This window comes from Pristiophorus japonicus, chromosome 8, assembly GCF_044704955.1.
Source record: "Pristiophorus japonicus isolate sPriJap1 chromosome 8, sPriJap1.hap1, whole genome shotgun sequence".
Lineage (NCBI taxonomy): Eukaryota > Metazoa > Chordata > Chondrichthyes > Pristiophoridae > Pristiophorus > Pristiophorus japonicus.
In genome coordinates this window covers 233,948,889-234,052,044 of record NC_091984.1, presented here as the reverse complement: position 1 = coordinate 234,052,044, position 103,156 = coordinate 233,948,889, and the positions used below count along the sequence as shown (strand labels likewise).

The 103,156-nt window shown below is 47.9% G+C and overlaps 1 protein-coding gene across 2 annotated transcripts; it reads left to right on the top strand.

Annotated features, from left to right (window-relative positions):
• The first annotated feature begins 16,335 nt into the window (after positions 1 to 16,335).
• Positions 16,336 to 84,605, top strand: chfr (checkpoint with forkhead and ring finger domains, E3 ubiquitin protein ligase). Of its 2 annotated transcripts, XM_070888102.1 has the most exons (16): positions 16,336 to 16,616; positions 35,383 to 35,479; positions 51,833 to 51,942; positions 53,336 to 53,395; positions 55,851 to 56,306; positions 57,457 to 57,613; positions 58,368 to 58,522; positions 60,138 to 60,300; positions 62,284 to 62,435; positions 64,793 to 64,912; positions 66,154 to 66,237; positions 66,833 to 66,903; positions 71,061 to 71,148; positions 72,040 to 72,147; positions 73,321 to 73,393; positions 76,631 to 84,605. In XM_070888102.1, the coding sequence occupies exons 1-16, from the start codon at positions 16,508 to 16,510 to the stop codon at positions 76,671 to 76,673; spliced, it is 2,046 nt and encodes a 681-aa protein (XP_070744203.1). In that variant the 5' UTR covers positions 16,336 to 16,507; the 3' UTR covers positions 76,674 to 84,605. The 2 variants fall into 2 exon arrangements, with proteins under 2 accessions (XP_070744203.1, XP_070744204.1); XM_070888103.1 differs by lacking the exon at positions 66,154 to 66,237.
• Positions 84,606 to 103,156: the final 18,551 nt, after the last annotated feature.

Here is a 103,156-nt window from a genome sequence, read left to right as displayed (position 1 = left end):
CGAGCGGGAGGCCGAGGGGAAGTCACCGAGGGGAGAGCGCCCAGAAAACACACAGCGGCAGCTGCCGGTGAATACGGCGAGTTTGGGGCCCGTGGTCTCTGTGAGCAAGTTAGCTCCAAACGTTCCATTATTCCGTTTTTAAATGTCAGACAGACAGGCCGTTCAGCACCTCGGGCGAGTAGTGAGCACTGCCTCGGTGAGCACGTTCCGCTAAGGTGCTACCCCCCGAGTCTCGGGAATGGAACCTCCCAACGCACTGTGCCACCCCACTGCTGGCACTCGGGCAATTCCTCAGCCACCGCGACGGATTTCGAATGCTTTATATTTTTGAACCAGATGATCATCGGCTTCCGATTCACTTTCATTTTTGTTTGAAACTCAAAATCAAAACTGGCCGGAATCGGAACGAATCAATCATTTTCCCTCCTTTGGCATTCGGTACAATATTGTGTCAGTGGGCGGCACTCTCGCCTCGGAGTCAGCAGGTCGCGGGTTCAAGTCCCACTCCAGGGACTTGAGCACAAAAAAATCCAGGCTGACACACAGTGCAGTGCTGAGGGAGCGCCGCACTGTCGGAGGGGCAGTGCTGAGGGAGCGCCGCACTGTCGGAGGGGCAGTACTGAGGGAGCGCCGCACTGTCGGAGGGGCAGTGCTGAGGGAGCGCCGCACTGTCGGAGGGGCAGTGCTGAGGGAGCGCCGCACTGTCGGAGGGGCAGTGCTGAGGGAGCGCCGCACTGTCGGAGGGGCAGTGCTGAGGGAGCGCCGCACTGTCGGAGGGGCAGTACTGAGGGAGTGCCGCACTGTCGGAGGGGCAGTGCTGAGGGAGCGCCGCGCTGTCGGAGGGGCAGTACTGAGGGAGCCCTGCACTGTCGGAGGGGCAGTGCTGAGGGAGCGCCGCGCTGTCGGAGGGGCCGTCTTTTTGGATGAGACAATAAACTGAGGTCCCATCTGCTCTCTCAGGTGGATGTAAAAGATCCCTTGGCACTATTTTGAAGAAGAGCAGGGGAGTTATCCTCGGTGTCCTGGGGCCAATATTTATCCCTCAATCAACATAATAAAAAAACGGATGATCTGGTCATTATCACGTTGCTGTGTGTGGGAGCTTGCTGTGCGAAAATTGACTGCTGCGTTTCCCACATTACAACAGTGACTACACTCCAAAAGTACTTCATTAGCTGTAAAGCGCTTTGAGACGTCCGGTGGTCGTGAAAGGCGCTATATAAATGCAAGTCTTTCTTTTCCTATTGTATTTTCTGAGTTTCCCACCACTGAATGTAATTTGCACTAATCCTCTCTAGGTTAGTGCAACTTTCAATTGTTCCAGCTTTTTTTTGTTGGTATTTTCCATTTTTCTGAGATCTCACTTTATCGCACTTAATGCAGCAATCAATTTTCAGCAACAAATCCCTTAATTAGATGACGCATTAGGGCTAATAACACTCACTGCACTCCACAGTAATTCAATGATTCTGAAGCGCTTTGGGACATTTCTGAAAGGCTCTATATAAATGCATGGCTTTTCTTAATAGTGCTCCTTGTGAAAATGTCCTCTCCATGAACCCATGTAAATCACACTGACATTATTGCACTTTTCAGATGTTTATAACTAGATGCAAACAGTCCTTAACTCAGACAAGTCTACACAGATCATATTGCTGAACATTGCCCCTGTATTGCTAGGTGGAGGACCTGATACTTTGCCGCACTTTAACTCTTTCAAATGATCACACAATATCATCATCATCATCATCATCGGCAGTCCCTCGGAATCGAGGAAGACTTGCTTCCACTCCTGAAGTGAGTTCTTTGTTGGCTGAACAGTCCAATACGAGAGCCACAGTCTCTGTCACAGGTGGGACAGACAGTGGTTGGAGGAAAGGGTGGGTGGGACTGGTTTGCCGCACGCTCCTTCCGCTGCCTGCGTTTGGTTTCTGCATGCTCTCGGCGACGAGACTCGAGGTGCTCAGCGCCCTCCCGGATGCACTTCCTCCACTTAGGGCGGTCTTTGGCCAGGGACTCCCAGGTGTCGGTGGGGATGTTGCCCTTTATCCGGGAGGCTTTGAGGGTGTCCCTGTAATGTTTCCTCTGCCCACCTTCGACTCGTTTGCCGTGAAGGAGTTCCGAGTCGAGCGCTTGCTTTGGGAGTCTTTGTCCGCATGCCAGGCACATGTGGCCTGCCCAGCGGAGCTGATCGAGTGTGGTCAGTGCTTCAATACTGGGGATGTTGGCCTGGACCAGGACGCTGATGTTGGTGCGTCTGTCCTCCCAGGGGATTTGTAGGATCTTGCGGAGACATCGTTGGTGATATATCTCCAGCAACTTGACACAATATATCAATCACCTGTCCCTCTCTCTGCCCACTGTCTGAGACTGAACCAAACCATTCACAATCTCGGCATCCTATTTCACACCAAGCTGAGCTTCTGACACCACAAATGGCATGTTGGCCTTCATAGCGAGGGGATTTGAGTACAGGGGCAGGGAGGTGTTGCTACAATTGTACAGGGCCTTGGTGAGGCCACACCTGGAGTATTGTGTACAGTTTTGGTCTCCTAACCTGAGGAAGGACATTCTTGTTATTGAGGGAGTGCAGCGAAGGTTCACCAGACTGATTCCCGGGATGGTGGGACTGACCTATCAAGAAAGACTGGATCAACTGGGCTTGTATTCACTGGAGTTCAGAAAAATGAGAGGGGACCTCATAGAAACGTTTAAAATTCTGACGGGGTTAGACAGGTTAGATGCAGGAAGAATGTTCCCAATGTTGGGGAAGTCCAGAACCAGGGGACACAGTCTAAGGATAAGGGGGAAGCCATTTAGGACCGAGATGAGGAGGAATTTCTTCACCCAGAGAGTGGTGAACCTGTGGAATTCTCTACCACAGAAAGTTGTTGAGGCCAATTCACTAAATATATTCAAAAAGGAGTTAGATGAAGTCCTTACTACTAGGGGAATCAAGGGGTATGGTGAGAAAGCAGGAATGGGGTACTGAAGTTGCATGTTCAGCCATGAACTCATTGAATGGCGGTGCAGGCTAGAAGGGCCGAATGGCCTGCTCCTGCACCTATTTTCTATGTATCCACTCCATCACCAAGATCACCTACTCCCACCTCCGTAACATCACCCGTCTCCGCCCCTGCCTCAGCTCATCCGCTGCTGAAACCCTCATCCATGCCTTTGTTACCTCTTGACTGGACTACTCCAACGCACTCCTGGCCGGCCTCCCACCTTGCACCCTTCTTAAACTAGAGGTGATCCAAAACTCGGCAGCCCGTGTCCTAACTCGCTCCAACTCCCGCTCGCCCATCACCCCCTCTCCTCGCTGACCTACATTGGCTCCCGGATACGCAACGCCTCGATTTTAAAATTCTCATCCTTGTTTCCAAATCCCTCCATGGCTTCTCCCCTCCCTATCTCTGTAATCTCCTCCAGCCTCACAACCCTCCCAGTTCTCTGCACTCCTCGAATACTGGCCTCGTGCACATCCTCGATTTCAATTGACCCAATCATGGCACCCGTGCCTTCAGCTGCCGAGGCCCCAAACTCTGGAATTCCTTCCCTAAACCCCTCTGCCTCTCCACCTCTCCGCCTCTCTACCCCTCCCTCCTCCTTGAGAGCACTCCTTAAAATCTCCCCCTTTGACCAAACATTTGGTCTGCCACCTAATTTCTCTTTATTTGACTCGGTGTCAAATTTTGTCTGATAACGTTCCTTGGGACGTTTTACTACATTAAAGGCGCTAAATAAATACAAGTTGTTGTTGTTGTGGTGGTGTTGCACATGGAGAGTCGAGACCAAGTGTAGTTTTCCGGTGAAGTAAGGGGAAGAGACTGGGGCTAATTGCACCCGCGAGCATAGATAGAATTTAGTCCTCGTTTTAAGTTCTGTCCCTTGTTTGTATAATACTCTGATTTTATATGAAAATTTAGAAAGAAAGGGAGTGCTTCACTCCGACCTTGCAGACTACACTCCAAAAGTACTTCATTGGCCGTAAAGCACTTTGGGACATCGGGTGGTCATGAAAGGTGCTATATAAATACAAGCCTTTCCTTTTTTTTTCAGGGTTGTGGTTCCTGATCATATTCCAGTGACATGTCCGGGGCAGGTAGTGGCCCCGGTTACAGTGCTGCAATGTATGCACCTGTGAGTCTCTCGGGTTTGTAGAGCTGTTGAACCGTTTAAGTTTTATTTGTTAATTTGTGGGTTCTAGCGCCCCTTTAATAAGGAGGCACGCAGCTTTATCGTTTCATTTAAAATAGTTGTGGAGCTGTTGAGTGGGAGTGGCTGAGCCAGTCACGTGATGTTCACAAGACTCAATAAAACCCCAGCCAGTTGGGGTTCGGGGGGGATCCACGATGAGGCAGGTGGTTGTGAGCCTGGTGGATGAACTGGTAATGTGTAGTGTGATTGTTAAACCTTTTGCTAATAAACCAACTAGTTCTGAATAGCAATGTGGTGTTATGAATTCTTAAGCAAAGGACCCTTGAAGCAAATACGTTACAGAAGCCAACTTCAGCCACCCAGGCTCACGTGTGTGCAAACTGGCCACGTGGGTGAGGGAGTGAAGGTCTGCTGGTGCCACAATGTACATCGCTTCCCTCAGCAGAGGACGGATAAAGAGCAAAGCCATTGGCTTAGCTCAGCAGCAAGTATTAACGGCATAGAAGCAGGTCTACCGTTACCAATAGAGAGTAGCTTTCCGTCCTGCGGCGTGATCTGTGCATATGCAACCAGCTTGTAATTCAAAGCACATTTCTTTTGGGGAAAAAGAATCCGGGGACAGATTAGGATGATTTTTTAAAAAAACGCAGCAAGTTGTTGTGATCTGGAGCACGCTGCCTGAAAGTGGGGTAGAAGCCGATTCGATAACATACTTTCAAAAGGATAAATACTTGAAGGGGGAAAAAATCTGCAGAACTCCGGGGAAACTCCGGGGGCAGTGGGTCTAATTGGATCGCTCTGTCAAAGAGCCAGCACAGGCACGATGGGCCGAATGGCGGCCTCCTGTGCTGTATCGTTCTCTGATTCCGCGTTGCAGTAGCACTTAAAAAAATTCCTCATCTCCTCTGAGGTCATTGAGCCCGAGGCAAGTCTGGCATGAGTCGTAGATGTCAGTTTGAGCCGACGGGCAGGCGAATAGTTGGTAGACAGCTCCCTCTGGTGGCAGACTCCGGCGAGCCGTCTTCTCCAGTCCAAGGGGTGGGGTGGGGGGGGGGGCCAAGTCCAGGTTCGAAGGCCAGGAATTCAACACGGGGCACAGATAGCCTTGCCACTGCAGCTACTGGCTGGGATCGCTGGGGAGATAAAGGAAGGACTTAACCTGAATGCTATCCAACGCCGGACCAAGGAGGTTCATTTCTGAGACCAGAGTGTGCGTGCGTGGATGAACAACAATTTGTTCAGCTGTCAGTCTTGTCAAACTGATGATTCAATCTCTGGAAACAGCAGAAGCTCCCGATGCCGCGGGCTATGCAACATGATCCTCTCCTTAACATTCACCTCTCTAATCCTCAGGAGTGGTTTAATGGGCCGCATTAGTGATACTTCAGAGTCTTGACAGACTTGCTAAACTGGATCAGAGTCAGTGGCCCTGTCACTTACAGGGCGGTGGGGGGGGGAACAGGGGATCAGGTTTGTGGGGGGGGGTGGAGGGGGGGGAGAACGGGGGGGTGGGTTTGTGGGGTGGGGGGGGAGAATGGGGGAGCGGGTTTGTGGGGTGGGGGGGAAATGGGGGAGCGGGTTTGTGGGGTGGGGGAGGGAAACGGGGGAGCAGGTTTGTGGGGTGGGGGGAACGGGGGAGCAGGTTTGTGGGGGGGGGGGAGAATGGGGGAGCGGGTTTGTGGGGTGGGGGTGGGGAACGGGGGAGCAGGTTTGTGGGGGGGAACGGGGGAGCAGGTTTGTGGGGTGGGGGGGAACGGGGGAGCAGGTTTGTGGGGGGGGGGGGAGAATGGGGGAGCGGGTTTGTGGGGTGGGGGGTGGGGAACGGGGGAGCGGGTTTGTGGGGTGGGGAACGGGGGAGCAGGTTTGTGGGGTGGGAGGGAACGGGGGAGTGGGTTTGTGGGGTGGGGAACAGGGGAGCAGGTTTGTGGGGTGGGGGGGAAACGGGGGAGCAGGTTTGTGGGGTGGGGGGGGAACGGGGGAGCAGGTTTGTGGGGTGGGGGGGGGAACGGGGGAGCGGGTTTGTGGGGTGGGGGGAACGGGGGGGTGGGGTGGGGTGAACGGGGGAGCGGGTTTGTGGGGTGGGGTGAACGGGGGAGCGGGTTTGTGGGGTGGGGGGGAACGGGGGAGCGGGTTTGTGGGGTGGGGGGGAGCGGGTTTGTGGGGTGGGGGGGAATGTGGGAGCGGGTTTGTGGGGTGGGGGGGAACGGGAGAGCGGGTTTGTGGGGTGGGGGGGGAACGGGGGAGCAGGTTTGTGGGGTGGGGGGGAACGGGAGAGCGGGTTTGTGGGGTGGGGTGAACGGGGGAGCGGGTTTGTGTGGTGGGAGGGGAATGGGGGAGCGGGTTTGTGGGGTGGGAGTGGAGGGGGGGAGAACAGGGGGCGGGTTTGTGGGGTGGGGGGGAACGGGGGAGCGGGTTTGTGGGGTGGGGGGAATGGGGGAGCGGGTTTGTGGGGTGGGGGGAATGGGGGAGCGGGTTTGTGGGGTGGGATGAACGGGGGAGCGGGTTTGTGAGGTGGGGGGGGAACGGGGGAGCGTGTTTGTGGGGTGGCGGGGGGAACGGGGGAGCAGGTTTGTGGGGTGGGGGGGACGGGGGAGTGGGTTTGTGGGGTTGGGGGAACGGGGGAGTGGGTTTGTGGGGTGGGGGGGACGGGGGAGTGGGTTTGTGGGGTGGGGGGAACGGGGGAGTGGGTTTGTGGGGTTGGGGGAACGGGGGAGTGGGTTTGTGGGGTGGGGGGGACGGGGGAGTGGGTTTGTGGGGTGGGGGGAACGGGGGAGTGGGTTTGTGGGGTGGGGGGGACGGGGGAGCGGGTTTGTGGGGTGGGGGGGGGAACGGGGGAGCGGGTTTGTGGGGTGGGGGGAACGGGGGAGCGGGTTTGTGGGGTGGGGAGGAACGGGGGAGCGGGTTTGTGGGGTGGGGGGACGGGGGAGCGGGTTTGTGGGGTGGGGGGGAACAGGGGAGTGGGTTTGTGGGGTGGGGGGGGACGGGGGAGCGCGTTTGTGGGGTGGGGGGAACGGGGGAGTGGGTTTGTGGGGTGGGGGGGAACGGGGGAGCAGGTTTGTGGGGGGGACGGGGGAGCGGGTTTGTGGGGTGGGGGGGGACGGGGGAGCGGGTTTGTGGGGTGGGGGGGGAACGGGGGAGCGGGTTTGTGGGGTGGGGGGCGAACGGGGGAGCGGGTTTGTGGGGTGGGGGGGGGGAACGGGTTTGTGGGGTGGGGGTGAAGGGAGGGGGAATCCCTAATTTAACGGCGGGGCCTCATTATCTTTTTTTTTTACTGCGTTTATCACCAGGCAGGCGGCCGGATTGACTGGCTGACCAGTGGGAAAACCGGCGGCAGTATGCCACAGACGTGGAACACTGCGGGTCGTGGGAGGAGGAAGGTCGAACCGGGAGAGATCGGCGAGCTGTTTGGGACGGCAGATGGCGGGAGAAGGTTTGCTCGAGGGGCCCGGGGGGGGGGGGAAGCACTCCAGCTCCTCCCCACTCACGAGCAGTGCTGTAAAAAGTACCCGACCCTGTCGGATCCGGCATCTCCTGCTGCTGCCGTGTTTCCCGAGCCCTGGGAAAGTCCAGCGACCCGCCGCCTTTCAATACCATCGGCCGCCGAAAGTCTGAGGGGCGGAGCCTCATTAATGACAGCCTCGCCTCTCCACAACGGGTGACTCAACGGCCCCCGCCGTGAAACCGGAAGTGTTCGCGGCAGGTTGGGGTCGGGTTGCAAATATTTTCCGATTCAGCCCCTGATCCTCCCGCCCATCGTGGGTGTTGGGGTTAAAATTCCCCCTGTAACAGGCAGTGACAGGCACTCAATCCAGTTGTAATGTATTTGCTTCATGGCTTCTTTGCTTAAGATTCACAGCAACACATTGCTATTAAGAACTAGTTGGTTTATTAACAAAGGTTTAACAATCACACGACACATTACCAGTTCATCCACCGGGCTCACAACCACCTGCCTCATCGTGGATCCCCCAAACCCAACTGGCTGGGGTTTTATTGAGTCTTGTGAACATCACCTGACTGGCTTAAGCCACTCCCAACTCAACAGCTCTACAACTATTTTGTAAAACCCATAAATCAAGTGCCCCCTTATTAACGGGAGGCACTAAAACCGACACATTAAACAAATTAAACTTTGGACAGTAAACTTAAATCAAATTAAAATTTGGTTGCCGGGGGTGATGATGCACTCCAGTCCCTCCGGCGCCCACCTCTTGCGGAAGGCCGCGAGCGTACCGGTGGACACCGCGTGCTCCATCTCCAGGGACACCCTGGCTTGGATGTAACCGCGGAAGAGAGGCAGGCAGTCGGGCTGAACGACCCCCTCGACCGCCCGCTGCCTGGACCGGCTGATGGCCCGCTTGGCCGTGCCCGGGAGCAGCCCTATGAGGCGGCCTTCCAACCTGCCCGCTCCCCTCCGCACAGGGTGCCCAAAGATCAGGAGTGTGGGACTGAAGTGCAAGCAGAATTTGAGGAGCAGCCCCTTCAAATGTTGGATGAGGGGCTGCAACCTCACCCACTGAACATACACGTGGAACACGGACTCTTCCAGACCGCAGAAATTACAGGCAGGCTGGGAGCCCGTGAACCGACTTAAAAATTTATTGCACAGGACTGCTCCGTGCACCACCCTCCAGGCCAAGTCCCCAATAAACAGTGGGAGGGCTCCCACGTAGAGTGCACTCCATTGGGGACCCCCGCCTCCTCTCAACACCTGTACAAACCTGTGAGCATACTCATAGGTGCACACATCACACCAGTCAGCTAATTTCTCAAATCTGCTGATCCATATTTGACTAAAGAAAGAACTTGCATTTTACATAGTGCCATTCATGACCCCAGGATGGCTCCAAAGAAGCTTCATAACCAACAAAGTACTTTGAAGTGTAGGAGATGCAGAAGCTAATGTGTGCACAGCAAGATCCCATTATATAAATGCAAATAAAAATCGGGAAGGCTCTCAAAAAGCTTGTGGATACCGGGCGACAATTGGAACTTTCAGGACTGAGATAGATAGCTCTTTCTTGGGCAAGCGTCTCTAAGGATTATGGAGCAAAGGCGGATAGATGGATTTGAGATATGGATCAGCCGTGATCTAATTGAATGACCAACTCATGTTCCTAATGTTCCGATCACAGCAACATCTATGAAAGAAAGAAAGGCTTGCATTTATATAGCACCTTTCACGACCACCGGACGTCTCAAAGTGCTTTACAGCCAATGAAGTACTTTTGGAGTGTAGTCACTGTTGTAACGTGGGAAACGCGGCAGCCAATTTGTGCACAGCAAGCTCCCACACACAGCAATGTGATAATCATCAGATAATCTGGTTTGCTTTTGTTATGTTAATTGAGGAGTAAATATTGGCCAGGACACCGGGGATAGCTCCCCTGCTCTTGTCGAAATAGTGCCATGGGATCTAGTTGAGAGCAGACGGGGCCTCGGTTTAACGTCTCATCCGAAAGATGGCACCTCCTACAGTGCGGAGCTCCTTCAGTACTGCACTGGGAGTGTCAGCTTAGATTTTTGTGCTCAAGTCCCTGGAGTGGGACTAAACGCTTCTGACACAACCTTCTGACTCTGAGGCGAGTGTATTGCCCACTGAGCCACGGCTGACTTGCCCGACATTGGCACAATATCGAGCTCCGGTACAGTTGCCCATAAATGATGAGCTGGAGGAGTGCTGTAGCACAGAAACAGGCTGTTTTTAAAATAAAAAAAAATTAAAAAAAAAAAAATTCATTCTGGGGATATGATGTAGTGGCAAGGCCGGCATTTATTGCCCATCTCTAATTGCCCTTTTAACCTTATGAAGAAAGGTTGAGGAGGTTGGGCCTCTACTCATTGGAATTCAGAAGAATGAGAGGTGATCTTATTGAAACGTATAAGATTATGAGGGGGCTTGACAAGGTGGATGCAGAGAGGATGTTGCCACTAATAGAGGAGACTAGAAATAGAGGGCATGATCTTAGAATAAGGGGCCGTCTATTTAAAACTGAGATGAGGAGGAATTTCTTCTCTGAGGGTTGTAAATCTGTGGAATTCGCTGCCTCAGAGAGCTGTGGAAGCTGGGACATTTAATAAATTTAAGACAGAAATAGACAGCTTCTTAACCGATAAGAGACTAAGGGGTTATGGGGAGCGGGCAGGGAAGTGAGCTGAGTCCATGATCGGATCAGCCATAAATGGCGGAGCAGGCTCGAGGGCACGTATGGCCTACTCCTGCTCCTATTTCTTATGTTCTGATTGAGAAAGTGATGGTGAGCCGCTGCCTTGAACCGCTGCAGTCCGTGTGGTGAAGGTGCTCCCACAGGGAGGGAGTTCCAGGATTTTGACCCAGCGACGATAAATGAATGGCGATATATTTCCAAGTCGGGATTGTGAGCGCCAGTGTTTTTCCCCACATGAGCCACTCAGTCTAATCGCACTCGCCTGCTCACTCCACATAACCTTTAATATTCCATTATCATGTAACGGTCGTGGATGGATGTGGAGCACTCGTTGAGGCAAACCGTATCGATGCATTTAAGAAGAAGCTTGATAAGTCCACGAGGGAGAAAGGAATAGAAGGAGATGTTGATGGGGTGAGATGAAGTCGGGTGGAGGGGGGGCTGGTGTGGAGCATAAACCCCGGCACGGAGCCATTAACCGAATGGCCTGTTTCTGTGCCGTACATTCCATGCAATGGTCTCATTCCTTTTTTAAAAGAATTCATGTACTCTGCTTCCTAAGAACATAAGAATTAGGAGCAGGAGTAAGCAATATGACCCCTCGAGCCTGCTCCGCCATTCAATAAGATCATGGCTGATCTTCAACCTCAACTCCACTTCCCCAATCCCCATAGCCCTTGATTCCCCAAGAGTCCAAAAATCTATCGATCTCCTCCTTGAATATACTCGACGACTGAGCATCCATTGGGTCAGATAATTCCAAAGCTTCACCACCCTCTGAGTGAAGAAATTCCTCCTCATCTCAATCTTAAATGGTCGATCCCTTATCCTGAGACTATACCACCTTGTTCTAGACACATCCATCTTTCGGATGAGATGTTAAACCAAGGCCCCGTCTGCTCACTCACTTGGATGTAAAAAATCCCATGGCACTATTTCGAAGAAGAGCAGGGGAGTTATCCCCAGTGTCCTGGGGCCAATATTTAGCCCTCAAACATAACAAAAAACAAATTATCTGGTCATTATCACATTGCTGTTTGTGGGAGCTTGCTGTGCGTTTTCCACATTACAACAGTAACTACACTTTTTTTAAAAGTACTTCATTGGCTGTAAAGCGCTTTGAGATGTCCGGTGGTCTTGAAATGCGCTATATAAATTCAAATCCTTTCTTTCTCCAGCCAGGAGAAACAGCCTCTCAGCATCTACTCTGTCAATCCGCCTCATAATCTTATATCTTTCAATATCAGCGTTCATTCTTCTCAACTCCAGAGAGTATAGGCCCCATTTACTCAATCCCTCCTCGTAGGACAACTCTCTCATCCCAGGAATCAAGTGGTTTCAAGCAGAGAATTCGACATCTTAACCTCCTACTGTGTCAGGAATATTTTCCATTTGAATTCTTCCTGTGATTATCTTGGGGCCTGTGCCCTCATCACCATTTCAATGACCAGTTGAAACATTCCGTCAGTATTTCCACATTGTCCGTGAGGATACAAATCGCACAGGCCCAGGACTTTGAATTGTGACGCAACAACAGCACAGTTCCTGTGTCTCAGTCCTACGAGAGATCAGCTTTCGAGACACCCGGTGCATGTTGCTAATTTGCATCAGGTATAACTGTCACCTTTGCATGTCCGGGATAGTGTCTGATAAAATATTTGTACGGTTAATTAAAACCTACGTTTGGAATACATGTCCAATTGTGTTTGATCCAGGAGCTTATATCAGTAAAGTGTGTCCTCGGCCAATATATCCCTTAACTAACATCACAAGAGCAGATTATCGGGTCATCCATCTCATTGCTGGTTTTGGTGTGCACAAATTGGCTGCTGCTTTTTCCCACAATACAACAGGGTGACTTCAAAAGTACTTCATTGGCTGTAAAGCGCTTTGCAACGCTCTGAGGTCATGAAAGGCGCTATAGAAATACCTGGGGGTGGAAATTCGGTTGTGGGCTTATTAGGGCGCTAATGGTGGCGGGGCGGTAAATTTTGCGTCAGGAAATGGTTTGCGTCGGCAGCCGCAAAATTCAGGAGCTGGGCCCTGAGTGTGGCGCGGAGCGCTAAGGGAGGCGTTACACACCTCTCTCGGGGCGCTAGGCTGCTGGAGCCACTGAAAATCCCCCGAGCTAAACAGCCGGCCTCGGAGCGCCCTGAGCGAGGCCTCCCCGGGGGGGGGGAAAAAACAATCGTCAACAAATCCCCAATACCTTCATCGCCCCACATCAACATAAGTCGCAAACAGAAAAACCAGTCACACTTGCCTCGTGTCGTCATTTCTTCCCTCGCTGCCGCCAGAACAGCTCGCACCGTCCGCTTTCCCAGGCGGTCCCACTAAGGGGCGCTACAGGGTCAGCGCCAAGTGAAAATCATCGTACTGTCGAAACCAGAGGTGTTGCACACCCCCCGGCCTGTTAGCACCCCGGCCCCCCCCCCCCCAGGCAGTACTAGTCAGCACCGCCAGTACCGGCACACAATGTGCCGAACGGCGCGAATGCTGGCGCTCGCGGCTCTGAACCCCTTTAACGCCCCTGTTCCCACCCTCTCCAGGGGCGCTAAGTGACTGAATTTCTACCCCAAGATCTTTCTGTTTCTTCTTATCGCAAAGTTAGAACATTTCAAATGGAACCCTCCCTCCCTCATTCCAGTAAACCTGCATCTCTCTATCTGTCCGGTGGCAGGGGGGCGCGGGGGTGGGGGACAGAACCAGACTCACCAATGGCCAGTGACGATTTTCCTGGAGTGGGAGTAAATGGAAGCGTCCCACACGTTAATAGGTGAGAATGCGGGGGGGGGAAAGCAGCAGATGTGAAAGTGACACAGAAAAGCTTAGCAAAGCAGAGTGGGCCAAGTCAGCCCACGAGGAGAGGAATAGGCCAACTCCGAGCTCCCAAACAGCTTGGTTTGGCGATGTGGAAGCAAGGTGTTGGGTTTTCAAGCATGTGAGATGACCAGAGAAACATGTCTGTTTCCCTTAACCGCAGTAACCATTTTATTGTGTCTCCATTTTTCGAGCTACTCACGGCTCTGACCACTCTGTGGTTGAGTGGTTCAGGCAGACCCCCTAAATGGGTCCACAATAAGGGGACAGAGATATTAAACAGCCTCTACTTGTGCTGCTCTTCCTGCAGCAATAGGAAAAAACACAAGAGCATCTGAGTCAGAAGATTGTGGGTTCAAGCCCCACTCCAGAGACTTGAGCGCAAAATCTAGGCCGAAACTCCAGTGCAGCACTGAGGGAGTCATCGGCGGTCCCTCGGAATCGAGGAAGACTTGCTTCCACTCTTAAAATGAGTCCTTAGGTGGCTGTACAGTCCAATATGAGAACCACAGTCCCTGTCACAGGTGGGACAGACAGTGGTTGAAGGAAAGGGTGGGTGGGTGGGACTGGTTTGCCGTACGCTCCTTCCGCTGCCTGCGCTTGATTTCTGCATGCTCTCGGCGTTGAGACTCTAGGTGCTCAGCGCCCTCTCGGATGCACTTCCTCCACTTAGGGTGGTCTTTGGCCAGGGACTCCCAGGTGTCGGTGGGGAGGTTGCACTTTATCAGGGAGGCTTTGAGGGTGTCCGTGTAACTTTTTCGCTGCCCACCTTTGGCTCGTTTGCCGTGAAGGACTGAGGGAGTACTGCACTGTCAGAGGTACCGTCTTTTGGATGAGACATTAAACAGAGGTTCCGACTACTCTCTCAGGTGAATGTAAAAGATCCCGTGGCACTATTTTGAAGAAGAGCAGGGGAGTTATCCCTGGTGTCCTGGCCAATATTCATCCCTCAATCAACGTCACTAAAACAGACGATCTGGTCGTTTATCTCGTTGCTCTTTGTGTTCCCTACAATACAACAGTGACTATAGCAACAAGAATAACTTGCATTTATATAGCGCCTTTAACATAGTGAAATGTCCCAAGGCATTTCACAGGAGAATTATGAGATGAAAAAAATTTGACACCAAGCCGCATAAATAGAAATTAGCGCAGATAACCAAAAGCTTAGTCAAAGAGCGTCTTAAAGGAGGTGGAGAGGTTTAGGTAGGAAATTCTCGAGTTTGGGGCCTCGGCAACAGAAGGCACGGCCACCGATGGTGGAGCGATTACAATCAGGAATGCTCAAGAGGGCAGAATTAGAGGAGCGCAGACATCTCGGGGGAGTTGTGGGACTTGAAGAGATTACCGCTCATTTCAGGGTCAAATTTTACATCAAGGTTGTGAACAGTCTGGTTCTGCCTCAGATAGAAGTTGGGGAGAGGGATGGAGTCAGTGGCTTGGGAACGGAGTTTGTATCGGGGCCCGAAAACAATGGCTTCGGCCTACCCAATATTCAATTGGAGAAAATTTCTGCTCATCCAGAACTGGATGTCGGACAAGCAGTCTGGCAATTTAGAGACCTTGGAGGGAGGGATGGAGAGATGTGGTGGTGAGGTAGAGCTGGGTGTAATCAGCGTACATGTGGAAACTGTTTTCGAAGGATGTCGCCAAGGGGCAACATGTAGATGAGAAATAGGAGGGGGCCACGGATAGATCCTTGGGGGACACCAGAGGTAACGATGCAGGGATGACTACACTTCAAAAGTACTTCAATGATTGCAAGGTGCTTTGGGACGATCTAATAAAATCCCAGGATCTATTCCTTGATCTGTGCTGAGTTAGCTGATCTGAGGGATCTAGAATAAGGGGACAGAGATATAAATGAGAGGGGTTTAGGACAGAGCAGGTGAAACTGTTTTGCAGAGTTGTGAGGCTGTAGTTACTGATTGAAACAGAGACCACGTCAACATTTAAGAATAGGTTAGGTAGGTTGATAGGCTGTTAAAATATAAGCCCATGGGATCCTTGACATTATGCATAAAGGCATAAGAATACAAAAGCAAGGAAGTTATGCGATACCTTTATAAATCGCTGATTAGGCCTCAGCTGGAGTATTGCGTTCAATTGTGGGCACCACACTTTAGGAAGGATGTTAAAGCTTTGGAAAGAGGCCTTAATCAACAACAACAACAACTTATATTTATATAGCGTTTTTAATGTAGTAAAATGTTCTAAGGCACTTCACAGGAGTATTCTAGTTTTATGAAAGGAAAATTGTGTTTGACAAATTTATTAGAGGTTTTTGAGGATGTAACTCATAGGGTAGCTAAAGGGGAACCAGTGGATGTAGTATATTTGGATTTACAAAAGACATTCGATAAGGTGCCACCTAAAAGATTATTACACAAGATAAGGGCTCATGGGATTGGAGGTAATGTATTAGCATGGATAGAAGATTGGTTAACGGACAGAAAACAGGGAGTAGGGATAAACGGGTCCTTTTCAGGTCGGCCGCAAGGATCAGTGCTAGGGCCTCAGCTATTTACAATCTCTATTAATGACCTCGATGAAGGGGCTGAATGTACTGTATCTAAGTTTTTTAACGATACAAAGCGAGGTGGTCTGGAAGCTGTGAGGAGGACACAAAGAAACAAAGGCGACATGAGTGGTTAGGATCTGGAATGCGCTGCCTGAAAGGGAGGTGAAGGCAGATTCAATCGTGGCTTCCAAAAGGAAATTGGATAAGTACCTGAAGGAAAAATATTGCAGGGTTACGGGGAAAGGGCAGGGGAGCGGGACTGGCTGAGGTGCTCTTGCAGAGAGACGGCATGGGCTGAATGGCTGCCTCCTCAGCTGTATGATTATATTCTATGTTTCTCTCTCTCACCATAGATGCTGTCTGACCTGCTGAGTATTCCCAGCATTTTCTGATTTCATTTCATGGTGGTGGGAGGGGGCAGCAGTTCCAGGAGCTGCCGGTGGGGGCAGCAGAGAGCGCTGGGGACAGACGCGGAGAAAACCCTCCCCCATCACGTGACAGGTGTGGCGTCGGCTTCAGCTCCCGGCTTTGATTGACGGGCGTGTCCGACCAATCAGAGCACGGGTCGGCCGCGCAGGAGCCAATGGCAGGGTATTGGGCGGGACCTGGCCGAGTGAGGCCCGCCCCGTCCCCCTTCCGTTTCCCCCCCCCCCCCCCCCTTCCCCTCCCCCAGCTGTTTGGCTGCGAGAAGAGGCCGGAGTGAAGGCGAGAGAGAAGCCGGTGTGGCGGGGGGGGAGGAAAAGGAGTGACCGAGCCCAGGGCCGCCCTGCCGCGGGTTTGCGTGAGGCGATGGCCGGCCGCGGCCCCCAGGCCTGAGGCCTGCCCCTGGGGGGAGGACATGCAGCCGCTGGAGAACCAGGCCTGGGGCCGGCTCAGCCGCCTGGACCGGGAGAGCGAGAGCCACATCCTGCTGGTGAACAGCGAGTGGACCATCGGCCGCAGGAAGGGTGAGTGGGCCCTACAGCGCAGCCGGGCGGCGGGGGATGTGGAGCAGCCCATTGTGGGTGTGGACAGGGGGAGGCTGGCAATTGGCTCCATTGTCCCCTGGCTGAGGGAGCAGAGAGTTTATTTAAAGTTATTTAATGTGGCTCAGTGGGCAGCACTGTCGCAGGAGAGTCAGAAGGTCGTGGGCTCAAGCCCCACTCCAGGAGTCTGAGCACAAAATCCAGGCTGACACTCCCAGTGCAGTGCTGAGGGAGTGCTGCACTGTCGGAGGGGCAGTGCTGAGGGAGTGCCGGTGCTGAGGGAGTGCCGCACTGTCGGAGGGGCAGTGCTGAGGGAGGGCCGCACTGTCGGAGGGGCAGTGCTGAGGGAGGGGCAGTGCTGAGGGAGGGCCGCACTGTCGGAGGGGCAGTGCTGAGGGAGGGCCGCACTGTCGGAGGGGCAGTGCTGAGGGAGGGCCGCACTGTCGGAGGGGCAGTGCTGAGGGAGGGGCAGTGCTGAGGGAGGGCCGCACTGTCGGAGGGGCAGTGCTGAGGGAGGGCCGCACTGTCGGAGGGGCGGTGCTGAGGGAGGGGCAGTGCTGAGGGAGGGCCGCACTGTCGGAGGGGCAGTGCTGAGGGAGGGCCGCACTGTCGGAGGGGCGGTGCTGAGGGAGGGCCGCACTGTCGGAGGGGCAGTACTGAGGGAGGGGCAGTGCTGAGGGAGGGCCGCACTGTCGGAGGGGCGGTGCTGAGGGAGGGCCGCACTGTCGGAGGGGCGGTGCTGAGGGAGGGCCGCACTGGCGGAGGGGCGGTGCTGAGGGAGGGCCGCACTGTCGGAGGGGCGGTGCTGAGGGAGGGCCGCACTGTCGGAGGGGCGGTGCTGAGGGAGGGCCGCACTGGCGGAGGGGCGGTGCTGAGGGAGGGCCGCACTGTCGGAGGGGCGGTGCTGAGGGAGGGGCGGTGCTGAGGGAGGGCCGCACTGGCGGAGGGGCGGTGCTGAGGGAGGGCCGCACTGTCGGAGGGGCAGTGCTGAGGGAGGGCCGCACTGTCGGAGGGGCGGTGCTGAGGGAGGGCCGCACTGTCGGAGGGGCGGTGCTGAGGGAGGGCCGCACTGTCGGAGGGGCGGTGTTGAGGGAGGGCCGCACTGTCGGAGGGGCGGTGCTGAGGGAGGGCCGCACTGTCGGAGGGGCGGTGCTGAGGGAGGGCCGCACTGTCGGAGGGGCGGTGCTGAGGGAGGGCCGCACTGTCGGAGGGGCGGTGCTGAGGGAGGGGCGGTGCTGAGGGAGGGCCGCACTGGCGGAGGGGCGGTGCTGAGGGAGGGCCGCACTGTCGGAGGGGCAGTGCTGAGGGAGGGCCGCACTGGCGGAGGGGCGGTGCTGAGGGAGGGCCGCACTGGCGGAGGGGCGGTGCTGAGGGAGGGCCGCACTGTCGGAGGGGCAGTACTGAGGGAGGGGCAGTGCTGAGGGAGGGCCGCACTGTCGGAGGGGCGGTGCTGAGGGAGGGCCGCACTGTCGGAGGGGCGGTGCTGAGGGAGGGCCGCACTGGCGGAGGGGCGGTGCTGAGGGAGGGCCGCACTGTCGGAGGGGCGGTGCTGAGGGAGGGCCGCACTGTCGGAGGGGCGGTGCTGAGGGAGGGCCGCACTGGCGGAGGGGCGGTGCTGAGGGAGGGCCGCACTGTCGGAGGGGCGGTGCTGAGGGAGGGGCGGTGCTGAGGGAGGGCCGCACTGGCGGAGGGGCGGTGCTGAGGGAGGGCCGCACTGTCGGAGGGGCAGTGCTGAGGGAGGGCCGCACTGTCGGAGGGGCGGTGCTGAGGGAGGGCCGCACTGTCGGAGGGGCGGTGCTGAGGGAGGGCCGCACTGTCGGAGGGGCGGTGTTGAGGGAGGGCCGCACTGTCGGAGGGGCGGTGCTGAGGGAGGGCCGCACTGTCGGAGGGGCGGTGCTGAGGGAGGGCCGCACTGTCGGAGGGGCGGTGCTGAGGGAGGGCCGCACTGTCGGAGGGGCGGTGCTGAGGGAGGGGCGGTGCTGAGGGAGGGCCGCACTGGCGGAGGGGCGGTGCTGAGGGAGGGCCGCACTGTCGGAGGGGCAGTGCTGAGGGAGGGCCGCACTGGCGGAGGGGCGGTGCTGAGGGAGGGCCGCACTGGCGGAGGGGCGGTGCTGAGGGAGGGCCGCACTGTATGAGGTGCGTTGCTGAGGGAGGGGCAGTGCTGAGGGAGGGCCGCACTGTTGGAGGGGCGGTGCTGAGGGAGGGGCAGTGCTGAGGGAGGGCCGCACTGTCGGAGGGGCGGTGCTGAGGGAGGGCCGCACTGTCGGAGGGGCGGTGCTGAGGGAGGGCCGCACTGGCGGAGGGGCGGTGCTGAGGGAGGGCCGCACTGTCGGAGGGGCGGTGCTGAGGGAGGGCCGCACTGTCGGAGGGGCGGTGCTGAGGGAGGGTCGGAGGGGCGGTGCTGAGGGAGGGCCGCACTGTCGGAGGGGCGGTGCTGAGGGAGGGCCGCACTGTCGGAGGGGCGGTGCTGAGGGAGGGCCGCACTGTCGGAGGGGCGGTGCTGAGGGAGGGCCGCACTGTCGGAGGGGCGGTGCTGAGGGAGCGCCGCACTGTCGATGGGGCAGTACTGAGGGAGCGCAGCACTGTCGGAGGGGTGGTGCTGAGGGAGGGGCAGTGCTGAGGGAGGGCCGCACTGTCGGAGGGGCGGTGCTGAGGGAGGGCCGCACTGTCGGAGGGGCGGTGCTGAGGGAGGGCCGCACTGTCGGAGGGGCGGTGCTGAGGGAGGGACGCACTGTCGGAGGGGCGGTGCTGAGGGAGGGACGCACTGTCGGAGGGGCAGTGCTGAGGGAGGGCCGCACTGTCGGAGGGGCGGTGCTGAGGGAGGGCCGCACTGTCGGAGGGGCAGTACTGAGGGAGGGGCAGTGCTGAGGGAGGGCCGCACTGTCGGAGGGGCGGTGCTGAGGGAGGGCCGCACTGTCGGAGGGGCGGTGCTGAGGGAGGGCCGCACTGGCGGAGGGGCGGTGCTGAGGGAGGGCCGCACTGTCGGAGGGGCGGTGCTGAGGGAGGGCCGCACTGTCGGAGGGGCGGTGCTGAGGGAGGGCCGCACTGGCGGAGGGGCGGTGCTGAGGGAGGGCCGCACTGTCGGAGGGGCGGTGCTGAGGGAGGGGCGGTGCTGAGGGAGGGCCGCACTGGCGGAGGGGCGGTGCTGAGGGAGGGCCGCACTGTCGGAGGGGCAGTGCTGAGGGAGGGCCGCACTGTCGGAGGGGCGGTGCTGAGGGAGGGCCGCACTGTCGGAGGGGCGGTGCTGAGGGAGGGCCGCACTGTCGGAGGGGCGGTGTTGAGGGAGGGCCGCACTGTCGGAGGGGCGGTGCTGAGGGAGGGCCGCACTGTCGGAGGGGCGGTGCTGAGGGAGGGCCGCACTGTCGGAGGGGCGGTGCTGAGGGAGGGCCGCACTGTCGGAGGGGCGGTGCTGAGGGAGGGGCGGTGCTGAGGGAGGGCCGCACTGGCGGAGGGGCGGTGCTGAGGGAGGGCCGCACTGTCGGAGGGGCAGTGCTGAGGGAGGGCCGCACTGGCGGAGGGAGGGCCGCACTGGCGGAGGGGCGGTGCTGAGGGAGGGCCGCACTGGCGGAGGGGCGGTGCTGAGGGAGGGCCGCACTGTATGAGGTGCGTTGCTGAGGGAGGGGCAGTGCTGAGGGAGGGCCGCACTGTTGGAGGGGCGGTGCTGAGGGAGGGGCAGTGCTGAGGGAGGGCCGCACTGTCGGAGGGGCGGTGCTGAGGGAGGGCCGCACTGTCGGAGGGGCGGTGCTGAGGGAGGGCCGCACTGGCGGAGGGGCGGTGCTGAGGGAGGGCCGCACTGTCGGAGGGGCGGTGCTGAGGGAGGGCCGCACTGTCGGAGGGGCGGTGCTGAGGGAGGGTCGGAGGGGCGGTGCTGAGGGAGGGCCGCACTGTCGGAGGGGCGGTGCTGAGGGAGGGCCGCACTGTCGGAGGGGCGGTGCTGAGGGAGGGCCGCACTGTCGGAGGGGCGGTGCTGAGGGAGGGCCGCACTGTCGGAGGGGCGGTGCTGAGGGAGCGCCGCACTGTCGATGGGGCAGTACTGAGGGAGCGCAGCACTGTCGGAGGGGTGGTGCTGAGGGAGGGGCAGTGCTGAGGGAGGGCCGCACTGTCGGAGGGGCGGTGCTGAGGGAGGGCCGCACTGTCGGAGGGGCGGTGCTGAGGGAGGGCCGCACTGTCGGAGGGGCGGTGCTGAGGGAGGGACGCACTGTCGGAGGGGCGGTGCTGAGGGAGGGACGCACTGTCGGAGGGGCAGTGCTGAGGGAGGGCCGCACTGTCGGAGGGGCGGTGCTGAGGGAGGGCCGCACTGGCGGAGGGGCGGTGCTGAGGGAGGGCCGCACTGTCGGAGGGGCGCTGCTGAGGGAGGGCCGCACTGTCGGAGGGGCGGTGCTGAGGGAGGGCCACACTGTCGGAGGGGCGGTGCTGAGGGAGGGCCGCACTGTCGGAGGGGCAGTACTGAGGGAGCGCCGCACTGTTGGAGTGGCCGCCTTTCGGTTGAGACGTTAAATCAAGTTCTCTCGGGTGCGTAAAAGATCCCATGGTACTATTTCGAAGAAGAGTAGGGGAGTTATCACCAGTGTCTTGGTCAATATTTATCCCTCAACCGACATCATTAAAAACAGATTATCTGGTCATTATCACGTTGCTATTTGTTGGAGCTTGCTGTGTGCAAATTGGCTGACACATTTCCTACATTACAACAGTGACCACACTTCAAAGGCATTTCGCTCACTGTAAAGCACTTTAGGATGTTGGGTGCTCATGAAAAGCACTGCATAAATGCAAGCCTTTCTTTTTTTGCAAGATTCTGGTCCCTGATCATGTTCCAGTGACATCTCCGGGGCAGGTGTTGGGTGTAGCCAGTGTTGGCTACGATGTCGCTTCTGAGTCAGCAGGTTGTGGTTTCAAGTCCCACTCCAGAGACTTGAGCTCATAAATCTAGGCTGACGCTCCCAGTGCAGTGCTGAGGGAGTGCTGCACTGTTGGAGGTGCCGCCTTTCGGATGCGTAAAGTGTACAGCGTTCTGGTTGCGCCATATCTTGAGGGCGGTACTAGGACCCCACTGCCGGTGGAATTGAATGAAGCCTGATACTTAAAGGGGACTACAGTAGGATGAGGGCAGAGTTGGCTAAAGTAGACTGGGAACACAGACTAAACGGTGGCACAATTGAGGAACAGTGGAGGACTTTTAAGGAGCTCTTTCATAGTGCTCAACAAAAATATATTCCAGTGAAAAAGAAGGGCGGGAAGAGAAGGGATAACCAGCCGTGGATAACCAAGGAAATAAAGGAGAGTATCAAATTAAAAACCAATGCGTATAAGGTGGCCAAGGTTAGTTGGAAACTAGAAGATTGGGAAAATTTTAAACGACAGCAAAGAATGACTAAGAAAGCAATAAAGAAAGGAAAGATAGATTACGAAAGTAAACTTGCGCAAAACATAAAAACAGTTTTACCGATATATATAAAACGGAAAAGAGTGACTAAAGTAAATGTTGGTCCCTTAGAAGATGAGAAGGGGGATTTAATAATGGGAAATGTGGAAATGGCTGAGACCTTAACCAATTATTTTGCTTCGGTCTTCACAGTGGAAGACACAAAAACCATGTCAAAAATTGCTGGTCACGGGAATGTGGGAAGGGAGGACCTTGAGACAATCACTATCATTAGGGAGGTAGTGCTGGACAGGCTAATGGATCTCAAGGTAGACAAGTCCCCTGGTCCTGATGAAATGCATCCCAGGGTAGTAAAAGAGATGGTGGAAGTTATAGCAGATGCATTCGTTATAATCTACCAAAATTCTCTGGACTCTGGGGAGGTACCAGCGGATTGGAAAGCAGCTAATGTAACGCCTCTGTTTTTAAAAAAAAAAAAGGGGGCAGACAAAAGGCAGGTAACTATAGGCCGGTTAGTTTAACATCTGTAGTGGGGAAAATGCTTGAAGCTATCATTAAGGAAGAAATAGCGGGACATCGAGATAGGAATAGTGCAATCAATCAGACGCAATATGGATTCATGAAGGGGAAATCATGTTTAACTAATTTACTGGAATTCTTTAAGAATATAACGAACATGATGGATAGAGGTGTACCGATGGATGTGGTGTATTTAGATTTCCGAAAGGCATTCGATAAGGTGCCACACAAAAGTTTACTGCAGAAGATAAAGGTACGCGGAGTCAGAGGAAATGTATTAGCATGGATCGAGAATTGGCTGGCTAACAGAAAGCAGAGAGTCAGGATAAATGGGTCCTTTTCAGGTTGGAAATTGGTGGTTAATGGTGTGCCACAGGGATCGGTGCTGGGACCACAACTGTTTACAATATACATAGATGACCTGGAAGAGGGGACAGAGTGTAGTGTAACAAAATTTGCAGATGACACAAAGATTAGTGGGAAAGCGGGTTGTGTCGAGGACACAGAGTGGCTGCAAAGAGATTTAGATAGGTTAAGCGAATGGGCTCAGGTTTGGCAGATGGAATACAATGTCGGAAAATGTGAGGTCATCCACCTTGGGAAGAAAAAAAACAGTAAAAGGGAATATTATTTGAATGGGGAGAAATTACAACATGCTGCGATGCAGAGGGACCTGGGGGTCCTTGTGCATGAAACTCTTTTAGGGAGTTAACGGAAAAAAACATTAAACCGTGCCCCCCGATCTGGGGGAAACACCAACATTTACAATGCCATTTGCATGAAACTCTTTTTGGAGTTTATCTGCAAAACAAAAACATTAATCGGTGCCACCTGACCTGGATGACACACCGGACATTTACAAGGCCCTCTTTTTTTGGTTTTTTGGGTTTTTCTTTTTTTTTGGTTTTTTTTTGGGCACTAAAATCACCTTTTTTCCCCAGTGCCCCCTATAAAAGGGAAGGGGGACACTAAAACCACCGGCAATTAAAACAAATTAAACTTTAAAACGTAAAATCAAATTAAAATTTGGTTGCCGGGCGTGATGATGCACTCCAGTCCCTCCGGTGCCCACCTCTCACGGAAGGCCGCGAGCGTACCGGTGGACACCGCGTGCTCCATCTCCAAGGACACCCTGGACCGGATGTAAGAGCGGAAGAGAGGCAGGCAGTCAGGTTGAACGACCCCCTCGACCGCCCGCTGCCTGGACCGGCTGATGGCACCCTTGGCCGTGCCCAGGAGCAGTCCTACGAGGAGGCCCTCCGCACAGGGTGCCCAAAGATCAGGAGAGTGGGACTGAAGTGCAGCCAGAATTTCAGGAGCAGCCCCTTCAAATAGTGGAACAGGGGCTGCAACCTCGTGCACTCAATAAAAACATGGAACACGGACTCCTCCAGACCGCAGAAATTGCAGGCGGCCTGGGAGTCCGTGAACCGGCTTAAAAATTTATTGCACGGCACTGCTCCGTGCACCACCCTCCAGGCCAAGTCCCCGATGAATAGTGGGAGGACCCCTGCGTAGAGTGCCCTCCATCGGGGACCCCCGCCGCCTCCGGACGGCAAGATGGTACGCCATGGCGTGTCCGGACGGCAGGCGAGGATGGCAAAGTTGAGAGTGTGCAGGAGCAGCCCGTACAGGAAACCCCTCCGAGTGGAACTGAAAGGCATGGAGGGGATTTCCCCGAGGCGGCTCAAGTTGTGAGGCGCCGGTCCCCGAGGGAGGTTCCGGGGTTTGGCGCCAATGAGGAATTCCGTCCGGACGGGGGTCAGTTCGGACGGGATCTCCCCACGTGCTTGAGCCTCCTCGATGCACCTAACGGAGTCGGGGCCCAGAGCTCTTTTTAGCGACTCGATGGCATCGGCCGCGTGGCGGACGTTGGCAGAATTTAGGCGCCGCGCCAGCGTGTCTGGCGCCATCCAGCCCGCTCCTCCGCCATCGAGCAGGTCCCTGACCCTTGTCACCTCACCAGCCACCCCAAAAAGTTAGTTTGCAGGTGCAGCAGGTAATCAGGAAGGCGAATGGAATGTTGGCCTTCATTGCGAGAGGGATGAAGTACAAAAGCAGGGAGGTCCTGCTGCAACTGTACAGGGTATTGGTAAGGCCGCACCTGGAGTACTGCATTCAGTTTTGCTCACACTTAAGGAAGGATATACTAGCTTTGGAGGGGGTACAGAGACGATTCACTAGGCTGATTCCAGAGATGAGGGGGTTACCTTATGATGATAGATTGAGGAGACTGGGTCTTTACTTGTTGGAGTTCAGAAGGATGAGGGGTGATCTTATAGAAACATTTAAAATAATGAAAGAGATAGACAAGATAGAGGCAGAGAGGTTGTTTCCACTGGTCGGGGAGACTAGAACTTGGGGGCACAGCCTCAAAATACGGGGGAGCCAATTTAAAACCGAGTTGAGAAGGAATTTCTTCTCCCAGAGGGTTGTGAATCTGTGGAATTCTCTGTCCAAGGAAGCAGTTGAGGCTAGCTCATTGAATGTATTCAAATCACAGATAGATAGATTTTTAACTAATAAGGGAATTAAGGGTTATGGGGAGCGGGCGGGCAAGTGGAGCTGAGTCCACGGCCAGATCAGCCATGATCTTGTTGAATGGTGGAGCAGGCTCGAGGGGCTAGATGACCTACTCCTGTTCCTAATTCTTATGTTCTGAGCCCAATCAGGCCCCCCCGCCCCAGGCAGATCTGGTGAAAGGACACCCACACAAATGGCAACAGGTCATCTCTGGTCATTTTGTCAACTATTCTTGTATTACCTATTGAAAACACGCCCTGTTCACAATCATACATGGCCCCAGATGAAATCGGTAGTATCGGTGTCAAGTATCAACCATGGCTCAGTGGGTAGTACACCCGCCTCTGAGTCAGAAGGTTGTGGGTTTGAGTTCCACTCTAGGGGCTTGAGCACAAAAAAAATCCAGGTTGACACCCCAGTGCAGTGCTGAGGGAGAGCTGCACTGTCGGAGATGCCGTCTTTCGGATGAGATGTTAAACTGAGGCCCCGTCTGCTCTCTCGTGGACGTAAATGATCCCATGGCACTATTTCGAAGAAGAGCAGAGGCGTTATCCTTGGTGTCCTGGCCAATATTTATCCCTTAATCGACATCACTAAAAAAACAGATGATCTGGTCATTATCTCATTGCTGTTTTGGGAGCTTGCTGTGCGCAAATTGGCTGCTGCGTTTCCCACATTGCAGCAGTGACTACACTCCAAAAGTGCTTCATTGGCTGTAAAGTCCTTTGGGACATCTGGCGGTCGTGAAAAGCACTATATAAATGCAGGACTGCCTTTCAATTGTTTATCTGTTCAGAAGCAAAGAGGAGATAGAGCTCTACTCTGGATAAAGAGAGAGTACAGGTTTTGATTTTCCTTTTGTTTCATTCCCTTAAAAAACCTGTTTTGTTTGCTGGGTAAGATTTGGCAGCTTCTCGCAGCGCTCTTGTTACCTTGTCGGAGACTTCTGAGTTGTTGTGGGCTGTTCAGCTTTTTGGGGGCACAGCTGAGCCCGATTCTGTCTATAAAGGTACTTCTGAAGTGTAGTCACTGTCGTAGAAATCGCCGCAGCCAAATCTGTACACAGCCAGCTCCCGCAAACAGCATTGTGATAATGACTGGATAATCTGTTTCTAGTTATGTTGGTTGAGAGATAAATATTGGCCAGGACACTGGGAATAACTCCCCTACTCTTCTTTGAAATAGTGCCATGGGATCTTTTATGTCCAACTGAGAGTGTGTACGCAGCCTTGGTTTAGTGTCTCATCCAAAAGACGACACCTCCAACAGTGCAGCGCTCCCTCAGTACTGCACTGGGATGTTTACTGGAAGAATTTCTTCCTGCTATGTTTAACTTCCACATATGCTAACCCCTGCTCCCTCTTTGCTACCCTGACCATCGTGGTTCTGAGAGTTCCTGTATTCATAGAAACATAGAAATTTACAGCGCAGAAGGAGGCCATTTTTGGCCCATCGTGTCCGCGCCGGGCGACAAAGAGTCGCTCGGCCCTCGGTCAGCAACCCTAAAGGTTACATACAAACCCATGAACGGTGACTGAAAGGCAAAGAGCACCCAGCCCAACCAGTCCGCCCCACACCACTGTAACACCCCTTATACTAAAAACATCTACACATCACCCCAGCCGGAGCCATGTGATCTCCTGGGAGAGGCAAAAACCAGATTAAAAACTCAGGCCAATTTAAGGAGAAAAAATCTGGAAAAATTCCTCTCCGACCGGTTCTCCCACCTTCGAAGCCATTAAAATGTCTTTATTTCACTATAGATTGGCTTTCTACTCCGTTTAGGACCTGCTTGGTAATCTTACAATTCTATCTTTCCTGCATCTTTGACAAAATGTTTTTTAATTGGGTTTGTTAGCTTTGTGTTTATGGTACTGGACCAACTGAAGTCGTCCCTTCAAAACCCACCATGGCGACTTGTGAAATCCGATCCATCAATCAGTTGCTGGATGTGCTAGGCTAGCAGCAGATAATAAAAATCATGAAAGCTGCAGGATTGTCCTAAAAACCGAAGCGGTTCACGGGTCTCTGTCCTGGAAGGGAATGTGCCCCCCCTCCCTGATCTGGTCTATGTGCATTGTACCACACTACATGGCTGACTCTCAATGCTCTCAGTTGCACATATCCCAGGAGCAAACAAAATAAAACATTATTGGTCTGTTAACTGGGGTGTTGTCAAAGTGTTCCCCTCCACCGCTCCCCAGGCAATTTGTTTTTAAGCTGTTTGCCTTTTTGGAATTGTGTTCCTAGGTGTTGGACCTTGGCGGTTTTGTATCCCAAATCGTGTCGAACCTGATCGTGTTCTTGTCACTATCACTCTGAGTGCCACAGCCTCAAGTCTCTTGCCATTAGAAGGTCGAGACATGAGCTGTGCCTTTCCTGATCCACTCCGTCCTGCAGGAATTGTGTGTTACATTATGAAACCCGACTCTAAACCACTCGGGCATTCTCAATTTGGATTAGGTTGGTTGCAGTATGTCATCAACATCGTCTTCTGTTTACACTTAGCCATGTAGCTCTATATAGAAGCTGTCCCTTTCAACCTGTCGGCCTGCAGGAAGCCCTTGGTGCTTTCGTTGCTCAGCTCAAGCTAAAAACATCCAGGCAGAGTAGGTTTTAGTTTACCAAAGCATCTACTTCCTCATTGTCAGCAACAGCCAAGATATAGAGCCACGTCACTTCCATTCCTGTGTGCCTTTACTGAAACCCTTGCTGTTGTTTTCACCTCCACCTTTCAGGGTTGGACATATTTCTAATATTCCGATTACTTTGTAGTAGCACCTGCTACAACAGTGTCCAGCACAGGCATCTCCTCACAAGTGCTTCTAGTGTTCATGTAGTCGTGTTAGCTGTGGCTCAGTTCAAGTCCCACTCCAGGCTGACACTTCAGTGCAGTGCTGAGGGATTTCTGCACTGTCGGTGGTGCCGTCTTTCGTATGAGACATAGAAACATAGAAAATAGGTGCAGGAGTAGGCCATTCGGCCCTTCGAGCCTGCACCACCATTCAATATGATCATGCAACTTCAGTACTCCTTTCCTGCTTTCTCTCCATTCCTCTTAATCCCTTTAGTTGTAAGGGCCACATCCAACTCCCTTTTGAATATATCTGGCCTCAACAACTTTCTGCGGTAGAGAATTCCACAGGTTCACAATTCTCTGAGTGAAGAAGTTTTTCCTCATCTCGGTCCTAAATGGCTTACCCCTTATTCTTAGATGTTAAATGAGGCCCCGTCTGCTCTCTCAAATGGATGTAAAAGATTCCGTGGCACTATTTTGAAGAAGAGCAGGGGAGTTATCCATGGTGTCCTGGCCAATATTTATCCCTCAACCAACCTCATTAAAACAGATTATCCGGTCATTATCACATTGCTGTTTGTGGAGCTTGCTGTGCACAAATTGACTGCCGCATTTCCCACATTACAACAGTGATTACACTCCAAAAGTACTTCTTCGACTGTAAAGTGCTTTTTGAGACGTCCGGTGGCTATGTAAGGTTCTTGATGGATGTGCACTTCCATTTCAATCTGCCTCATTTCTTTGCTTTCACTGCCTGCTTGTTATTGAGTGCTGGATCCCGTACTTCTCCCTCATCACCATCTGATGCCCATCAGTCATTCACGGGTCCATTTTGTGTAAGATTCAATTTCCCATCTTGCCTTCTCTTCCTTCTCCCCCCCCCCCCCCTCCCCCCCCCAGTCTTAACGATTGTCAATAACTACTTCATTAATCGTTAAAAGTCTCCTGTTTCCTGATTTGTTTAGGTGCAGCCGTTCTCTCTTTCTTGTACGAGACCTTTTTGTGCCCCAAATAGTTACGTGTAAATGTTATTGCTTTACCGAATGCAGGGCATGTACTCGAACACATTGACTGTCATTCAGATTAAAGCAGCTGTTTATTCAACTATCGCAGTCCAGCCCTATCATGTCCTTGTATAAATCCCAGTCTTTCATTTAATATTCATACTCCTGGTAGATGTTTATTACAAACTTTATATGTCAATGAAGCAGTCAAACAATTGTTGATAACCCTTCCTTCCCACCCCCACATGCTCACCTGCAGACCCAGGGCAAATCATCATGCCCATTGTGCCACCCCACTGAGTTTGCATTGAAGTGCTGTGTTCAGTCCATTTTAATAGTAAGAAGCAAGCGCTGTACTCTGAACTCCTACACTGCAAACGAGCCAAAGGAATCGTTACAAGAACACCCTCAAAGCCTCCCAGATAAAGTGCGACATCCCCACTGACACTTGGGAGTCCCTGGCCCAAGACCGCCCTAAGTGGCGGAAGTGCATCCGGGAGGGCACTGAGCACCTCGAGTCTCAATGCCGAGAGCATGCAAAAATCAAGCGGAAGGAGCGTGCGGCAAACCAGTCCCACCCACCCTTTCGTTCAACCACTGTCTGTCCCACCTGTGACAGAGTCTATGGCTCTCGTATTGGACTGTTCAGCCACCAAGGAACTCACTTCAGGAATGGAAGCAAGTCTTCCTCGATTCCGAGGGACTGCCTGTGATATATGATAGTAAATTGAACTATCTGTGTCCTCTGCTGGTGGTGCCAATGCACTGAATTTATGATCGAATCTTCATGACCTTGCGAGGCTAAAAAGGCGGACAAAAGTGCCCATTGCTAAGATATTCAAGTGCACTTGAATTTGTATCTCCAAGCCACCGTACCTGTTAAAGAATGATGCACTAAAAACCATGCGCAAGTTATCCTGTTAGTGAGCAGGGCCTCCATCAGATGCAAATTACAATTTTTTTTGTGTAACTTGGAATTTTTAGTCAATGGTCAAAAGCATCTTGTGCGGCGGTTAATGTGGGGGGGGGGGGGGGGCGTGAGTGAACCCCTAAGAGGTTGAGATGCAGTAAAGACGAGAAAGAAATAATGAAGCTGTTGGGACAGACATGCAGATATCAGTTGGAAGGCTGCTGGGGAATTGCATTGTTTTTCAGTGCAGTTGGAGCTAGAAAGTAATTTGCTCCAAGCCAAGTGGGTGGAATTTCCAGTCTTGCTGAGAGGAGTGATTCTTGTCTAGTTTCGTTGTTGACGACGCTCAGTAAGTTTTCTGTCATTTCCTTCTTAATGCTTGGTTTAGAAAACCTGTCCTTTTTTTTTGTGACGTGTTAGTCAGAAAGATTTCCAAGACACAGGTTGTTGATTCTGGTGTGCTGCTTATGCACATTTCTGGTAAACTTCGAACAGAGCTGGTGCAGTATTGTTCAGATGTTTGAGCTGGCCTTTGACAGTAAAGCATGCGACACAACCTTTTGCCCTGACCTTTCCTGGACTCCGGTCGGCGATTGGCTGGTGTTTAATGGACTGCTCTGCTAAAGGGCTGTGTTTTGTGACCACTCAACCTGTTTTTTTTATATATATATAGGCCTGTTGTAAATGATGTCTTTGTGTAGAGTTGCTCAGGTGTCAGCTTCGACTTTTTAAGGAAACTGGTCATTAAAGTTAGTGGAGTGCACCTCCCCTCCCCTCCCTGGGGGGAAGTTTGTGCTGCAACATTGAATCCCTCAGAGTGAGTGGTGGGGCGAGTGATACAGGTTGGTTCCTGGCTGCACAATGCCCAGATTATTCAGCTCCTTTTCAATGTGCAACTTATGAATGAATTCTTTAAAAGATACTTTTTCCACTCTCTCCGCCCCCTCCTCCCACCCAACGACTTTATTTTCCCACCTTCCTTCCCTGAAGGGGCTGACTATTACCAGTTGAAGAAAGAAAACCAGCGTTTGTACAGCACGCCAACACGTGCTCCGAATAGCCCAGTGAATAAGTGCTGACTGTTGCACAAGCGGTTGCCTCCGATAACCTCGCCCACATTGCCATTCTTCGTGTCTGAGCCAAGTTTATATGGCACCTTACCACATGTCTAGCAATGTTGCAAACTGTTTCACAGGCAGTGAATTACGCTGAAGTGGGGAGATTATTTAGGAAAAAGCAGTAGGCAATATCCACATAAGATCCCACAAATTGTAATTGAGTGGAGTACCAAATAATGCTGAAGGGGTCATACTTCCTGAAGAAACTTGGGTGGGATATGGGGCAACTTTGGGAAATGCATTTGGTTCAATCTCCTCTCTTTTCCCCCCCACCCCACCCCACCCCACCCACTAAAAGAATTGTCAATTGTAGATGTTGAAAATGAGGAATTAACCATGTGCATTATAATATTTCATTTGTTCTGTGAGTAAACAAGAATTCCAGTTTAAATTAAACTAAAATAATCCGTTAAGGTTTTTACGCAGCAAGTGGTTGGGATCTGGAATGTACCCTGAAAGGATGGTGGAGGCAGACTCAATCGTGGCTCTCAAAAGGGAGTTGGATAAGTAACTTCCTTCTTTGGAGCTTTCAGGGCTATGAGGAAGGCGCAGAGGAGTGGGACTGGTTGAGGTGCTCTTGCAGAGAACCGGCATGGGCTCGACAGGCCGAATGGCCTCCTTCCGTGCTGTAACCATTCTATGAGGACGATGCGCACTGGTAGCCGTGTGTTGGCTGAGCCTGGTCCTGGCGCCTATTCACACAGAAGGAGGCCATTCAGCCCATCGTGTCTTTGCCCATCGAAAAAGCGCTACCCAGCCTAATCCCACCTTCCAGCACTAGGTCCGTTGCCCTGTAAGTCACGGCTCTTTAAGTGCATATCCAAGTACTTTTTAAATGTGGTGAGGGTTTCTGCCTCTAACTCCCTCTCAGGCAGTGCGTTCCAGGCCCCCACCAGCCTCTCGGTGAAAAAATATTTTCTCTAAACCACTTACCAATTACTTTAAATCTATGCCCTGGGGTTGTTGATCCCTTTGCTAAGGGAAATAGGTCCTTCCTATCCAGGCCCCTCATAATTTTATACACCTCAATAAGGTCTCCCCTCAGCCTCCTCTGTTCCAAAGAAAACAACCTAGGCCTATTCAATCTTTCCTCACAGTTAAAATTCTCCAATCCTGGCAACATCCTCGTAAACCTTAGTTTTTTTTTGTCTCTTCCCCAAGCTCAGGTGCTGAGGCCAATTTCTACCCATGGTTGTCCAATTTGAAATATTCAATATTTTGGGGTTAAAAATATTGTTTTGTCGTTCCTATTCTCTGGCCCTAAAGAGAAGCACATCCTTTCTATGCATGCTTGAAACGGGCCGCTTACTGTGTGCGAATGTGTGGTGGTTATTTCATGGTGCACTGTCCAGCTTCAGAAAGAAAGTCTTCCATTTATATAGCGCCTTTCACGACCTCAGGACATCTCAAAGCGCTTTACAGCCAATAAAGTACTTTTGAAGTGCAGTCACTGTTGTAATGTGGGAAAAGCAACAGCCATTTTGCGCACAGCAAGCTTCCACAAACAGCGGTAAGATGACCAGTTTTTATAGGTGTTGGTTGAGGGATAAATATTGGCCAGGACACCGGGGATAACTCCCCTGCTTCTCTTTGAAATCATGCCATGGGAACTTTTGCGTCCACCTGAGAGGGCAAACTGGGCCTTGGCTTAACATCTCATCTGAAAGACAGCCCCTCTGACAGTGTAGCACTCCCTCAGCACTGCATTGGAGTGTCAGCCTAGATTTTTATGCTCCAAACCCTGGAACGGTTCGGAGGCTGGAGGTACAAAGCAGAAGCTCCCAACACTTTTAAGATTGCTTTGCATCTGTAATGGAGTCTGATATCTGGAGCAGTTAGATATACCACTTTAGCTATATTAACATTTAGATATGTGTCAAAGACAGCACTTCAAATTAAATGTGATAAACACTTGAGTTAGCATTGAGGAGAATTAGTTGGGTAAATGACCTTTTCTCATTCCTAAGCTGTAGTTCATGTGCCATTCCCTTTTGGAACCCCAATATCAGTGATTGGGTACGACCCCATTTCAGACTGGTTGGTATCCCCAATGAATTCTGTTACCGATGAGGATCGGTATTCCCTTGTTCATGGGTCCTGGAAAAGTGGAGATTATTTCTCTAACTTGTTAAGAACTAATTGCTCATCTATGCTGTTCAGGGAGTTAATTTGTTCTTTGAACCGGGTGAAATAAGGATAAGTTTGCACATCTCATCGATGGAGCTTTTGGCTGATGGAGCCTGTCTTTGACATCAGCGAGGGGTATATTGGGTGTTTGTTTCCTTTTATTAAAAAAAATTGTTTCCGGGATGTGGGCATTGCTGCAAGGCCGGCATTTATTGCCCATCCCTAATTGTCCCTTGAGAAGGTGGTGGTGAGCCGCCGCCTTGAACCGCTGCAGTCCGTGTGGTGAAGGTGCTCCCACAGTGCTGTTAGGGAGGGAGTTCCAGGATATTGACCCAGCGACGATGAAGGAACGGCTGATATATTTCCAAATCAGGATGGTGTGTGACTTGGAGGAGAACGTGGAGGTGGTAGTGTTCCCATACGCCTGCTGCCCGTGTCCTTCTGGGTGGTAGAGGTCGCGGGTTTGGGAGGTGCTGCCGAAGAAGCCTTGGCGAGTTGCTGCAGTGCATCTTGTAGACGGTGCACACTGCAGCCACGGTGCGCCGGTGGTGGAGGGAGTGAATGTTGAAGGTGCTGGATGGGGTGCCAATCAAGCGGCCTGCTTTGTCCTGGATGGTGTTGAGCTTCGAGTGTTGTTGGAGCTGCACTCATCCAGGCAAGTGGAGAATATTCCATCACACTCTGGACTTCCTATATAATGGACGACTACAAAAGGTTTTTACATAGTGTGTGTGTCCGAATGTTCTTGACGTTGTCGCTGAGGTGCATTATTGGGAACTAAACCACCTCCATCAAATAGTTTAACATCTGTAGTGGGGAAAATGCTTGAAGCTATCATTAAGGAAGAAATAGCGAGATATCTAGATAGGAATAGTGCAATCAAGCAGATGCAACATGGATTCATGAAGGGGAAATCATATTTAACTAATTTACTGGAATTCTTTGAGGATATAACGAGAATGGTGGATAGAGGTGTACCGATGGATGTGGTGTATTTAGATTTCCAAAAGGCATTCGATAAGGTGCCACACAAAAGGTTACTGCAGAAGATAAAGGTACGCGGAGTCTGAGGAAATGTATTAGCATGGATAGAGAATTGGCTAGCGAACAAAGCAGAGAGTCGGGATAAATGGATCCTTTTCGGGTTGGAAATCGGTGGTTAGTGGTGTGCCACAGGGATCGGTGCTGGGGCCACAATTGTTTACAATATACATAGATGACCTGGAAGAGGGGACAGAGTGTAGTGTAACAAAATTTGCAGGTGACACAAAGATTAGTGGGAAAGCGGGTTATGTAGACGACACAGAGGCTGCAAAGAGATTGAGATAGGTTAAGCGAATGGGCTAAGGTTTGGCAGATGGAATACAATGTCGGAAAATGTGAGGTCATCCACCTTGGGGGGGGGGGAAGAAACAGTAAAAGGGAATATTATTTGAATGGGGAGAAATTACAACATGCTGCGGTGCAGAGGGATCTGGGGGTCCTTGTGCATGAATCCCAAAAAGTTAGTTTGCAGGTGCAGCAGGTAATCAGGAAGGCGAATGCAATGTTGGCCTTCATTGCGAGAGGGATGGAGTACAAAAGCAGGGATGTCCTGCTGCAACTGTATAGGGTATTGGTGAGGCCGCACCTGGAGTACTGCGTGCAGTTTTGGTCACCTTACTTAAGGAAGGATATACTAGCTTTGGAGGGGGTACAGAGACGATTCACTAGGCTGATTCCGGAGATGAGGGGGTTACCTTATGATGAGAGATTGAGTAGACTGGGTCTTTACTTGTTGGATGAGGGGTGATCTTATTAGAAACATTTAAAATAATGAAAGGGATAGACAAGATAGAGGCAGTGAGGTTGTTTCCACTGGTCGGGACGACTAGAACTAGGGGGCACAGCCTCAAAATACGGGGGAGTCAATTTAAAACCGAGTTGAGAAGGAATTTCTTCTCCCAGAGGGTCGTGAATCTGTGGAATTCTCTGCCCAAGGAAGCAGTTGAGGCTAGCTCATTGAATGTATTCAAGTCACAGATAGATAGATTTTTAACGAATAAGGGAATTAAGGGTTACCGGGAGCGGGCGGGTAAGTGGAGCTGAGTCCACGGCCAGATCAGCCATGATCTTGTTGAATGGCGGAGCAGGCTCGAGGGGCTAGATGGCCTACTCCTGTTCCTAATTCTTCTGTTCTTATGTAAAACCCACCAATAATCAATAATGTATAATGACAGCTGATTGGTGCTGCAAAATAACTTGCTCTGTAAAGAGAATAATGTTGTACCTAACCAGTTCCAAAAAGAATGTTAGTGAAGTAGCATGTTAAATTGCCTTTCTATTCAAAATCGGCCTCATTGCCTTCTGTCTCTTGTTTTGTAGGTTGTGATTTATCATTTCCCGGCAATAAGCTTGTTTCAGGAGACCACTGTAAAATAATTCGAGAAAAATCGGGACAAGTGTGGTTAGAGGACACGAGGTAAGTCATGTATATTTTCTAGACTGAGCGATTTAAAAAAAAAATTACATCTGCAGAGTGAAGATTGTGTTACCTGTGGTGGTCCCAATACCCGCAGCAAGCACTGGCTGCTCTCGCTTACTGATCTTGTTTATTTGAGAGTGCCTGCTGTTTCTGGAGACCAGGGGCAGTGGTTTAGCATGCTGCCCTCTAACCTTTGGACATACGTTCAAATTCAGCCTGTACAGTTGAGATTAATGTCCTCCCCCTCTCTGCCTGTAAGTTTCCTACCTGAAATTAATTGGATACTCTCAATCAATGTTCCCGCTAAGCTGTGTGGCCGGGCTGGGCTCTGGCGGTCCCGTCCGAGCCGCTGACCGGCTTTACAATGCAAGAAACCGCGCATAGGCGAAAATTTTAATGGGCCGTTCAGCCCGTTAAAGGGGCCGCACAAAATAAATGAATGGGAACATGCTCTCAAACCCAATCTTAGTGGATTTGAGGTAATAGACACAGAATGGCCAGCAACTTGACTTAAATGGCAATCTCAAACGCTAAAAGGATGACTTGCCGGAAAAATACATATTAGTGCAATAAAACAAAAGCGGGATACTGCAGATGCTGGAATCTGAAATAAAAACACGCATTGCTGGAAATACTCAGCGGGTCAGGCAGCGTCTGTGGAGAGAGAGAATCAGAGTTAACATTACAGGTCGGTGACCCTTCCTCAGAACTGGAAAAAGTTAGAGATGTAACCGGTTTTTAAGCAAGTGCAGGGAAAGGGGGGAGGGGAGGAAAGAACAAAAGGGAAGGTCTGTGATAGGGTGGAAGGCGGGAGAGATTAAGAGACAAAAGGGATGATGGTGCGAGACAAAAGGAGATGGCACTGGGGCAAGTTAAGAAAGAGATGAGGAGGCAGAATCATCAACAGCTGCCCTGGGAAATCTGTGTTTAGTCTCCCCAATGTAGAGGAGACCACATCGTGAGCAGCGAACACAGTATACTACATTGAAAGAAGTACAAGTAAATCGCTGTTTCACCTGGAAGGAGTGTTTGGGGCTCTGGACAGTGGGAAGGGAGGAGGTAAAAGGGCAGGTGTTGCATCACCTGCACTTGCACGGGAAGGGGAGGGGGTGCTGGGGGTGATTGAGGAGTGGACTAGGGGGTTACGGGGGGGGGAGCGGTCCCTTCGCAATGCTGAAAGGGGAGAGGAAGAGGTGTTTGGTGATGGGACCACGCTGGAGGTGGCCAGAGTGGAATAGAAGTTGGTCTACTGAGATCGGGGTTAAGCTCCTTTGCTGGTGTAGAGTAAAGGGAGCTTTACTTTGCTTCTTGCTTTGTCTTTATCGTGTGGCCGAGTGGTTATATTGCTGGACTAGCAATCCAAAAGTTGTGCGTTCAAACCCCACCAAATTGGGAAATTGAATTCAGTACATCTGCCCATTTGGGCGCTGGCAACAACAGCTTGCATTTATATAGCGCATTTAAAGTAGTAAAACGTTCCAAAGCTTAGCGAGCGATATCAATAAAAACATTTTTAACACAGAGTCACAGAAGGAGATATCAGGACAGATGACCAGAAGCTTGATCAGAGGTAGGTTTTAAGGAGCATCTTAAAGAAGGTCGGTGAAGTTTAGTGAGCTTTGAACCTCGGCGGAGAGATTAAAATCGGGAATGCACAAGAGGCCAGAATTGGAGGAGCGCAGAAGTCACGAAGGCTTGTAGATAAAATAAAATGAAAGCTATAAAAATCCAACTGGTTCACTAATCTCTCCCGGGGAAAGTAACCAGCCACACATACCTGGGGGGGAGGGTCTGGCCTCCATTTAACTCCAGGAGACTATTAATGCCTTAAGGGCAACTCTGCATGGGCAATAAATGTCAGCGTTCCGCACATCCTGAGAACAGATATAGGGGGAAGTCTGGCCTGGCAAATGCTCAGATGAGTTCTAGATAAAGTGGAAAAAGTGTTCAGACATTCCTCACCTTGATTCTCGCAGAATTAGCAAAGAAAAATACTGTGAAGTCCATGTAGGTGGTTGTGTTGGCTTTTTGCTGCCATGAAAATGTCCCTGCTGCAGAACTGATGAGTGCTGCGATCAGTGATTGCCGGGGATATAGCGCAATGTGTCTTTGATAAACCTTCATGTGCAAACTGTATTTACACAAATTTAAGATGTAAAATATTAAATGGCAAAAAATCTGAGCCACTATTTTCAAGTAATAAGATGTGATCTATAGATGGGCTAGACTTTCAGCACACCATCGCCCATTTAGCACCTATATAAGCCCTGAGATTCAGGCTGTTGCCCATATGTGATGAAAAATGGAAACTAGCGCCCGATTATCGCCCATCTATTGCTGGCGCAACTTTTGTCACACAGGAATGAGCTGCATCGCCCGGCCTATTTAAAAAAAAATGACATCCTCGTGCAAGGCCCAGAATACTGTATATAAAGGAAACTATCGGCGAGCGCTACTTTCAGCATTTCGCCAAAAAGATGCTCAAGAAAAGCTGCACTCACCTGACCTTAACTCGGCAGTATAGACGCTATTTTGTAACTCGGAGGATCTTTAATAAAAGGCTGCTTGAAGTGGTTGGGAGGAGAAGTAATTTGTGAGTGATTTAAAGGGTGTTTTTGCATCTTGCCAATCATCTAATCGCATTGTATTTGTTGAGGACAATTTAAGGAGTGAGATTAGGCCATTTATAGTGATGGGGTCTGTCATTTCTCAACCAGTATTGATCACTAATCACATGTTGCAGAATAGAGATGGGGGGAGAAGGTCGATTGAAGAGCATTATGTGCCCAATCAAAGAGGTGGCAGACTGCTGAGGAGGAGACGACGTTACACCCAACGCATTTACAGGGATAAGCGATCACACCTGGACTTGTCCGATGTCAACGTGCGTTAGAAAGCTGCGATTCCGAAAGGAGGTCATCAGTGACACATGCCAGCTAATTAAGGGAGATCTGGACCGCACTGCCCGTTGAGGTTAAGGTTACTGCGGCACTTTACTTCTACGTATCGGGCTCCTTTCAGGGCTGAGCTGGCAACATTTGCGGTATCTCTCAGCATGCCACACATTGCTGTATTCGCCGGGTGACTGAAGCTCTTTACGCATGCAGGATGGACTTTATAAAGTTCCCTATGACCAGGGAGGCACAGACTGAGAGGGCTTTGGGGTTCTCAAGAATAGCAAACTTCCCAAAGGTGTCCATCATCATCATCATCATAGGCAGTCCCTTGGAATCGAGGAAGACTTGCTTCCACTCTTAACATGAGTTCTTAGGTGGCTGTACAGTCCAATACGAGAACCATAGTCTCTGTCACAGGTGGGCCAGATAGTCGTTGAGGGAAGGGGTGGGTGGAACTGGTTCGCCGCAAGCTCTTTCCACTGCCTGCGCTTGATTTCTGCATGCTCTCGGTGATGAGACTCGAGGTGCTTAGTGCCCTCCTGAATGCGCTTCCTCTTTGGCCAGGGACTCCCAGGTGTCAGTGGGGATGTTGCACTTTATCAGGGAGGCTTTGAGGGTGTCCTTGTAACGTTTCCTCTGCCCACCTTTGGCTCATTTGCCGTGAAGGAGTTCCAAATAGAGTGCTTGCTTTGGGAGTCTCGTGTCTGGCATGCGAACTATGTGGCGTGCCCAGTGGAGCTGATCAGTGTGGTCAGTGCTTCGATGCTGGGGATGTTAGCCTGGTTGGGGATGCTAATGTTGGTGCGTCTCCTCCCAGGGGATTTGTAGTATCTTGTGGAGACATCGTTGGTGGTATTTCTCCAGCGACTTGAGGTGTCTACTGTACATGGTCCATGTTTCTGAGCCATACAGGAGGGCGGGTATTACTACAGCCCTGTAGATCATGAGCTTGGTGGCAGATTTGAGGGCCTTGTCTTCAAACACTCTTTTCTTCAGGCGGCTGAAGGTTGCACTAGCGCACTGGAGGCGGTGTTGGATCTCGTTGTCAATGCCTGCTCTTGTTGATAGGAGGCTCCCAAGATATGGGAAGTGGTCCACGTTGTCCAGGGAATCTTGATGACGGGGACAGTGCTGTGCGGTAAGGACAGGCTGGTGGAGGACCTTTGTCTTGCTGATGTTTAGCGTAAGGCCCATGCTTTCGTACACCTCAGTAAATATGTCGACTATGTCCTGGACTTCAGCCTCTGTGTGTGTGCAGGCGCTGGCGGCGTCTGCGTACTGTAGCTCGACGACAGAGGTTGGAGTGGCCTTGGACCTGGCCTGGAGACGGCGAAGGTTGAACAGCTTCAAATTGGTTCGACAGTTTAGTTCCACTCCAGCGGGGAGCTTGTCGACTGTGAGATGGAGCATGGCAGTGAGGAAGATTGAGAAGAGGGTTTGGGGCGATGACGCAGCCCTGTTTGACCCCGGTCCGGACGTGGATTGGGTCTGTAATGGATCCGTTGGTAAGGATCACGGCCTGCATGTTGTTGTGGAGCAGGCGGAGGATGGTGACGAACTTTTGGGGGCATCTGAAACGGAGGAGGACGCTCCATAAACCCTCGCGATTGTCAGTGTCAAAGACCTTTGTAAGGTTGAAGAAGGCCATGTATAAGGGCTGGTGCTGTTCTCTGCATTTTTCCTGCAGCTGTCGCGCTGTAAAAATCATATCCGTTGTGCCCCGGAGGGGACTGTGAATCCGGGAGGAGCTCCTCGGCCACAGGGAGAAGACGGTTGAGGAGGACGCTAGCGACGACTTTCCCAGTGGCTGATAACACTGAATACATGACCTCATTTCTCTCATCTGGAGGAAGGAGAGCATGCCGGGAGATCTCAGAGATGCATTGATCGTGATTATCTTTAAAAAAGGGGACTATTCCGACTGCGGCAACTACAGAGAAATCTCCCAAGGTGTAGGGAGCAATAGACTGTACGCACATTGCCCTGCAAGCACCTTTACAAAATGCAGAGGTGTTTCGGAATCGAAAAGGATTCCACTCCCTGCATGTGCAGCTCATTGTCGACCACAAGCAAATAATGGCAGTAAATGCAAATTTTCCAGGGAGCATCCATGATGCGCACATCTTGCGTGAGAGCACTGTCTCTGACCTGTTTAAGAGTCAGCCACAGGCCATGGTTGGATACTGGTGGATAAATGATATGGCCTTACTAGCTGGCTCATGTCGCCACTGCGTAAGCCCCAGACAGAAGCAGAGAAGCGCTACAACAAAAGCCATAAAGCCACATGCACTATCGTCGAAAAGACAATTGGAGTCCGGAAACAGCGCTTCAGATGCCTGGACCACTCAGGAGGCAACCTACAATACCACCCTGAGCAGGTCGCTGAGTTCATTGTGGTGTGCTGCATGTTGCATAACCTAGCTATCAGGAGAGGAGAACAATTGACAGAGGTGTACCGATGGATGTGGTGTATTTAGATTTCCAAAAGGCATTCGATAAGGTGCCACACAAAAGGTTACTGCAGAAGATTAAGGTACGCGGAGTCAGAGGAAATGTATTAGCATGGATAGAGAATTGGCTGGCGAACAGAAAGCAGAGAGTCGGAATAAATGGGTCCTTTTTGGGTTGGCAATCGGTGGCTAGTGGTGTGCCACAGGGATCGGTGCTGGGACCACAACTGTTTACAATATACATAGATGACCTGGAAAAGGGACAGAGTGTAGTGTAACAAAATTTGCAGATGACACAAAGATTAGTGGGAAAGCGGGTTGTGTAGAGGACACAGGCTGCAAAGAGATTTAGATAGGTTAAGCGAATGGACTAAGGTTTGGCAGATGGATACAATGTCGGAAAGTGTGAGGCCATCCACCTTGGGAAGAAAAAAAAACAGTCAAAGGGAATATTATTTGAATGGGGAGAAATTACAACATGCTGCGGTGCAGAGGGACCTGAGGGTCCTTGTGCATGAATCCCAAAAAGTTAGTTTGCAGGTGCAGCAGGTAATCAGGAAGGCAAATGGAATGTTGGCCTTCATTGCGAGAGGGATGAAGTACAAAAGTAGGGAGGTCCTGCTGCAACTGTACAGGGTATTGGTGAGGCCGCAACTGGAGTAGTGTGTGCAGTTTTGGTCAGCTTACTTAAGGAAGGATATACTAGCTTTGGAGGGGGTACAGAGACAATTCACTAGGCTGATTCCGGAGATGATGATAGATTGAGTAGACTGGGTCTTTACTTGTTGGAGTTCAGAAGGATGAGGGGTGATCTTATAGAAACATTTAAAATAATGAAAGGGATAGACAAGATAGAGGCAGAGAGATTGTTTCCACTGGTCGGGGAGACTAGAACTAGGGGGCACAGCCTCAAAATACGGGGGAGCCAATTTAAAACCGAGTTGAGAAGGAATTTCTTCTCCCAGAGGGTTGTGAATCTGTGGAATTCTCTGCCCAAGGAAGCAGTTGAGGCTAGCTCATTGAATATATTCAAATCACAGATAGATAGATTTTTAACCAATAAGGTAATTAAGGGTTATGGGGAGCGGGCGGGTAAGTGGAGCTGAGTCCACGGCCAGATCAGCCGTGATCTTGTTGAATGGCGGAGCAGGCTCGAGGGGCTAGATGGCCTACTCCTGTTCCTAATTCTTATGTTCTTATGTAATTGAGAGATGAGACTTCCAGTCCACCTCAGAAGAGGGAGGAGGACGAGGATCTCAGGAAGGACGAGCAGTCTGGTGATGAACCCATGCCCCCACCCCCCACACCACTGGAAAAGCCCCGTGGTAGTTACGCAGCTGCAAAGCTGTTGTGTCAGCAGGTCATAAATGATGAAGGAATTGAATGTACTATCTCCAAGTTTGCAGATGGCACTAAGCTGGGTGGCGGTGTGAGCTGTGAGGAGGACGCTAAGAGGCTGCAGGGGGACTTAGATAGGTTAGGTGAGTGGGCAAATGCATGGCAGATGCAGTATAATGTGGATAAATGTGAGGTTATCCACTTTGGTGGCAAAAACAGGAAGGCAGAATATTATCTGAATGATGACACATTAGGAAAAGGGGAGCTGCAACAAGACCTGAGTGTCATGGTACATCAGTCATTGAAAGTTGGCATGCAGTTACAGCAGGCAGTAAAGAAAGCAAATGGCATGTTGGCCTTCACAGCTAGGGGATTTGAGTATAGGAGCAGGGAGGTCTTACTGCAGTTGTACAGGGCCTTCCTTGGTGAGGCCACACCTTGAATATTGTGTACAATTTTGGTGGTCTAATCTGAGGAAGGACATTCTTGCTATTGAGGGAGTGCAGCGAAGGTTCACCAGACTGATTCCTGGGATGGCAGGACTAACATTTGAAGAAAGACTGGATCGACTAGGCTAATAGTCACTGGAATTTAGAAGAATGAGAGGGGATCTCATAGAAACATATAAAATTCTGACAGATTTGGACAGGTTAAATGCAGGAAGAATGTTCCTGATGTTGGGAAGTCCAGAACCAGGGGTCACAGTCGAAGGATAAGGGGTAAGCCATTTAGGATCGAGATGAGGAGAAACTTCTTCACTCAGAGAATTGTGAACCTGTGGAATTCTCTACCACAGAAAGTTGTAGAGGCCAGTTCGTTAGATATATTCAAAAGGGAGTTAGATATGGCTCTTATGGCTAAAGGGATCAAGGGGTATGGAGAGAAAGCAGAAATGGGGTACTGAGGTGAATGATCAGTCATGATCATATTGAATGGTGGTACAGGCTCCAAGGGCCGAATGGCCTACTCCTGCACCTATTTTCTGTGTTTCTATGAACGCTTTGCGTGAAGTTACGTTGGTGACTGTTACAGATAAGTTACATTTCATCCTTGCCTGGCCATTGTTTGCAACTCTTGTATTGATGTTTTACCTTGCGTTATTAGAAGACACGTCGCAACAATTGTAAAGTTAAATAACAAACTATATATAACACCACCCCCAACAGTGAACATATTTTTTTAAAGAACAGTATAATGAGAACACCCTCCCACCATCCCCAACAATCAACAATCAACACTTTAAGAAAAATAATAAAAGAATAATATATGTTCCCCCCCCCCCCCCCGCCCCTCCCTCCCTGCGGCCACAATTCCCTCCTCTAACTTGACACCCCCACCCCCCCCGGGCCGTAACCCCCACTTTCCCATTTAATCCCTTAGTGACAGCACCAAGACGTCTTGCAGCAGAGCACCTCGAGGGCTGCTGCTTTGGGGCTGGTGATGTCAGCAGAATGACCTCAGTGGATTCAGGAGAAGACATTTGAGAAGAATTGTCTTCCGAGTCAGAAGAAAGTTCTTCCTCCTGTCTTGCATCTGTCGTGCTGAATGGTGGTACGGCACCTTGGGGTGCAGTGCCGTATCCTGAAACTATCGCGTGCTGCAAGGCAATCGACAGAGTCGGTCGTTTGCCCCATTGCCGCAACCATCTGCCCCATGCTCTCCGTTATTCTGGCAGACTGTGGCAATGTTGCCGGTCAACCTACCAATCGTCTGGAGGAGCTCTCCACCTATGTCGACCTATGTCCTCTCAGCTCGTGCCTACCTCGCCGACTCAATTTCCGCGGGGTCAGTGTGGGCACTGGATGACTCTGGGTGCTCTGCTGCAAGCCACTTGACCCCGCTACTTCATTCGTTGAGGAAGCTGTGGCCGCAGGTAGCACAGATGACCTTTCCGGCTCATCCTCCTCCTCCTCCTCCTCCTCGGTCGTATGTTCTTTCCCCCGTGGTGAGCACGACCTGCAGCAGTAGTGGTGATGCTCCTGGGCCGCTTGGGGAGCTGGAAGACATAATTGAGGTTGGTAGAAGAGAAGGGGAGACATGAGAGTGCTTGCGCTGTGCAGGCATATGTACGAGGAGCAACACTACTGCAATAAATGTGATCGAGAGATGTTACATATGATTAACGTAAGAGTACAGAAGCTGCATGCGTAACATTATATCATTCATATATTATAATCAAGTGGCATTAAATTACCACATTACTCAGGTGGCGCAACAACAGGTGGCAGAGCGATTATGCTTGCCCACTAAGGCTGCGGCACGCTCCTCCAGATCAGTCAATGGTCCCTCCTCCGCTCCGCCTGATTCTTAGATAGCTTCCTCTGCAAACATGACGAGAGCATGACATAAGCTAATTGACTCGGTACTATTACGGAAACACAACAGATATTGTAATCCACAATTAGTCACCCCACATGCTAGTCATCGTTAACGTTATATGCTAAAACGGTTTGTATCCAATGGATGTATGGTTATAACATCTACATTCAGGGAAAATATTTAATAAGATCGTGTTTAGGAACTAATGCTTGACCCCAAACATCTCGCGTACAATCTCCATCCACGGGCTGTGCCATTCGGCGCCTGAGGGGAGGGAGCTGTTTTATTGGAATCGATGGAGGTCCCCAAAGGGTGGGGGAGGGAAAATCAGGACCGCAGTTGAGCTGGTGAGCTCGGCAATGACGGGACAGTCATGGGAGAGGGCACAGTGTCCATGGGCTGTGCTCGGAGACCTCCGTGTGACCAGAGCTAATGTCCCACAGTGTCCCAGGGCAGCTCTCCCCCAGTCCAGGCTGGGTCACTGTGATTGACAGCAGTCGGAGAGACTCTCACAGTCTCGGCAAAGCTGACCAGACCCCTCAGTGCTAAGTCGTGCCCCCATCCACCAACCTAACCAAAAAGGAAACGGTGCCCAAGGGTTGTTCACAGCACACAAGCAGCGATATAATTTAATAATTCTCCTTCTAAACTAAAGTGGTAGAAATGTCGAGTGTTTGCGATCTGTCTGTTTCCAGTCATTCCTTTGGCCCCAATTTTCGATCAAAGCATTTAAATAATAATTAATACTGTTGATTAAATGTAAGGCATCTCAGCAAAATTAAGAGTTAAAGGGCGCAGGTTCCGACCCCAGTCCAAATCTTAACAGGGAAGCTACCCAAGATTATCCGGCTTAATTACAATCCGGCAGATTTATATTCTAATTAATGAATCAGTGCATCATTACAATTATAAATGTAATCATTTAATACTTACTCTTGCTGATGAAACAAGACTGTTCCAGTGTTTATCGTGGGCCACAGATGAGACAACAGCGGCGATATCCACCCATATTCTTTGGTCAATCCAGGGGGGGGGTGTGGTTTCCACGCCCACCTCGGGTTAATTGGCCCCACCGAGTCTCGGACTCATGTACTAAGGCCTCGTTTGCTTCTTCCGAGAAGGTTTTCGCCCTCCTTCATCCTGCAACCTCCTCCACACTCTCTCCCGATTCCTCACGCTCCATCTCCATCTTATATTCCTCTCAACTTTAAAAAATGCCTCCTCAAAAACCTTCCTTCTCTCTCCCTCCCTTTGCCTTCTGAGCATGCGCAGATGACCCCTGACCTTCCAAATCACGGGAAAAGTACTTTGCCTGTAAAAAACCGCACATGCGCAGAACGGCCGTTGTTATGGACGCCAGCCTTGTACGACTGAATACATCGCTATCGCCCATTTCACATCGCTAAGGCTATTGCCCAAATGAAAAAGGCAAAACTAGTGGTTTTTAAAATAGGCGATATTCCAGCAACCCTGACAAATAAAAAAAGCACTAAGGCTGGAAATATCGGCCAAAAAATAGTGGAATGTCTAGCCCATGATGTACTCTGTTATATATTTTTCTTCCTACTTTATGCTGTATGGCTGGCCTTGTGGAGGTGTGCAATTGCCATCCAAGATGATTCTTCCAACAGGCTTCCCGTCTGCCCTGTCGGGGTTTGATCCCCTTTCTCTCTGGCGACTGTCACTCACTGTCGGGATTTACACACACACACAATAGCCATGTCATGAGAGAAATGGAGGACCTCAGCATCTTCAGGGGAAGAGGGAAACTGAAGCATTAAGCAGTTGGCACATTGCTGGTTCAGGTCAGAGGCTGGGTATTCTGCGGCAAGTGTCTCACCTCCTGACCTCCCCAAAGCCTTTCCACCATCTACAAGACACAAGTCAGGAGTGATGCAATAGTCTCCATTTTCCAGCCCCAACAATACTCGAAGCTCGACACCATCCAGGACAAAACAGCCCACTTGATTGGCACCCCATCCACCACCTTCAACACTCACTCCCTCCACCACTGGTGAACTATGGCTGCAGTGTGCACCATCTACAAGATGCACTGCAGCAACTCGCCAAGGCTTCTTCGAGAGCCTCTCCCAAACCCGCGACCTCTACCACCTAGAAGGACAAGGGCAGCAGGCGCATGGAAACACCATCACCTGCAAATTCCCCTCTAAGTTACACACCATCCTGACTTGGAAATATATCGACGTTCCTCCATCGTCGCTGGGTCAAAATCCTGGAACTCCCTCCCTAACAGCACTGTGGGAGCACCTTCACCACACGGACTGCTGCGGTTCAAGAAGGCGGCTCACCACCACCTTCTCAAGGGGCGATTAGGGATGGGCAATAAATGCTGGCCTTGCCAGAGATGCCCACATCCCATAAATGAATTTTTTTTAAAAGCTTGGGTGAAATATGTAACACGTTATATTTTTCTCTCTCTCCCCCTCCCTCGATGAGGGAGAGAGAAAACTGGGACTGCAGACCAGTTAGCCGGACATCAGTAGGAGGGAAAATGCTAGAATCTATATTAAGGACATGGTAACAGGGCACTTAGAAAATAATAATATTGGGCAAAGTCAACGCGGATTTATGAAAGGGAAATCATTTTTGACAAATGTTAGTCTTTTGAGGTTATAACTAGCAGAATAGATAAGGGGAAATGAGTGGATGTAGTGTATTTGATAAGGTGCCACACAAGAGGTTATTAAACAAAGTTAGGGCTCATTGGGGTAATATATTAGCATGGATTGAGGATTGGTTAACTGATAGAAAACAGAGAGTAGGAATTAATAGGTTATTTTCAGACTGAAACTAGTGGGGTACCACAAGGATCAATGCTTGGGCCTCAGCTATTCACAATCTGTATCGATGATTTGGATGAAGGGACCAAATGTAATATCATTTTCTGGGTGGGAATGTAAGTTATGAGGAGGATGCAAGGAGACTTCAAGGGGATATAGACAGGCTAAGTGAGTGGGCAAGAAGGTGGCAAATGGAATATAATGTGGAGAAATAGGAAGCTTATGTACTTTGGTAGGAAAAATAGAAAAACAGAGTATTTTTTAAACAGTGAGTGATTGGGAAATGTTGGTGTTCAGAGGGACCTAGGTGTCCTTGTATCACTGAGAGTTAACATGCAGGTATCGCAAGCAATTAAGAAAGCAAATAGTATGTTGTACCTTCTGTTGCCAAGGCCCCAAGCTCTGGAACTCCTTGCTTAAACCACTCCATCTCTCTAACTCTCTTTCCTACTTCAAGACGCTCCATGAAACCTGCCTCTTCAACCTGTGCTAATTTCTACTATTGTGGCTTCATGTCAATTTTTAAAATCTCAATACTCCTGTGAAGCATCTTGGGACGTTTCACGATGTTAAAGTTATTTACTACAAGTGGATTTGAGTGGAAGAATAAAGACATCCTCCTGCAATTATATAGGGCCCTGGTGAGACCATACCTGGCGTATTGTGCACAGTTTTGGTCTCCTTACCGAAGGAAGGATATACTTACCATTGAGGGAGTGCAACGAAGGTTCACCAGACTGATTCCTGGGATGGGGGGAATTGTCCTATGAGGAGAGATTGAGTAGACAGGGCCTATATTCTCTAGAGTTTAGAAGAATGAGAGGTGATCTCATTGAAACATACACAATTCTTACAGGGTTTGACAGGGTAGATGCAGAGAGGATGTTTCCCCCGGGCTGGGGAGTCTAGAAAACATAGAAAATAGGTGCATTCAGCCCTTCGAGCCTGCACCGCCATTCAATGAGTTCATGGCTGAACATGCAACTTCAGTACCCTATTCCTGCTTTCTCGCCATACCCCTTGATCCCCCTAGTAGTAAGGACTACATCTAACTCCTTTTTGAATGTATTTAGTGAATTGGCCTCAACAACTTTGTGTGGTAGAGAATTCCACAGGTTCACCACTCTCTGGGTGAAGAAGTTTCTCATCATCTCGGTCCTAAATGGCTTACCCCTTATCCTTAGACTGTGACCCCTGGTTCTGGACTTCCCCAACATTGGGAACATTCTTCCTGCATCTAATCTGTCTAAACCCACAGAATTTTAAATGTTTCTATGAGATCCCCTCTCATTCTTCTGAACCCCAGTGAATACAAGCCCAGTTGATCCAGTCTTTCTTGATATGTCAGTCCTGCCATCCCGGGAATCAGTCTGGTGAACCTTCGCTGCACTCCCTCAATAGCAAGAATGTCCTTCCTCAAATTAGGAGACCAAAACTGTACACAATACTCCAGGTGTGGCCTCACCAAGGCCATGTACAACTGTAGTAACACCTCCCTGCCCCTGTACTCAAATCCCCTCGCTATGAAGGCCAACATGCCATTTGCTTTCTTAACCGCCTGCTGTACCTGCATGCCAGGGGTCACAGTCTCAGAATAAGGGGTCGGTTATACAGGACTTGAGATGAGGAGAAACTTCTTCACTCAGAGGGTGGTGAATCTTTGGAATTCTCTAGCCCAGAGGGCTGTGGAGGCTCAGTCGTTGATTATATTCAAGACAGAGATCGATATATTTTTGAATATTAAGGGAATCAAGGGATATGGGGATAGTGTGGGAAAGTGGAGTTGAGGTAGAAGATCAGCCGTGATCTCATTGAATGGTGGAGCAGGCTCGAGGGGCTGAATGGCCGACTCCTGCTCCTCATTCTTATGTTCTTATACCCGAGTATTGGAGATTTGGTGCAGCTGTGCACTCTTCCTCAGGGCCGAGAAGAGCCGAGGGCCCAGGGGCAGCACGGCCCAGCCCACACTGCGATATGTGTGCGCACTGGGACCGTGCAGCAGAGCAAGTCTCCAGTCGTCCTGGTTAACCCTTGCCACTGGACCAAGACCTCGCTCTGTCAAGCCCGTGTGGTGGCTGGTGTGCAACGGTCACCCCACGTTAAAAAAAATCTACCCACAGTCATCTTCCACCCTTCAACATGTAGTTCGGGAGATGGAACATTGAAACAAATGTGAACTCATCCCTTTTTGACGTGGAAGCAAGTCATCTTCTCTTCGAGGGACTGCCTTATGATGATGATGATGACACTTCCTCATTGCCGACAATACTCCACACGTTCCACAAAACACATGTTAATGTTTGAGTGGTGTTAAACACAGCTTTTGAGTTTATAATATCTCTGAAGGACCCTTGCCAATTAACTAATGTAAAATATTTAAAGCTGAAACCCCTGATTTAGCTGTTTCCTGATTAACTTATTTTTTTAAAAAGTTCATCCATCCATTGATGGGAAGGCTGAAATGAGAATGCAATGTATCACACCAACTGATGCCAATCTGAGTGCTGGGCCCGTGGCTTCTGAATCTGGCTGAGCTCCTTACCTGACTGGTCTGTTTAAAGTCGATTTTGTGCTGCAGTTTTTTTTTGTTGTTTCAATTGATGCATTTTGCCAGTAGATGGCTGCAGAGTGCATAAACCTTCCAGGTGAATTTACAATGCAGCCGTTGACACAACTTGGCACCTGCCTGGCTTCAGTCTGCTCTATCTGCCCAGGGCAGCTCTCCGTACATTCACTGGATACATGCATGTGCTCTCTTCAGTGCAGTGCTGAGGGAGTGCCGCACTGTCGGAGGTGCCGTCTTTCGGATGAGATGTTAAACCGAGGCCCCGTTTGCTCTCTCTGGTGGAAGTAAAAGGTCCCATGGCACTATTTGGAAAAAGATCAGGGGAGTTATCCCAGTGTTCTGGGCCAATATTTATCCCTCAATCAACATCACTAAAAACCGATTATCTGGTCATTATCACATTGCTGTGTGTGGGAGCTTGCTGTGCGCGAATTGGCTGCCGTGTTTCCTACGTTACAACAGTGCCTACACCTCAAAAGTACTTCATTGGCTGTAAAGCACTTTTGGATGTCCCGCAGTCGTGAAAGGCGCTATAGAAATGCAAGTCGTTCTCTTTCAACAATTAGAGATATAAACGTTTGGAGAGTGGAGAAGCCCTACTCGAAACATTTAAATTAAAGCCAGCTAGGTTTAACAAGTGCTCGATGGGTTCTCCTGAGTACTTTGTAAACCACACTTGACACCAGCTGGATTCACACTCTACAGTATCACATCCAAGCAGTGTGAAATTCCCTTCTCCAGGCAGACTTGCTTTGCTTTGCTCTACAGTCAATTTTTAGCCTCGTTGTAAATCGCTTTACACCAATGTTGACCATGCACACCCTGAAGCATTAAATCCTGGGAGCCTGCTTTGTGCAGGATTGGATCCACATTCAAACAGTCGCAAGCTGCAACTTTGACCCTCCCCCCTCCCCGAGACAGTAATACCTTCCTGTGGCTAGGAAGTTGTTTACAAGCCTTTGGCAATGAAACAACATCACTGCTCTGTGCAGGCCTGGTGCAAGCAGCTCATTTGACTAGCCAGCTGCAGCCAAATAAACACAGGTGTTCTGCTGGCGGACGTTGCTGTTGGAGACACATGCCAACAATGTGGAACCTTGTTTTACTTTGCTTTTGACTTTGGCCATCAGAATTAGTGGGGTATAATATTACCATAACGTCAGCCCATTCATTATCCCATTTAAAGAAGTGTCGTGTTTTAAACTTTCGCATGTTATGGTTTCCACTTGACACAACTGTTGTGTGTTGACAGCCCTGGGCTTTCATGATACGACAGATTACAAGTTGTGGGTTTTGTGTGTCTCCGGCACTTGTTTATTGCCTCAGCTCATCCGCTGCAGAAGCCCTCATCCATGTCTTTGTTACCTCTAGACTTGACTATTGCAAAGCACTCCTGGCCGGCCTCCCACATTCTATCCTACGTCAACTCGAGGCGATCCAAAACTCGGCTGCCCGTGTCCTAACTCACAACAAGTCCCGCTCACCCATCACCCCTGTGCTCGCTGACATACATTGGCTCCCGGTTAAGCAACGCCTCGATTGCAAAGTTATCATCCTTGTTTTCAAATCCCTCCATGGCCTCGCCCCTCCCTATCTCTGTAATCTCCTCCAGCCCCACAACCCCCCCGAGATGTCTGCGCTCCTCTAATTCTGCCCTCTTGAGCATCCCCGGTTGTAATCACTCAACCATTGGTGGCCGTGCCTTCTGTTGCCTAGGCCCCAAGCTCTGGAATTCCCTGCCTATATCTCTCCGTCTCTCCTCCAAGACGCTCCTTAAAACCAACTCTTTGACTAAGATCTTTTGGTCACCTGCCCTAATTTCTACTCGTGTGGCTCGGTGTCAAATGTTTAATCTCTCAATACTCCTGTGAAGTGCCTTGGGACATTTCACTACGTTAAGGCGCTATATAAATACAAGTTGTTGTTGTAAGAAGGCTGGAGGCAGCCTGACTTGTGTTATTGTCATTTTATGCTTTCAGCACCAATGGAACCGTCATTAACAAATCCAAAGTCGTGAAGAAGCAGACCTATCCATTGCGGAATGGAGATGCCATTTACGTTGTCTACAGGAAGAATGAGCCAGATCAGAGTAAGGATAGTGCAAGAAAGTGGACTGCATATGGTTGGAAATATCCCATGTACCGGTTGTGAATCTAAGTTGGGGAGAGGGGGTGGGGGGGGGGCGCAGTTGTATTCTGATATGAATGGCCGCTCAGCAGTGGAGAACCGGCTGTAATAGAATCGTATAAATTTACAGCACGGAAGGAGGCCATTTCAGCCCATCGTGTCCACGCTGGCCGACCAAGACCTATCCAGCCTAATCCCACTTTCCAGCTCTTGGTCCGTAGCCCAGTAGGTTACGGCACTTTAAGTGCACATCCAAATATTTTAAAAATGTGGTTAGTTCTCCGCTTGTTCGTGTACGCTGCTCAGTAAGAGTCGTATGTGTGTGGAAATTATGGTCTACCTTATCCTTCATCACTCCTGATCAACTGGTTCAACATTTGTCTCCTCGGGGCTGCAAGTTACTGGGAGCGCCCCATGGAACTGTACCCCAGTAATGCACCAATGCCTTCAGAAGGGGAGAGAGCTGTTGAAGTGCGAAGTTAGGTATTGTCTTGCACAATGTGGGAAAAAAGTGAATCTCTTTGTGAATTGCAAGAAGTAAATCTTGCTACTGACTGTCGTCATGATTGCATCCTATACTGAGCAGTGTTGCTTCATGACAATTAAGAAAAACGGGTTGTATTTCAGTGTCATTTATTTCCAATATGTAAACACCCCAACAAATTCTATTCCCTTCTGTACATCTCCACAGATACCAGCCAGCCCTTGGGTTCCTTGTCCAAATTGCTGCTATCGTGTGAGCGTAGATTCGAGTGTACGCAGGCCATTTGCGGGCATAAATTAAAGATGGTCATTGAAAGAACAGAAAGATTTGTGATTTTGTTTTTCCTCCCCAGAGGGTTGGTCGGACATGGTATGCAGCGGCAGGATCAGAATCCAGAAGAGCTTGTAGCTGAGCTTAATCTTGTTCACTATATTTTCATTGAATATAATTTAAGGCAGAGATAGATAGATTTTTGAACACTAGGGGACTCCAGGTTATGGGGAGCGGGCAGGGAAATGGAGTTGAGGCCAAGATCAGATCAGCCATAATCTTATTGAATGGCGGAGCAGGCTCGAGGGGCCAAACGGCCGACTCCTGCTCCTATTTCTTATGTTCTTATCTTTGTTGGCACCTGCAGCGTATATACTGCACACACTTCCCTAGCAGATGGTAATCAGGAATGAGAAAGTTGACTAATTTTCCCCTGGTACTCCCCTACCCATTCAACCCCCCACACACCACACTGAAGCCAGGCAGCTGAAGGAGCCTCTTACACTTTAGCTTATTTGCACTGTTTCCGCTAGTGATGTGGTCATTTTAAGCAAAAAGTACCTTTTCTTTCCATCTGATTCTTTCTTCATTTATTTTTTAGACGTTGCCTATTTGTACAAAGCACTGAATTCTGAGGAGGAAACCATGGAAGTCCCTATGGGTAATTAAGAATTGTTTCTGATTATTTTTGGATGCTATTGCAATAATACGTGTGAACCGTATCTGGTTCTAGCAATGGATGACGGGAAATGTAAGCAGAAGCAAGTTTCTGACTAATGCGCTAATGTTTAATTCCATGTAATGCAGGAGGGACGTGCTGATAGGGTGAGATGAAGTAAGGTAGGAGGAGGCTCGTGTGGCGCATAGACCAGTTGGGCTGAATGGTCTGTTCCTGTACTGTAATTTTTATTTAATTTTATGAACCCAGTAAGCGCTGCAGTATTGCTCAAAATGAACAGAATGTTACTTGAGATATTGAGGCTGTTTTCATTAGAACATGGGGTTGAGAGCAGGTGTTCAGAATTGAGAGTTTGATTAAAAAGTAAATCAGGGGAAACTATTTTTGCTGGTCAGGGAGCAACTAAAGGGCATAAAGTTAAGAAACAACAGAAAGATTTGTGATTTTGTTTTTTCCCCCAGAGGGTTGGTAGGACATGGTATGCAGTGGCAGGATCAGAATCCATAATGGCGTGTAGAGGGGAAGTGGATAAATATTTGAAAATTTTAAAAAATGAAGAGTATTGGGAATAGGCTAAGGAATTGGTGGTTATCTCTCTGAGCTGGTGCAGGTGTGATGGGCTGAATGGTCTTCTGTGCTGTAATATTCTGGGTTTCATTTCTGTTTTGTTCATGTAGCTTTTTAAAATTTGTTCACAGGATGTGGGCGTCGCTGGCAAGGCCAGCATTTATTACCCATCCCTAATTGCCCTTGAGTGGCTCGCTCGGGCATTTAAGAGTCAACCACCTTGCTGTGGGGCTGGAGTCATATAGGCCAGAGTGGATAAGGATGGCAGGAGTCCTTCCCTAAAGAACATACATTTTTATGATAATCCGGTAGTTTCAGGATCACCATTCCTGAATTTTTTGTCCTGGAATTTATTTATTTAAGGGAAATCATGCTTGACAAATCTAGAGTTTTTTGAGGATGTATCTAGTAGAGTGGATAAGGGAGAACCAGTAGATGTGGTGTATTTGGACTTTCAAAAGGCTTTTAACAATGTCCCACACAACAGATTGGTGTGCAAAATTAAGGCACATGGTATTGGGGGTACTGAATTGACATGGATAGAGAACTGGTTGGCAGACAGGAAGCAAAGAGTGGGAATAAACGGGTCCTTTTCAGAATGGCAGGCAGTGACTAGTGGGATGCCGCAGGATTCAGTGCTGGGACCCCAGCTATTTACAATATACATTAATGATTTAGATGAAGGAATTGTATGTAATATCTCCAAGTTTGCAGATGACACTAAGCTGGGTTGCGGTGTGAGTTGCAAGGAGGATGCTAGGAGGTTGCAGGGGGACTTGGACAGGTTAGGTGAGTGGGCAAATGCATGGCAGATGCAGTATATTGTGGATAAGTGCAAGTGGCAAAAACAGGAAGACAGATTATTATCTGAATGGCGACACATTAGTAAAAAGGGAGGTGCAACAAGACCTGGGTGTCATGGTACATCAGTCATTGAAGGTAGGCATGCAGGTACAGCAGGCAGTAAAGAAAGCAAATGGCATGCTGGCCTTCATAGCGAGGGGATTTGAATATAGGAGCAGGGAGGTCTTGCTGCAGTTGTACAGGGCCTTGGTGAGGCCACACTTTGAGTATTGTGCGCAGTTTTCGTCTCCTAATCTGAGGAAGGACATTCTTGCTATTGGGGGAGTGCAGCGAAGGTTCACCAGACTGATTCGCGGGATGGCAGGACTGACATATGAAGAAAGACTGGATCGACTAGGCTTATAGTCTGTGGAATTTAGAAGAATGAGAGGGGATCTCATCGAAACAAATAAAATTCTGACGGGATTGGACAGGTTAGATGCAGGAAGAATGTTCCCAATGTTGGGGAAGTCCAGAACCAGGGGTCACAGTCTAAGGATAAGAGATAAGCCATTTAGGACCGAGATGAGGAGAAATTTCTTCACTCAGAGAATTGTTAACCTGTGGAATTCTTTACCACAGAAAGTTGTAGAGGCCAGTTCGTTCGATATATTCAAAAGGGAGTTAGATATGGCCCTTACGGCTAAAGGGATCAAGGGGTTTGGAGAGAAAGCAGGAATGGGGTACTGAGCTGAATGATCAGCCATGATCATAGTTGAATGGTGGTGCAGGCTCGAAGGGCCGAATGGCGTACTCCTGCACCTATTATCTATGTTTCTATGTTAACTAAATTTAAATTCCCCAGCTGCCGCGGTGAGATTTGAACTCGCGTCTCTGGATCATTCGTTACAGACTCTGGATTACTAATCCAGTAACATTACTATGATGCTACCATTCCCATTGTAGCATGGTTCATAAAATTAATCGCATTTAGTGTTCCATAAACCGGAAGGCTTCATAATGGGGTGAATTGATCCATTTTCAGACATTGTGTCGTCATTTACTTACAAATGGTTTTCACGTACAGGATCCTCTTGCAGCACGGTTGAGCAGATTATTAAAGAAACCTCGAGCTTAGACGGCAGCTCCGACCAAACAACAGTCACCTCCCCACTTTGTTCAAAACAAATTGATCACCCTTCCAGAGAGGAACCACAGCCATGCACATCATACTACGATCCATTCTGTACCTCTGCAACCAATTCCGACACTGTTCAGCCCACTGCTTCCGCCATGCAGCCATGCACTTCCTCAACGGGACCAGTGTCCACCACGGCTGGACCTTCAGTGCTCGCACGTGGACCTAGTTGCTTGGCAACATTTTGGACTACGTGTCCAAAGCCCCCTAGTCCCGTTTTAGCATCTTCAAGGACTCGGGTGAATATCGAGAGCACACCTGGACCTGAAGCCACAGAGTCATCTGTTGCGGATGTCTTGGCCAAAGAGGAGGACCTAGAGCCAACTAAGAAGAAGCAGAAAAGGGGCAAGTATTTAACTTGCGTGCTTGTGTAACAAAGATTTTATTTCCAGTGTTGACTAATTTAGACACTCGGGACATTGCACTCACCCCCACCTCCCATCACCACCCATTTTTCGATCCCCAAACCACCTCCTTAAGGCTGCTGGGTCCCATTCCATGGGTATCTTCGGATCTTCGCTGTCCTTATCCAGGCAGTCTGAGCAAGGGGTGGGGGGGGGGGGAGATTATCTCACCGGGTGACAACTTCTGCTTGCTATCCAGTTGCCCCAGCAGTAGCGTGAACATCAGGTGAGGATGGCGATGCCTCCTCCCGCGGGAGAATAGCCCACCACTTTTCACTATGTAGGCTCCTAATGAAGAATGGGCCTTTGGGAAGTACAGGTGGAATTCTGGCATTGTTACCCTACCGCTGCACAAGTGATTGTCTTAAGGAGAGTATGGAAAAGAAAACTGGGAGAGGAGGGGGTTGACGGGATAATGAAGAGAAATAGTTTTTTAAAAATGAAGAAAAACATAATGTTCGAATGGTATAATGGCTGTGTCTGCGTCCAGAGAGAGAGAAGACAGGTGTATGTGTCAAGTCTAATAGTTAAATCAGCGCTGGCGATGGCCTGGACCTGAAACATTAACCTGGAATCATAGAATCTTACAGCACGGACGGAGGCCATTGTGCCTGTACCAGACTTTTCACTATTCTAATGCTAATGGACCTATTACATAAGAACATAAGAAATAGAAGCAGGAGTCGGCCATTTGGCCCCTCGAACCTGCTCCGCCACTCAATAAGATCATGGCTGATCCTTCTACCTCAATTCCACTCCCCTGCATTATCCCCATATCCCTTGATCTGTTACACTCCCAAAATTTATCGATCTCAGCCTTGAATATATTCAGAGACTCAGCATCCAAGCCCTCTGGGGCAGAGAATTCCAAAGATTTGCAACCCTCTGAATGAAGAAATTCCTCCTCATCTCAGTCCTCAATGGCCTTCCCCTTATCCTGTTTGTCCTTACTGTATTTCCAGCATTTTCCTTTTTTAATTCAAAGATTGGTTTCTGTTTTTCTTTTGCCCAACTCGACAGATAAGTGTGTAAGTTTCAATATTTGCATCTGCTATAAAATATTCTTTTTAACCAAATATATATATTCATAGAGGATGATGGAATTCCACATCCATTGCTACCCAGTGAAGGTCAAAGCTCAAATGTCAGACATGAGGATCAAGGGACCTCGGAAGGAAAGCAACCAGACAAAATGGAGGAAACACTCTCCTGTATCATCTGTCAAGACTTGTTGCATGATTGTGTCAGGTATGCTGAGATGCGAAGGCTTTACAAACAGTCCTTTATGTAAGACAAGCTACACTTTTCAGCGCTTGAAGAGCTTTAAAATAATAGGAGTTTATTTAAATTCTTGACCAACACTTCAAGACTGTACCATAACCGTGTTTTTGATAGTCTATTGCCAGTGACCACTCATACAATGAGACCCAGGTGTGATCTCCAGGTGAAGTGGGGTTTAAGGATGGGAAATAATTGGAACATACAGGAACGTGCCAACTGGTCTATTAAGCCTGTCCTCCCCGATAATGTGGAAGCTGCATGCAATATTATATCCTAAATGCACTATTCCTGAGTGTAATGTATTTGCTTCATGGGTTCTTTGCTTAAGAATTCATAGCAGCGCATTTCTGTTAAGAACTAGTTGGTTTATTAGCAAAGGTTTAACAATCAGACCACACATTGCCAGTTCATCCACCAGGCTCACAACCACCTGCCTCATCGTGGATCCCCCGAACCCCAACTGGCTGGGGTTTTATTGAGTCTTGTGAACATCACATGACTGGCTAAGCCACTCCCAACTCAATAAACCTGTGAGCATGCTGGCAGCAATCTGTAGTGGTTAATCGCTAAATTTAATACATGTTTACTTGGTCATTTTTGCAAAAATGGTAACCCTGAGAAATTAGCGATTGGATAAGTGCTGGAACCTCTGTAGCACACGGTTTAAAAGCTTCCGGGCATCAATAAACCCAATGGGTTTAACTTCATCTCTCTTGTTCAGCCTACAGCCGTGTATGCACTCTTTCTGCGCGGCATGTTACTCAGGGTGGATGGAGCGATCGTCACTCTGCCCAACCTGCCGCTGTCCTGTTGAACGCATCAGCAAGAACCACATGGTGAATAATCTGGTGGAGGCTTATCTGCTGCAACACCCAGGCAAGTAATGCTGCGTTAAATTCATGTGCACTCGTTTATTTGGATAGGAATGCTCTGTGTATTGGGTATTGATGTATTGACGTGGTCCCAGTGTGATTTTGGAGTAAGGGAGAACCCTCGGGCATGAATTTCAGCTTTGAGTTTTATAATTAGTTATTAAAATCAGTGGTTCGCACAACTGTGAATCCACATCTTGTTCTTGTTTATCTGTCTCTCTTTTAAAATTCTCATCCTTGTTTTCAAATCCCTCCATGACCTCAGCCCCCTCAGCCCCGGTCTCTGTAATCTCCTCCAGCTCTGTAATCCCCCGAGATCTCTGCTCTGCGCCAATTCTGGACTCTGGAACATTCCCGATTTTAATTACTCCACCATTGGCGGCCATGCCTTCAGCTGCCAAGGCCCATAAGCTCTGGAATCCCCTCCCTAAACCTCTCCGCCTCACTCTACACTTTCCTCCTTTAAGACGCTCCTTAAAGCCGATCTCTGACCAAGTTGCCCTAGCATCTTGTATGGCTCAGTGTCAAATTCTGCTTTTAATAACGCTCCTGTGAAGCACCTTGGGATATTTTATGAAGTTAAAGGTGCTGTTTAAATGTATGCTGTTGTTGGTATTGATATCGGCAGCCACTTGCTTGAATTGTCCCAGTGCGTGAGTTTAGACGATCTTTTACCTCGAGTCTACCTAGCAGAAACTTATGGTTGAAATGGGAGCTGTGTTGATACGTGGGCAGTGGGACTGTTTGAGAGTTCATGGCTTGTCCTTTCAGGAGAGAATACAATTGAGGCAAATGGACCTGGGAAAGAGGAGAGGGACAGAATTGGAAACACTGTTGAATATTGTAGAAGCATTGGCAAATTCACAAATCCAGATACTAACTTGGCAAGCAGTTCTATGAGAAAGATGCATCCTAACACTTGGGAGCAACTTAAAGCAATTAACATTGAAAAAAAGAAGAACTTGCATTTCTATAGCGCCTTTCATGACTACCGGATGTTCAAAAGCTTTACAGCCAATGAAGTATTTTTTGTTGAAGTGTAGTCACTGTTGTAATGTCGGAAACGTGGCAGCCAATTTGTGCACAGCAAGCTCCCACAAACAGCAATGTGATAATGACTAGATAATCTGTTTTAATGATGTTGATTGAGGGAAAAATTTTGGCCAAGACATTGGAGATAACTCCCCTGCTCTTCGAAATAGGCCGTGGGATCTTTTACATCCACCTGAGAGGGCAGACAGCGCCTTGGTTTAACGTCTCATCCGAAAGACGGCACCTCCGTCAGTGCAGCACTCCCTCAGCACTGCACTGGAGTGTCAGCCTAGATTTTTGTGCTCAAGTCTCTAGAGTACATAGAAATACAATTAGAAAATCTCAAAGGGGCATGACTACGTTGTCAGAAAGTGTAATAAATCTCCCGATAGAGATCGGTAATCCCAATTTATATTTGTTACTTGAATTGTCTTAAAATGTCTTTGCACGTCTAAGTGGGAAAGGAAAGGAAGTCCTTGAAAGAAAAAGTAACTGCATTGGGTCCCAAGACAATAAACTATGGCTAGATTCTGATACTGCTTTGATGATTTGTTTTGGTCACATTTGTGTGCGATTTATTATTTCAGAGAAGTGTCGGAGTGGTGATGAACTGCAAAGCATGGATGCCAGGAATAAAATAACGCACGACATGTTACAGCCGAAGATTAAACGGTCGTTCTCCGATGAAGAGGTCAGCTCGGAGGATTTTCTGGAATTGTCTGATGTAGACAGCGAATCTTCTGATCTTAGGTGGGTTTTTGAAATTTCTACTTTATTTGTACAGCAACAGACTGTCCTTGTGTCTACTGCCAAAGTGCTACAGCAACAACAACAACTTGTATTTATATAGCGCCTTTAATGCAGTGAAACATCCCAAGGCACTCGCAGATGTATTATGAGATAAAAAATTTGACACCGAGCCGCATAAGTAGAAATTAGGGCAGGTGACCAAAGGCTTGTTCAAAGAGATAAGTTTTAAGGAGTGCCTTAAAGGAGGAAAGAGAGGCGGAGAGGTTTAGGCAGGGAATTCCAGAGCTTGGGGCCTAGGCAACAGAAGGCACGGCCACCAATGGTGGAGCGATTATAATCAGGGATGCTCAAGGGAGCAGAGTTAGAGGAACGCAGACATCTCAGGGGGTTGTGGGGCTGGGGGAGATTACAGAGATAGGGAGGGGTGAGGCCATCGAGATATTTGAAAACAAGGATGAGAATTTTGAAATGCTAAGGCTTGTGCGGCCCTAAGAAAACCAAAATAGTCCGAGAAGTGACTCTGAACAGCAGCAAGTGGACTGCTTCGGAATGAATTATCAGACTTTTATTGAGTTGTGGGCATCAGAAATGATAGCTTCATTGCGAAGGGGCTGAACATAATTCTTGTCGAGCTCTTGTGATACCTCAACTATAGTGTCATGGATATTGACTTCTAAGTGCATATTAATAGTGGAGGGAAAAGCTTGCATACATTCCTCTCCTGAAGGTGTTGCTTCCTTGCTAGGACAGCTCAAGGATGCTGGCCACGCACTATATAATCTAGCGCAATATGTGTAATATCGAAGGTGATGGGGTGATTTGATTGAGATTTTTAGGATTTTGAAAGGAATTTATAAGGTAGACAGAGAAACTTTTTCCGCTGGCGTGGGAGTCTCGGTCAAGGGAATATAAACTTAAAATCAGAGCCAAGCCATTCAAGAGAGAAGTTAGGAAACACTTCTTCACATTAACGGTGGTAGAAGTGTGGAACTCTCTCCCACAAAAAGCAGCAGATGCTACTTTAATTAATTATTTTAAATCTGTGGTCGATAATCTTTTGCTAGGCAAGGCTACAAAAGGATATGGAGCCAAGTCGGGTGGATGGAGTTAAGATCCAGATCAGCCATGGTCTCATTGATGGCGGAACAGGCTCGAGGGGCCGATTAACAACCTCCTGTTCCTATGTTCCCATATAAGCATCAACAGCCATCATGCTTTTCTTGTCTAATGTACACACAAGTACACGGTCAATAGTGGGGGTTACTGGATAACAAAGAGAAAGAGGAATCCCGGATAATTTATTTGACTTTTTCTGAGTCTGAGGTGAGAGTGTACTCACTGAGCCACGACTGACAATGTGTTTGAATAGAATATATAAAGAGGTTGTTGAGTTGATTTTGGTGTATTTTGAGCATGTGAAGTTTTGGCACAGCCTTCTAACTGAGAAAGATAGCGTGTGTGGATCAGAATAGGAAATGGAGATATAGATACAACGGGGAACAGATTTCTCATTATGTTAGGGTTTTGAAAGCTGTTTCTCAGCATTTTTTTCCCTGCTTTTTACCAAGTTTCACAGATTTTCATGTAGGGTTCCCCTCGTGGGGGAATCTAGAACGAGGGGTATAGTTTCAGAATAAGGGGTCGCCCATTTAAAACTGAGATGAGGAGGAATTTCTTCTTCTCAGAGGGTCATGAATCTGTGGAATTATCTACCCCAGAGAGCTGTGGAGGCTGGGTCACTGAATATATTTAAGGTGGAGAAGGACAGATTTTTGAGCGATATGGGAGTGAAGGGTTATGGGGAGCGGGCAGGGAAGTGGAGCTGAGCCCATGATCAGATCAGCCATGATGGATCTTAATGGTGGAGCAGGCTCAAGGGGTCAAATGGCCTACTCCTGCTCCTATTTCTTATGTTCTTATGTAAATACAGTTTACTGTCTCTCCATGGTTGACCCCATTTTATTTTTTTGTGTCCATTTTCAGTCAGCCATATATTGTATGCAGACAGTGTCCTGGATATCGGACCGAGAGCAGTCAGGCTCCTTTCTTGCAAGGCCAGCATGGCGGAGCCTGTGAGTTGGCAGGTTTCAGAACGACAACTGACGCCCCGTCAACCTCTACCAGTATCCCTGTCGGTAAGTGTCCATAAAACATAACTGGCAAGGCTGCCATTACAGCTACATATCTTGTGAGCAAAGCTTAGATTTGGGGTTTGCTTAACTAAACAGTTGAAGTCTGGAAAATGCATTCTTTGATCTCAAGGGGATGAGGTGTAAGGGGGTAATTTTTTTTCCTCTCCTGTAGTTTCCAGTACTGCACGTTCATGAATAATTTGAGATGTGTGGCCGGAAGGGTGGTAGAGGCAGAAACCCACACATTTTAAAAAGTACTGGGATGTGCACTTGAAATGCCGTAACCTACAGGGCTACGGACCAAGAGCTGGAAAGTGGGATTAGGTTGGATGGCTCTTTGTCGGCCGGCGCAGACACGCTGGGCCGAAATGGCCACTTTCCGTGCTGTAACTTTCTATGATTCTAAAGGGGGGTTGGGATGTTTGCATTTAAGAGGAAGCATGATAAGTGCATGAGGGAGAAAGGAATAGAAGGATATGCTGATGAGGTGAGATGAAGTAGGACGAGAGGAGTATAACCACTGGTGTGGTTCAGTTGGGCTGAGTGGCCTGTTTCTGTGCTGTACGTTCTGCGTAATGTAATTCCTTCGAGGGGCAGGGAAATGAATCAGCTCAGCTGATCTTGTATTTCTTGATGATTGACTAGAAAATAGCGCCGAGAGCGAGCGAAAGCCAGCTACCTATTGGCAGCTGAAGAGTGGTGGCAGAGATCTAAAAGGAGAGGAGAAATCAAATGTTGCACTTTAGAGAATATTAGAGATGAAAGTGTGATGTGAAGAGGGGCAGAGCCTGATGATGTTTGATGAGCCCAACTGTGCCATAGTGTGATATGATGAAGGGCTCTCGGACACAGAGCTCTTTATCTTGGCGATACGTTGTGTTCCCAGCTGGGAATTAGCCCATTTTAAAGAAAGAAAGACTTTCATTTATACAGCGCCTTTCACGACCACCGGACGTCTCAAAGCAATTTATAGCCAATGAAGTACTTTTGGAGTGTAGTCACTGTTGTAATGTAGGAAACACAGCAGCCAACTTGCGCACAGCAAGCTCCCACAAACAGCAATGTTGACCGCATTTTAACATCTGATTGTAGCAGTCAAGCTTTTCAGAGGCAGGGGAAAGCAGAGGGAGGAGCTGCACGGGGATCTGTGCATGTGTGGATGGAAGACTGCGTGTGCGCATTATGGAAAAGATTAAGAATTTGCGATATGGGCTGCAGAAAGTTGAGCAAGCAGAAAAGGTACAGATTGTTTTACATAAAACACAACGATCTGGCACTGAGCGTGAAGATGTGGATAGTAGGTTGAGTGGAGTTGGGGACAAACCCAGTAAAAGTGAGTCCACCTTTCGTGCTCTCATTTAGTTTAAGAACTGTATTTTCAAAGACTTCAAGAACAGGCCTGCTGTATTTCTGCGTAATAATGCACCTTCGACACCAATAGAAGCAGTCTATCCAAAGATTAAGTATTAATCATTACAAAAACTAAGTTATTAAGGTGATTGTATTATTTTAGATTTTGAACACTTGTTTGTGGGTATCTGCTATTTGTCATAAATGAGTAAGTGCCACCTCCAGCCTGATACTTCTTTGACTGATTAACTTAGTCACATTAGGAACTGGCTATATTAAAGTGCTGAAATGTCAGACCTACAAAGTCTTGGAAATGACAGCACAGCACGGAAGGACAGCATTTACCCCATTGTGTCTTATGTCCGAGCTCGCTACTCTGATCCCTTTTCACAGCATCCTTTTAAAATGTTTATCAATTGCATTTGAAATGTTGAAGTCTCTTGTCTCAATGGCCACTTCCGTGCTCTGATAACCCTCTGAGATAATCTTCCTTTGTTGGTGATTCTCCTCAGCCTTATACCCCCTTGTGGCTGATTCACCAACCTTTCACCGTTTATCGTCTCAAACCCATTAGTCATTGTGCATAAGTCTATTAGAGTTAGAGAAGTGTTGATCATAAATGGCAGTTAATAAGCACTCCCGATTGGGTTGGCAGTCTGATTTATAATACTGCTTATAACTATAATCATTAATATTCTCGCAGCCTTTAATAACACTTGTGAATGAACTGATTTAAATTCAGCAGCTGCTCAGCATTTTGCACTCTACTTTGTTTAATTATGAATAGTGATCGCTCATTTTATGAATAGTAATTGCTCATTTCGCACTGCAGAAGTGGAAGTAACCAGATTCTCATTCATGTTTTAGATTCAATGTATTCGGCAGTGAATACAATCATTTGTATTTACAAATTGTCTAAGTTTTCTGATCTCTGTCCAGTGAATGACTTTGTACATATCGCAAGCTTGCTAACTGTATTTCCGATGTCTTTTTTTGTATGTGTTTTTAAGCTGTCCAGGCGTACACCTGTCCTGCTCGAGGCCCTCACATGATTTGCACTTGCTGTTTTCAGCCGATGCCTGACCGGAGGGCGGAGCGTGAGCAGAACCCGACCATTACACCTCAGCAATGTACGTGGCCATTTTGCAGAATCCTAAGTTTCCGTTAATCGGTCTCCTCTATGGCTGCTCGGGAATGGGAATGGAGCTGGGCTTCAGCGACTGCGATCCCTGACTCGGCTTCCTTGCCAGTTGAATGCCAGGTCTTGTCCATGGTGCCAGGGCCCTGAGCACAAACAAGGGCTTCAGTTTGCTTAAAACATTAGTTGGAAGTTGAATTTTAAAGATGTAGTTAGTGTACTTCAGCTTAATTACACTTTCGGATCAGCTAAAGGTTTAACGTTTGTTCTGGAATGTAATTATTGAGCCTGATTGGTCCCCATTTATCATGTGACTGGCTATGCCATGTGGTTAACATGGGCCAATCAGAAACCAGGAGAAACTTTTAATTGGAAGTTGATTCACAAAGAGACCAGAACTAAATAGTAAAGTGAAAACAGTTTAAAAACAAACCATTTAAAGCCATCTCCAAAGATTATTTGTACTTACACTTTTTGAGATTTAGGCATTTATTGCTGACCGTGCTCACGAAAGAAAAGAATGAACTCGCATTTATTTTTTTGCCTTTCACGTTCCCGCGATGTCACAAAGTGCTTCACAGCAAATTAATTTTTAGTCACAGTTACGTCGGGAGTTTAGCTTTTTCTTTATAGAATCACAGGCTAATGCAGAACAGGAAGAGGCCATTCGGCCCATTGTTCTATTCTGCCTCTTTGGAATAAGTCCCTGCTTTTCCCAATAGCCCTGCAAATTTTTACCCTTCAAATATTTATCCAATTCCCTTTTGAAATTTATTATTGGATCTGATTCCACTGTCCTTTCAGGCAGTGCATTCCAGGTCATCATAACTCACTGTGTAGATACATTTCTCCTCGTCTCACTTCATTCACCAATTGCCTTTTTTGTAAAGTAATAGAAGTCTAAATCTAGTTTCATTTGATGAAGTTTGAGTGCCATATAATTAAACAGTACAAAGTATAAAATTGACATCCGATCTAAACGTGTATTCCATCATGCAATTCCCATTTTGAGCCTTTGAAATTTTGCAGTGATACAGAACAATCCGATCGACCTTGATTTTCCCCAAATAGAACCTTTCTCTGAAATCTGTGTTCAAAGCAAAAATGTGCTGCCCAGCTGCGTTCTTTGCCTAAACAAATGCTCTATTCAGCCCTTTCTATTATGACTAAACTATCTTGTAGAGAGATTTAAAAAAAAGTCAAGTCATTCTGAAAATATGTTCTTCCTTCCAGGCACAATATGTTTACGGACCTTCTGCCACATGTACTGGGGCTGCTCTCGAGTGGGATGCTCTGGCTGCTTGGCGAGATTTTGTGGTAGAAAAATACATTTTCTATTAAAAGTTGTGTGCACTTAAGAGGCCTCATTCGATGACGCGACAGTCAAGCAAGTCAGTTTAGATTGATGGGACAGGGCCCCTTGGTGCTCGGTTCATAGCTTGACCTGATCGGCTTGACAGGAATTTCTACAGTTCGGTGACAGCATTTTGACTCTGATGATTTCTTGATTCTCTTTCCTGACTTGTTGGGAATGTGCAATTCTAACATTACCTCATACACCATGCATTTGTAACTGTGCTGAGGGATATCCATGCCGATGAACGGAACACTTTCTCTGCTCCCCCGCCCCCCCCCCCCCCCCACTTTTTAAGCATCATAGAAGTTTACCGTACACCAGAAGGCCCATTGTGTCTGCGCCAGCTCTTATCTGGGATGACACAAAACTAGTCTCTCTGCCCTGCTCTCTCCCCAAAGCCCTGTGACCCTAGTGACTTTTTCCAGTGACCAGATGCAGGGCCACTATATACTAACTCCAGTTTCCAAGGAGCCACCCGTTGTAAATCTCTCTCAATGTTTTTCTGAATTTTAACTTTGAGATGGTTCTAACCGAAAAATGTAATATTTTTGACAGATGTAAATTTTGGCGAAAAGTGTTTGGATGGAATATTAAACAACAACAGCTATGAATCCGACATCCTGAAGGTAACATACCCTCTGTAAACATAAATGGACATCTTTTCTGCGTGCTTTAATGCAACCCTTCCATATCTTTTACTGCTCTAGTTTTCTGTGCCTGTCCTTGGTTGACCCTGGAGTACATGCTCTCCACTCCACACTCAGGCGGGTGGACTGCTGTTTCACATCCCTTTGTTGATGGTGCAGTGGAGAGGTGTGTGAGAGTGGTTTGGAGCAGCTCATCAAAAGTCTAAAAGCACTTCAGAAGGCTGTTGTAGTAGCTAAACACGACAGCATTTTGTGCAGAACACTGTCTCACAAACAGCGACGAGACAAATGGCCAGGTAATCTGTTTTTGATGTTGGTTGAGAGAGGAATGTTGGTCAAGACACCAAGAGAACTTCCGACTCTTGCAATAGAGCTGCAGGATCTTTTAACATCCTCAGTAGCATTTGAAAGCACAGCATTGGACTTGAGAGGCGAGAGTGCTACCAACTGAGTCTAGCTGTCAGTTCAAGTAGCAGAAATTAGTAAGTCATTGGTCCGTAATTTGTGGTCATTGGCGAAACAAAGGCGCTCGCCACTGACCTTGAAGACAGCTACCTTAAGAGATCTTGCGATCTCTGTGGTGAAAACTTGATGTTTCTCGACAAGTAATTAATTGTAGTGCTGTGAATAGGGGATTCCTATACTGCAGTGATGTCAACAAGCTGTCTAAGCAGCCAATCACATTGAAGAATTCTCAGACAGCAAACCAGAAAATAAAAATAAGAACATAAGAATTAGGAACAGGAATAGGCCATCTAGCCCCTCGAGCCTGCTCCGCCATTCAACAAGATCATGGCTGATCTGGCCGTGGACTCAGCTCCACTTACCCGCCCGCTCCCCATAACCCTTAATTCCCTTATTTGTTAAAAATCAATCTATCTATCTGTGATTTGAATACATTCAATGAGCTAGCCTCAACTGCTTCCTTGGGCAGAGAATTCCACAGATTCACAACCCTCTGGGAGAAGAAATTCCTTCTCAACTCGGTTTTAAATTGGCTCCCCCTTATTTGAGGCTGTGCCCCCTAGTTCTAGTCTCCCCGACCAGTGGAAACAACCTCTCTGCCTCTATCTTGTCTATCTCTTTCATTATTTTAAATGTTTCTATAAGATCACCCCTCATCCTTCTGAACTCCAACGAGTAAAGACCCAGTCTACTCAATCTATCATCATAAGGTAACCCCCTCATCTCCGGAATCAGCCTAGTGAATCGTCTCTGTACCCCCTCCAAAGCTAGTATATCCTTCCTTAAGTAAGATGACCAAAACTGCACGCAATACTCCAGGTGCGGCCTCACCAATACCCTGTACAGTTGCAGCAGGACCTCCTGTTTTTGTACTCCATCCCTCTCGCAATGAAGGCCAATATTCCATTCGCCTTCCTGATTACCTGCTGCACCTGCAAACTAACTTTTTGGGATTCATGCACAAGGACCCCCAGGTCCCTCTGCACCGCAGCATGTTGTAATTTCTCCCCATTCAAATAATATTCCCTTTTACTGTTTTTTTTTTTTCCCAAGGTGGATGACCTCACATTTTCCGACATTGTATTCCATCTGCCAAACCTTAGCCCATTCGCTTAACCTATCTAAATCTTTTTGCAGCCTCTCTGTGTCCTCGACACAACCCACTTTCCCACTAATCTTTGTGTCATCTGCAAATTTTGTTACACTACACTCTGTCCCCTCTTCCAGGTCATCTATGTATATTGTAAACAGTTGTGGTCCCAGCACCGATTCCTATGGCACACCACTAACCACCGATTTCCAACCCGAAAAGGACCCATTTATCCCGACTCTCTGCTTTCTGTTAGCCAGCCAATTCTCGATCCATGCTAATACATTTCCTCTGACTCCGTGTACCTTTTGTGTGGCACCTTATCGAATGCCTTTTGGAAATCTAAATACACCACATCCATCGGTACACCTCTATCCACCATGCTCGTTATATCCTCAAAGAATTCCAGTAAATTAGTTAAACATGATTTCCCCTTCATGAATCCATGCTGCGTCTGCTTGATTGTACTATTCCTATCTAGATGTCTCGCTATTTCTTCTTTAATGATAGTTTCAAGCATTTTCCCCACTACAGATGTTAAACTAACCGGCCTATAGTTACCTGCCTTTTGTCTGCCCTCTTTTTTAAACAGAGGCGTTACATTAGCTGCTTTCCAATCCGCTGGTACCTCCCCAGAGTCCAGAGAATTTTGGTAGATTATAACGAATGCATCTGCTATAACTTCCGCCATCTCTTTTAATACCCTGGGATGCATTTCATCAGGACCAGGGGACTTGTCTACCTTGAGTCCCATTAGCCTGTCCAGCACTACCTCCCTAGTGATAATCTCAAGGTCCTCCCTTCCCACATTCCCGTGACCAGCAATGTTTGGCATGGTTTTTGTGTCTTCCACTGTGAAGACCGAAGCAAAATAATTGGTTAAGGTCTCAGCCATTTCCACATTTCCCATTATTCTCATCTTCTAAGGGACCAACATTTACTTTAGTCACTCTCTTCCGTTTTATATATCGGTAAAAGCTTTTACTATCTGTTTTTGTTTTGCGCAAGTTTACTTTTGTAATCTATCTTTCCTTTCTTTATTGCTTTCTTAATCATTCTTTGCTGTTGTTTAAAATGTTCCCAATCTTCTAGTTTCCCACTAACCTTGGCCACCTTATACACATTGGTTTTTAATTTGATACTCTCCTTTATTTCCTTGGTTATCCACGGCTGGTTATCCCTTCTCTTACCGCCCTTCTTTTTCACTGGAATATATTTTTGTTGAGCACTATGAAAGAGCTCCTTAAAAGTCCTCCACTGTTCCTCAATTGTGCCACCGTTTAGTCTGTGTTCCCAGTCTACTTTAGCCAACTCTGCCCTCATCCCACTGTAGTCCCCTTTGTTTAAGCATAGTATGCTCGTTTGAGACACTACTTCCTCACCCTCAATCTGTATTACAAATTCAACCATACTGTGATCACTCATTCCGAGAGGATCTTTTACTAGGAGATCGTTTATTATTCCTGTCTCATTACACAGGACCAGATCTAAGATAGTTTGCTCCCTTGTAGGTTCTGTAACATACTGTTCTAAGAAACAATCCCGTATGCATTCTATGAATTCCTCCTCAAGGCTATCCCGTGCGATTTGATTTGACCAATCGATATGTAGGTTAAAATCCCCCATGATTACTGCCGTTCCTTTTTCACATGCCTCCATTATTCCCTTGATTATTGTCTGCCCCACCATGAAGTTATTATTGATAAATGATAAAAGCAGCTTTTGTCATTTAAAAAAAAAAGTTAGAGAATGAAATGAAAATTGGGACTTTCACATGGGGATAAGGTAGAAGCTGAAATATCATGAACAAACTTTTTTTTTTTAATTATTTTTTTTTTAAATGTAATTTTTATCAGAATGGAGAAATTTGACATTCCACAACAGATTGCTGACTATGGTCCCTGGGGCCTGCAGCACAGCTTGTGGCGAAGCAGTGAATGACAGACTGCAACTTCAGGATTTCTGCATTTAGATGTGCAGGCACTAAATCCTGAAGTTGCTATCCGTTTCAGAGAGGTACTGACGGCCAACACGAAAAGTTTACCATCATTACCCATCGCAAAATCCTGGCCATTGTGTTCTGGGTTTTCTCTCCTGAGACCACGCACTTAGCCAGGCTGAGATCAAAAGCCGATTACTTGCTGCCAAGCCTCCTTGTGTTACTCTATATCTGTATTCCCTCAATGGTGCAAACCTGCCTGATCAAATCAACTCCTCTAATGGGTTGCACAAACAAACCTGCCTTTTTTTTTTAAATGCGCAAATCCGCCTTATTAGTTATCCTTACCTTAAAGGATTGGATCCATCATCCAGTTAGTGCAGGACAACCATAGCATTCCTTCAACAGATTTTGCTTGCTGTAGCCTAACGAGAGTTACTTGACACCTTTTAACCTCCCGTCATCAAAACACAACTTCATCTTTTTAAAGAATTGCTCTCTGTCTCCTGGTCTGTGCTGAACCAATAAAAAGTTATACTTGACATTGACTTCATGAGCAGATTTAAAGTTCTGATCTGGAGGCCACAGATCTCCTTGCATGTAATAATAATTGATTTTGCATAGCTTGTCCTTACCTTTCAGAATTACCTTGCATCTAGAGGCCTTACTTGGAAAGAGATGCTGCAAGAAAGTCTTTTGGCTCTTCAGAGAGGAACATTTGTTCTTACAGGTCTGTGTAATTGAACACAATTGCAATTGAAATGTTGACTGGTTATTGTAAAAATGAACATTTAAAGAAAGGCTTGCATTTCTATAGCTCCTTTTGAAACCTCAGGACATCCCAAAGCACTTTACAGCCAATGAAGTGTTCGAAGTGTAGTCACTGTTGCAATGTGGGAAACGCGGCAGCCACTCTGCGCACAGCAAGCTGACAAACAGCAATGTGATAATGACCAGATAATTTGTTTTAGTGACGTTGATTGAGGGATAAATATTGACCAGGACACCGGGGATAACTCCCCTGCTCCTCTTCTTCGAAATAGCGCCATGGGATCTTCTCCATCCACCTGAGAGAGCAGGTGGATCCACCTGTTTAATGTCTCATCCGAAATTAGTATTACACTGGCGTGTCAGGAGTGAGACTTGAACCCATGACCTTCTAGTGTTATTGCCTCAATAGGTGATTACAGCAACATTTTATTTTGATCTGCTTTGATATTTGATTGGATTATTGTCAATTGAATTTTTAAGTACTGCTTTTCTGTGCTTGTCTGTATGGAGGTCGTCTTGTGCATTGGATAAAAATGCAATCATAGCCATCATATGCCATCTAAGTGAGATCTAGTGACTAACATGGGAACTTTGAGTTGGAGAGAGAAGTGCTATTAGCTAACGCTTGACTGTTTCGAGTTTGACATTTTCCAGTGTTTGATACATTGGAATCAATTGTGGTTAGAATCATAGGCATTTACAGCATGGAAGGAGGTCATTTCGGCCCATCGTGCTCGTGGCCCGTACGGGATTGTACAAGCTTACCTTATAAACAGAGGACTCTGGGTTTAATTCCGTCAGCAAGTACTTATCTACATTACTTTTTCTTTCAATTTTTTTTTCAAAACAGATTATCATGTTTCAACAAATGTTGTCCTTTGTTACTGTTGTGGACTGCATAGCTTCCGTGAGCTGGCCTATCAGTACAGGCAGAACATTCCTGCTGCAGAACTTCCAGGTTAGTTCCATTTAATAACTGGTCAGCCGATTTTAAGAAATAATTCACTTGCATTTATGTCATTTCTAGTCATGTCCTGAGGTTGTCCCAAAGCAGAGTTTGGAGCTCCTTATCTCAGGAAGGAGATACCTACCTTAGAGGCAGTGCAACAAAGGTTTACTAGATTCATTCCTCGGATGAGAAGGTTGTCTTATGAAGAGAGATTGAATAGAATGGGCCGATACACTCTGGAGTTTAGCAGAATGAGAGGCGATCTGAGGGGGATTGACGGTAATGCTGAGAGGTTGTTTCCCCTGGCTGGAGAAGCTAGCACTAGGCACCATCTCAAGATAAGGGGTCGGCCATTTAAGACGGAGATGAGGAATTTCTTCACTCAGAGGGTTATGAATCTTTAGAATTCTTTACCTCAAAGAGCTGCAGATGCTGAGTCGTTGAGTATATTCAAGGCTGAGATAAATATTTGGAGTCTAGGAGAATCGAGGGATATGGGGATCGGGCGGGAAAGTGGAGTTGAGGTCGAAGATCAGCCATGATCTTATTGAATGGCGGAGCAGGCTCGAGGTCCGTAAAGCCGAATGGAAATTTTGAAGTTCAGTCACTATTGTTACGTGAGAACATTTTTTAAGGAAGATAAATGTAGACACAATGTGAGACTTGAAGAATACCAGCAATAAATGAACAGGTGTCTCTCTCTAAACATTTAGGATTATGTGGCAAATCAGACAAATTAATGCAAGGATCCCAATATTTTTCTTAATGGCATTTATTTTTAAATCACTAGATAAATCCTGTACATATTTTAGGATTACATTGAAGCTGATGAACAAAAAAATGTGTTTTCTAAATGGAGCCTCGGTTCTCAACAATACATAGAAATGCATAACCTCAATTACTCAGTGCTCTTGAGATCAAGTTTGTAATGGTTATAAAAAAATCCCTAAATAAGAAGTGAATTCTACTGCATTTAATTTGAGTCCCAGTGTATTATGTGCATCTCCATGTGTGAATTGAAAAGCTCGCTGTCATTCGTACACAGGTTTTCAACCTGACTCTTACTCCTGTATGTTGGATCCGGTGCAACACAAACAGGGCTATAAGAGTTCTTTCAGAATAATCTTGTCAAGTCTTCATAAAGAATGTTTTTGTTTAAATTGCAACAAATTGATCTTGTAGGGTCTGTAACTGCACGTCCGGACTGCTACTGGGGTCGAAACTGTCGCACGCAGGTTAAAGCACATCACGCCATGTGAGTACCACATGCAGGTTAACTCATTCTTCTCTTAGTGTTGCAAACGTTTTGGAACATTTTGCCCGCCACTTTCCAAGTTGCCTTGACGCCGAGCTAGAATTCAATGTAATTGGCCACTGTCACTTAAGTTTGAACAATAAAGGTTACAGAGTTAGTGGCTGTCCCTCGGTATTGCTTATAGTAAGTCAAAGGATGTGTTGTAACAAGAGGATCACTGTACTATGTACCCGTCAATATATTGTATAATAACAAGAAGGGTGTTTGTCTTGATAACACTTTTCTAATAGGCATAAAATAACTGGCTTGTGACAAGCTGGCTGCAGCTGTGAGGAGCTCCGTTTAGTGGCCTGTCCATTTGGAGCCAGAGAGTTTCACTGAACCAGAGCAGAAATCTGATCGTCTATTGGCTTGCTGCCGGGAACGGTCCAAAATGGCCTACTTGCTTTTGCAATGCTACTACCCTTGCGGCTAAAGGTATCAAGGGGTATGGAGAGAAAGCAGGAAAGGAGTACTGAGGAAATGATCAGCCATGATCATATTGAATGGTGGTGCAGGCTCGAAGGGCCGAATGGCCTACTCCTGCACCTATTTTCTGTTTCTATGTTTACTGCACTCTCTGATACTAATCCGAATGGTATGGTTAATTGACTGCCCTAATTGGCATCTGATTGTAAATTCTCAGCTCCTCCCTATATAAACCAAGAATTTTCAAACATTTTCTAAAGATTATCCAGTTGTGATTTGCTGTTGCATGTTTTAGCTCTGCGTTCCTCCAATTCTGGCCTATTGTGCATCCCCAATTTTCTTGGCCTCCCATTGATGGCCGTGCCAACAGCTACCTGGGCCCTCAGCTCCCAGAATCTCTCTGCCTCTCTACCTCTTTCCTCCTTTTAAGATACTCCTTAAAACCTACCTCTTTGACCAAGCTTTTGGTCATCTGCCCTAATATCTCCATGTGTGGCTTGGTGACACATTGGGCCCAAGTTTCCACACGTGCCTAGAACGGCGCAGTCCCGACCTGGACGCCCGTTTTTCGCGCCACAAAGTGCGCCTAAAAAAATCCTCGGTATTCTCCACCCACTTGCAGGTCCTCTGGCTCTCGGCGCAGCCAGCATGAGCTGTGGGGGACGGAGCCAGGTCCCTGCGCTGAAAACAGTGCCGGGACCTCTGCACATGCGCGCTACAGTGGGCACGCAAGTGCAGTAGCTCCAGGCGCCCGAAACTGTGTGGGAGGGGCCCGAAGCACGCAGCCCCTAGCCCTGGCCCAATGGCCTCACAGGGGCTGCGTGAATAAGGCTCCTCCCACGGCCAGCTCCTGCTCCCCCCCCCCCGACCAGACCCGCTCCCCGCCACCCCCCCTGCCCCCACTGCTTCCGGACCAGACCCGACACTCGCCCCCCCCCCCCCCCCCCCCCCCCCCCCGCCTCCGGACCAGACCCGACACTCGCCCCCCCCCCCCCCCCCCCCCCCCCCCCCCCTCCGGACCAGACCCGACACTCGCCCCCCCCCCCCTCCTCCGGACCAGACCCGACACTCGCCCCCCCCCCCCCCCCCCCCCCCCCTCCTCCGGACCAGACCCGACACTCCCCCCCCCCCCCCCCCCCGCCTCCGGACCAGACCCGACACTCGCCCCCCCCCCCCCCCCCCCCCCCCCTCCTCCGGACCAGACCCGACACTCGCCCCCCCCCCCCCCCCCCCCGACTCCCGCTCCCGGACATGGATCCGACCTGACCTTCCCCCCCCCCTCCCCTCCCTCCCTCCCTCCCTGCCCCCCTCTCTCTCTCTCTCTCTCTCTCTCTCTCTCTCTCTCTCTCTCCCTCCCCCCCTCTCTTTCTCTCTCCCCCTCTCCTCCCCCCCCCTCTCTCTCTCCCTCCCTCCCCCCCTCTCTCTCTCCCTCCCTCTCTCTCCCTCCCTCTCTCTTTCCCCCCCCCCCCCCCTCCCCGACTCGACCCGACCCAACGCCACCTACCTGTAAATCTGGTGCTGGGGACGGGCCCTGCCCGAAGTCTCGGGTCGGCCTGTTCAGCCTTCGATCCCGAAAGGCCTGCCTGAAGCACTTTCACACAGGTAGGAAGATGGTTTATTTAATCTTTTCTTTGCTTATAAATGTTTATTCAGGTTGGATTTATTTGTATAATATTTGTATAAGTATAAATAAGGATTTATTATAGAATTTAATGACTTCCCTTCTCCCCCCCTCCCCCCCCGCCCACCTCGTTCTGGACGCCTAATTTGTAACCTGCGCCTGATTTTTTAATGTGTAGAACAGGTTTTTTCAGTTCTACAAAAATCTTCACTTGCTCCATTCTACTTTAGTTTGGAGTACGTTTTCACTGTGGAAACTTTCAAATCAGGCGTCAGTGGCCGGACACGCCCCCTTTTGAAGAAAAAATTCTGTTCCAAAGTAGAACTGTTCTAACTGACTAGAACTGCAGAAAAAAAAATGTGGAGAATTGCGATTTCTAAGATAGTCCGTTCTCCACCAGTTGCTCCTAAAAATCAGGCGCAAATCATGTGGAAACTTGGGCCCATTGTGTCTGATATTCATTCCTGTGAAGCACCTTGGGAAATTTTACTGCGTTAAAGGTGCAAAATAAATCCAAGTTGTTGATATTTGCGCCTATGAAAGAAAGACTTGCATTTCTATAGCGCCTTTCACGACCACTGGACATCTCAAAGCGCTTTACAGCCAATTAAGTACTTTTGAAGTGTAGTCACTGTAGTAATGTGGGAAACACGACAGCCAAGTTGCACACAGCAAACTCCCACAAACAGCAATGAGATAATAACCAAATAAATCTGTTTTTGTTATGTTGATTGAGAGATAAATATTGGCCAGGACACCGAGGATAACTCCCCTGCTCCTCTTCAAAATAGTGCTGTGGGATCTTTTACGTCCACCTGAGAGACAGGTGGGACCTCGGTTTAATGTCTCACCCAAAAGACGGCACCTCCAACAGTGCAGCGCTTGCTCAGCACTGCACTGGGAATGTCAGCCTCGATTTATGGCTCAAGTTCCTGGAGTGGGACTTGAACCCACAACCTTCTGGCTCAGGCGAGGGAGCGACCCAGAGTCACAGCTGACACACATTGTATGTGACAGACAAGATTTGTATATATGGATCGATTCCTGTAACCTAAATTTGAATTAGTTTTGACTGGGAAATATTTTGAGTCTCAAATTAGGGAAATCCCGACACTTTTTAACCTTTTATCCCTTTTTTTTTCTTCCAGGAAATTTAACCACATCTGTGAGCAAACACGTTTCAAGAACTGATGTTTTTGCAATGTCAGAAGCCACACAGCCCCTGGAGATGAAGATGGAATGGATCTGAACTTTAAAAGTTGTCTTTAGGAATCTTTTTATACAATCAACCTTTGAGGCTATGGGTCACTGTAAAATTTATTATACCTAAAACATGAGAGCAAGAGTGACCGACTGGCACACAGAGCTCATCCATTTTTCTGCCGTGTGGTAGGAATCTTGTGCTTCAACATTTTGGAAAAAAAAACATGTTCTATATTAACAAGTGCACACCGTTTCGGAGAGAGGCTTGCAAATGTTTACTCTGCTGTTTACTACTGTAATATCACGTTTTCCACATAAAATCGACAATTCTTGATCTTTTGTTACTGCTGTGCAGTCAATATAGAAGTATCATTTTTTTATTTAAACTTAGAACAACTGGAGATGAAACGTTTTTTAAAAATGTTGCTTTTATCGGACAGTTGTCTCGGGAAATTCAATGGCTTGACCATAGGTAAGGCACTGAGATACAATGTACGATTTCTTGCTTTCTGAAGCATTCCCCCGCTGAGGTGACCTCAAAGTATTTGAACGATACCTTTTGTAGAAACTGAACACTGTACAACTTTAAATTTCGGTAGGATGTATTTGAAGTGAAAGATTCCCATCAATCTATATTGAGGTCCTGCCCTTACCTTTGACTCCACACTCCCAATGCAAACGTCCTAATTGTATTGGCTACTAAAAGGGCTGAGCCCCAGCAGCTCCCAGTCTCTGAGGTATAGTCGGTGCTCGCTGGTTCCGAACATGGGCTACCAGTAGCTACCAAGGATAAGACAGATTCTTCTCATCCACAAGAAGATCATTCTGAATTGTTTGGTGTGATGTTTTTATTAAATCACCAGGGTTTTCTCCTGAGTTTGGAGGCCTTTCCCTGATTTTCTCCCCTCATTGTTTGAGTTAGTCCTTTGGGCATCAGGCACTCTACACTGTCTTGGTCAAGTGACCATTCTTCATGTAAGGGGTCATATTAGTGATTGTTAATGGGCTATTTGACTGTGGGGGCTTTGCGGCCAATGCGAAACATAAGCACTTGCAGCAGGGGTCACTGGATAGTGATCAACTGCAGCAACCTTGGCTGGCTCTTATTCTGCCTCCTGTCTAACTCCAGCGCGTTGAGGATATTTGGGAACAGGAGGAGGCCCTTCAGCCCCTCGAACCTGCTCCGCCATTCAATTGGGTTACGGCTGTTCTGCAGCTCCGCTCCATTTACCCGTCTTTGCTCCATATCCCTTGATACCCTTACCCAACAAAACCAATCCATCGCAGTCGTGAAAATTCCAATTGTCCCAGCATCCACAGCCTTTATGGAGAGAGAGTTCCAGATTGCTAATACCCTTTTGTGTGAAAAAGCCCTCCCTAATTTCGCTCCTGAATTTCCGAGATCTACAATTTTGTTTTTTTGCGACCCTACAGCCGCATCAGCTCAGGAACTTAGTGGTGTGAAGATAGCTTCCTGGTTTATATGGCTCAGCTACTCTTGGGTAAATTTGCTGCGAGGTACTGAGCCATAAAGACTGTCATGTCCCAGTGTGATTTCCAATCCATGGTGTTGGCTGATCTCCACCTGAGATTGTGGGTGGGTGCCGAAGTTGGCTTCAATGGCCCTGGGCTAAGCCAGTGATCCCTGCTGGACTGTAGACGCGTGAAAACAATATACGGCTCGGCTACGGTCTGCTCCAAGGTGGGCCAGCCTGCTAACACACAAAGTCTAGCCTTCAGTAGAAATGTTGTCACCTGAGTGAGGTATCCGAGATTTGTAGGTCTGTGCCCCGGCAAGGAGTTTTCACTATCGCAAGGGATGGGGAGGAAATTGAGGTGGAGAAAGGAAGATAGGCTATTTCTGATTTATTTCACCAACCAAGGTATGCATTTATAACTTCTTTACCCAGAGAGTGGTGAGAATGTGGAACTTGCTACCACATGGAATAGTTGAGGCGAATAGTATCGATGCATTTAAGGGGAGGCTAGATTAGTACATGAGGAAAGGAAAGGTTCCAGACACACAAGGCATCAAGGGGTATGGGGAAAAAGCAGGAATATAGTGTTGAGATAGAGGATCAGCCATGATCACATTTGAATGGTGGTGCAGGCTTGAAGAGCTGAATGGCCTATTACTTCTCCTATTTTCGATGTTTCTGTGTTATGCTGATGGGTGGGAGGAGGCTCATGTGGAGCATAAACACTGGCATCGACCAGTGGGGCTGAATGGCCTGTTTCGGTGCTGTAAATTCTAGTAATTATTCAATTTTTTCATCTTGCAGTGCCAGTCACAATTAACAGAAGAAAAAAGTCACTAAAGTGCCTATACCTTAAATCCATGGACAGTGTTTATAGATCGGGGAATAAAGGCTCTTTTTTTTTTTTTAAAAATCTAAAATACGATTCCAGCTGTAAATTACTATTTGGATAAATGAATTTTATACTAGGGAGAAAACATCAGAAAATAAACTGGGTTCACACCTAGTGTTGCTGAATTGGAAGAATTTGCTCCACAATCTGCATCCTGTAATTTGAGCACTTTATTTGGATGAATTGGAATTGCCATTCAATATTTTATAGATCATTAGAGGCGAACGAGTGTTTTAACACTGGAGCAATCGGTTATGCATGAGCATTTGTAGCTGTTTTATAACTTGAGCTGAGGCTAGAGATTTTAGGCAAGAATTTAAGGAACTAGTTTGTGGTTGCGATGTTTAATCAAACTTTTCTGTGCTCACTGACCTACATTAAACAACACCTCGATTTCAAAATTGAAAAAAACAAATTGGAATTCACATTTCATCTCACCTCTGATTCTTTTTCCAATTTCCTTAAATCTGTGTTCTGGTTATTGACCCTCCTCCCAGTGGAAAGAGCTTCTCCTTCTCAACTCTATCAAAACCCGTCATAATTTTGAGCACCTCTGTTAAATCTCTCCTTGTCCTTCTCTGCTCTAAGGAGAACAACCCCAGCTTCTCCAGTCCCTCCATATAACTGGTCCCTCATCCCTGAAACCATTCTAGTAAATCTCCTCCGCACCCTCTCGAGACCTCGACACCCTTCTGCAAGTGTGGCGCCCAGAATTGGACACAATACTCGCAACTGAGGCCTAACCATTGTTTTATAAAAGTTTAGCATAGCTTCCGTGCTTTTTGTACTCTCTGCCTCTATTTATAAAAGTTTAGGATCCCGTATGCTTTTTTGACCGCCTTCTCAACGTGTCCTGCCACCTTCAAAGATCTGTGTATGTGAAACTCCAGATTTCTGTTCCTGCAGCCCCTTTAAAATTGTACTACTTTGTTTATATTGCCTCTCCTCATTCTTCCTTCTAAAATGCAAAATTTCACACTTCTTTGCATTAAATTTCATCTGCCATGTGTCTGCCCATTTCACCAGTCTGTCTATGTCCTCCTGAAGTCTGCTGTACTCTGCTCCTCACTGTTTACGATTGTGTATGTTCTCTGCCACTGTTCCCATTGACCTTGCTCACCTTGCACTTCCTGTCCTGAAAGCTGCAATTCAATTCATGGAATCCCATGGGCACTGGCAGTTCTCTGTTATCTCACCTGTCTGAATCTGAGCTGGTGCCCACCTGATGCATTTCCAGTAGGGTTTGTGGATAGCGAGTGATGGATCTCAGCTCACCTGTCTTCCCGTTGAGGCCATCACTACCTTAGCGGACCTAACTCCGCACCCAGCAGGGATTGTATCTGGTACCTTCCTATTCCCTATTCATTTACCCACTCTAATTTCTGAACCTGGTTTGAATTCTGGATAACGAGGCTGTTGATTCTGTGTCCGGGCTCTGCAGGGTTTGGGGAGATCTCCGTCTCTGTGCGATATCTTTTCAGTGCTGTGTAAACACTGCTAAACTGGCAGCTCCTGCTTGAAAAATGGTACATCTTATACCGATTGAAAGCAGTTTACTGAGCTCAGTCCCCAGTAATATCTGCCATTTAGAAGCCTAGCTGTCCCGTTTGATTTAACAAGATGCTAAGTGGCAGTAAATGTTGCATCTGTTGTTCTGAATCGGAATTTACATCAATCTTCTAATCCCCATTGAGTTGCAGGTTGTTAATTCTCATGCATTTCACACCTTGCACATTTACCCACTAAACAGATTTAATAGCTTCTGCGAAACCATCTGTTTTAAGAGCTAGGGATTAACTGGTAAAATAAAGGGAAACCTGGAAATCTGAGACACAACGAGAACTGCTGAAAGTACACAGCATTCTGAGGAAGGGGACACATCGGTAACATAATAACTTGCCTCAATAAAAGCACAATACAGCGATCTCTGCGTTCTTCCAATTCCCGCCTCATGAGCATCCCGATTTTCATCGCCCCACCATTGGCGGCCGTGCCTTAGGCTGCCAAGACCCGAAGCTCTGGAACTCCCTCCCTCAACCTCTCCACCTTTCTTTCCTCCTTTTAAGATGCTCCTTAAAATCTACCTCTTTAACCGTGCTTTTGGTCATCTGCCCTAATGTGACTCGGTATCATATTTTGTTTGATAAAAGTCCTGTGAAGTGCCTTGGGACGTTTTGCTCCATTAAAGGCGCTTTATAAATGCAAGTTGTTTTGGATGCTGGAAATCTGAAATAAAAGGAGAAAATGCTGGCAACATTCAGCAACAAAAGCTACCGAAGGGTCATCGACCTGAAACGTTAACTCTGTTTCTCTCTCCACCGATGCTGCCTGACCCGCTGAGTGTTTCCAGCATTATCTGATAATACCTTGCCTTTTCTCAATTTTGCTGACTTCTGCATATTTCCCACATTCCATTTCTTCTTTTAGCGATCAGCGGGGTTAAATAATACCCGTGTGTTTGCGGATACTGATCAGGGGAGCGGAGTTATCCTAAATGCTGTACTTTTCAGAATGAATGCGAGCTGAGCTAGTGCAGCTTATTACCTGTGTAATTTGGCTGATGGTTATTCCAGTTCAGCATTTTGGGACTTGTAAACTGTCTGTTTAACCCTAAATTGACACTGTCTACTGTGATTCTCTGGCAAAAAATGTCTTGTAATGTTCTGTCTTTCTGAGGGTTTAATTTAGTTGGATATACATTTTGGAAGTTGATTTTAATCCCTCTCTTTGGAGTTGGTTACAAATTGTGTCCTTATTTGGTTCACTTTAACGAGCCAGTTTTGAATATCTCTTCGATTCTGCCCCAGGTTTTTCAGATTTTTCCAAATGCCCTGAAAATTAGAACCAAATGGATTCTTGTTTAACTCAAATTTGCAAGAAAAATTGGTACTGGTTTTACACTCATTGGGAGGATGCATGTACTTGAGATGAGTAATACAGAGAATACAGTAAACATTCGATTGGGGAACCGCTGTTTTTTTACAATAGGATCATTTCAGTGCTCAGAATTAGGAATAAAAGGCTCACGTGGTTAGTTTAGCAGACAGACGGTTGCCACAGCAGCATTTCCACAGTTGAGAATGGTGCACAGGAAATTGCGCTTGATGAGGAAGGGAAGTCTGGGAGTCCGAGCTTTCTGTTCTAATCATTCAGTATAGAGAAGAAACATTACATTTTTATTTTAAAAATATCATTTTTTAAACCAGTATGAGGAACTTTGAGTTGGAGCTCCCTTGCTGCTGGGTCACTGAGGTGCCATCGCTGATAGCAAGTGTCCTGAGGAGCAATTCCATCGGAAACCATGAGTGCTTTGACTTGAGAGATGCTCACACCAGGAAACCAGAACGCAGTTGACTAGATTAATCCAGTGTTTCCCTGGCCAGCCTCCCATCCTCCAAACTCAACTCATCCGAAACACCATTGTCCACATTGTGCCCCATACCAAATTCCACTCACTCATCCCCTCTGTCCTCATAGAAACATAGGAAATAGGTGCAGGAGTAGGCCATTTGGCCCTTCGAGCCTGCACCACCATTCAATATGATCATAGCTGATCATGCACTTCAGTACCCCACTCCTGCCTTCTCTCCATACCCCATGATTCCTTTCATCTACATTGGCTCCTGCCACCACCCCAAACACCACACATTTAAAATTCTTACCCCTTCCCATCTCTGTAACCTCCTCCAGCCCGACAAACCCCATCTTCCTCCCCTAAACACTTTCTTCCTCCGACTCTGGCCTCCTGAACACACCCCTCTCCCCCCCCCGCCCCCAGCCCACCATTGGCCGTGCCTTCAGCTGCTGAAACCCCTTGCTCTGGAATGGCCTCCCTAAACCTCTCCGCCCCCCTCCATCATCTCTCCTTTTAAGACCCTGTATAAATGCCACCTTTTTCAATCCAGCTTTTTTTCATCCTTCCTAATATCTCCTTCCTTGGCTTAGCGTCTACTTAAAAAAAAATTGATGACCTTTCATCAGACCTACAGTGCACGGGAGAGAATTTTGTTTTCAATTGGGTATATTTCTCCAACGACATCCAGGCAGATTGAAAACATTCAGATTATGAAGAAAAATTAGATTTTTGTGAAATCTGCCGCAATGTCTTTTGGACATGACCATTCTTGAGCAGTCTGCACACTTTCTTCCTCTTGCCTTTTTTGCATCATGCTCTCGGAATGTCCAAGTGGCTTCCCGCCAATGAGGTCCGTCCCCCAGTGTCGTCACCGTTATGTAGGCAGACAGCAGGCCCCCCAAACACCTGTGTGGGGGCTTGACCGGTCTGTCTGCTTTTTGATGGTGGTGTTTGATGAAGGAAGGTGAACCAGGACAGTGGGAGATATCCTGACACTGAAAGATGGCATCTCTAGCAAAGCAGCACCCCCTGAATACTGCACTGAAGTATGGGCCCAGCCTGCGTGTTCAAGTGCTGGAGTGGGGTTGAACATTAATCTTAAAGTTCAAGTGGGAATACAGCCATATCCCTGTTGTTACAAGCATCTATATCTAACAACAATAACTAACAGCTCAGGTCACGCAGTGCTGCATTTCATCTTTTTCAGTATATTTGTTTTAAATTCTGAATGAACACTTCTATGTGATGAATTCTCCCTGCTGATTTATGGGAGCCCACAATAGTGCTGAAAATAAAACCCTGTGTTGTCCACAGAAGACTACAGTACTTTGTTCCTGGCAACCACTGAGTTTCCCTTTCTGGTAATTATCTCTCTCTCTCGTGCCTCAGTGCCAGGCACCAGCTACGCCCGAGAGTTCTGCTCCCAACCCTCCTTCAATACCAGCAGTCACCAACAGTCGCTTGCATTTACAGAGTGCCTTTAGCTTAGAAAAACATCCCAAGGGATTAAAGGCACGTGGCTAGGGACTTAGCCTCTCTCCTTTCCTACATTACAACAGTGACTACACTCCAAACATTCTTCATTGACTGTGATGCACTTTGGGACATCCTGAAGTTGAGAAAGTTGTTGAGATCAGGAACTCTGTGTAGGATGTGTGGGAGTCGAGGGTTATGGGAAGCGGGTGGGGAAGTGGAATTGAGGCCATGATCAGATCAGCCATGATCTTATTGAATGGCGGAACAGGCTCGAGGGACCGTATGGCCTACTCCTGCTCCTATTTCTTAAGTTCTAATGAATGACCTGGCCCCTCACAACTGCCATTGAGTTCTGTATTAACTTGCTGCTCCACTGTTTTTTTTTAAGTAAATGTTCAAAGCAGATAAGAACAGAACTTATAATTTCCTACACATTGGTGAATACCTGCTGCCAGCCTTGAGTAATTGATGCAAGCCATTAACCGCCCTAACCTCTAGAAAACTGCAACCTACTGTGAGAGTCTCAAAATGAAGAAGTGTTGAACTTTCGGTTTTCTATTTAGTCAGATGTTGGCCCAGCCCCCTCCATATATTCTTACAGCGTGACAATGATCTGATCATCTGTTCAAAATCACTGCAGCAGCAGCCACCAAATATGCAGAAAGCATTGATGTTTAAGTTGCTGTATTGAAATGATTCGAAATAAATGCGTGAAATGCTTGGAGTGTTCATTGAATTAAACACATGTTGCTTGGAGCCTAGAGTTTAATGATGCGATCACGGCTTAAACAGAAGTGTAATAACCAGGTGCCGCTGTTCTGTTGACACCAAGTGGTCTCGGCTCAGTAGCTGGAGGTGAAGGGAATGCTGATGTAGCTACACTTTATCCCTTCAGTGGGACTTCTGCACCAGAATTGGTCTTTTGCACGTATTCCATTTAATGGCCCTGAAATTCCGTTCGAGCTCTTCCCGCGGGCAAACGACAGAAAGAGAGAAAAAAGATGCGCAGTTACCTGTTGCTGCTGCACCCATTGGAACTTGCGAGCCTGAGGCCTCACGTGACTGCGCGTCGCAGCGCGTGCACGTGGGGACGTACGCAGGCCGGGAGCTGAGACAGCAGCCAATCAGGTGAAGTATAGATTCTCATTCATTGTAATAGGAGTTCCGTAAGTCCAGAACTCTCATTACTATGAATGAGAACCCCCCCTCCAAACACCTAAAACACAATTTAAAAAAAAAGAAAACATTCATTTAAATTAAAGTTCTTAAAAAAAAAAAATATATATATATATATATAAATATATATATTCCTGACTTTTTTTAAAAGGTTTTTTATTGGGAGTGAATGCTCCTATGTGACTTGGCCTGGAGCTGGCTGTCGGGTTATGCCGACATTTGGTACTGCTTCAAGTGTAGACCCTGTGGTGTGACTTACTTTAAGAACGCAAGAAATAGGAGTAGACCATTTGGCCCCTCGAGCTGGCTGATCTGATCTTGGGCTCAGCTCCACTTCCCCGCCCGCCCCCCATAACCCTTCACTCCCTTTGATCTGACTGTACTGGGTTTTGGACACGCCTGCCACGACCCACGCGAGGTGTGAGTTGCTCCCCGCTATCACATTTACTTGCCGTTTGATGGTGATGTTGACTATGTGACTGCATCGAACAGAGAATCCTTGGCCAGTGAGCTGCTTCCACCAATGATGCTGCGACAGTGTTGGTTCAAATTTAGCTGGAGATTTATAAGGAGTTTTACTCTACTCTGTATTGTGGCTTCTGTGGACTCACTCACTGCTTTTTATTCAGTTTAGAGGAGCTTTAGTGTTTGGTATTATTTGTGGTAGAATTGCTGATATTTTAATCCTATTAAATGACATGTTCTCGCGCTACCATTTCGGAGGAGCCTGCGCCTTCATCTTCCTGACGGGGCTTCCATTCCATGAACGTATTTAGTTGGAAGACAAGTTACAAAGTATTTACAGCACAGAAACAGGCCATTCGGCCCAACAGGTGCATGCCGGTGTTTATGCTCCACACAAACCTCCCACCCCTCTTCATCTAATCTCATCAACATATCCTTCTATTCTTCTCTCCTTCGTGTGTTTATCCAGCTTCCCCTTAAATGTATCTCTGCTATTCGCCTCAACCACTCCCTGTGGCAGCGAGTTCCACATTCTCACCACTCTCTGGGTAAAGAAGTTTCTCCTGAATTCCCCATTGAATTTATTTGTGACTATTTTATATTGATGGCCTCTAGTTTTGCTAGTCCAACATCTGTGTCTACCCTATCGACCCCTTTATATAATAAATACCTCTTTAAGGTCACCCCTCAGCCTTCTCTTTCCAGCAGTTCAATCTTTCCTGACAGGTATAACCTCTACGTTCTAGTGTCGTTCTATTAAATCTTTTTTGTACCTGCTCCAGTGCCTCTATTTCCTTTTTATAACATGGAGACCAGAGCTGTTCACGGTACTCCGAGTGGTCCAACCAAGGTTCTATGCAAGTTTAATATAACTATTTTGCTTTTAAATTCTATCCCTCCAGAAATGAACCCCAGTGCTTGGTTTGCTTTTTTATGGCCTGATTAACCTGTGTTGCTACTTTAGTGATTTGTGAATCTGTACTCCAGATCCCTCTGCTCCTCCACCCCATTTACACACTTATTTTTCAAGGAATACATAGAATTATAGAAATTTACAGCACGGAAGGAGGCCATTTTGGCCCATCGTGTCTGCGCCGGCCGGCCAAGAGCTATCCCGCCTAATCCTACTTTCCAGCTCTTGGTCCGTAGCCCTGTAGGTTATGGCACTTTAAGTGCACATCCAAGTATTTTAAAAATATGGTGAGGCTTTCTGCCTCTACCACCCTTTCAGGCAGCGAGTTCCAGACCCCCACCACCCTCTGGGTGAAGAAATTTCCCTCATATCTCCTCTAAACCTTCCCCCATTTACTTTAATGCCCCCTGGTTGTTGACCTCTTCGCCAGGCCCCATTATAATTTTACACACCTCAATCAGGTCTCTCCTTGGCCTCCTCTGTTCCAAAGAAAACAGACCTAGCATCTCCAATCTTTCCTCGTAACCAAAAATTTCCAGTCCAGGCAACATTCTTGTAAATCTCCTCAGCACCCTTTCCAGTGCAGTCACATCGTTCCTATAATGTGGTGACCAGAACAACACACAGTACTCCAGCTGCGGCCCAACCAGTGTTTCATACATTTCAAGCATAACCTCCTTGCACTTGTATTCCATGCCTCAACAAATAAAGGCAAGTATTCCGTATGCCTTCTTAACCACCTTATCTATCTGGTCTGCTACCTTCGGGGATATGTGGACCTGCACTCCAAGGTCCCTTTGTTCCTCTACACTTTTCAATGTTGTACCAGTTAATGTGTGTTCCCTTGCCTTGTCAGACCTCCCCAAATGCATTACCTGGCCTCCTTATTATTCAAAATGTACTACTGCACGCTTACCTATATTGAAGTTAATTTCCCAATTACACACCCATTCTGCAAGTTTATTAATGTCTTCCTGTATTTTGTCTCAATCCTCCTCTATATTAACTGCACCCCACCACCCCCAATATGGTGTCGTCTTCAAATTTTGAAGTTGATCTGTTTGCTAAAATTGCCATGCGATGCAAATTGAGAACTGGTGGGTGATTTTCTGGAAGAAATTTCCATTTTGAGGGAGATTGGTAAAGCACAACAATCGTCTGAACAATTAACCTCTGGGAATAACATTTCAAAGGAAAATCTGAAATAGAGAAGGTATGAACTGAATATTTTTCCATCGATTTTTCTGATCCTTTCAAGCCCCGCTTCCCAGTTTAAAAAATTTAAACTCTTGGGCAAAGCTGGCCAATTTTTTGTTTAATTTGCACACTTTACCTGGTAGAGTGCGTGTTTGGCCGAGGATACTATCTTTTACTGGTATATAACGGTTTGTAATTAAACCTATTGCATGTGTGTGCGGGCACTTAAGATTGCAATTGTCAAGTCCCTCTTTGAACTGGGAATCAAATCAATCGGTTAAGTGAGCCAAGTTGTGCATTTACACTGTATCCATTGTACCAATAACAGGCACTGGTTAGTGCTGTGGGGCAAGAGTTCAACAGGGACTCGCATCTGAGTATTCCAACCTGATTTAAGATCTAGACACATTCTATAAATCTGCACTATGTCGCTTTTTAATTTTTATTGCCTTCTGAGCCCAAATTAAACTCGGTTATATTTCTGACAGTCTCAGAATTGTGAACGTATAGATGAATTTAAGCTTCTGTCTGTAGGTTTTCTAACTTTACACGTCAATGAATTGCTGCGTCAGTGTTGTTCCTCCTTAAAATCCTGCCTTGTCGCTTCCCCTTGACATGCCGATTTCTCACAAATCGGCTGACTCAGACTGAGGAAACTGGAGCAATACATCATGTTGAGCATTTCTACAAACAGTAGTGTTAAGATTTGTAACATCTGATCCAAGATGGTTTGCATTGATTGCTTGCAACGGCAGCTGTTTTATTTTAACTCTTTGACCAAAGGAAGTAGTGCTGGATATTTATGGAGGTCTTTGCCTCTGACTGTGCTGCTGGAATCTCTCTGGAAGCACTTTTGATTGTTCTGTAACTGGTTCAAGAAAGCATCTCAGGGCACACTCTTCTGTCAATTGTGCAGTCAGTGACATTCAAAGGCATATTAATGGGCAAGGTTATTGATCATTTAAAAAATGCTATGTTGCTGCACCCCATATGGAAACAAGAACTGTACATGTGCTTTGTTCCTCTTTACAAAAGCAAAGTAGTCGCATATTCAGGCATACAGTGATGCACTGATCCGCTTGGCTGTGTAGAAATGATGATCTCGAAGATTTTAAGGCCTGGAATTGAGCTAGAAAAGTAGCTGTTAATAATCTGCAATAAAAAATAGTACATTACAATATATGTTTAGTTAAAAGCACAGCGTGGAATAAGAGCACTGGTTTCAGATTGGGATAGGTTGGGTGTTGATTTTTGGTGATAAATTAAGTTAAACCATTCCAGAATAATGAATCCCGGACAGAATTATTTTGCGTTTTTTTTAAGTTAATCTGCGTGCTTTTTAAATATGTAGGTCCAGAATTCGCAGATTATTCTCAACTGGTTCAACGTTAGCGTTGTGATAATTTACTACATTATTTCCTCTTTTGTAATTTGTGAAATGTGTTCGGTGTATGGGTGAATATTTAATGACAAAATTGTTCTTTTTACTGCACTATTTCAACTGAAAAGTGTCGCTGACTTCTGTTTGTGTAAGCACCCATGAAACGGATAATCCTCAATACTGGAAATGATTTATAAAATAAAGGCAACAAGCTTCATATGACTGATATTGGACACATCTTTACTTCCGCTTGTGTGTGGGGGTCGGTAATGTATCCCAAACACTCATTTGCTGCAGGATAAATTATACATCATTAGATTCTGCATTTGACTTTTTTTTTTAAAAAGAGAAGTTAATAGTTTCAATGGCCATTAACGAGAACAATGGCCCATTGACAAAGTACGAAAACAGTGGTTCACAAACCTTTTTGGTTGAGGAACCCCTTTTCAAAAGGATTAGTAATAGAAAATAGGTGCAGGAGTAGGCCATTCGGTCCTTTGAGCCTGCACCACCATTCAATATGATCATTCACCTCAGTACCCCTTTCCTGCTTTCTCTCCATACCCCGTGATCCCTTTAGCCATAAGGACAATATCTAACTCCCTCTTGAATATATCCAACGAACTGGCCTCAACAACTTTCTGCGGTAGAGAAATCCACAGGTTAACAACTCTGAGTGAAGAAGTTTCTCCTCATCTCGGTCCTAAATGGCTTACCCCTTATCCTTAGACTGTGTCCCCTGGTTCTGGACTTCCCCAACATCGGGAACATTCTTCCTGCCTCTAACCTTTCCAATCCCATCAGAATTTTATGTTTCTATGAGATTCACTCTCATTCTTCTGAACTCCTCATATGTCAGTCCTGCCATCCCTGGAATCAGTCTGGTGAACCTTCGCTGCACTCCCTCAATAGCAAGAACGTCCTTCCTCAGATTAGGAGACCAAAACTGAACACAATATTCCAGGTGAGGCCTCACCAAGGCCCTGTATAACTACAGTAAGACCTCCCTGCTCCTATACTCAAATCCCCTAGCTATGAAGGCCAACATACCATTTGCCTTCTTCACCGCCTGCTGTACCTGCATGCCGACTTTCAATGACTGATGAACCATGACACCCAGGTCTCATTGCACCTCCCCTTTTCCGAATCTGTCACCATTCAGATAATATTCTGCCTTCGTGTTTTTACCCCCAAAGTGGATAACCTCACATTTATCCACATAATACTGCATCTGCCATGCATTTGCCCACTCACCTAACCTGTCCAAGTCACCCTGCAGCCTCTTAGCGTCCTCCTCACAGCTCACGCTGCCACCCAGCTTAGTGTCACGGATCTCCCCCCCCCCCCCACCCCCATAAATTATACTATATAATACTCCTAATATGAAAGTGCTGCATGTAAAGAGTGTTTTAATAATGCTTTTAAGAAAGCAGCTTTTACTTACAGATATGAGTGAGGTGAGTGTGCCTGCTTCTCTCAGACGGTCCCTCGTATCGACTGCAAAAGGGCTGAGTTCACAGGTGTTTCAATGGAAGCACCTGCTTAATATTGAGGCCTGCTTCTCACACCAATACTGGTGGCCACTATTAACCACTTAGTGCTCCACAATTTTTGAAGCAGTCAGCGGGTTGGCCAAGATGAATGAGGACACGAGCCCCCCCCCCCCCTGCACACGCTGGGATGTTGCTGGTAGCAGGACTTGCTCCACTCTCCCCCCCCCCCCCCCCCCCCCCCCACATTCTGTAACAGCTGCACTGTGGGATTGTACGTGTTTGTGTGAACAAGTTCAGGCGCGTGTATGAAGGGTCCTGCAGGCACTCTGATCACGTGTCGGGATGACGGAGCAGGGTCGCGGCACCTGGGAGAGGAATCGGCTCGACTGGCAGGGAGCGCACATTGCACAGTGAGAGAGAGCTGTGGGCCTCTACCGAGGCGGCCCAGCCATTGAGAATAATTCGCAAGAACTGAAGCAGTGTCCATTTTATAAAAAGGAGCAGGATTGAAATTACCTCCAGTCGTGGACCCCCTGGGAAGTCTCCATGGACCCCAGTTTGAGAACCACTGTACTAGGGCACCCAAAGTTGCTGCTCCGTCTATGGAAGGAATAATTAGCCTCAATATTAAGCAGAAAATTCATCTGCTCGCTTTGACTCTGTAGAATTACCAAAAAGTAGGACCTGATTTGTGACTTCTGCCATTGACCGCATTACGGAGTTGGCATTATCATAGAATCTTACAGCACAGACAGAGGCCATTCAGCTCATCGTGCCTGTGCCAGCTCTTTGACAGAGCTATCCAATTAGTCCCACTCCCCTGCTCTTTCCCCATAGGCTGACAATTTTCTCCCCCTCAATTATACATCCAATTCTCTTTTGAAAGTTATTGAGTCTGCTTCTACCGCCCTTTCCGACAGTGCACGGTCTATTCTGTGGGCTGTTCTGCAACAATGTCCACTGTGGTTCACAGCTCATGGGATGGGGTGGCTCAGGATTGCTGCAACTGCTTCTCGCACTATCTTGGCACCGTCACAGCATTTAGGTGGTGATCCTTAGAGCCTCGGATCTTGTGCAAGTTCATATGAAACGTTTGTCTCTCTTTGACTCGGTTGAGTAATGCCTCCTTTATGGGCTGCTGGCTTACAGGGTTGTAGTAATACCTGCCCTCCTCGGAGGGCTCAGAGACATGGACCATGTACAGTAGACACCTCAAGTCAATACCACCAACAATGTCTCTGCAACATCCTACAAATCCCCTGGGAGGATAGACGCACCAACGTTGGCATCCTCGACCAGGCTAACATCCCCGAAGCACTGACCACACTTGATCAGCTCCGCTGGGCAGGCCACATTGTTAGAATGCCAGGCACGAGGCTACCAAAGCAAGCACTCTACTCGGAACTCCACGACAAGGAAACGTTACAAGGACACCCTCAAAGCCTCCCTGATAAAGTGCAACAGCCCCACCGACACCTGGGAGTCCCTGGCCAAAGACTGCCCTAAGTGGAGGAAGTGCATCCGGGAGGGCGCTGAGCACCTCGAGTCTCGTCACCGAGAGCATGCAGAAAACAAGCGCAGGCAGCGGAAAGAGCGTGCGGCAAACCAGTCCCACCCACCCTTTACCTCAACGACTATCTGTCCCACCTGTGACGGGGACTGTGGTTCTCGTATTGGACTGTACAACCACTCATTTTTAGAGTGGAAGCAAGTCTTCCTCGACTCCGAAGGACTACCTATGATGATGATTATGGGCTGTTTGGGGGGGGCGCAGTTCCTGCATAAATGGAAACCAGGACAATGGATTTTGATTTCAAATAGGATGTAGACTAGCTGGAACGTCAAACTGTATAGATACCATCACAGGTGTTCCAGACTGTAACCAAGTTCATGATGAGCAGATAACACCACTTTAAATAAAAACAGAAAATGCTGGAAATCTCAGCAGGTCGGGCAGCATCTGTGGAGAGAGAAATCGAGTTAACTTTTCGGGTCTGTGACCCTTAAGGAAGTGCAGGGGCAGTGAATGGGGAGCAAAGAACAAAAGGGAAGGTCTGTGATAGGGTGGATGGCAGGAGTGATTTCAGAGGCAAAAGGGATCATCACTTTACACTTGTGAAAGGAGAGGGCTGAGGGGTGAACTGATACAGGTCTTTAAGATTATGAAAGAGTTTGATAGGGTAGACGCAGAGAAGATGTTTCCACTTGTGGAGACCAAAATTAGGGGCCATAAATATAAAATAGTCACTAATAAATCCAACAGGGACTTCAGGAGCGACTTCTTTCCCCCGGAGAGTGGTTAGAATGTGGAGTGTTGTATATTGTATGTAATGAAACTAGCAAATAACCTGGCTTCAATTCGTTTTTGTCTGAATGCCCTTCAGTTCCACGTTCAAGGTTTATTGGTAGTGGATCACTCAGTTGTGAATTCAGTGAGGCAAGGCAGAATCGACCCACCCCCTCCCTCGAGTGGTGTCTCGTCTCTCAGTGATCCTGTTTAAAGACATGCCAGTCCTGCGGGCAACATGTAACACTACTGGTTGAGGAGTTGAGGCTGCACACAATAGTGAGAATAGAAGATCCCTCACCGAGGTGCAGAGATAGCTTTCTAAGCGCCTTTCTTGTACTGTTCCATCTTGTGGTTCTTTTGGAGGATGTGGACAGAGGGAACTAATCGTGAATCCTTCTTGGTTCTTGGAGCATACTTCAAAACAGATATTCTTCCCCTCCCAGATTACTAGATTTTCATAGAATCATTGCAATTTACAGCCATTTCGGCCCATCGTGTCTGCGCCGGCCGACCAAGAGCTACCCAGCCTAATCCCACTTTCCAGCTCTCGGTCCGTAGCCCTGTAGGTTATGGCACTTTAAGTGCCCTTCCAAGTATTTTTTAAATGTGGTGAGGGTTTCTGCCTCTACCACCCTTTCAGGCAGTGAGTTCCAGACCCCCACCACCCTCTGGGTGAAGAAATTTCCTCTAAAATCCCCTCTAAACCTCCCCCCAATTACTTTAAATCTATGCTCCCTGGTTGTTGACCCCTCTGCCAAGGGAACAGGTCCTTCCTATCCACTCTCTCCAGGCCCCTCGTAATTTTATACACCTCAATTAGGTCTCCCCTCAGCCTCCTCTGCTCCAAAGAAAACAGACCCAGCATCTCCAATCTTTCCTCATAGCCAAAATTCTCCAGTCCAGGCAACATTCTTGTAAATCTCCTCTGCACCCTTTCCAGTGCAATCACATCGTTCCTGTAATGTGGTGACCAGAACTACATGCAAATCAACCTCCATTTACTGGCCCAGCTATTCATAGGAAAAAGCTGTTGGTAAAAATCAATACTGCTGATAGTCGAGATCATGACGACCAAAACAGTAAGTGGAAGAAATGTGCACAGTGCATCACTATATACACTGAGGGACGTCAACCTGGATCACACATTGCAACCTTCGTATCTCTACAGGGGAATGTTTATTTAACCTGTTTCACCTCCACTTTCACAGAGATTCGCGGATTACCTCTTTCATACAAAACAGCAAAAGGTCCCGAGTAGTAATCATCGTCTTCAACTTTCCAGACACGTCAGGATGGTGGGTACAGAGAATGTTGCCCAATTGTTTTCTCTACTCGCAGGTTGGCTCTGAGCACAAAATCTCGGCTAACACTCCAGTGCAGTACCGAGGGCGTGGATCTCTGACTCAGCTGGACCACAGGTAACACCATCCAAATGCAATCCTAAACTTCCTCAAATACTACCTTGGTGATTTTTCAACAATGAAAATGTTGTTTGGTGCCACAGTGCTGAATGCAGGTTTGGGGGAACAAGTAGAAGCAATTTTTTTTTGGAAATGCACAAAGTAACATGAAATGAGGGATGAGAAGGACCCCCCCTTGAGAAGCGCTAATCTAATTTGAAGTTCCATTATGAAATTCCTTCCGAGCACTTTGGAAAGCAATTTAAAATGCATTTATAGCCGTGTAAATTAAGTTATTTAATTGCATTTATTTAAGACTGATAATTAGTTGCAGGCTAATGGGTGTTCTTTTATTGTTGAGAACCCTTTTGTTTGGATTGTAAGTCATGATTCATTTAAGGACTAATGAACAAATCGGTTCTAATGTGGCCTCAATTTAATAACAAATCGCCCTTGTTAGTTGTAGGTCATGAATTACTTAATGAGGTCACCGAGATAATAGAATTATAACTGGGTCTACAGCATGAACAAATGGCTATTTCCATTCGGCGGTTACCACAGAGCGATCGCTTGTTGTGAGGGGCATGGTTTAGGTTTGTTTACTTCATTAGCATTCAAATTAGGTTGCAAAGTTGTACACACTGTTTTACTGCCCTTTTCAACCACATCTTTTACTTAGTAAATTGTCTCCTGCAGTCGTGCTAATTAAACCAGGCAAGTGTGTGTATTTTGGAGCCACGGGTGGTCTTTTCAGCTGTCTGTACCTGCCGAATCCTTCCTGTGGGACCTCACCACCCACCTCGGAAGAAAGCCGGTGGCCAGTTTTATTTTGAAGCTCGATGTACCAGTTGATGTACAGGTTGGACCTCCCTTAACCGGGACTCCCTTATCCGGCACCACCCCTCGTCCGGCATGATTCCTCGTCGCCAGGTGGCGTATGCGCAGAACTCCGACACGAGCAAATTGAAGTACTTCCTCGCTGCCGACTCCCGCAATCGCTGGCCTGACCCCGCGGTCCACCCCCTCCCCCACGATCTCTCTGCCACACTCCCAGCCCCGATATCCCCGACCGCTCCACTGCAATCTCCGCTGGTCCGGCAGTCCAACTCCACCAATTATTTTTTTTTTTACTTACTGAGAAACGGATGAGCAATGAGAAAATACGACTGGCGTTGGCGATCTCTTCCACCGCTGACTGTTCCACCCCCCCCCCCCCACCTCGACCCACTGCGGCCCCGAGCTGGGAGTGCAGCAGCAGGATCGGTGGGGGAGGGGGGGAGGAACGTGATGGTGGATCGCAGGGTCAGGCCAGCAATCGGAGTTCATTAAAAGTTGTAAAAATTACGCTTAATGGACACAATAATGTGTGCATTTGGTCACTATGTCACAGACATGAAGACACGGACTGTTTTTGACCAATGATTGACACCAATGAAGTTGTAAAAACAGTTTGTATAGCGTTGCCCCCCCCCCCTATAACACGTGACCTCCCCTTGTCCGGCTAAATCCCTTATTTGGCACAGGGCAGGTCCCGAGTGTGCCTGATAAGGGAGATTCAACCTGTATTACGTATAAAATGGCAAATCTGTTTACCAAAACCAGATTGTGTGAATCAACAAGATTGCTGGCACAGTTCAATTTACATCAACAATTTAGAAGTGCGGAACTGGACTCTTCTTCTTAGACAGTCCCCCGTATCGAGGATGACTTGCTTCCACGCCAAAAAGGGATGAGTTCACAGGTGTTTCAATGAAGGACCCAATATTCCAGATCCCGAACTACATCCTGAAGGATGGAAGATGCCTGTGCTGACGTTGTACACCAGCCACCACACGGGGCTTGACAGAGCTAGGTCTTGGTCCAGTGGCAAGGGTTAACCAAGAAGTCTGGAGACCAGCTCTGCTGCACGGGCCTAGTGACACACAGCACAGTGTCGGCTGGCCCAGGCTGCCCCTGGGCCCCGGTCACATCGCTCTGCAATCTCTCGCTGCTCCTTTGCCCTGACCTTACCATTCCTGTTGTACCTGCCCATGCTACAATCACCGACCTGGGTTATGGTGATGTCCAATCCAGTCTCCCTCCTGCACCAGCTCGCGTTGCTCCCTGGAGTGGTACACCGCCACGCTGTCCAGAGGCCGCTCGCCTATTACGGCCCCGACCTGCCGCTGGGGTTTCCTCGCAGGTTGGGGTCGCCACGCTTTACTTGCTCTTGGACGCAGTGGTGGTTTTCTGGATATTAGGCAGCACCCCGCCCTGATCCCTCCCAGCAGCTTGTTGAGCTCCTCGTCGATGCGGACTGCCTGCTGCAGGTGTCTGGGATAGTGGCTCACTGAGTACCCCTCTCGTCTCTTGGTTAGACGGTCATGGGTTCAAGTCCCACTCCCGAGACCTGAGCATAAATTCTAAGCTGACACCCCAGTGCAGTACTGAGGGAGTGCTGCGGTGTTGGAGGTGCCGTCTTTCGGAAGGTTACTGAGCAAGATAAAAGTTCACGGGGTTGGGGGTAATATATTAGCGTGGATAGAGGATTGGCTAACTAACAGAAAACAGAGAGTAGGGATAAATGGTTCATTCTCTGGTTGGCAACCAGTAACTAGTGAGATGCCGCAGGGATCAGTGCTGGGACCCCAATTATTTACAATCTATATTAACGACTTGGAGGAAGGGACTGAGTGTAACGTAGCCAAGTTTGCTGACAAGATGGGAAGAAAAGCAATGTGTGAGTAGGACACAAAAAATCTGCAAAAGGACATAGACAGGCTAAGTGAGTGGGCAAAAATTGGCAGATGGAGTATAATGTTGGAAAGTGTGAGGTCATGCACTTTGACAGGAAAAAATTAAAGAGCAGGTTATTATTTAAATGGAGAAAGATTGCAAAGTGCTGCAGTACAGCGGGACCTGGAGGTACTTGTGCATGAAACACAAAAGGATAGTACGCAGTGTTATAAACGGCTGTCTTACTCTTTTTGCTTTGTTGCTTTTAAACGTCGAATTACACACACACTCAGTTGTAGCAAAGGCCAGATTGGGTCTTTTATTTAAACATTACTACTAAACAAACCAAGTATGAAAGTTACTGAGATACTTCACACACAGACAGCTTGCTTCGATTTCTATGCTTGGGATTACTAGCCACCAGGTGGCGCCACTGTCGGAGGTCATTGGGCTGTGCGCACGTGTGTGCGGCCCAGCTATAAAAGACCAGCCATCTTGTAATGTGAGCACTTCAGGCCCTAATAAAGTAGAGCCAGGTTTGTACCTGTTCGGAGTTTTGAGTTACTGCATACACAAGTAAAGGCAGGATTGGGTCTTTTATTTAAACATTCATACTAAGCAAACTAAGTATGAAAGTTACTGAGATACTTCACAAAGGCAGCTTGCTTCGATACCCGTGGCTGCATGTGACACACTTTCCGAGATTCCAGCGTGTGGTGTCTAATGTCAAACACTCATCTTTATACTGAAAAAGCCTTTGAACTCTTATTTATTTTCATAGTACGTTTAGACAATTAACATGCAAACGATGTGAATTACTGTACACAAACCAGGTGATCGGCATGCACAGATAGTATCGATGATACATACAAATAATTAACATACAGATGTCATCAAATCTTATCATTTAGTTATGAATTACTATTATTCCCACCGTAACAAGGTACTCAAATACTTAACATCGTTTAGTTCTTTATTGCAAAGGGGATGCAGTATAAAAGCAGGGAAGTCTTGCTACAGCTATACAGGATATTGGTGAGGCCACAGCTGGAATATTGAGTACAGTTTTGGTTTCCATATTTATGAAAGGATATACTTGCTTTGGAGGCAGTTCAGAGAAGGTTCACTAGATTGATTCCGGGGATATGAGGGTTGACTTATGAGAAAAGGTTGAGTAGGTTGGGCCTCTACTAATTGGAATTCAGAAGAATGAGAGGTGATTTTATCGAAACGTATAAGATTATGAGGGGGCTCGACAAGGTGGATGCAGAGAGGATGTTTCCACTGATGGGGGAGACTAGAACTAGAGGACATGATCTTAGAATAACGGGCTACCCATTTAAAACTGAGATGAGGAGAAATTTCTTCTCTGAGGGTTGTAAATCTGTGGAATTCGCTGCCTCAGAGAGCTGTGAAAGCTGGGTCATTGAATAAGTTTAAGACAGAAATAGACAGTTTCTTAAACGATATGGGGTTATGGGGAGTGGACAGGGAAGTGGAGCTGAGTCCATGATCAGATAAGCCACGATCTTATTGAATGGCGGAGCAGGCTCGAGGGGCCGTATGGCCTACTCCTGTTCCTATTTCTTATGTTCTTATGTTAAACTGAGGCCCTGTAAGCCACCATGTCTGAATGAACATTTCAATGGTAGTCAGTTCATCTGAGAGCCTTTAAGAGAATAAGTGTCAGGTTGGTTTTAGTTGTCGAGCTCGAGGTTTTTTGATTGAGGTTTGTGAATTCAAGCTTAACTCCAGGACTTGAGCGTATAATCCAGGGTGGCACGTAATGCAATAAATATAACCATCAGCGGTGGCAGAGTTGGTTGCATTCTCTCCTCTGAGTAGGTTCAAGTCCCATTCTAAGGACTTGAGCACTAAAACCTAGGCTGTCACTCCAATGTTGTACTGAGGGAGTGCTGCACTGTCAGAGGTGCCGTCTTTCGGATGAGACGTTAAACTGAGGCCCCATCTGCCCCCTCAGGTGGATGTAAAAGCTCCCATGGCATTATGTCAAAGAAGAGCAGGAAAGTTATCCCCAGTGTCCTGTCCAATATTTAACCCTCAATCACCATCACTAAAAGCAGATTATCTGATCATTATCGCGTTGCTGTTTGTGTGTATAAATTGTCTGCCGCGTTTACTACTTTCCATACCTCGGGAGCCTATTATCAGCAGGGGCAGACATCGACGACGAGATTCAACACTGCCTCCAGTGCGCCAGCGCAGCCTTTGGCCTCCTGAGGAAGAGCGTGTTTGAAGATCAGGCCCTCCAATCTGGCACCAAGCTTATGGTCTACAAGGCTGTAGTGATACCCGCCCTCCTGTATGGCTCAGAGACATGGACCATATGCAGTAGACACCTCAAATCGCTGGAGAAATACCACCAACGATGTCTTCACAAGATCCTGCAAATCTCCTGCGAGAACAGATGCACCAACAGAGCATCGAAGCACTGACCACACTCGACCAGCTCCGTTGGGCGGGCCACATTGTCCGCATGCCCGCCACAAGACTCGCAAAGCAAGCACTCTACTCTGAACTCCTATACGGCAAGCGAGCCCCAGGTGGGCAGAGGAAATGTTTCAAGGACACCCTCAAAGCCTTCTTGATAAAATGCAACATCCCCACCGACATCTGGGAGTCCCTGGCCAAAGACTGCCCTAAGTGGAGGAAGAATCATCCAGGAGGGGGCTGAGCTCCTCGAGTCTCATCGCCGAGAGCATGCAGAAACCAAGCGCAGGCAGCGGAAGGAGCGTGCGGCAAACCAGTCCCACCCACCCCTTCCCTCAACCACTGTCTGTCCCACCTGTGACAGAGACTTTAATTCCCGTATTGGACTGTACAGTCACCTGAGAACTCACTTTTAGAGTGGAAGCAAGTCTTCCTCGATTTTGAGGGACTGCCTATGATGATGACAACAGTGACTACACTCCAAAAAGTACTTCATTGTCTTTCTTTCCAGTGGTGAAGAAGGTGCCAGCCTTTGATTGAGATATTAAACTGCCTGTTCTGGTGGTTCATGTGGATGTTGAAGATCCCATAGAACTATAACAAAGAGTTCTCTCTGTGTCCTGGCCAGCATTTCTTCCTCAACGAACATCTTATAAAAAGGTAAATTAACTGGCCATCTCACGCTGTTTGTGGGATCTTGCTGAATAAGGTGACTGCCGCATTCACCCGCGTAACTGGCTGCACTCACGGGGACTTACTGTGTCAGTGACAAAGTAATAAATGCATGTGCAGTGCTGTGGGATGTTTGAGAGATGTGATATGCTGCTATTTTAATGCAAATTCTTTCTGTATGTTTACCATAACTCCAAAAATCATCTGTTTTGTTGCATCTGTTCTATAGATACCCAGACCATAATAATAGGTGCCTTTCTGTCTCTGGGACTTAACAATTTAGTACTAAAAGATTGTTTATAGCTAGTAATGTACTTGTCCCCACGTAGTGACAGAAATAGACCTTCTATTATCCGCACGACCTCAATAAGCAATTCGTGACCCAAAACTAGTTTCACAAGGGTGGAATAGTTATTAACTTAAGGGCATATTACAATGAAGTCTGATATTTGTTCACTCATTGTAGAATCTTTCTTTACCACAAATTGAAGATTAAGTTTAAAAACAAGCTATGGATCATGCTTCTGTCCTATCGGGCATTACATGAGTGGTGGGTCTGTGAGGACACTTGATCTGCCAAGGTCACAATTCATGGACAGGCAATCTCCTTCACTGTATATGCAACCTACTTGTCTCCAGCCCATTCACCCTCTCTTTAGTGTCAGCCGTGGCTCAGTGGGTAGCACACACACATCTGAGTCAGAAGGTTGTGGGTTCAAGTCCTACTCCAGGAACTTGAGCACAAAAATCCAGGCAGGCACTCCTAGTGCAGTGCTGAGGGAGAGCTGCACTGTCGGAGGTGCCGCCTTTCGGATGAGACGTTAAACCGAGGTCCTGCCTGCTCTCTCAGGTGGATGTAAAAGATCCCATGGCACTATTTAGAAGAAGAGCAGCTGAGTTATCCCTGGTGTCTTGGCCAATATTTATACCTCGATCAACATAACAAAAAAACTCAGATTATCTGTCATTATCACAGTGTGGGAGTTTGCTGTGCGCAAATTGGCTGCTGCGTTTCCTACATTACAATAGTGACTGCACTTTGAAAAGTACTTCATTTGCTGTAAAGCGCTTTGAGACGTCCAATGGTTGTGGAAGGTGCTATATAAATGTGATTCTCTCTCTTTCTGCCTCTGCAAAACAGCCACCTCTGCTGGGGCTGGTGCAGCCTTTCATCTGCTTCAATGTTCTCAGTTCAGTTACGTGGAGAGACTGGGGAAGCTGGGATTGTTCTCCTCGGATTAGAGAAGGTTGAGGGGAGATTTGATCGAGGTGTTCAAAATCATGAAGGATTTTGATAGGATAAATAAGGAGAGACCGTTTCCGCTGGCAGGAGGATCGGTAACCAGAGAAGGGCAGGTCTCCAGTCGTCTTGGTCAACCCTTGCCACTGGACCCAGACCGAGCTCTGTCAAGCCCGTGTGGTGGCTGGTGTGCAACGGTCACCCCACATTGAAAAAATCCACCCACAGGCATCTCCCACCCTTCAGGATGTAGTTTGGGATCAGAATATTAGGTCCTTCATTGAAACACCTGTAAATTCATCCCTTTTTGGCGTGGAAGCAAGTCATCCTCGATACTGGGGACTGTCTATGATGATTTAAGTTAATTGGCAAAAGAGGTGAAATGAGAATCTTTTTTTTTTACACTGAGTTACGACCTGGAACGCGCTGCCTGAAAGGGTGGTGGAAGCAAATTCAATAGTAACTTTCTAAAGTGAATTAGATAAATGCTTGATAAAGTCATTAATAAATAATGAACAGTTGTGGCCCCAGTACAGATCCCAGGTGGACTCCACGAGTCACATTCTGCCAGGAACGGTCGATGTATGGCGCAGATATGATGGGCCGAATGTCTGTCAATTTTTCTGATTCATCCCTCTAGTTGCCACCTCCTCTTCCCCAGTCCCCGCCACACCTGTAGATTCTCCCCTTCCCATAAACAAGTCAGGTACAGACAAGGGATGAATGCACGTGTTGACCAATGATCACATTTCCCCATGAGCAGAGCAATGGGGTGAAAGAATGGCGAGACGAAACAGGAGAGGACATCAGCACTGCAAAGCTACAATTGTCAATGAGCGAGCAGGTAATCATCTCCGCGAATTTCTATCCACCTCTCCCATTTCCCAATAACCATATCCCTAGCCTAATGAGTAAAAAGGACAGGATTAAGGGGAAAAGGAGGCTACAATGGGGATCGGATGAACAATTGGATATGGGGATAGTGCAGGAAAGTGGAGTTGAGGTAGAAGATCAGCCATGATCTTATTGACTGGTGGAGCAGGCTCGAGGGGTCAAATTGCCTACTCCTGCTCTTAATTCTTATGTTCTTGTGTAACAGTCAAAAGAAGGTAGAAAGATGGAGGGAACAATGTAGAGAATTCGAGGGGGCAGGAACGGAACTGCTGGCGATGGTGTGGTGAAGGAAGATGATGTATAATGTTACGAGGAGTTGAAAGGTCCATGCAGGAGCTCAGAGGCATGCTGGGCAGAACGGGGGATAAATTTGTAAACGAGTGAGAATTTTGAAAATGGACACCTTGGGGCTCAGAGCTTGAGGGTGGAGTGAGGTTAGTGAAAGTGTGGGACCGGATGGGGTGAGGTTAGTGAAAGTGTGGGACCGGATGGGGTGAGGTTAGTGAAAGTGTGGGACTGGGTGGGGTTAGTGAGTGTGGGACTGGGTGGGGTTAGGGTTAGTGAGAGTGTGGGACAGGGTGGGGTTAGGGTTAGTGAGTGTGGGACTGGGTGGGGTTAGGGTTAGTGAGAGTGTGGGACAGGGTGGGGTTCGGGTTAGGGTTAGTGAGAGTGTGGGACAGGGTGGGGTTAGGGTTAGTGAGAGTGTGGGACTGGGTGGGGTGGGGTTAGGGTTAGTGAGAGTGTGGGACTGGGTGAGGTGGGGTTAGGGTTAGTGAGAGTGTGGGACTGGGTGGGGTTAGGGTTAGAGTGTGGGACTGGGTGGGGTGGGGTTAGGGTTAGTGAGAGTGTGGGACGGGGTGGGGTTAGGATTAGTGAGAGTGTGGGACTGAGTGGGGTGGGGTTAGGGTTAGTGAGAGTGTGGGACCCGGGTGCTGGGTGTACAGGACTATGCACAGCAGCATTTCCGATGAGTTGGAAAGATG

Excerpts from the sequence above, each read along its gene's own strand:
- chfr (XM_070888102.1), top strand. The coding sequence starts at position 16,508 with ATGCAGCCGCTGGAGAACCAGGCCTGGGGCCGGCTCAGCCGCCTGGAC. Across the intron at positions 58,523-60,137 it reads TTATCTGCTGCAACACCCAG|AGAAGTGTCGGAGTGGTGAT; the intron begins GCAAGTAATGCT and ends TTATTATTTCAG. Across the intron at positions 66,904-71,060 it reads ATGAATCCGACATCCTGAAG|AATTACCTTGCATCTAGAGG; the intron begins GTAACATACCCT and ends CTTACCTTTCAG.